General features: G+C 39.7%; 6 protein-coding genes and 2 pseudogenes across 9 annotated transcripts in view; 4 read left to right on the top strand and 4 right to left on the bottom strand.

Moving 5' to 3' along the window:
- SOWAHA (sosondowah ankyrin repeat domain family member A) overlaps positions 1-626 on the top strand; it is a 3610-nt gene extending 2984 nt beyond the window's left edge. The window contains exon 1 of the mRNA XM_016167128.2: positions 1-626. This exon is cut by the window's left edge and continues 2984 nt beyond it. The gene's annotated coding sequence lies outside the window, so the exon portion shown is untranslated.
- A 4517-nt stretch (positions 627-5143) lies between these two features.
- SHROOM1 (shroom family member 1) lies at positions 5144-12881 on the bottom strand. Of its 2 annotated transcripts, none has more exons than XM_036224815.1 (8): positions 12746-12881; positions 7812-8818; positions 7664-7719; positions 7229-7438; positions 6454-7026; positions 6251-6365; positions 5873-6145; positions 5144-5790 (listed from the first exon to the last, which is right to left on the bottom strand). In XM_036224815.1, exons 2-8 carry the CDS (start codon positions 8775-8777, stop codon positions 5458-5460), a joined length of 2526 nt encoding a protein of 841 aa, XP_036080708.1. In that variant the 5' UTR covers positions 8778-8818; positions 12746-12881; the 3' UTR covers positions 5144-5457. The 2 variants fall into 2 exon arrangements, with proteins under 2 accessions (XP_036080708.1, XP_015973965.2); XM_016118479.2 differs by lacking the exon at positions 12746-12881 and adding an exon at positions 12134-12264.
- A 15856-nt stretch (positions 12882-28737) lies between these two features.
- On the bottom strand, positions 28738-33069 carry GDF9 (growth differentiation factor 9). The gene is made up of 2 exons (XM_016118390.2): positions 31609-33069; positions 28738-30542 (listed from the first exon to the last, which is right to left on the bottom strand). The coding sequence occupies exons 1-2, from the start codon at positions 32003-32005 to the stop codon at positions 29575-29577; spliced, it is 1365 nt and encodes a 454-aa protein (XP_015973876.2). The 5' UTR covers positions 32006-33069; the 3' UTR covers positions 28738-29574.
- Positions 33070-34012: 943 nt separating this feature from the next.
- LOC107497034 (cytochrome b-c1 complex subunit 8) lies at positions 34013-35568 on the top strand. Its single transcript, XM_016118391.2, has 3 exons — positions 34013-34139; positions 34298-34465; positions 35097-35568. Exons 1-3 carry the CDS (start codon positions 34028-34030, stop codon positions 35189-35191), a joined length of 375 nt encoding a protein of 124 aa, XP_015973877.2. The 5' UTR covers positions 34013-34027; the 3' UTR covers positions 35192-35568.
- A 4410-nt stretch (positions 35569-39978) lies between these two features.
- On the top strand, positions 39979-43633 carry LEAP2 (liver enriched antimicrobial peptide 2). The gene is made up of 3 exons (XM_016118392.2): positions 39979-40161; positions 40358-40497; positions 40766-43633. Exons 1-3 carry the CDS (start codon positions 40105-40107, stop codon positions 40800-40802), a joined length of 234 nt encoding a protein of 77 aa, XP_015973878.1. The 5' UTR covers positions 39979-40104; the 3' UTR covers positions 40803-43633.
- On the bottom strand, positions 41699-105982 carry AFF4 (AF4/FMR2 family member 4). Of its 3 annotated transcripts, none has more exons than XM_016118388.2 (22): positions 105602-105965; positions 86744-86835; positions 86143-86269; positions 83155-83949; positions 81658-81702; positions 78017-78103; positions 67834-67870; positions 66334-66379; positions 64147-64201; positions 63657-63694; positions 63126-63288; positions 61568-62485; positions 58593-58681; positions 57757-57997; positions 54134-54228; positions 53456-53519; positions 53205-53341; positions 52307-52378; positions 51101-51194; positions 50474-50517; positions 48568-48791; positions 41699-47408 (listed from the first exon to the last, which is right to left on the bottom strand). In XM_016118388.2, the coding sequence occupies exons 3-22, from the start codon at positions 86263-86265 to the stop codon at positions 47281-47283; spliced, it is 3495 nt and encodes a 1164-aa protein (XP_015973874.1). In that variant the 5' UTR covers positions 86266-86269; positions 86744-86835; positions 105602-105965; the 3' UTR covers positions 41699-47280. The 3 variants fall into 3 exon arrangements, with proteins under 3 accessions (XP_015973874.1, XP_036079825.1, XP_015973872.1); XM_036223932.1 differs by having other exon boundaries at positions 63126-63261; XM_016118386.2 differs by lacking the exon at positions 86744-86835 and having other exon boundaries at positions 45452-47408; positions 105602-105982.
- LOC118605748 lies at positions 90257-90375 on the top strand (annotated as a pseudogene).
- Positions 105983-107460: 1478 nt separating the features above from the next.
- Positions 107461-108052, bottom strand: LOC107497015 (annotated as a pseudogene).
- Positions 108053-108987: the final 935 nt, after the last annotated feature.

Genomic DNA, 108987 nt, shown 5'->3' with positions numbered 1-108987 from the left:
CATCGTGCCATGTTTCTGAATCTGTGGTTTTCAAGTGTAGCTGAGCCTTTCAGAGCAGTAGGTGAATATTCAAAGTTGGGCCACAGTTCCAAAAAAAAAAAAAAAAAAAAAAAAAGGTCATAGCATTACACCACAAAAATAACTGATTAAATAGTAATTAATACAATTAAGAACCAACTATTTTATATGAAAGTTCTATACAAACAGAAAGTACATAATATCCATTTTTAAAAGCCATCTGAAAACAGCTTATTCCAATATAGCAAATACAGAATCTCTTTGCTTGGTGACCTTAGAGGGGTGACCTAACACCTCTGGATCTTTCCTCCTATCTGTAATTGAGATTTGTAGGTATTGCCAAGATTTCCCACGTTCAACACAGTGTAATTATAATGGCTCTGTTTTAAAGATGTGGAATCTATTCACTCAAACAACCTTTTTTTATATTATGTGGTGGTAATGCTCTGCTTTTGCAAATTGTTTGCATGTTGTGAGTTATATCAAACAGCACAGAGCAGTGGGGCTCCTCTCCCATATATATATCAGTGAAGACTCTGAGATTTTATTTAAGGCAGTCCTTAATGGAATGTTTTGATTTAATCAATGAAATAAAGTCTCCCATTTCATTCCTGTTTGTGTGAAGGTGTCCTTTCCTTAAACCTTCTACAGCTCTTACTACTATATTTTTCTTTTCTTCTCTTTTTTTCTACTTAATTTCTTATTTTCTCTTCATCCTTCTGTCACTTTCACACATTCTATTATTGAAAGAGTTTGGATTGCTCTGCAAAGTAAAAGGAGTTAACCACACATGGATATGGTAGCCAAAAACCATAGATAAATGTAAGCCCTGATCTGACCCTTTCCACCTTCCTTGCCTAGAACTCTAGCTAAGCTGCATAAATTATTTTTAAATGCAAATTAAATCTTCCGCCTCTGCAGGAAAATTGTGGGAGGCAATAATTATAGCATTCTAAGTAGCTGGAGGTCTAGAAGACAAAATTTTAGAGATTTTCCCTGGTAAAAGAGAGGCTTGACTAAGGGTAACAAATGTCACAAACACAGGTATGACCTACCTTGAGAAAAATCAAAACCTAAAGCAACAAGGTAGTAATAGCAATAACTAATGTTCATTGCACACTTAAATCAGAGGAGAGTTACTTGAACTGCCAGAAGAATCTGTGTTTCAGAAAGGTGTGTGTAAGCCTTCCAAGTGAGGTAAAACATTTGGCAAGAGTTTAGGGTCAATAAGCCTAAAATTCAGATGTTAGGAACCACTGCTTTTTCCTTACAGGCCAGCTTACAGAAACTATAAGGTAGGAAATTATGATTTGATGTGCATGTGAACAGTTTTCAAGAACCATAAATCACTGAGCAGGAGGTATGCTTGTGGAAGGCTTTTTCCAACAACTGACACACACACACAAATAATTGTTTATAAGTTAAGGCAGGATAGGTGGTTAAAATTGTTACAGGGAAGAGAATTGCTCCTTTTAATGGGAGAGAAGTTAATTGCTGAAGTAGATAGAAATGTGTGAGTCATATTAAGAACCAGCTTTTAAATAAAGTTTTGCGTAACCTTTAAAGGAGGTTGGAGGTTGTTCTTGAGCATATCTCACTTACCTAATGGAGACCAGGGTGTGAGTAATGCATATACGACCTGTGTTTATTAAGTACCAGACATGGTTCTAAACCATGCAGGTATTAACCACACCTTGTAAGATATGTACTGTTAGTATCTTGATTTTAAAGGGAGGAAACTGAACCCTAGAAAAGTGGTAAGTAACTTGCCTCACAGCTAGTAAGTATCAGAGTCTGGTGGCATCCTTTGCTCTTCCCACTACGATGTCCTGTTGCAGAAAAGCAAGGTGGTCTCAATCGGCCCATTTCTTTACTCATTTAGTGACCTTAGGCAAGTCACCTAATTCTCCAAGCTCCACCTCTCTTTTCCATGAGACATAGACTGGCAGTACCTATTCTCCATGCTGTGGGGAGCAGAGCATATGGAATGAGTAGGGAGAACTCTTTGTGAACTCCAGTATCAGCCTGAAATATTACCAGGGGTGCCCACTGGTCCCATCGGGGTATCTGGCTGCATTCCAAGACCAAATAGCTCTGATTTGTAGCTTTGCTTTACAAGATCGCCATTCTTTTACCATGTTAGTAATTGTATACACAACAGTTGACTCTGCTAGGAAAAATGTATCCTACAAAAGAAAAATTATTCTACATTCTGTATGTAATATTGCTTTAGTTCAAATAGAGAAAACAATGCCTTTCTCAATTTACATTCCTCTAGAATCCCTACTTCCATCTACTAGACCTAAACAATTGTCATTCACCTCTCAATACACAGTTATAAAGCTGTGTATTGAGAGGTGAATGACAATTGTTTAGGAAGCACATTCTCCCCCCCTTTTTGGCTTTTTTTCCTATAAGAAATTATTTGACCTTTTAAAATGTTTGCATAAATAAACTCTATCGCTCTCCAGATAGCTTTTTGCCTTGAACCTCTGTCCTGGTCTCACCATTCCAGAACTGCCACACCTCTGGACTTGAACCTTGAAGCAGAGGTGGCCCCACGTGTGACTACAGGGAAGAGGGAAGAAGGAAGAGAGAGAAGGGCAGGTACATGCAGACTTCTCCTCCAGAGGAAAAAAGGTCCTCTTAGTATGATGTTGTTGCTGATTCAAATTTCAAAGACAACAGGTAAACACCCAACGTGACCGTCTAAACTGTGGGCAGGCTGTGACAATAAACTTGCAGGGTCGTTGAGAGGACTGCTTTATAGCAATTGCCCCCTCCCCCCACCTTCACTTCTCTGCTGTCCACAACCACTGTTGACCTAAATTCCCTCTTAAGCTTCTGATTTACATGTGAATAAACAGCACAACCCTGTGAGGCTGTGCGGCTCCCGGAGGTTTCCGCCAGCCGCTCGCGGAAGTACACGGTGTGCGGAGCAGGCTGTCCAAGACAGATTGCGCGCGGGTTTGGGGCACGTGGAACGTTGCTTCCCTATTCCGTTTCTAATTTGCAGTCTGAAGGTAAAAGTACACTAATTACATCCATATTAGGAGAAGCAGCGGGGGCGGGATGAGGAGAGCGGGGGAGGCGGACGCGGAGCTGCCTGTTGCCCAGCAACAACCCCCGCTGCAGCCTGTCCTCCCACGGAGCCAAGGGCCACCGCGGCCCGCAACCCAGTTAGGGGAGGGACGATCAGGCTGGGACGCAGGCGCCTTCAGGAGGTGAGGACATAAACCCCAACAGAGACCCACGAATCCCTCTGTTCCACGCTGGGGGACTAAGTAAGGCTCTTTTTGGTACTGATACGTAAGATCAACACCCCCGGCTTCTAGCCTCCCCACTTCTCATTAACCACCAACAAAGGAAAGCGAGCCAGCCTTCCCAGGGCTGCCTGGACAGAGTAGCTTTCCGATAGAAGCAAAAAGGCCCAGGCCCAGGGTTAGCCTTCTGTCCCTGCAGGGACACTAAGTCCCTATAGCTAGCCCTGAGGGCCTTGTAGTTGGGGAGGCTGCGAGTGGTCGTGTAGGTAGCAGTTTTCATCATAAGGAGAACATTGCCCTCTGCTGGCAGTGTCTTGGAGGGTGGAATTCATGCGGCTTCTGAGCTCTCCGAAAGTCTTAGTCCTTGTTACCAACACCTAACACCCATGATGAGTTCATTCTTACCCCTGAAGGAATAACGGAGTGAAAGGGAAATAAACCGGGGCAGGAAGGAGACAGAGGCAAGATGAAAGGATGGGTGCAGGAGGTGCGCCCCTACTTTGGTGGCTCCCCGGGTCTGGGAGGGACAAGCACAGAAGCCCCATATATCTGCATAGAGAAACCCAGCACAGAACCAAAGTGCAGTTTAATGAGGACAATGCAGACGCCGCTCGCATGCCCATCTTGACCTGGGAGTGCTTTGTCGAAATACACAATTTGCACTGGCTTAATGTGTTTCTGAGAGAATACAATGGGGACTGTACAGGGCAAAAGGCAGACATAAGTAGATTCTATCCAGAACACAACTGGAAGCAGCTGCCCTGCTAGGCTGAGGACCTTGGAGCAGAGGTCCTGCCCAGTGTTCAAAGCATAATGTTAGAACCCGCAACTGCCTCAGCAGGAGCCCCATATGTTTTTTATAAAATGGCACAATGTGAGCATTGTTCTGTACTCAATAGCGCGACTGTTATAACTAATGCCTTTGCTATGAATATGACCATTTAAAATTCCCAACCAGTTGCACTTAGTGGCAATATGCATCAGAAAACAAGCCCAGAAGCAGAGATTTCTCACTTTGGGGTCAGTTGGCTGTAAATACACCGACACAATACCTTTTAATGTGCCCAGATTCCAAAAGTACACTAAAGTTTGCATGAACAATGTTCTTGTCCCTGACGTTTGCAGCTACAAATACTAAAGCAGATTTTCACACATACATTTGAGAACTTATCAGTTCTGGGTACACAGGGCCTCTGCACAAATAGAGGGGAGTGCGTGTCCTATGTTTCATACCACTCCAGTCCCTAACACCCCATTTCCAACCCCAGCTCTCCCCCAGATCAGTGTCTCTAGCACATAGGGAAGCTGCTTCTCCAGGTCCTCAGTTGCCACCTGGTCAGTCTCCAGGTCCCATGCCTCATCTTCAGCTCCCACCCCCAACTACCCTCCTCAAGTCTGGCTGACCCAATAAGGTCTCCAAAGGCGAGTAGGATAAACTATTTTGATAACATAATTGGAAGAGGAAGGAAGTTCTTTCTGGATCTTGGAATGAATGTCCGTCCCCAAATGTCTGAGTGTACTGAACCCATTTTCCATTTGGAGAATTTCTCTATCCCATGAGTCTTGAAGGGAGGGAGTACCCCACCACCTCAACTACTAAAATTGAGGGCTTTGGTAAAACTAGCAAAGGAGACCTGGATCAGCCAATCAGGCCTTGATGCAGTCACTAGAACAGTTAGGGATACTGGTAGCAGTGAAGTTGAGAGACAAGTCTTCCTTCCATCTCTCCTATTTTCAAGCCTGGTTTTCCAGTCTTCCTAGCACTTCCTCAAGCAAATCTCTCTTCTGCTGGTCAGGCAGGGTTGGTGTCTGTAGTCTGTAAACAAGATCCCTCCCCCAAACTATGTTCCAGATGACATACACACTTCTCACATTAATTTTTATTGAGGAAAAAAAAAAAAAGAAAGGCTGTTTTACATAAATTGAAGTGCTCCTCAGACTTGTCTCCCTTCTCTCATCACAAAAGGCGGGAACACTACAGCTTTAAAAATCCATAAATTAGTTACCAAATACCCATAAGACTTGGGTAAGGCCACATGACAATATTTGGAAGTATCTTGAAAAGGCCAGGCCTGGGTCATCCCCACTCCAAGGGAAAAGCACTGAATAAGCCAGCATCATCCCCAGTTGCCTGGGTGAGAGGCAGGAGCAATGCTCCCACCTGCACCGCCTGCAACTAAATGAGGGGAGGGGTGAAGGGCGGTTTATTGATAGTACAGGTCCCTGGGGACCAGGATGGTCTGGGAGATGGGGGGCGATGGCCAAGGTCGCTCCTGACAATGTCCAGTTGGTCCTGAAGGAGCCGGACCCGCTCATCTAGGCTGCGCTGCTGGGCCAGGACGGCGGCTTTGCCAGCCAGTAGGGCACAGTAGGCATGCAGCTCCCGGGCGGGCAGTGCCTGCATCAGCACCTCCCTCAGGGCCCGCTCTCGGCGCGCCACATGCTCCTTCAGCTCCCTGGCGTCCTCCTGCTGCCGCTGAAGAAGCCCAAGTCGCTGTAGCAGAGAGGCCTGGAGCCACAGGGAGAGGGCGTCGGTGAGTGGGACGAGCGCGCTTCGCTGCCTGGCTCTCCTGCAGCCTGAACCCCTTTACCTGCTCATCAGGGTCGCAGTTTGCGGCTGTCCGGGCCAGGGCGCGGCGCACGCGGACCAGGCGACTGCTCAGCAGCAGCAGGAGGCCAAGTACGCGCTCCAGGTCAGCCATGAACCGGCTGAACCGCTCTAGCTCGCGGGGTGCACAGGCTTGGCCTACTGCGACCTCCAGGGCAGCTCTGCGCTTGGCCCAGGCCTGGGCTGCTCGCTGCAGCTGCTCCTGCTCGGCCTGAAGATCCCACAGCATCTTCTGGAGGAGATGCGCTAGCTCCACCTGCAGGAAGGGCGTGGGCATTTAAGGCTAGGGCCAGGCCTGAGTTCTCAGTCCAGACTCTGTGCTCTTGTCCTACTCAGCCTCCATCAACCCCACCACACTCACTTTTTTAGCTTGGATGCTATTTGGCTGGTCAGGTACAGGGTGGGTGGTAAGGTTTTCAGGACTTACACCTTCTTGAGAAGTTGGCAGGAGCTGGGTGGAGCTAATTAGATTGGACCTGGGGACAAAGCCAGAGCTCTCTGGGTTGTTCTGCCCCAGACTGCAGGGACTTAGAATCCCCTGAGTCCCTGGTGCCCCTCACTCACCGTGGCTCAGAAGTACCAGCACCCTCCTCTCCAGCCTCCACACAGGCTGGCCTCATTGCAGCCCAGACCTCAGCTGAAGGAATCAGCCCATCCAGCAGGTCCAGTGGTGGCTCTGGGCTGGGATAGGAGGCGAGAGTGTCACTCAAAGAGGGGTCCAGTCTGGCGAGCTCCTGAACCAACTCCTCAAGGCGTGGACTGGGCCAAGTTGACCTGGAACCAGGCTGGCCAGTGCCCCAAGCCAGGCAAGTGTCATCAGGAGGCCCTGGGGTGTCATTGCCTGGAAGTCCCAGAGCATCAACTGAGAGAGGTTTGAGGGGGTTGCTCTCTGCAGCTGCAGGGGGGTCAGTCGTCAGCAGTCCAATGGAGTTAGTGGTTGGAATGTCACCATTTGCAGTACTAGGAAGGCTACAGCATGTGGGCCTGGAGACACCCACAAAACTGTTTACCCCTTGCCAGTAGTTATCTGCCCCTGCAGTCTCTGGATGCTCGTGGAGGGGGCGCTCTGGGGGAACTGTAGGCTGGTCAGGCATTTGGCCCAAGCCAGCTCCATGCTGTGGTTCAGAGGCATGGACACTAGAAGTAGAAGAGACACTGAATCAGAAAAAGCCCTGGCCAAAAACAGGTGGTGGTCTGCAAAGGCCACCTGCCCCCAGGCCATCACCAGAGCTCCCAGGTCCCAGGCTCCAGCTAGGAGAGAGTTCCCTGACTCTCCAGCATTTTGTAGCTATATGTGGGAAAGAGGTGTCACTCTGCTTGGAAGCAAGATGGAATTCACCTGGTTGGGAGTCCAAGAGGGAAAGAGGAGTCTGGAGGTGATCTCATTCTAACCAGCGGAGCTTCCTCTAAGAAAACTTCATCATCAGGAAGGGAGGGGAGCCGAGCAGACACAATGCAGGTCTCTGGAACCTTCTGCTCACAGTCAGTGGGACTGCTCTGGGGGCCCTTTGTAGGACACTCGACTGCAGCTTCCTTCCAAGTCAGGAACCTGGAGGCAGAGACCCTACAGTGACCACCACAGTAATCAGGAAGGAAGCTCTTGGTGCTGCACCAGAGAGACAGTAGGTGTTGGTGGGCAGAGAGAAGTAGGGGATGTGGTCTGCAAAAGACAAAGTCAGAAGGCTCAGGAAGAGGATAAGTGGGAGGCCCTAGACTTTTTTGGGGGCAAGAGCTATGAACAAGCTTCCTCCTAAGAGTGACCCATGTCTCTCACCTGGAATGTTTGGTCTCAAACGATGGTCTGGAGGGTTCTGCTCCTTGGGGAACAGCCTGGAAAGGCAAACAGTTGGATGAAATGTGGTTCAAGTTCTCAGTCTCCCAGATGGCCCCCACCCCAAGCCTGCAGCCCTTCTCTTCCATACCTGGACGTTGGGCATAGCCCCTCCGGAACCTCCGCAGGAACCCAAGGCTTCCCCTAAAGCGCTCTGACTCCTGCGAGCAGGCCTGTAGGTGCTGAGCTTCAAAGACCAGGGTTCTGGGTCCTGTGTGGCTCGGGGGACCCATCTGATCTGGTGACCTTCGAACTCTGCTTGTGCCGGATGCTGCAATTTCTGGGGTTCGGGCTTGACAAGGCCAGAGCTGGAGCAAGCCCCACCTGAGCATTCCCCCGCCGACCCACTGCCCCGACCCATGCGATCCAGCTTCCCTGGTTCTGAGAAGCACCACTTATGCTGCTGGTTGGCGAGGCGGTCCCGGCAGGTCGTCCCTGGTGCTGGAGCCCGGGAGCGCGCTGGCTCCCCTTCCCCGCCGGCGTGGCCAAGCGACGCGGAGCGCGGGTGCGCCGCGGGGGGCCGCCCGGGGACTGCGGGCCGCAGGCGAGCGGGCAGGCTTATGCGAAGCTCCTTGCGCTGGAAGGACGTCTCCCGAAGCACTCGCCGCTGCGCGCCCTGCAGCCGCTGGCGGTAGGCGGCCCGCGAGGAGGGAGGGCTGGGCGGTTCTGCGGCTGGTGCTGCGGCCTCCGCCTCTGCAGACAACGCGTGCAGAAGCGGGGTGGCCTGCCGGCTGAGCAGCCCTGGGGCCCCCTGGACTTGCGGGGTCCGCGTCCCACTGCGTGCGGCGGCCACCGGCGGGGGCTGCGGGGAGGCGCGAAGGGAGGTGGCGGCGGGCGGGGCAGGGGCCAGGCTGCCCCACACTACGCGCACGTAGTCCCAGTCCAGGTACGGAAGGAGGTCGGTTCCCGGCGACGGTGTGCGCGGCTCGGCACCGCCTGAGGCCGCGGAGAAGGAGCTATAGGCCGAGTCGGCGCGCGTGGACAGCCGCCGCAGGTCCAGACTGCGCGTGGACGAGGCTGGGGAGGCGCGGTCGCCCCCAGGACCCAGGGCCTCCATGGCTGCGCGGATGAGCACTGGGCCAGCTAGCTCCGTGGGGCCTGGAAGAACATCAATGGTGTGGTGGGTGAGGAGCTCAGGGTAAGGGTTAGGACCGCCTGCTGCCTAGCCAACATGGAGAGCCAGGTGCTTATATACATCTCCCAGGTCACACGGTCTCAAGAGCTGGCATTACCCCCAAGTCAAGGATGGCATGAGGAGTAGGACCAGCTCCAGGGAGCAACTCTGGAGGTTGAGGGCCTTAGCTCAGTGAAAGGAATTAGAGATTCTCTTGGCCCGTTCCCCGCTAGGGCTCTCCTGGCTGGCAGTCCTGGCCACTACCCTGGTACCCGCTGGAGCGCTGAGAATGTACCCATGCTCCTTCCCTCCCCAAACCTGTCCCACCCAAGCTGCTTCCTGGCGCTTTGTTAGCTTCTCCATGTGGTCTTTCCCTGTTAAACAATGGTCAAGAACGTTCTGAGATCACAGGGGAGCCAAGAAAAGGGGAGGGAGACCTAGGTCAGGTGGCAGGGGCAGCTTCATAGCTTTCCTCCCTCCCTCTGTGCCAGTTCTGTGCCAGGTGCTTTACATAAATATTTACCTTGCTCCTCCCAACTGCTATCTGCATTTGACAGATGAAAACACTGAGGTTCTGAGGGGGAAATGATTTGCCCACCGGCACAAAGCTGGTAAGAGACTGAGCCCTGCCTGGAATCTGGGCCTGCCTCCAAGCTTACTGCAGCCAAAATCAATTTCCTAGAAACAAACTCTGCTGAAAGCCTGTCCTCCCTGCCCTGCCCCCAAGCTGCCTGAAGCCTCCAACACAGCCCACTGTGGGGAAGAGTCGCCCCCACGTTCCCTCAATCTACTGGCAGATTACAGAATAACGCAGTCCCTGCTTTGGTGACTGCCTTTTGTCTAGGAATGACAGGCTCACGCCCTCTTTGTCCTGCCACTCTTGCTCCTAGCATAGGGCTCTGCTCAGAGGTCTTCTGACCCTTTGGTCCCTACGGTGTCCAGAGCTTCCCCTATCATAGCACTCATCACCCTACATTGTAATTGCTGGCTTGCCTGTGACTCCCTCTTCCCATTCCCACCCCTAGCTTCCTGAAGACAGGCCCTGCACTTACTCATCACTAGACCTTCAGTGCACAGCACATAGTCGATGTTAAAGAAATATTTGTTGACTGGCAAGGGAAGAAGCCGACTTGAGAGTAGATGGGGGAAAAGGAAAAGGGTTCCTTTACTTTTGCCTCCTTTTCTCTCCTCCCCATTAGTCTTTTCTTGGGAAGGGGACAGACTGTGAGGCAGTTGCCCCCATGAACACTAACCAGGCTATGCATGCATTATTAGGAACCAAACAAGCAGGCAAGCACAGCTCAGAGCAGGACTAGCTAGCAATCTATACCTCCCCAGCACCGGGAGGCAGAGGGGAAAGGTTGGGTGGGTGTGCCTGGGTCAGGGGTAATAGCAGCTTTGAGTCTTAGGAAACTGGCGTTTCCTATGAGCTATGGAGACTTTGGGGGGCTTGCTTTCCCTGAGCTGCTTGGTGGGGAGTACAGAGGAGCGTGGCCTGCAGCTAGGGTAGGAGCTAAAAATTGGGCTCATCTGAGCCTCCTAGACACTATTTGGAGCTCAGGGTCACTCTCAACCCCCTTTCCTGAAGCCTCAGCTGCTACAGGCTGCTATTCAGGGCAGGTAGGGAAGTTAGTGGTGGGACTCTATGGTGTTTTCCCAAAAGGGAAGGGCTACTCCCTTTTTCCCAGGAGGGGCTTCTAGCTGACCTGGGACTAGACCATCTTGACATCACCCACCTAGAGGCAACTCTATGTCCACTAAGGCCAGCCCTGCAGTGAGCCTCACACTCTGGCCTAAGGACATCTTTGCAGTGTTTCTACTCTTTGGACTTCATGAAGATAAGAAGCTACTCTGAGTAGTAGCCTTGCCCCTGGGAGGACAGCCACTTCCTCTAGGAGACACACCCTAGCTGCCCAGACATTAGCCCTCTCTCTCCTTATCCTTCTGGGCTCTGCTTGGGAGTACTGTTCACCTGGGCTTATGCCACCCATGTCTGTAAATACTGGCTTGCTGGCAGGTGTAGGCATGGGTGACTGTTTGAATACAAAGATGTTTCCTCAAAAAAGGCCTTGAAAATTTCATCTTATTTGTGAATTACTGTGTTGAGAGAAAACTCTTGAGTTCATCAAATAAAAACAGCTTGAATGGATAATAAAAATATGTGTACACATCTATTTTCTTATTGACCCAACCCTGTCTCAAGGATGCTTTTGCAGTAGTGGCCCCAGCAGGCTGATACCGATGCGGGATGCTCACACTTTTGTAGAACCTGCTATAACAGGAGGGTCCAGCTCCTTTCGTGTATTTTGGGGCCTCAGCACTAAAAGCAAGTTTCCACACTTGTCTGCCTGCAGGGAGCCTCTTACAGTCTAGCCAGCCCCTGTGGCTGGGGGTGGCCACACCCCAGAAGCCCTAGCATCAGTGTTAATATCTGCTGTGGGCTGGGCTGCAGAGCTGGTGCCTGTATTGTAAAGCAGTCCAGAGGATGCAGCTCAAAGAATTCTGCAGACCTTTTCCCAAGCCTTATCAGAGCAGGGGAGCAGCATGGAATCCATGCCAGCAAACCACCAGATTGAGATCCTGTGTGGGGTGGGGAGGCATTCACAATATACCTGTCACTAAACAGAAGAGGAAAAGGAAAGATGACTTCAGTGTGCAGAGTTGGGGGCCTGGGAGGTGGTGGTGCCAGGCTCAGGAAGAAGGAAGCTGAAATGGGGACAGGCCAAGGGGTCCAGTGCTCATTCACTCCCGAGCCTGTGCGCTTTGCAATCTAGAAAAGTCTGGCAGCTGGGAAGTTGGGATGTGGGTCTGGACCTCAGCAGAGAGGTGGGGCCGAGCCAGCAAGCCCACCAGGGTGTTTAGTTCGAGGTTGGTGCGGATAGATGAAGACGGCTTCAGGTGGGTAAACGCACACGAAGGCCACGGGAGCAGAAGCAGGTAAGGCGACCTCGTGACCAAACATGATCGAGAATTAAGCTGTACTTTTCTCAAAGGCCACCTCACATACAACCTCTCGTGGAGAAGTTGTCCAAGCCACCCTCCCTGGTGGTCTTCCCTCAGTATTACACTCACTGTGGGCGCTGCCGCACGGCAGTCTCTCTGCCACACTGAGTTTCTGGGTCCTGGAAGGTGTCTTGAATGCCAGCACCCCAGACCAGGTCTGGCCAGGCAGTCATTTGGGGGAAGTCCCACGGCTCTCCCAGTCCCTAGCGCCCCCCACCTCCGTTCCCCTGGAGACTCTCGCTCTGCAGGATGCTGGCGGCATTTAGGGGAGATCTCCGTGCGGTCGGACCACGTACCTGGGCTTCAGGCTCAGAGTCTAGGCGCTAGAGGGAGGGGAGAGGCTCAGGTCTAACAACCGCAGGGGGCAGCAGAGTCACGCAGTGCGGACCGAGAGTGGGGTCCTGGGTACGCCGCGACAGACCATGGCCGCTGGCCGGCGCATTTCTCGGTTTTTCCTGTTGGGTTCGCCGTCGGGGAGGGAGGGCCCAGAACGTGAGCCGGGGGACGGCGAGATCTCGGGCGGGAGGGACTCAGATTCTCCAGCGGCCTCGCGGCCAAAGGGCGGGACCGGGAGGAGAGTGTTGCGGGGTGAAAAACCCCTTTGGCTTTTGGCCCCCCGGGCGCTCCCCCCCCCCCCCCCCCGCAGCTCTGGCCGCTCCGCGAGTCTGCGTCGTCCCCAGCCGGCTGCGAAGAGCGCCGGCGCGCAGGGCCCCGGCTGGACCCGCGCAGACCCGCCTCCGCGCGGAGCCCGCACCTCTGGCCTCAGCCGCGCACCCGCTGCTCCGCGGCCCCGCAGCCACCGCCGCCCCGGTCCCCTCCTCCCCCGGGGCTCGCCCTGTCTCCTCCCGGGAAACGGCCGCGCGATCTCACCGCCTGGCCCCCGCCTGGCTCTCGGCCTCGCCGCATACCTGAGCTCCAGCCCGAGACGCACTCCTGGGCGCCTGCGGCCGTGCGGTGACATCAGAGCCCCGGGCTCCGGCTCCGGACCCCACCTCCAGGCTCGGGCTGCGACGGGGGAGGCGCCACGTCCGGCCACCGGGGGCGGGAGCGCGGAGCCGCGGAGCTGCCCCGGGAGCCTCCTGCCCCTTCTTAGTGTCCGCTCTCCAGCCTAGTCCCAGACCCACGGGGTGGACACTCGTTCCCCGCCGAGCACAGGCCTCTTGCTCTTGGCGGGAAAAGCGGGCACTTAGTGGGGGAAGGGCGAACACGGCGCTCGCCCGCCAGCCTTCAGCGTGGCTCCGCGGGGCGCGTTCTCAGCCCCCTGGGTGCCTGGGCCTGGGTCAGCCCCCTCAGTGGGGAGGCCGGACCCCAAGGCCTCCAGACTGCTGCCCCTTTTCTTTCAAACTTGGCCAAGAAAACAGACCCGCCTGGGGCTCATGGCTCTGTCCCTGTCCCTCAGAGTACGGTGCAGTTCTGATGGTAACAGGTCTTTTCACCAACTTTCCAGAACCCTCATTTCCAAAACCCTTCCAGCTCTTTGACTCCCACCGTGAACTCTTTTGTCTCATTTTTCCCCCCACCCCCGCCTTTCTTTCCATTTCTCCCACTACCCTGCATCCTCTATGCCCCGTGTTTACTCCCGCTGCCCTCAGTAGGTCCCCCTATGGCGTTGGATAGGTAGGGTTCACAGGCTGGAGTCCGGATCTCAGGGTCCTCCCCTTTGGGGATCTCCATCTTCAAAGAATGCTCTACATTTGTCTACCACTGTACTCCACCCCCCTGCGAAGTCCTCAGCCTCTCCGGCCACCACTTTCCACACCTCTGTCCTACGAGTACTGGCTCTGCCTAAAAACGCTCCATCCCTGGAAGGGGCTGGGGACCGTTTGCCGAGCCCCTTCAACTCTCAGGTCTCTCTGGTTTGGAGTGAGCTGCCCTCATTCGTCCACAGAATCAGCGTGGCTGGGGGCAGGAGCCATGTCCCCCGTAGTGGCACCTTAGCTGATAAAGTTTGTTAGTGGGAATAACTGGGCCCCAGAACTCAGACCAGGGGTCAAGGCTGCGGATTTCTGGAGGTACTGGGAGCCAGGAGAAGTCTGTCTTCTTGGGTCTTCTAGGTGCAGGCAGCAAGCACCTGAGCCTGGATTCTGCCTGGTGACCTTCTGGCTCCGCCTCTTCTTCAGACACCATCCTGAGCCAGTCATCAGCTTCAGCTGGAACTCTGGGCTCTAAGATAATGAATGGTTCAGAAGCTCTGGCTTGAAAGTCTGACCTTATAAGTCCTGATCCACATGGTTGGTCTCAGAGCAGTAACACAAAAGAAGGAACACAGCCCAGGAAACAAAAAGTCCATTCAAAATTGCTCGTTTTTAATTTACATTAAAAATTTTAGATTAAAAAAAACAACAACATATTTCTTGAAAACCATAAAGTGGACACAGTGTCCGCAGAAATGTTTATTAACCCATTCCACCTTCCTGCCTCCTTACTTCTGCAAATGCTGCAGAAACTCTCTGCCTAACTTTCAGAAAACAGAAATCCTGCCAACCCACTTCTCTCCTGGTCTCTCCTTCTTTTCTGAGAAAGACATAAGAGGCCCTGAGGTCTGGAATTTGGCCTGATACTATCAGCTAGACCTTGGTGTTGCTAAGAGCTGAACCTCTTATGATAGCCAAGGCTTCGGTGCTGTCCTGTTGCACTTAAGCAATTTCACAGGACGTTAACATTGGACAAGGCCCTCTGTAACAGAGCAAGACAAAAACAAGACCACTCTGAGATCAGAGCCGAGCACAGACAAACCATGAATATTGTCCACGTCTCAAAAATGATCAAACATTTTTCTGTCCTGGTTAACAGTGACCGCTGTTTCTTAACCAGCTTTTAGCTTCACTCGTTATTCCTCTTTCTACATAAGATTTATTAACATACCCAATCATAGAATTACTCTTGCTTCCTGACAGCATCTAATACCAGGAAAAGTCCTGCTTCTTTAATTCTCTCCGAAACCACTGACACAAGCCCAAATCCTATAATCCTTTTTAACGCCCTCTTACCCAGATGCCCCATGGTTCCCCCATGCTGTGTGTTCCTCTCATTGCAACAAGCAATAAACCCAGTTTGTTCAACTGCAGGTGTCTTCCTGGTGGCCTTTGCCTGGAGGGCATTATTACAAAAGGCCTCATTATTACAAAAGGCCAAAGAGAGGAAAAGAAAGAAACTTCTGCAAAGCTGGAGTCTCCTTTAGAGACCATGAAGAGGATGGAGGCAGGCATGTATTTATCATGTTTCTCTTCTACATAGGAAGACAGGTAGCTGCGTCCCTCAGTATCTCAGTACTTTTGCAGGCCTGGGAGAGTTCTTTTAAAGAGTCCTCTAGGTGATAGCTTAGCCAGGGTTAGAGCCACAGATCTTCCTGCTCCCGGCCAGGCCCTATCTCAAGGAGTAGATGGGTGGGAAGGCAGTGGGTCTCCATTCCATGTGGTTTGGCCCTTGTAATCTGAACCGATTACACCATACCAAAGCAACTACCCACCTCACAAGTCTCCGTGATTCCTGGCTTTGGTGCCCATTCTATTGGATTAAGGTGACATGATATGGCAATGATTTGAATGCTAAAGACCACAGGCCTAAGTGATCAACTTATCTTTTCTAACCCCATTATCTCTGAGCTTAGATTAAACAGCTGTCAAGTTCAAGTAGCTCATAATCAGTAGAGGCAAAATTTAACCTATGGTAGCTGGTTCCAAAGGCCATTTTCACATGACCAGTGAAAAGAATTGCAAGATGTGGATGTTATGCAAGCTTCCTAGGAGAGAGGATTTGTACTTCAGACTAAGCAGGACAAGAAATTCAATAGGCAAAATGAGAAGTGAGCAGCAGCAAGACCCCAGTCAGAACTTCCCTCCCTCTGTGTGTCCTCAACAGTCCAACACATGCCTGGGCTGTGTCATGTATGGTTTCTAGTGGGTTGTTGTAAAGGACTTGTAAAAACATTTCTTTCCATAGGTAACTTTTCAAGATACCTTAATTTTTTTCGTGCACCTTGATTTTTTTATTTGAAGTTATTTAAGTTATTTGAAGCTATTCAAGTTATTTAAGCTCATTCAATATCAGTACATAGGCCTGTATCATTCTTTTTAATAGGTGCAGGTTATCTATTGCATGGGCATAAATAAATTGGGTTATTTAACCCAATTTCATGGACACTTGAGTTAGTCCAGTCTTTTGCTATTACTACTGCTATAATGAATACCCTTGATAACATATCTTTACCTATATTTGTAAGTCTATTTGTAGAATAAACTCCTACAAAATGAATTGTAAGTGGATCCTTCAGAGTTAGCCACCCCAGCTGCCACCGTATGGATCAGCCCAACCTAGCCTTTCCTAAAGTCTGGCCCTCAAAATCATGAGGAAAATAATTGTAAACATGCAAGCCGCTAACTTTTAGGGTAGTTTGTTACACAGTAATAGATAACTATAACAGGGTATGTAAATTTTCAAGTTTCGGTTGATGTCAAATGTCTTACAAAGAGATTGTACCAATTTATATTTCCATCAATATATGAGCATGCTCATTTTATGTCCTAATATAATACATTATCAAATTTCGACCTCTGAAATCTGAAAGGTGAAAATAGTATCTCATTTTTAAATTTACATTTGTTTAAATAAATGAATTTGCACATCATTTGTGCATATAAAAGCCATTTGTATTAACTTCTGTGATCTGTCCATATCCTTTGCCCATTTTTCTATTGGATTATTAGTCTTTCTTATTGATTTGTAAGATGTCTTTATATATTAAGGCAATTAACATTTTTTTTCCCTATGTGTGGCAAGTATTTTTCCAAATGTATGTCTTTTGACTTTGTTTGCAGTAGCAGTGAATCTCTAATCCATGGTTGGAGCAGGTATATGTTTCTTTTAGACAGCAGCTACTTAGCTGTCTTAATAATTCAGAGATGGTCATATATTGATTAAAGTATGTTAGAGGCCAGAAATCTTTCAACAAAATCATGTTGTCTATTTTTGGAAATACAACAAAGCATGAATCATTGCTTATACACAAATGTCTACTTAAATTATAAATGTTCCCTTGGGGCAAGTTTGTTTGCTTTTTAATTATGCACTGAATTCACCGCACTCATCCAAAGATAGGACTTTATAGTAAGGCGGCCACAAAGAAGAAAAATGTAGGGAGCATGCTGCTCACTCTCTCCTGTGGGGGCTTCTGACAGGCAAGGCCTCTGGGTAGGGACTGATTGTCCTAGGGATTGAACCAAAGTTCCCTTTCAGATCAGCAGTTCCTGGAAAGGAATGCTGGGTTGTCACATTCCTATTGAGTGCACATATATCACCTTTTCCCTATAGACACAGGGTGACACGCCAGCCTCTGTTCAATTTGCTCATAATAACTCAGCTTTTCTCCTCTAGCCTGGCTCCAAACCGCAGGCATAGGATCGTTCCATCTCCCTGGTCTGCCCTCGTTCAGATGTTACCCACATATCCTCGGACAAGTAAGGATAAATGAGTTAGATGAATTTGGGTTCTCTCTCTCCTATTCCAGTGGACCTGGGACAGATAAGTTCTTGTGAGTTTTTCTACTTTGATATTCTGGTCTCCTGGGGCCCAACTGAAAACTGTTCCCTATGTTTCATTTTGGTTCTCAAGTATAGAAATTAACAGGCTCTGACGTGGACAACCAATGGCATTGCCCAGAGAGGGCAAAAGCTGGCTCAAGCGCAGGAATGGTCAGACTGCCCCCTCTGTGTTCAAGTCCTGACAAAGGGGTGAGACAGTCTCCAAAAAGCCTCGCTCCTAAAAGTGCCCTTCTGTTTGAGCTAACTCTTCCAGGTCTCTGCCTGCCAAGGAGCCACCTGGTCAGCATTTTCAATGGGAGAATAATTCAATTCTAGAGCTCTGGGCCCAGGGCTACACGTGGAAGCTGTGTATAGGACTTGGGGCAGGACTGGCTCACAGTGTGCCGTGTACATGTGGGATGAGTTTTGGCTGTCCACTCTAGAAACATAATGCATGTCCTTAGCATTCACTTAGAAACTCTTGGTGATTTTAACTGACATATCTAGTCAGGGACTCACGTGGAAGAAATCTCATTCTAAAACCTCTGAGTGCGTTATGTCTGGCATCCATTATGTCCATGTGTTTTTAGGGCTCTGCCAGGGGTACATGTGACCACACACACAGACACATGATCTAGTTGGCAGCTCTTTGTACTTTAAAGAAAGCATCAAGAGAAGTTAAACCAAAAATAGTAGAAAGTTACTTTTGACTTCTAGCAAATCACATAGCAAGATGAAGGCGGGATGTGTCTATTAATTGGGTGACACCAAAGGAATTCTGGGGCAAATAGCAACTAGCAACAATTGCCTGGAAGGGGCAGAGATGGATCCACACAGGCTCATTGGCCACCTTGTGATTTCTCACCATGGAACAGTGTATCCCAGGTAGAGGGAAACCAGCATAGGGAGAAAGAGAGTGTGAATCCCACACCTGGCACACCTAAGTGTACATGCCAGTGGTTGTGGAGCCCTGGAGGGAGCCCAGCCTTCCCGAACCTCCACCCACTTACTGGTAAAGCAGCTGTACCACTCCACATTCACCACATAAAGATGAAGTGATATTTCATCATGTATATTCAGTGCCAGAGTCACAGTAGCCCGTTCGTAAATGGTGTCAGTTATTATTATTCCTCACTTCGGCTTCTCCCATGGGGAATATACTCTTGACTAAATCCCACCCCTAATTTTCTCTCTAAGGATTGCCCCAAACAGCAGGGGTCTCCCATGGGTATTGCTCCTGCTGTTGGTAGCTCCTCTCCTGAACTAGGCTCACTATTCCCCCAAACAGGGCTGCGGTGGACATCTGAACACTTCCTTCTTGGGGGGACCTCCCATAATGTGTAGGTGTGGGGGAGTCAGAATCCTCCTCCCCCCTTTGAAAGCCAGCCCGGCCACAGTGCAGGCCTGAGACCTGGACTCGATGCTCCTGCCAGGGACTGGGACTCTCAGGTCAGTGACGTAGAGACACAGGGACAAGGAGAAACTATGAAGCAGGGGTCTGCAGTGACACTGGGGTCCTAGCCTGTCTCCTGCTCTGGCTGCCAGTCTCCTTTGGTTCCTGCCTATTTTCAGAGCCTGGTCCTCTAGCCTCCTAGTCATTCTGTGAATCACCAGGCCTCCTGGCAACACATTCCTTTTTTGAGTGAGTCAGGCACAGCTGGTTGCTATTGCTTGAAACTAAGAATTTTCCTATAGAGAGTCAAGACACCTATTCATATTGGGGTGCCAGTGCTAGACAGGAGAACATCTAGCCAGATTTGTGTGTTCAGAGCTACTTTTTCCTTGAAAGAAGCAACCACTAGCCCTTTGATGTGGCTGGCACCCTCTAACAAGTCTTGCACAGTCTCAAAACTGGCAACTTAGGAAACAGGATAAAGCAGTGCAGGAGAAACACAAGGCAGGCAAGTTCCTGGTTCAAAGTCATAAACATGTGCTATAAAAACAAAAACAAGATTTTCCTTGACCATCATAAAATCAAAGGCAAGAAAATTTGGAGATCAGTTGCTTTTTCCTATTCCTGAACTAAAGTGGGTTCTACCTGTTTTTTCACACGAGCGTGAGCCAAAAGACTAAGCCGATCTCAGACCGAGGCACGCCTGCTTTCCCACCCTATAGCTGCCCCCATAGAGGGCTTGGCATATGATAAGTTCCTTCCTTTTTCCCCTCTCCCACTAGCAAATGTCCCCGGTAAAGGCCTCATCACAATCCCTGAGCCAAGTGTCACCTCCTCAATGAAGCCTTCTTTGATCCCCCTAAGGCGAAGTTAATTATTCCCTGCTCCACGTAACACTTCACTGTAGCACATATAGTCACTGACTTGTCTGTCTGCCCCACTGGACAGACAGTGAGCTCTTGAAAGAAAGGACCAGCCCTAACAGTCCCAAGCTCAGAACTAACATCAGTATTTGTTGAATGAGCGCATGAAGGAGACCTGATTTCAGGGGAACAGCTATGTCATTCCTCTATTCTGAGTTCGCAGGTGGTAGCAACGTTCCGAGAATGGCCTCAGTCTCTCAGACCCAATGATTAGCACGTGTGCGCACTCATGTGAACTAGGACCTGCACACACACATGTGCAGACATGCACATGTTTCGGGGAGATGTGAGGGAGAGTCTATGCAAACAGCATTGTAGGCACCAAGTGGCCCTCCTATGGAAGTGATTGTACAAAAGGAATTGCTTAATTAACAAGCACTTATTGCGTGTCCATGTACCAACTGGCCCACAGCTTAAGGTTTGAGGCAGAAGACGTATATCCTAGGAGCCAAGAGCCAGAAGGAAAGTCAGCAGCATTCTTCCTTCCCGTTCTTGCTGGCGACCCCTCTCTACCCTGCCATCAGCCCCCCTTGGAGGGCCTGGTGGCTCTGCCCATGGTCAGACTTATCATCAGCCTTCACGGGGGGAAACAAGCTTTAAAGCAGCATTAGATCCTAGGCTGGTCTTTTCCTTGGGGCCTCTACAATTATTGTTTCACCTCCTCCTTTGGGTAGTTTTAACAAAAAGTCATGACTTACCATGGTAGAAATGGCTACTTTTTTTTCAGAGCAGATTGCTTTAGTCACTTACTTGGGCACAGCAAAGAGAGGTCTGGAGAGCTGCTGCCATGGACGAAAGCAGGGATTCCAAAGAGAGTTCATTTGGATTTCCAAACCTTCTGCATTGATTCTTAGGATTAGATTCATAATCTTTATTAGTGATAGCAGTAGGTCCTAGTTCGCAGATAGTCTGTGAACACGGGTTCTTTTTGAAATGATTAAGTACTCGAAAGGAACTAAAAATAAAGTCAATAAAGTCACACTGAAACCCTTTGGTCTTTCTAGAGCAGTGAATGCTTTTTCTAGATTAGATTCACCTAAATGTGCTCAATGGCTTACAACTCAACAATAAAAAAACAAATAATCTAATTTTTTAAATGGGCAAAAGATTTGAATAGACCTTTCTCCCAAGAAGATATACAAATGGCCAATAAGCACATGAAAAGACGTTTGACATCAAATGCAAATCAAAACCACAGTGAGGTACCACTTCATATCCACTAGAATAGCTATAATGAAAAAGACGGTAAGTGTTAGCAAGGGTGTAGAGAAATCAGAATTTTCACACACCACAGGTGGGAATGTAAAATGGTGCAGCTGCTTTGGAAATTGTTAGTTCATCAAACAAACAGTTTCCATATGACCTAGCAATTCATTCTTAGGTATATAACCAAGAGAATGGAAAACATACGTTCATGCAAAAACCTGCTTGTGAGTGTTTGTAGCAGCATTATTCATGATAGCTGAAAAGTAGAAACAACCCTAATGGCCATAAACAGATGAAGGGATAAACAAAATGTCACATTTCCATACTATGGAATATTATTCAGTCATAAAAAGAAGTGAAGTACTGATACATGCTACTACAACATGGATGAACCTTGAAAATGTTATGCTAAGTGGGAGAAACCAATGTATTATTCTATTTATATGAAGTGTCCAGAATAGGCAAATCCATAAAGGCAGAAAGCAGGTTATTGGTTGCCAGGGGCTGGAAGGAGGTGGGGATAGGGTGTGAGTAATTGGTATAAACTTTCCTTTTGATGGAACATGATGAAAATGTTCTAGAATTAGATAGTGGTGCACAACCTTGGGAGTTGTACTAAAAGTCACTAAAGACTAAAAATCACTAGACTGTACACTATAAAATGGTAAATTTTATGTGTGGATTTCTCTCTGCATACGTGTGGATATACACATATATACACACACAGTTAACAGTTGTCACTGATGTTGGCCTGTTCTGCTCAAAATCTTCATATACAAAGCAAGAGATGGCCTCCACAAGCTCTGACCACCCTGGTATTTTAAGTGTGTGTCTCTAAATGCAGAGAGAAAGTTCACATATTTTCACTAGTTTAACTATTAGTTCAAAGCACCATCTGCCACAGACCTAAAAACACCTGGCAAGCCACATGATCTCAAGTTTATCTGTGGGCCACATGTTCCGATAGTCATATGCACATAGGTCACACAACTTTTTAAAAATTACAGTTGAAGATAAATTTAATTATTTTAAAAATCAGAGTTTTTAAAAATCAGAGTATTTAGCAGTAATACAAAAGGGGTCCACTCAAAAGTATATAACCTAGTGCTACCTGTTACCTAATTTCAATCTGACTTGATGAAATCATAATGAGAATACTTAAATCATTCTCAGGACCTATCAAGTGAGGGCATATCCCAGTCCTGACACCACACATGTACCTGCGTGGGAGTTCTCAGTTTCATGTGTGTAGTTTTGTGAAAGGAAAAGAACTTTGAAAGAACTGGGTCCAGCATCTTCCCAGGGGGCAGAGTTCTATGTTCTATCAGTTCCTTTGTCTGGTAGGGCAGTCAGTGCCTGAGAACTGCACTCCAAAGGTAGCTACAGGAAATTACAGGGTGTTCTACATATATCTCCATCCGTGCCTCACTTCTCAGACTATGACTGTTTTCATCAGGGAGAGAGAGCTGTGATTCACCTTTTACTATCGGTGATTCCACCATGCTCAGGCAGTTCGACAGTGGGAAAAAAAAGAACATTCGAGTATCAATATTCAAAAGAGGAAGCTGCTGCATAGGAAGTGGGAAATATATCAGATTAGATAATAAATATATTATGTGATTAGGTAATAAATATATGAAGTAGCGTAAGCTCTTTCTTGGGAGGCAATATTAGAGTGGAGTTAAGAGTGACATCATTCGAGGAAGGGATGGTTGTGCTGTGCAGTAGAAATATAAGCCCCATATGTAGTTTTAAATTATCGACCAGCCACATTAAAGAAGTAAAAACAGGTAAAATAGATTTTAATATATATTAAGTCTATGTGCATATTTGGTATATTCGAATAGATCCACTATATCAGAATATTATCACTACAGAGTGTAATCAATATCACAAAATGAGCTATTTTACATTCTTATTTTCATATGAAGTCTTTGAGATCTGTGTATTTTACTTTCACAGCTCATCTCGATTTTGATGAACCACATTTCAAATGCTCAATAGCCACATGTAGCTAGTGACTGCTGTGTTAGACAGCACAGCTTGAGAGCATCTTAGTCATGGTCATTAAGTGAGAATCTATTTGCTAGACATTGTTCTAAGCTCTTTACATGTATTAACTCATTTAATATGTACTATTATTTAATAGGTATTATTATATATTATTACTATTATATAACCTTATTTAATAGGTACTATTATTATCTCCATTTTACAGATAAGGAGACTCGGTTCAGAAAGGTTAACTCATCTGCCCAAAGTAATAGCCAGGGTGGTTCCAGGTCTCATGCTTTTAATTACTCTACTCCCTTCCCTGGCGTGTGCCTGCCCTTTCGCTCCCTGGTATGATCTTAATGAGCAGTAATAAACCCAGTGCTGCTCTGTTGGTGGTACTTTTTTTTTTTTTTTTTATCTCATTTGCTTGTCATTTTGTTGGAGAAGGACCTGAGTAAGATGAAGCCATGACCCCTCCAGTTCCAGGAAGTGCTCACTGTGTGGCATCGGTCAGTAAGTCTCCAAGGTTCCTTAAACTCCACGACCCTGCTTTAGCCCTTTACAAATATTTTACAAACTGGTCATGGTCAAGGGCATGAACACAATGAAAAGCTGTGATCCTGGCCACTTTCTCCTCCGATCACGCAATGATTTGCCAAGTTCATAGCAGAAATTTTCCTGGCAAATGATGCAATGGAAGCTGGCACATTAACCTTTATTCTGACTTTAATAAACTGTTAAGCCTGTTTTTCTCTTTTCTAAAGGTACATTTGAACTCAGTTTTCTTACATTTAGGCAAAACTTCAGACAACTTATTGGCAAGTCGTTTGGCCCGGCTAAGTTATACTATCCAATGAGGTACTTTTTTATGTTAAATATGGTATGCAGTCCAAATACTGGATGTGCTCCTGCCTTAGAAATCCTTCCGTTTTTCTTACTCCAAACTGACTGGACAAGGATGAGATGGAAAAGGTAAAGGAAGCTATCAAATAGAGAGCATGTAGAAAGTTCTTTGCAGGTCACAAAGGGACTACAATTTGCTAGACACTTTTCTTATCCATTTTTCTCTAAGCAGAGGTTTAAACAATGACTTTATGTGGTGCTTATAAAAATATCCCTTTTTGACTCGGAGAACTGAACACATGGCTTTGCTCCCTCCCACCAACCTCAGAACACGTGAATATCAAATATACCCATGGGGCAAAGGACGGATGAGCAGAGCACAGCAGATGAGAGGGAACAAAGTTTTGGAAGCTGGATATTGGCTGGAAGAGTGAGCAGAGCTAATTAAAAGGAAAACCTAAACCTGCTGGGTATGGATGTCAATGGGAGGCTAGCAGGGTCACAACATGGAACCCCGGGGAAGCGCAAGAAATGAAGATGTCATGTGCCGTGGAAGGCAGCAGTGCCAACTATGACAGTCCGTGGGTGGGTATTGGCTGAGTCTGTAGATGGAACCACTGGACCCCAATGTACACTCCCCATCCCAAGCAGCTTAGATGACCGCTCCCCCTGCAACTCAGCAGGAAACTAGAGGTTGATTCTGTGGAAGAAGAGTTGAATCAAGAGACTGTAGGCAAGTGAACTCCAGGCATGGAGAAGGTTGAGGAGAAAGGTGCAGCATCGGTATTAAAATGGATGGGAGGAAAGCTCATAGCCCCTTGCGCCCCTGGGCTCTAAGACCACCAGAAGATTGGATAAGCTTCTGTAGTGGCACCTAGAGAATCTTACAGAAGCCTCAAACCACAGCCTTCTAATCATCACACCCCATCCTGTCCTGCACAGCTTCCAACAGTTTTCGAGGGCCTTACACTTACAGATGGACAACAAAAGACATTTGAGAAGAGCCTCTAACATGAAAGGCAAGGACCAAAACAAACAGAAACAAAGCAAAACTCACAAGAAATAATGCAAGAAGAAAAAAAAAAAACAGAACAAACAACAATATAATTAAGAAGCACCTCGCTTGGACGGAAATATGAAGCCAGGGACAGGGACACAGTTTATCCTTTCCTTTCACCATAAGAACGTAAGTTTCTTCTTTCTAGAAGGTTGCCATCCTACAACCTCAGAGAGAAAGGCCAAATAACAAAGAGCCACGAAAATAAATTCCAGGTTCTCTTCTCTACATCCCCACCTCCACTGCCGTAGTCCACGCCAGCATCGTCCCTCGCCTGGACTATGACAATAGCCCCTAAAAACCCAAAAGGTCTCCCTGCTTCAGACTAGTCTCTAATGAACAACTTACACAGAATACTTAGAGTGATATTAAAAAAAAAAAAAAAGACGCAATTATTTTAGATCCCCGATTAAACATTGTCAATGGGTTCTTACTGCTCTTGGCTTAAAAACTGAATTCCTGGGCACTGGCCAACGAGGTCTTGTACTGTCTGGTCTGTCTGCTCCTTCGACCTCATCTCCTCCCGCCTGTTCGCCAGTCCGCTCATTCCTGCTCCTTTCCCACTTTCCAGTCACACCCAGCTCCTTCTGTTCTTAGAACACAAGTGTGTTCTCACCTCAGCTTGTTTGGCCTAGAGGTTCCTGCATGTGACTGCTCATGTGGTTTCACCGCCTCTCCCCACTGTCATACGAGCCCCCTGGGAGCAAGCGCCATGTCTCTCTTATTTACCATGAGGACACCAGCCTCTAGAAGAGTAACTAATGTGTAGTATGTGCCCAATAAATAATGAAAAAATAAAATTTATAGGGCTCAGAGTTTTAAGGGTAGGGATAAAATGGTAGATGAAAAAATCGTGAACCATTAATTCCATCGGGGATATCAACACTTATTGACATTAGGATCGGCATTTTCCTTGTCCCAAAGGGTTTCATGAATATATTGTATCAATGTTAGTATCCTAGCTGTGATAGTATGCTATACTTTTGCAAGATGTTTTCATTGAGGGTACTGGATAAATGATACACGAGAGCTATAATTTCTTACAATTGCATATAAATCTATTATTTTAAAATGAAAAGTTTAATTAAAAATATTCTAATCTAAAAGCAAGATTATTTGGATTCACTCAGCCTGCTTTATGTAGTACCATCCCAAAATGTATTCCTCCACAGAAATGTTCGGTGTTGACAGTGCTCACTGATGGAACTTAGGATAATAAAAAGAAGTCTCTGTGACTGATAGGTGATATATCTTTCACAGAGCTGAGAATAGTAGACACTGTTCTAACCACACACAACACCTGGCCCATAGTCAGTGGTCAGTAAATATTTATTCAATGAGCTAATTACTTCTGAGAAAGCCAAAATGACATCCAGGCACAGGCTGTGAACTCAACCCTGTCTGTCATAACATTCCAATGTGGAAAGACACCACCACCAAAGACAGGTCTATAAATGACCCTAAACCATTTGCAAAGTATTTAAGATCCCAAAATGTACAGCTGAGCCTTATTCACACACATCTAATTACTCAGTTCTCCCGTACGAATTGCATTATATAGTAAGGTAGGACAAAGAAATACTGTCAGGCCATCTGTAAAATTCCGTTCTTCAAATGGATAGTGAAATTGTCCTGAGCTTACTGAAAAATCAAGCAAAGCGCTTTCCAAAAATTGACCAGTAAATCTGTGGTTTGGGAAGGACGGCTGCATCAGGAAGTAATTAACTACCAAAAGAGAGAACCTATGTGACTCCTCAATTCTGGTAAAGGATGAAGTGTCGATTCCCTGGTTGTGTTTATTTTTCTTTTATTTAGACAATAGTTAGTGGCTAAAACAGCATACTTTTGTATCAATGCATTCAGCCAACATATATACTTAAGGAATGTTTTGGGGACTGACAGTCTCTCAAAGAACATTTTAAATGTTTTAATTTCACTTCATTTGTCATTTTATAAGTTGCAATCCCTTCAAAATTACAAAGTAAAATTAATTAAAGTTTTGCTATACACCAAGTTTTTCCACTGGAACACTTTTCTTTTATGCCCTGTATAATTATGAATGCTTCCTCTTTTACCCCACGAAAAAGCATCTTTATTTTTCCTTCAGACCATCTGAACTGAGCTCTGAACCAAGTCCCGGTGGTTGCTGACCTTGAAGTCGATTAGTAAAACACAAAAGTATTCAACATAACACGGGAGTTGATTTAAACCGATAAAGAGCAGGAAACTCAGAACCAAATGTAAAACCAGCTTCTGACATGCCGCATTGTTCCCTGGCCTAGTAAAGCACTCATCACATTAAGGGACCTAGTATCTCATCTGGACTAAATACCAAAGCTGAATGCATCTATTTAAGGCAGATGTGGCCTCATCCTTGAATTTCCAGATTTAAATCACTGTTGTCCTTTCTCATTTATTTTCTAAAGTGGCAGGTTTTATAAGAGTAAGCCAAGAAAAACAGGTTCCATATGGAGGAGGCAAGTAGGAAGACTAGTATATCCTCCTCAATTGTGTGGAAGAGAATCTTTGAAGTTTACATTTAGCAGACATATCAGCCCTGAACATTAACACCGTCTTATGAAACTAAATTTACAGATAAAGCCTAAAAAAATAGAAAAAAAAAAAGCCAAGTTTATAGTTCTTCAACCTATTGTTACTTAGCCGCAGCATCAAAACACTGTGCAAAAGTGGTTTTTTTTTTTTTTGAGCAATTTACAAAAATGTTCTTAAGTCAATTTTAGAACTTACCTACGAGGATGAACTATTTTTCTGCTCCCCGTTTTGGCACTGACCCTGACACTTCCATCAGAACCACCCTTTCATTTTCTTCTTTCCGAAACCTTTCAATTGCCGACCACATTCCACATTCAGCCACAGAACTAGGCCATGAAAAAAATAATAACAAAAAAACAAATTCCCGTTTCAAAAAAAAAAAAAAAAGTCAGTTTAGGATAATTGAAGAACTATGAGGAATCCTTGATATATATTTGACATATATATTTTGATATATATATTTCATATGGTCTATTTGAAAACAGCCATATTTAAGGGATACTTACTTTCAAATAAGTTTAATTGTATAGTGCCACCATTACTTATGCCTTTTCCATTCCAGGCATTTTTTACTCCTAATTACAAAAGTTGATATAAAACCCTTGAAACACTATCTCTTAGATTTGCAGCCTCATTTACAAAAGAATAATGACTCCTTCAAGTTACACAAGACAGTAAAGTTGTTTGGAAACTAGGCCACCTAAAAGTTCTCCCTTTGTTTGAGTCCTATTTTTCTGAAAACGTATTTGAGAGGAAAAAATCATAAGCAAACAGCTTTTATGTCAGTACGTGCAGGTCTGTAATGTGTATGTACCAGGAAACAATCCAAAAATGAAATTAACAATTCCATTCATAGTAGCATCAAAAAGAATAAAATGCTTAGAAATAAATTTTAAAGTAAAAAAGTGCAAAACTTGGTACTCGAAAACTATAAAATGTTGAAAAATCTAAATAAAGGGAAAACCATCCCACACTCATGGTTTGGAAGACAGCATTGGTAAGGCAATACTCCTCAAACTGACCTACAGGTTCAACATGATCCCTACTAAAATCCCATCTGACTTCTTTCGAGAATAAATAGTAAGAAAAGATCATTTACAGGGATGGAGAATACTGCTTTCACCTAGGAGTTACTTTTGGTTTGTAGACTAGGGTTTTGGAAACTCTGAAGTAGAAACCACTGCATCAGCCCTAACTCTGTGCCCCCTGGGATCTCTCAAGGAACATTTACTGGATACCCACAGATAAGCCCTCATCTACAAAAGAGACCCATTTGGTAATATAACTAGTCACTGGCAGCTTGGTTTAGTGGGAATAGTCCTAAACCCACCTGAAAAAAATATGTGGGGGTGGAGTGATGGGAGCTGAGGGAAATTGGCAAAAATAAGCAAAAAAAAAAAAAAAAAAAAAAAAAAAAAAAAGAAAAAAGAAAAAAAAGAAAAAAAGAAAAAAAAAAGAAAAAGAAAAAATGCTCCTTCACTTCGTTTCATAGGGTCAGAGACTTTACATATATAAAGAAGAAAATACATTTTTTAAAATCTTGAATATTGCATTTTCCTGGAAAAAATCTTCAAGGCAATTTCTTTTAAATAGAAATGTTATATTGCTTGATGTAAATCAACCAATTGATACAAGCTATCTAATGAATAGAGTTAGTATATTGTTTATGAACCATACTAATACAATAGAAATGGGTTCTTTGTGTACTAATTCTATTGAATCTCACTTCACCAGGATTTAGGTAAAAAAGTTAGCTTCTCTTTTACTCTGAAAGAGATCAAACATTGAGCCAAGACTAGCTATTAGGCACACTTCCTCTGTACCCCCAAATGATCATATAAGAGCAATCTTTAATAAACATAGACAGAAAATTTATGCCACTGATAGAAATGTATTCTTCCATTAAATAAGACTAAAACACTGAATTGTCTATTTAGAGCTGCAATTCCATCCAAGATTAATGCTAATTAAGTTTTTTTAACATCAAAAAAGTCTGCTCAATGAAAAAAAATTGAAAGCTCTCCAAAATAATCACATTAATTTCCATAGAAATAAAAAAAAGCAGGTGTTGTCTCTTTACACTGATATATGCCACAGAATGTGCTAATCCACACAGGTTCCTCCTTAGACAAGACACTCCGCATTATATTTAGAGACTTGACACATGAGGCTTTCTCCTGAAAGCACAGATAGGCACGGGGCATTTACTGTGCCAACGAGGCTCAAGGTACAAGTTTAGAGGAACATATTAACGACAGGTGCACTTAGTGGCTATCATATCTTCGTATTCCTTATAAGCAATTGAGCCATCAGGCTCAATGGTCAACACACTCAAAGGGCTGTACTTAGCGGGCACACATGACGGTCTTGGCACTGCGGAGTCCAGCTTCTTCTCATAGATGATGTTCTGCACCATGGTGTGAACTGGAGAGCCATATCGGTGCCCAACAGCCCTGGGACAGTCCCCTTTACAGTATCGAGGGTTGTATCTATGCGGGGCCACGATCCAGTTGTCCCACTTCAGCTGACTAAAGCTAAGTCTAAAGTCATGGAGCTCACACTCATTTTGGGGAAAAAGAAACTGTTTGAAGTATTCACTCAGATTGAAAGAAGCTGGAACCAGAGGCTTCTTCAGTTCCCGGTTGACAGCTTTCTGACTTCTGCGGTGACGGGAGGACCTTACTCCCTCAGCAGCCTCTTCTCCCAGGGGATAGGCAGACAGACCTTTCTTCTGGTCGGGAGCCTGTGAAGGTCTCCCTTTGTAGTGTAGGGAATATCGGCTGTGATATGCCTGAGCACTTGTGTCGTTCAGATATAAAAGCAGAGAGGGGGGTACCAGAAGAGGCAGGTCTGACAGACCGTCCTGTGCTGAAGGATGCTGCAGCTGGTCTTTCATGCATGTAAAATTTACAGACATGTGAATATTTCTCTTGTCGGAGGCCACTAGAGGCTGAAGGAGAGTGGTCACATCAACCTCAACCCATCTGTATTTCCTTCTAAATTCAAACTGTGAGTTAAAGGTAAAGGAATGTGGAGCTCTAGGGGGCGTCTTGCTAGAAGACTCTGGCTTTTTCATCACCAGGTTGTAGATGCATTTAACAGCAGAGGGAAAAGAAACTGAGTTGTTGAAAGTGTATAGCAAGACTGACTTGACTAAGTGCTCCACAGCAGTAACACGATCCAGGTTAAACAGCAGGTCCACTGATACGATGGTTCCTGGGGAGAAAACAATCTACCAGTAGTGCTTGAATACAAATCAAACATAATAGGAAGTCAAATCAAGGAATTAGGACTTCTAGATGCGCTTTCTCCCTTCTCTTTTCTCACTTCCTCAAGTCTAAAAGTGGGAGGGAGATGGTTATACAGAAAATGCATGTAATTGGTAATATAGCTAATTCCCAGCAACCACAAGTGGATATTTTATCACTAGAAAGTCAGAAAAGCTTTGGTGATGAATTAGCTCCAAACAGAGGAGGCTAATTAGGAGTTTTCTCTTGGAGAGTCTCTAGAGGGAAAATACAATTAAAACATTTACTAAGCTTGTTAAGATAGACATTCTAAGCCCTAATAGTTGGAATCAATAAAGAAGGTCAATTGTTTAAGTTAATTTGGAACACTTGAGATTGATAACACATGGCGGCTCTAAAAACCACTACAATAAAATAGAACATTAAGGAAGGAGGAAGGGTTTTAAATAGCCACAACTGACCTGTTGGGTTAGAATCATGAGCTAGTGAATATAGTTTTTTAAAGCACTTCCCCTTTCACACACTCACCAAGGTGCTGAGTCAAAACAAACTGTTGACTAACACTTTGTTCTTGTGAGGAAGGACCTACTGTTCCAAATCAGGACTTAAGTTTTCCTTAAGCTACAAATAAGGGGAAAACAGCCTGTGTAACAAAGTACACCAATAGCTATGAGATATCTTAGGCACATTTTCAGGCCAGCACTGGTAGAATAAGGAGAATAAGCAACTGGAAGTAAAAATACCTGGTTTCCAGCCTTGATTTTGTGACCTTAGACAAGATGCTAACCTTCGCCAGTAGCACTTTCCTTGGCCTTTAGAGCATTGTCTCTCCCAGCTCTAAAATTCTATCATATTAGCCCACCTTAGCCCATGAGGGCATTCAAAGGAACGATGAGACCGAATACCAGATTGGTTGAATTTGGAGACTGAGTATCGTGCAATTCAAGGAGCAAGGCCCAGCTCCCTTCTGCGATTGAAATACAGCCAAATCTATCATCTTCCCTCCACCCATTAACCAATCTGCTCCTACACACCTGTCACCTGGTCCATAGGAGTCTGTTTGTGCTTGACATAGGGGGTGAAGAGCCGAACAGTGTTGCAGAGGTGACTTCTGTTGGTTTTAGGGATCCCCTCCTTAGTAGCATATGCTTTATAGAGCCTCTTCATGTAGTGCAAAGCTCTGGAGTCTGGCTGCAGCCTAGGGGACCCACCTTGCCCATTATATAGGACCTTGAAGAGAGGGGGAAAGAGGCCAGTTCTGTCTTTCCCATAAAGTGGCTGCAACAAGGACCAAGGTTCAGCGTCAGAGTCTAACTCAGCAAGAGCTGCAATCTGGGATTCTCCCCTAGCAGCCTGAAAACCAAGGCAAATAGGAAAACACAGCCAGGAAAAGCAGCAAAACCAAAAAAAGAGCTTGCTAGGAAGCGCCATGACTTGGAAGAACTAGCAAGGAACACGACCAAATCAGTCTTCTTCCTCAAAGCCGGGAAGAACTTCGGTTGACCTCTTAAATAAATAAATTTTAGGTGTGTGAGTGAGCCAGACCTTGAGGGTGCCTCGCTGAAGATAATTTTTATCAGCTGTATTTCAAGCAGCTGTTATCACCTTATTTATCCAATTTTCCCTCATTACATACAGATTTATTTGATTATTTGGCTTTTCTCTTCCCTTTCTCTGGCATTTAAAACCTTTGAAATTATTATACTAATGCCCTAGTTTTGTAGCTGAAAGGCTGATAAATTGAGGAATGATCTTAAACAAAACCACTTATTTGGGGAGAGATTAAGATTCTTAAAATATTCCTTAGGTGCTTGCTGAAACTTCTGAAGCACCTAGAAAAGCTGATTATTCATGATGATATGCAGGTCTGTTGTTATGCAATTTATGGTGTTGGGTTTACTCTTGCTCTCCCTTCATCCTCACCAATTCTCCCACTTTCAGGTGTTTAGAATTATTTACCGCATGTTGATTTGGAAGGTGAGAGAAAGTCACAACTGGCATTGAAATTCTGAAGAGCAGAGAACTGTTAGGTTGCCCAGTTCTCCTAGGTACCTTAGGATAGAATATGGACTTGGAATACTGCAATATGCTTAAAAAAGGATGTCATCTTTAACCCTGACTCATTTAAAATATATATCTTGATGTCTTTATTTTGTTTGGTTTGCAATTCACCTATACATGTTTTGGTTGAAAGGTTTAAGGATGTTTACAGGTCCTGGAAAATACATGAGAGTTTTATTTTTTAATTTTTTATTGATCACCCAAATGGTGGTATAATTTCCTAGGGTGTTTTGTTCTTAACTGTTTTAAGTATTTATGTTGTTACGTTGGAGCTGAGACCAGGCTAGAGATTATATTTTAGAAAAATAAGACAAAGGTGCACCAAGAACAGCTGAAATGAGGCAATATCCAGTGCCATGTAAAGAGACTGTGCTAGCAGAAAGGCAACCCACAGTCGCGGTACAAGATACAGAATCAGTGTGTGCGGTACTTAGGATAAAACTGAGATATGTTTGCAAACTAAGTCCCTAGCCTGCCAAGCCTCTCTGGCCTGTAGCTGGGAAGCAGGGTTATAAAACACGACTGTTGAACAAGATCGTAGTTCTAGATTACATATGGCCAGCAATTCCATGAACAAAACATTTACAGACACTATATCAAGTAGAAGAGTCAGTCAGCTGCTCAGGACAGAAGCAACTCTAAGCAGAAAGTACTTTCCGAAAATACTGTAACGTTCCTCGCCTCTCCCTCTGGGGAGTGGAGGGGAGAATGGTGGGCTTTCTGGCTTCTCCCGCGTCCCATCCGACTCCAGGACAAACCATATCCAGGACGTGGTGGGGCGAGCTGGCTGCCGTGGGGGATAGCCTCCTCCTCCCCCCTTATTGCAAAAGACCTTTATCAATTGCTTGACATTTATTTGGGGCCTCTTGTTACTGAATTTGAGAAAACGTCTTTATTTTATGCTGGGAAAGTACACCCTGCCAGTGTATTCTCACGCGGCGATGATCAGAAGCCCCAGATTTGAGTCCCTGATTTTGGTACTGGGGTCGCTGATGGTTTGAAAAGGACCCGATTTTAGATACGGCACCAGACCGAGGAAAACGTCGCGTTGGCTGCTGTGCGGCAGCACAGACAAGGGCCTCAGGAGCGTTCTCCGCAGTTGGAGGACTCACACGTGCCCAGCGCCCGGGCAGCGGGGCCCTCGAGGTCACCTGGCCCCTTTCTCATCACTTCTTTGTCCCCCTCTGTACCCGGCTGCTTCTTGCGGCTCCACAGATAAGAACGATGAGAGCCAGAGGTGGCGCCTCGGGCCCCCAAACCGACAAAAACCTCGTCCTCGGATAGGACCCACGGTCCCATAGCCCAGGCACTGACTACCCACAAGGTCACTCGGCCAGGGCACTTCCATCCAGAACAGGGGCCAAACGCGCCTTCCCCGCAGACAGCAGGAAAATGGTATTCGCCGGAAGTGACTTCACGGCATCCTGGAGCCGCTTCCGCTCCTACCGGAAGTGGCGGACGGAGGCCGGCGCATCCCGGAACGCCGGAGGGCAAGGTGACCCAGGTGCAGTATTAGGGCCCCGTGGCGCGGTCCTGATGGCCCCTGGAAGGGTGGGGGCGCCGCTTGGGCTGGGAGGATGAAGAGCGCCGGGGAGGGCCTGTCGGGGTGGGGGCGGCGCGTCCCGGACTGAACTAAGCACCTGTGCGCCCTCGGTCCTGCAGGCGCTGCCGCCACCATGGGCCGCGAGTTCGGGAAGCTGTCGCGGGTACGGCATGTGATCACCTACCATTTGTCGCCCTTCGAGCAGCGCGCCTTCCCGCACTACTTCAGCAAGGGCATCCCCAACGTGCTGCGCCGCATTCAGGCGTCCATCCTTCGCGCCGCGCCGCGTGAGTGCCCTGGCTGGGGCCCGGGTGTACCCCTGTCAACAGTGCTAACTGCGGGGCGCGTCAACGAGCGCTTGCCATACGCACACGTTTTCTCACTGAAAATTCCCTGAGGCCCCTGAGCTAGTTCTATCATCCTCCCCATCATACAGATGAGGAAACTGAATCACAGCATTTAAATGACTGGGCCAAGGTCACTTGTGTGACCCTAGCGTCTCCCTCTGAGGTCATCTTTACCCACTTCTTAGCAGTGAACTGTTGTGTTAAATATACAGCAGATAGTGATGGAAGTTGCACAAGACTGTGAATTTGCTAAACACCACAGAAGTGTACACTTTCAAATGGTTAAGTGGCGAACGTTGTTATGTTAATTATCTCAATAAAATACTTTAAAATGTGCAACCGAGAGGGAAAAACTAGGGAAGATTTGTTGACACAATTTCCTGGGTAGACCCTTTTCTTTCGGTCACCTTTAAAGGGTGTGTAATGTAACTTTTCTTGGTCATCTGGTTAAAAAGTGGTTTTTTGAAAACTGGAGACGGGAGGGCAAAATCAGTGGTAATTCAGGAAAGAGGCCAGAGACTCCTTTGTTTTACGTGTGCTCACTGCTTACTCTTACTTTTGATTTTTAAAGCGTTTGTAGCGTTTTATCTTGTCTACACGTGGGGGACCGAGGAGTTTGAAAAATCCAAGAGGAAGAATCCAGCTGCCTATGAAAATGACAAATGAGCAACTCATCCGGACAATGGTTCCCTGTGTTTGGAAGACCCTTCTCTGGGAGAGGAGTCTCTACATTGTAGTGTCATGAAGACACAATAAACTTCTTATGGACTGCTCTGTTGTGATTTTGCGTCTTTGTGAGCAGAGTCCTTGGTTTGATGCTAATATTCAAGTTCACGAACTCCCCTCCCCAGATGAGTCCTGAACAATTTGGACTGGTTTGGGAGTTTGGTGAAGGAGTGGGCCTCACCCCTTGTTCCCTCATCTACAAGGAAGTAGCTGCATCTACTCAACTGCAACCTGATGAGTTGGTGGTATGGACTATGGGGGTGTTGGTTTCCATCCCTCTGCTCCCATAAGAACAATAAAACTAACTATTGTCTTTACTATGTGTCAGGTACTCTTTTTAGCCCTTTACACATATAAGCTCTTTTAAACCTCGCAACTACTTTTGAAATATTACACTCACTTTGCAGATGAGGACACAGGTGCGTAGAGGGTAATTCACCCCAAATTTACAGCTAAGTGAATGGTGGAGTCTAGCATTAAAGTTTATGCTTGTAGAGCTACTCTGTCCTGCTTGTCCTCCTAAGTAGGCCTTCCGTGGCTGAAGGTGGAGGTCAGCTATAAAAGGAGGGGGTAAGGTGACCCCTTGGCCTCTAGAGCTGGGGGCAGCACACTGGCTGCATTTGTACTGGGTTGCTAACAGTGGTTTTGAACCATATATGCCCCATAAAACTGAAAATACTCTGGCCCTTTATGGAAAAAATTTACCTATTCTAGAGCCTCTGAATTATCTTTTTGATAGGAAAATTACCTTTTTCCTTTGACCAGGAGATGGCGGGGCTAGGTACTGCCAGTTTTATGCTTCTGTTTCCCTTCTCTTTCTAGAAACTTCGTCTCAGAACACATCCTGCTGATTGAGAGCAACAACTTTCACAGTGTAGCTATTTCTGGCCCAGGATATATCCTTATTCTAATGATTATTCTTGACTTTTATGAATCCAAATTAAAATACTTCAAAACAACAACAAAAAATCAGATTAATTGCATTGATTGATAATTGCATTGATTGTAAGGCAGGATAAGGGGGACTGGCTGAGTGACAGACTGGGCTTAGACCCTTTTAACTGTTGGTTCCTCCTTGTGTGATACAGGGAAGAAACCTGCATGTGATCTTTGAACTTGTTAGCCATGAAATAGATGTGTTAATACAAAGCCATAAGGTTGCAGTGACACTGAAATGAGTGCTATGTAAGAGTGGCAGGTACTGCAGGCTTATGGGACAGCTGAGTGATAAAAACTCGCCTCATTAAACATCTAATTTTCCTGCTTGGCTCTTGGTCCCAGTTTATTCTCAGGGCTTGCTGCCTGATTTGTACTATATTTGGGTCATGGACTTTGAGAATCTGATGAGAGCTGTGGAGCTGAAGAAGGTGCAAATGCACCCATCCTTCAGTTTGCATGGGTTCACGTGCCAGGGGAGGACCATGCCGTTCATTAATCTCTCACTTCCTAATTTGAACCCTACCTTTTGTAGAGGAGACAGCATCCATCTCCCACCTTCTTGGCTTCATTTTTCTCAGACTTTGACTCCTTTGGAGATACAAGCTCGAGAGCAAACCTAACCTTTCTTAGCACCGAGCATGTTGCTCTGAATCCCTTTTAAACCAGGAGCGCCTGCCCTACTGGGTAGTTCTTGCTGTAAATCCTCATGTTTAGGGTTTCTGCTTTCGGATAGCACTCTTAGAGGCTGCTTTAATTACTTTAAGTACTTAAGGCTGCTGGTGTACTTAGAGGCTGTCTCTCCAAAGAGCTTCCTTCTGTAAACCTGGGGGTACGGAGCACTGTGTTAGCAGGGTGTTGATGTGGGAGGGAGTATGTAGAGTATGGTGAGTTGTCATCGCTCCTGCACATGATAGGGGATCTGGGATCATTTTAGCGACTATTCTATCTAGAAATCCATAAAGAGAAGGAAAACGGGTAAAGTCTCCTGAAGGACTACTGTGAGCCTCAGTGCCTGTAACCCACCCACCTGGAGCCTCCGCCCTGGGTGTGGCTCCACCTGCTGCCAGGACACCACCATTTGTTCCTTCGCCCCTTCTCCCAGCAGCACTGCTGCCCCAACAAGGACCCTCATCTCTGGGCTGCAGCATGTGACGAAGGGAGCCCTCCAGTCTGCCAACACAGCCCTGGAGGTGCAGGCCTGCCCAGTGCCAGCCCAGAAGTCTGAGTCAGGTCCAACTAGCAAAATAAGTGAATATGCTTTGACCCTTTGTTGAAATTTTACCTGGAAGTTTTTCCATTTCAGTAAAGTCTTTCATTTTTTATGAGGCACCTACTGCTCAGGGACAGCAGTGTCCAGTTACTGCTTGGCCCTACCGATCTCTCCACCTGGAATGTTCCGAACATCTGCTGGTGTACTACACCCTTTCTCCCTTTTCATCCCAAGCACTTACCTCAGAAGCAGAAAATCTCTGAGTTGTGTTCAGAGTTACCAAGCTATAAGCTATCAAATGTGCTTCAGCCTTTTTCTTCTTGTAAACCAGCAAACATCAGCGCCTGAGTGGCCTCAGGGACCAAAGCCCAAACTGAGGTAGGGCTGGTCTGTGGTCAGTTACCCTACCTACTCTCTCTCTCCCACCTCCCAGCCAAGCATTCTTTTCATAATGGCTGAAACTGTTAAAGGCCGCTTATGCCCTTCCCTGAAGGAAGGAACATGTAGTTGTTTATTCAGCAAAATACTTGATTGCAGAGAGCCTGTGACTTTAAAAAATTTTTAATTTCAGGAATAGGCCTTTATAACCACTCAAGGGGTGTGGGATGGCTGTGGACAACTACTGTCACTTCAGCTTAATGCTGCATGGATGCCACTTAGCTTTTAAGTTTGATTTTTGCTCCATAATTTAAATAAAACAACTGTAGAGTTAGTTTAGACTTATGTTTAAATACTTTCCCCAACTGTGGTTCCTTCCACAGGCAGTCACTAATGGTATCTTGCTTTTGGGAGGAGAGGTGGCACATAAGATAGAGGCTTGAGTCACAAAGGCGTCTGCAGTGCTGTCACACCCATGATGATGAATGGTCCTTTTCGTTCTCGATGCACTGGGGCCTGGGACTCCAGACCTCCCCCTTGGATGTGGTCTTGGCTTTGTAAGTTAACACAAAAGTTTGATTTGATTGTGCTTGGTGTACAGGAAGGGAGAACTGGAGGATTAGGAGAAAGTATCCATCTCTGGAATGAGCAGTTTCCAAATCCCATTTGGCACATCATTCCCGGCTGATGGGGGGTGGGGGTGGGGGTGGCTGGCACTGAGTCCACAGACCCAACTGGCTCTAGGACATCACGTTGTTCTGTCTTTTGCTTATCTAATCGGATTTGTGTTCTTACCCAATGTTCACTAGGTCACCACATAGCCTCTTCCCCATCCCACATAAGTTCCAAGTGAAACCCCTGGGGCCATTTGGGATCCAAGCTGAGGGTAAAGAGGAGCAGCAGCTGACTACACTCAGAGTCGCAGGATTGGTTAGGCGGGTTTAGCAGAGGTCTGCTTCTCAATGTTCTTGAAGTGCTAGCAGGGACTGAGAGGACTGGAACCAGGACAGATGGATCTGTGGTCACCCAGTCCCACCACACCACCCTTCTTCCTTGGCAAAAGAATTGGTGACTATTTTGTTCCACTGGCAGCTGTGCTGCCATCTCACTCACTCTTCCTTGGGGGAAATGGCTGGCTCTCACCAAATATCCAACCCCTGAAAAGAAGGGCCTTGGGAAGAGACTATTAACAAAATTTTCACGGAAATGCCAGGCAGAGAAAAAATCTTTTGTCTTGATGGCTAATCCAGGTCACAGTAAGACCTGAAGTCCTATAAATCTCCTTACTCAGAATTCACACCTTTCCCAGTTAATTAAAAATGCTCGTCATTTATGGGGACCCACAACTACTCAGGATTTAGGGACATGCCCTTTCTTGGTGCAGAACTCCAAGTTCCCTTGGTTTCCAAGGTTCGGGGCCTTAAAGATGGCTCAGCCTTGGGTCTGCTTCCCTGAGGCTACTGGAAGGATATGCTCTTTAGGAGCCCCTGGTCAGTTCTTGGGAGGTAAGCACATAATTCAAGGCTTGCGATGTGATTGGTCACCACCATATAAGCTCTCTGATTTAGGAGACCCTGCTACCTCCTCCTTCACATTTTTAAAAATAACAAATCAACCTATACTCATTCATTCAGTTTGCCCGTGGTTCAAGTTAAGTCCCACGTCAGTCCTGATGGCCCTTTTGCCTGGGAGAGGGCACGTAGGCCAGAGATTGACTTCCAACAGCTAGGTCTCCATTCTTCTAGGGAGTTGACCCAGAGCAGATTGATTAGGGTGACAGTCCATCTATACAAATGGAGGATCTGGGGCACTGTAGGCCATGCTTGCTGAAGCATCCTCCCATAGCAGGGAGATAAGGGCCTATCCAAATGCCTGTTAACACAAGAGATCAGTGCTTCTTTCCCAGACAAGGCTGAAAGGGGTCAACGCTATTTCTGAAGACCTCATTATCAGAATTCTATTTTGATTAAAGTTATCTCACTGAGCTATTTTGGAATCCAAATGTGGCCAGATGCCTAGCCTCCCTCAGTGGCTTCACGTGGCTTTCAAAGGGGAAAGGGTAATGCTAACTTTTGCTAATGGGTGAAAGGGTCCAAGCCAGCAACATAGTCAAAGTCCAAATGAGAGATCAGTAAATACAACGTGCCTGCAAGGCAGGCCTCGAGCACATTCCTCTGGTAGACATTAACTTATTAAATCAACCCTGATTGCAAAAATAAACTTTGCCCCCATCTCATCTGGCAACCATAAAGGAGGTGGATTTCAGTCTATAAAAGGAAGTGGGAACTCCCCCTGGCTTTCAGGCTCCAACGTCCTCTGTGTCAAGATGCGGCACCTCAAACTCTTCGCACTACTCATGATCTACCTGTTGCTGTTGGGCCAGGTAAGGACATGTATGTGGAAGTGTGGGGGCAGTGGTGGTGCTGGGATTGTGGGCAGAACCTCAGAGCCTGGCTCAGTCCTGAGGAATGGACCCTCTGCTCTCAGCCTACGGCATCTTGGGAATGAACACTCTTCCAAGGTGCTCTGCAGGGTGTGAACTCTTTCAAACCTGAGGTGAACCCGTCTTTGCCCTACAGGTAGATGGCTCCCCAATACCGGAACTGGGTTCAACGAAGAGAAGGCTGCGGAGAATGACCCCATTTTGGAGAGGGGTTTCCCTCAGGCCCATTGGAGCCTCTTGCCGGGATGATTCCGAGTGTGTCACCAGGCTATGCAGGTACTCCACAAAGCCGAGCTGAGCTAGAGGCCTGGGAAGCTGGGAAGATTTAAGAATAAAATTGGGATAGGGACTGAGGCTTGAAGCTCCATGGAGAATCCCTCAGGAGTTAATAGCCAAGAACAGCTCCACACAGGTACTGTGGAGGAGTGGTGCCATTCCTTTTTTCAGTCTTCTGTTAAGAATGGATAGATCAACCAGAGGAAGCAGCAAGTTGTCTCTGGGCACTGCTACCCTTGGCTTTAAAACCACCTTTCTTCTCCTTTAGAAAGAGACGCTGCTCCCTAAGTGTGGCCCAAGAGTGATGTACATACCAGGGAAAAGACGACGGCACTCTCCTTCAATGCTCCGTTCTATGGAATATTGATTAACTGCATTTTGGCTGGAGACACCTAAGTGAAGCAATCTTGTTTTTAAAATTTAAAGACAGATGTATGCTTTAAATTGGTCTCCATTTTTTCTTAGAATGTTGTTATTTACATAAACATAACTAAACTTGTCAATTTAGAGTTTATTTTTCTATGTATACTATTAAATTTCTTAAATTAAAATTCTGGCAGTCTGTAATTCAAGCCTTTGAGGGGAAGGATTCATTTTGTGCATTATAGAAAAAAAACCAGCATTGCCTAATAATGATGTGTTATTTCTTAATTGTGGCAAGTTAACAGTGAGTAGTAACAAAAGTAGTGACAGTTGAGGTTTTTCTCAAGAAATAACGCAACAGGCTAAATAAAGGCGTAAGTTTAGTAATAGCTTTTGTGATCGGCCTTAGCAAGTTCATAAGCTATGTGATCCTAGCCCTTCCCAATTTCTTGTAAAGAACTCTTCAGTGGGTGTCAAAGGGCAGGCGATGTTGGCACTCGCCACCTGCTGATGTGCTCAAGTCTGTCTATGACTGAACAGAAGGCAGGACTGGAAGAAAAATCTAGTTTAATAAAAACAATAGAAGCCCAAGCTGCTATGAACAGCAAAAACAATCTGTCTGAGATTTCTGGGGAGCAAGGTGAATTCTGACCTACGCTAAGGGACTCATTGCTAGCAAGTACAGAATTTCTGTCGTCAGAAAATGAGACCCGGACTAGTGGGACCAGACTTTTAAAGAAGAATAGCACTGGACCCTAAGACATAAAACAGAAATTACAAGAAAAGGGCATAGTAAGAGTGGAAGAATTGTAAAGAGCACAGTGTTTATAAACTTTAATACAGAAAATCTATTTGATATTTATTAAACTTAGTTTCTCCAGCTATGGTTTGGCATTATACAAAGCATCTTAATGACACAGTAAAGTTAAAAAGATCTTTACAAATTGAAATGTGATACCCTTGTCTCCAAATATTTTAATTGCCATAAATTTGTTTAAAAATACACATTAAACGCATGTTTGACACTCTAAACTTTCTATAATCTCAATACCACAAAATACATATAATATACTATACAGATGTGAAAAAATCTAGTTAGTATATAATACTTTGCTCACCATTAACAGCTTTATGATGTGAAATGCACATACTGACTTAGAAATCCTAGCTTTTGAGCCCCAAAGTACCTCTGAAATTTTAATGTATTGCAACAAAAATCACAGTATATAATTGAAATTTTGGTTGAAAATGTCAGATGCCTAAATATTTTGGGAAAAAAATGTAAAACAAAGATTTGGATCGTGCACAAAACAAAGGCGTCCACTCAGACACTAACAGTACCTTTCTGCAGAATCAACAGACTTTTATCAGTGGCGTTAGCTCCCCTCCAAAACCCTCCCCAAATATCAAACCATTATTCACCAAATAATTTTAACTTCAAATAAGATTAAAAGATTTTAAATAAATATAATAAGCATTTCCATCCTCCATATACAAAATTTCTTAAAACCATTCAAAATGGAGGCTAGAGAGAAATTTTCATAACTGTGCTTCCCAACCTCCCATCTGATCCTCAAAGGTGGTGCCTCTTCAAGCACTGCCAGTTGGACCAGCTCTGTTGGTGAGCCCCACCCCACGCCCGCCCCAGTACTGTTGAATGTTCACGTCAATGACTTGCCAGGTGTGTGCATAAAGTTGTAAAATGGGGACACTTCTTGGACAGCAACAACAAACTCAACAGTATGGATAACCATGGCATTGACTTGAAAGGCAGCATTTCCAAATGGATCGTTTCCAGAAAGGAACATAGCAGGTAGCAAGTTCCAATGGTGAAAAGCTAAAAAGAAACCCCGTGTGGTAGCAGGAAGAGGTCAAAACAGCATTACTAGAATTTCTGGGTGGGAGTTATTTTTCCCATGCTCATTTAGAGAACTTTGTTTCTTTTTCGGAATGACAATTTATGTTTAGCTGGGCAGTGGCGGCAATGGTAGGTCAACGCTGACATTCCCCAAAGTCATCTTCGTTACATGATTTCTTAGGCTTCTATTTTAGGGTGCTTAAAGAGCTACAAGACTTGGTTCAGACTTAACTTTGATGCCTTATTCTGTGCCCAGATTCGACAAAAAGAAGAGACTTAGATATTCTTTCCATTCCCTCTTCTGGAGATAGTACGTTCTTTTAAATTAACCATAGAGTTCAATAAAGTAGAATCAGCATCGGCTTTACCAACTATTAATTTACTTCCTGTCACTTGCCAGCTTGGTTCTAGGGTATAAACTGAATTTCTCTTTAGTGAATATGTGAACCAAATGCTAACAAAGATGACCAATTTGGCCTCTTGTCACTACAGATTTCAAGTCATTCCATACTTTTCTATTTACCTTACTGAACAGCAAATGTGCAATATTATTTATTACCGGGAAAAAAGTCTGCCTCTCCAACTCTTGAAATACTTGATACTTGAGATTGAAATAAAATCTGTGTTCCACGTGTTCCGATAGGGAATATGAGTTATAGGAGTCTATATAGATTTGAAACGTTTTCCCAATTTTCTTAGCCTTTGTTTTTAAAAATATCATCACAATCTGCCTAAAACGGTCATTCCCAGCAGATGTTCCCAGGACCCAGAGGCAAACTCCTATAATTCAAAACGCATAATGAGGCCACTTTGCTCAGCTAGCAACTGGGAAATTAAAATCCCACCCTGTAAGAGCCCTATTATCCTACAAAAGGGCTCAAATATATTTTAAGAGTTAATTTACTACAAATAATAGTAATTAAGCTTTAAAGATCTAAAAGGAATACACATTGCACCCCTGAACATTAATATTCAAGGTGTCAACAAGAAAGTGTCTTAGATCAATTTAATAAATAATGTGGAAATAGTTGCACTAAGCTAAAATACTACACACACACATTTTGACAAACTAATTTCATGTTTTCATACATACATACATACATATATATAAAGTGTGTATGTGTACATAATTTTAAAATCCAAAGTTGCATACGCTCACACCTAGAAGAGTGCACAGGATGCCTCTCCTCTACAGCTAGGCATCACAGACTGGAGCGACCCCTGGCTGCCCCGAAACTCCAGGGTGCTGCCAGCCCCCAGAGCCAGGACTTTCATTTACAATAGGTGCCTTTGTAGGTGGCTTGCTTCACAATGCAAGCTCATTCAATAAAGGTAATTTCCCAAAGTTTCTGTCATCACAAAATGATGCTGTCTGATCTAGCTGATTAAACCTTTCTTTAATGAAAAGAAACAATTAAAAACAACAGCAGCAACAGTGATCTAATAAAGCCACAAGTGTGTCATTCAAAGTGCAGCCCAGGCGCCTATGGATCCATCAGTGCAAGAGCTCCCCAGAGCACAGGCATGTGTGGGCACGTGCACACATTACCCTAGATTGCTTTTACACTGGAGAGCTAAATTAGTGATGGTCAACCTTCTCCACTCTTCAGCAACTATAGCTGTAAATTTATCTGTAGTACTCATTCTTATAAAGTCAGTTCTCAGCTACTTGCCCGGAAAAAGGTGGCACTGAGGCAAGAAAAGGGCTGAATGCGCCCACCCCAGGCAGACTGGGCCTGGGCTGGACTGTGGAAGCTTGAATCACCTGCGGGCAAGTGCTCCCCACAGCCCAGCCCGGGCTGGGCAAGACTACCATGTAACAACTTCATCCACTGAAACCTCTTGTCTGGTTGCCTGTGAAGAGTCCAATGGTGTAGGCTGCTGCCTCCTGGCATACAACTGTGATTTTAAAGAGTAGTCAACAGAATAAGTTTTTAAATAGTTGCTATTTCTATAATTAACTATATATTAAGTACAAGTCTCAGACTGAGTTAAATTTTTAGCCACTTGTTAAATTCAGTTTTAAATGGTTAGAGAACACTGAAGACACCTAGTGAGGGAGGAGAAATGGTCACTTGTAAAGGAGTCCCAAGTATGTGCTGGAGTGGATGAAGACACAGACAGAGCTTCTGAGGAGATGGCCTCAGAGGAGACAAGTGGTGTTTTCACAGACTATTACACTGAAAATTATTTAGGATAGAATTTTGATCCATTGCCCATTACCACCTGGTGGGAACATCCCTCTACAGTGAAAAGCTTGAAAAATTCATTCTCCAAGAATTCACACAGTTTTACAGAGAGAATATCTTAGAGCAGCACCATAAAACATACAGGAAACTCTGCTTTAACAAAATATCAGCGTGACCCAGAGCACTCCTCCTAGCACACACTGGAACTTAGGTGTGCCTGGAAGCTGCTGTGGCGTAGAGTCTAAAAGCTCAGAGGATCAATTTTTCACTTCTAAGACATCACTATAAGCGAAGGAATCTGTCAGAGTAGTCAGAGAGGGCCAGGACATATGTCTACGGGGTCAACAGTGGCCAGTTCCTTACTGAAAAACCATCATGATCACTGAGAATTGTCCTCTTAAGGAAAACTGTTCCTAAAACACATGAAGATTAAATCAGAAAGATATGAGGCAATTTCTCCAAGAGAAAAAGGTTAAATTCAACATAATCTACAGATTTCAATCTCCAATGATATGCAAAAACAACCTCAAGTACAAAGCAATTAAGATGCTCTATAAGCAAGAAGCCAAAGGACAACAAAGTTTTCTAGCTTCAGAAGTAAGTGTGAGAGAGACTCAACACAGAGGATTCACTGCACCACTGGGCTTGGAGGTTTTCTAGTCCTTCTTTCCTAACTTCACGCCTTAGCAATCATCTATAAATAGCAGGACGGTCCTTTCTTCTAATTGGATGGATTCACTATTGGAATGGAGAGAAGAACAAACTATTTTTTGAAGCAGCATTACCCAATAGACTAGATTAAGTCATGTACCAAAGCGTAGCTTTTCTGAAAGAATCTTTATGTGACCCTAAAGTAAGATTTAAAAGGAAAGAGAATTTAACATTATTACTGCAAAAGACCAACCGTATGGGCGATCTGGTCCTAGTGTAAAACTTCACTTGTAAACAGTCCATAGAGTCTTCACTTAAAGGTAAGATTTAAGGCACACCAGACGTGATAGGGGCACTAAAAACAAAAGATAGAGGGAATATGTCTCACCTTTGACTCTTACGTGCACCTTAAAGGGAGGGAAAGGTGCTTTGATAGACAACTCTTACAGAGCTGGCTTCTTAAGCTCTACCCCTATGCCCCATCCCCCATTCCCAAGAGGGCTCACATTGAACCAAGTTAGGTATTTTTCTAATGTGAATTTTCTGATCCCATCAGAAATATACATCATTGATGAGTGCCTTCATAATACAAAGGGAGTAATTACAAAACAGGTTTAAAAGGAGAAACCCATCTCCACACCAGGCATTAGAACTCTAAGTCATATAGCAAAAGCACACACACCAAAGCTCCAGCCCATTCCTATATCACTGTATGTTCCTATCAGAGCATCATAATCTAGTGTGGAAAAAATTTTTTTAAATCAAAAGACTGAAGAAAGATTTTACCCTTCAAATATTATCCACGAAAGAGATACCAGGCAACAACCTTCAGGAGTTGGATCACCCTTTGTTCAACAGTTAACTTACTTCAAAATAATTAGCAACAAAAAGAACACATGGTTTAATAAAATCCATTAAGTCTAAGATTGTCCTTTTACGAAACCCTTCAGGATATGTTTCTCCTAGAAAATCTGCCTGCCCCCTTTTGTAATGCATTAAATGCAAGTTATAGTCACCTTGTGATTGTTATAGTGTTAACACACATTCACAGTTCTTGAAATAATGCATACCAAATCAGACATATTTCATTTTATATCCATGTAGAATGCTATCTTCTCATATTTAAGTGATTTTTCATACGTAGAATATCCTTACTACTAAGTATAAACTCTGCATTAATAAAATTGTAGCTAAGATCTGAAATATTATCAGGTAGTAGGTGTAGAAAGAACATGTCCATATTTTAGATGAACCAACTCTTACTCTTAGAAGAGCTACCACAAAAAGACAATAGGTAACAAAGCTCCCCAAAAAATAAATAAAAATGCCTACATTAAATTTACACTAAATATTTAACGGGATAAATTTATAGGCAGAAAAAATTAAGTTTTAAACTAGCCCCAATCTGGGAACTTAAAAAAATTAAAATAAATAGAATTTCAACTGTTTAGTTATGAATTTCAACTGGAATTTCAATTATGACAGATGACTGAAACCATCTTATTGATGTGCTGCAGATTTAAATAATTTTTCATATTGGGAATATTGAAGGGATCAACTGACATGATGACTTTGGGTCATAAAAACAGTTAACACATGAACCAGGGAGGAGAAAACCATTCCTCATTCTTAGTGTCGACTAGGTGGTGAGTTATGGCAGTTTCCTTTGTGATGTAACACAGTGTTGTGGAGAAAATCAGAGGCAACGAGAATGTGTTCAGTTCAAGATACCAACTTGGCATCCTGGCGAAGCCAGTGCAGTCCCTGCCGGGTGTAGCGAACTAGGTCTGTCATGATGCTTGCGTTAAAGATGAGAGGGCCCATTACTTTATCCAGTTCAGCAAAGAATTCTAGAAAACCAAAAAAGACTCGTTATTAAATAACTCTTTTTGAATCACTGCTTTAACATTTTTAGTTTAAACTGATGCATATTCTATTTCCTAATGGGATAATAAATGTAGGTAATGATGATCAATGGATGCTAAAAGCATAAGTTAAAGTTTAGTAGGGATCTTACATCAAACAATCAGACTGACACCACCTAAATGAATGAATGGTCAAGTCTTAATATCACTAAAAAAGTGATAACCACCACATGCTTCACACTATGATACAATAGTCAATATGGAGCATCACCTGTGAACTGTTTTGATCTAAATAATAAATTCAAATCTAATCAAGCCTCAAGATATAACTGTCAGTATGAAGGAAAGAAAGGGGACAGAATAACAAGCTAAATGATACCATAAAAAGTCATCAGTCAAATCCTGAATATGACACATTTTCATTCTATGGTCCAGTTTCTCCTCGACATTGATGCTATGTGCGCGCGCGCGCACCCACACACACACACACAAAAAGTGGAGGAGTGGGGAGATAATTAAGAGATTGATTGATGACTGAATCCTGTCTAACAAATCCAACTGTTAAAAAAAGGGGCATGTTTGGGATAATAGGGGAAATATGATGGTAAACTAGACCATAAGATGACATAAAGGAGTTACTGTAAATTTTGGTGCCTGTGATAAAGGGATGGTAGTCATGTTTTTGAAAATTCCAAATCATCTAAAGATGCACACCAAAGTTTTCAGGTGTAACATCATGGTATCTGGTATTTGCTTTAAAACAGTCCAGAGGAAAAGAATAGGCAAGGTAGGGAACCTCAACATACTATGCCTATAGCTACTGTTAATCATCCTAGAATAGAACATATATTTTACTTTATAGTATGAGCAGAATTTAATGTGCCAGAACAAAGGCATATTTGTCTTAGACCAAAAACTATTTTTAGTTTAGTTTGTTTCACCAGTACAGTGAAAAGTATCTCTTGACCACATGCACTACATTCAATATGATTGATTGTTAAGCAATAGAGATTAGCAAACTGATTATCATTAACTCTAGGCTAGATAGTAAACTAAAAATGTAGACCAGACACTTATTTAACTAGATCATAAAAGTTCCTTTTAAAAATTCCATCCCTCAAAGTTTCTCCAGAGACCTTCTTACCTTTTTGTTCTTTGGAAAGCTGCTCAGCTTGGTCCCAAATTTCTGTGGCATACAGGAAGTTGGATGTAACCTGAACATAGCTGGCTGCCATCTGGTGGATCCTGTGTGGAATGGTCACTGAAGAACCACTCGCTGAAGCACCACTACTGGCCCCAGAGGAATAATTTCCTGAGTTGCCTGGTGACAGCTTTGGAGAAACAGGGGAAGGCATCCCAACAGCTTTGCTACACACAGAAAACAGAAAGCTTATCCATGTGGATATGGTGAACATGACGAAAGCAATGTACTACACATGCACTCTCCCTACTTAAAGGTTTTAAAATTTAAAGATTCTTTTCAACTAGAAGAGTTCCCAGAGAAGTACAATTCTAAATAAGTACTTAGGCTTGCTAAAGATCATTGTGAATTATCATCTTATTTAGACTCTTTGTTTTGCCTTTTAATTTTTAAATTAGAGTTGACATTCAATATTATTTTACATTAGTTTCAGGTATACAGCATGACATTTATATAATTTACGAAGTGATCTCCCTAATTAGCCTAGTACCCGCCTGGCACTATACATAGTTATTACACTATTATTGACTGTATTCCCTGTGCTTTATATCCCCGTGCCTATTTTTTTTACTGCCAATTTATATTTCTTAATCCCTTTCCTTTTTCTCCCAGCCTCCCCAAACCCCTCCCCATCTTGCAATCACCAGTTCTCTGTATCTATGAATCTGTTTCCATTTTGTCTGTTCATTTATTTTGTTCTTTAGATTCCACATATAAGTGAAATCATATGGTTATTTGTCTTTCTCTGTCCTACTTATTTTACTTTGCATAATACCATCTTGGTCATCCGTGTTGCAAATGCTAAGATTTTTTTTTTTTATGGCTGAGTTAATATTCCATTGTATATATGTACAGACTCCTGGTTTTAATGAATGACAACAGTACAAAAGATGGAAAAGAACTGAGGAAGTCATACACCTGTTAGTAGTTGAACAAATAAGTTATATCAACTCACTCCCAGCTCAACACACTTTCTATCTATTTGGACATATGTTTAGGAACCTTTCAAATTGTTTTGTGGAAAGTTAGGTGGAATTAACAATTTAACATAAAAATTGTGGTAGAAGATGGGAACATCTTAGTTTAAATTCCATAATTTCCGGTACTTTCCTAGTTTAACCAAGGTATTCAGAGCTGAAAAAGGTACAACTTTTTCAATCAACTGTAATCATCTCAAGCTTCTGTTGATTAAATATTTCTTAGAAAACTGGCAGCGTTCATTCATTTCAGCAGTACTAAAAGTTGTGAAAATATCCATTAAAAAAGGGAAAATCAAATAAAAATTAGAGGAAAAAAACTACTTGTTAAGAATATTTTTATCTGCACTCTTAGCACTATAAATTTGGTTAAGAAAACATGTATGGGCAAAGACAAAGTGTCAATTAACATAAATATAATAACTGAACAGTAAACTTACCAACAAAAAAGGTTTCATGGTATTTTTTCTTCTTTTGGGGGAAGGGTGGGATGGAAGTAATGTGAGGAGAAAGGAGAAATGACAATAATGGCACTATTATTAAATTCTGGCCGTGTCAAGATTTGTGTAAACTCACTGTGATAGAAGCTCAAGTAGCTACAGAAATCAAATTATGAGAAGAGTTAAGGTGTTGTAAAAACTCAAATTTCTAGAGGTGAAACTCCCCTCCCTAATCCTGCTATGATGAAGTTCATTACTCTATTTCAGTTTATAAAAAAGGAAAAATGTGACTTAAAAACACTTTATTAGAGATGATTTTATTTAAAAAGTTGTCATTTCCCCATTTTTTAGAAATTGGACCCTACCCATTCTATTTTTACATAAAAAATAAACTTAACAGAAATAATATTTCATAGAATAAAATTGACCTACCTTCCCAAGCCAGGTGATGGTGCTTGAGAATTATTATAAGAATTCTGTGGAGAAAATAAAATGTATGTGATAAAAATTAAAATTTAAGAACTGGAATGTTCTGGAAGACTTGAGAGAGACACAAAGAATAACCCTCAGATCAAGAGTAGGAGAGAGGGCACTGAGGTGAGTCATACTACCAACAAAAGCTGTAGAAAAGAGAATGGATGTGACATGAGGAATAAGAGAGACACCCGCAGGGCCTTGTGGGTCCAGGTAAGCAGCCAGGACTTGACCCAGCAAGCAATGGTAAACACGTAGTGTTCCCAGTCATAATCAGGGCAAGGTTTTAGGAGGATTTATGTGCTGCTGTCATGAAAAAAAAAAAAAAAAAAAAAAAGAGAAAGATGGTAGTGAAAACAAAAGACCACTTTAAAAGTATAAATTAGGTTTCATGATAAAAATAGCCTACATTTACTAAAAAGTTATTAAGAGCTACTGAATCCATGGCTACATAGGTTCTACAGTCAAATAGTAGCTTCCCCCTTGCCATGGCAGGTAAAGCATGAAGGCACTTTTGGGGTGAGGACAGGAGACTTCACAAATTTTGTTTCTTGGAAAATGGACCCTCCTCCTTGGTATACTTACCTTCAGGTGCTCGGTCAGTGTCTTTGAGTACTTCAGAGCATTTTCCTTCTTCAATTTAAACAGCCTCAGGTACAGCAAAGACTGGCATCGCAGGCTAGTCAATGGAAAGGGCAGTTCATTTACAGGATAGCACACTCTGGCCTTATTTGCACAGACAACCTTTGCATTGTGCAAGAGGACAAGACTGGCTCATGTGAACATACCAAGGCATAAAGTCAACAATATGAACCCTTAGGCTAAACCAAAAGCTGTGTTCTTATTATGGTATACATCCTAGGGAAGGGAAGGAAAGGGAAGGAAGGGGAAGAGACCTAGAACTACTAGCCACCTATTTGTTGACATTCAAAAATTAAAACCTCACCCATAGGACCCGACACTGTTAACACACATTTAAAAAAAAAAAAAATTGCGGAGGGCAGAATCACTAGATCGAATTATAAAAATATCTAAAATAAAACAACAAAAATTAAGAAACTGAATTATGAATATTACCACTGATTAAACAGGTATGAACCTTAACACCGCTTACAAAGACCAGGCGCAACCACCACTGCCTATCTCGCCAATCACTTTCACTCCTCACTGGTCTTTTAGTTCCTCCACAGTTTCCGATTTCTTTCCTCTATTCAGCCTTTGTACATGTTTCCTCTACCTAAACACTAGGTCTCTTGCACTCTACTCTCACTGTTATATATACTTTTCTTTCAGAGGACTTAAACTATATACTTGTGTGATTATTTGATTCATTTGTCTCCTCTCCCTAGACACCAGACTCTGTAACAAATAGCACCATGTCAGTTTTATCCACAGCTTCGCGCCCCGGTAAATACCTGTAACAATGAACTGATACCTCTCCCTGGCATACAAGCAACAGTCTTTATTCTGAGTAAGCTAAATGTCTGCTCCCCCCAAAAAAGTGTTTATATGAATGGAGAGAGAGGATACCAAAGGAAGAGCCTGGAAAACTAAAAATGGAGAATTCTAGTATCAGTCCCCTCTACCCAGGCCTTTGTCTAGAGGGCAATGGATCAGAGACTGACAACTATTAAAATCTTTCAGTAGGAATTTTGAGTTATTTTCTACTTTACCAATTAAAAATTGATTTATGGAATGTTGATTCAAGGATAACTTCTAGAAGGGCAAAGACAGCACAATTTATTACAAACTCCCTGTCATCTGGCAGAGGCTGGAACATACAACACTTACCAAAGTACTGTGAGTCTTTTATCTGCAGCTGTAGCATCTGGTGCTAAGTAATTCTTTAGCTTCATAGTGTATCTGCAAGTTAAAATAACAAACAGATGACACAAAATATTTCACCTTGATCTTATGACTTCCTTAGTTCTTAAAACATTAGAATCAAACCTATATAAAGGCAAAATACCCACTGAAACATCTAGCTGTCCTTATACAAGGACAATAACAGATGAAGCATCCTCTTTAGCTTTATTGTATATAGTCGTGCTGGTTAATAACAGGTGTTGTTAGGCGAGTTCGTTGTCGTGCAAACATCGTAGGGTGCACTCACACAAACCTAGATAGCATGGCCCACCAGACACCTAAGCTAGATGATATAGCTTATTGCTCGTAAGCTGCAAACCTGTACTACAAGTTACTGTACAAAACATGAGATTAAATCAGGCACAAGAGAAAATGATGCAATCAAGAGGCAAACACAAGATGTATGAGGCTGCTGCCAGCACGACAGAGCATATTGTTTTAAAACAGACTTTTTTTTATAAGTAGAAAGAGCACACTCTAAAGAACAGTGAAAAGCATAGTAAATATGTAAACCAGTAACAGCTGTTTTATCGTGATCAAATATTATGTACTGTACATAAATGTATATACTATACTTATATATGATGGGCAGCACAGGTTTGTTTACACCAGCATCACCACAAACACCACAATGCACTATGACATTACCATGGACCAGACCACATTAGCTTCATTATAATCTTATGGGCACACTGTTGTATATGTGGTCTGTCACTGACTGAAATGTCATTATAGCGTGCATAACTGTATAGTTTTATCAGCCTCTTCCTGAATAGACCACAGAAACAATATTGCCAATGATATGGCAAGTTTTCCCACTTACTTGATGAGCTCCACCGTCTCTGAATACATAAGGAATGGGGATTTGGATTCCTGAGCATTTTTCTCTAACGCATTCCCACATTCAATGAAAGATACCACGGCATCAAGATAGTACACAGCTTTCTCAAATCTGTCAGACTGAAGAAAGGAAAAAAAGGGTAATGAGAGCTACATGTACCATGGGAACAAACAACAAATGAAGATTTAATTAATTTTATTAAATACATAAATGTGAAGAGAATGTTTACATACCAATGCATCTGCATTATGCTTTAGCTTTTTTGCTTCTTGTAAATAATGGTCTGCTGAATAATTTCTGCAATGTAAATTGTTATTGTAAACAAAGTGGTAAATATTTTCAGAAGTAATATTATTTCATTTTAGACTACAGCATCCTTCAGTTTTCATGCCCTCAAGTAAAGAAAATGAGCTATTACTAAACATTTGATTCAGTTTTTTCTGATGTTTATATTGGGTTAAGAACATAAATCATTTTGGTCAACTCATGGCAAATTCTCTACTTAGAAAAATAGAAATCCAGCTCCCTAGTATTAAATACTAACTTAAGTAAGTTGTTTGAAAGATTTACAATAAATAAAATATAAGTAGGAGAAAGAATATTTTACCAAAATGAAGGAAAAAGCCAACACAACTCTTACAAATTTAATAAAGCCCCTATTTTAAAGTGACACGAGCAGCATTAAGGTTCTCCTGCAAGGCACTTCATTCATATACCCCAAGAGAGTCGTGGAGTTAAGTTAAAGAAGCAATACTTGGGACCAGTGGGTGCCTTTCAAATTAAATTCTGAATATTCTGTAGGTCCCAGCACGAATTTGAAACCTTCTAGTCACAGACAGAAATTAAGATGAGTTTCTTATATGTTGCCTGGAATGATTTCTTGAATGCATTAAAAAAAAATCTTATCTCACCTGTCATCAAAGGCAAGCTTTGTTCTCCGAGGCTTAGAAGAATCAGGAGTTGGTGTAGATGGAGGACAGTTAGAGGAGCTATTTGAAGCCTTTTCCTGACCAAAAAAACACATAACTATGGTGAAAATGGTGAAGAAATTAGGATTAAACTAAAAATATTTCCTGAGCCACTGGTAAAAAAAAAAGAAAATTCCACTGCCTTTAGTAATTTGCTGTAAAATTTTTAAATTTCAGAATGTAAACAACCATTTAACAGAGTAAAGCCATTTTATATAACCAAAAATATTCGTTCTACATTAAGGGGTCTACTATGTGCCAGGTACTAACCTAGGCACTTGTTAAAAATATAAGACACCAAACTTAATATATATAAAAATACCAGTACTACTTAAAACAAAATTTATTAGTAATTTCTGGTCAGTGAAAACAGTAATAATATCATCTAACATTTACTTTGTGCTTACTTACCAAGCACTACATTAACTAAGTGCTTAGCACAGTCATTAATCCTTCAACAACCCTATGAAATATATGCTGCTATTAGGAGAGAATAAAAAGTAGTCTCAAAGAAGTTAAGTAATCTGCCTAAGTTTGAATAACTTTTAGGTATCACTGCTGGAATTTACGTTTTAAGTCCAGATCTGTCATATTTCAAAAGCCTAGCCATTTTCTTCAACTTCATTCTGCCTCCTACCAACATAGCCCTTTATGCCAGGGCTATCTATAATCCTCCTATCTTCCAACTGTTTCCCCATTCAGCCCTTTTACTAAAATGAATATAAATTTTTCCATAACAAAACATCTTAAGTAGAATTTATCCTACAAGTGCAGGAATGTTTCAATTCAATATCAGAAAACTCGGTAACATATCATTTAACTACTTATGCTTAAAATTGATTTAAAAGAAATAATGTAACCATTTTTTTTCTTTTCTCATGTAAGAGCTTTTCAGTTCCACCCATTACAGCTTACTTCAGGGAATGAAAATAAGTCTTGAGATATGACAAAATACTGTAAGCTCTTTATGGTAAAGTTTGCATGTTTATGAAATAGCTTCCTGAATATGATGTTGCAATGTAATATTACTAGAACAACTTTTAGATATATAGTGCCTAAGTTCAGATTTGCTGAAGATTGAAGTTTCTGAAAGATAAAAAAATGTTCCAGCTATTTCGATACACTTTTCTTATATAAAAATTATGTATGTGATATATAAAATCACTATGTGTGGTGATGGATGGTAATTAGACTTATTATACTGATTTTACAAAATACATATTATGTAGAATCATTATGTTGTACACCTGGAACTAATATAATCTATCAAATATATCTCAAATTAAAAAAAGGCAGAACTACAAAAATAAATAAATCCTGTATATTTGTGGAAATAATGGGAGAGTGAAACACATTTCTCTCAATGAACAGGCCAAAATCACAAAATATCAGTCAGCATAGAGAAGGTCTAAAAACATGATTAACCTAATTGTATTATACAGATCTCTGTCCCTAATGTATATAGAATATACATCTTTTCAAGCAAATATAGATTATAAAAATCTACCACATACTGTACTCTTATAAAGCAAATCTCAAAAAATTTTGAAAAGATTGCTAATGTGCAGACCACTCTCTAGCCCCAATGTAATTAAAGTAGAAGCCTTAACCAAAAGATAACTGGAAAATCTCCCTACATTTGGAAATTGAGTAACACTTTTAAATGACTAGTCAAAGATGAAATCACAGTGGAAATTAGAAAACATTTAAAATGGCATTATAAAAATATTATATGCCAAATCTTATATAATGCAACTAAAGCAGTATTTAGAAGAAAATTATATATAGACTAAGTGCTTATATTAAAGAAAAAAATCAAAATAAATTTAAAAATTAATGAAATATACATCTTTAAAAGCTAGTAAACAGAACAGCAAAACAAAAAAAAATAAAGGAAATTATAAAGATTAAGAGTATAAATGAAATAGAAAACAAAAATAAACTAGAGAATCAACAAAAACAAAGGTTTTTTCAAAAGACAAAATTGATAGGCTTCTGATGAGACTGATCAAGAAAAAATGATGGCACACAGAGATAATATTAATAAAAGAGGAACATACATAGAGATGTCACAGATATTAAAAGCATAAGACTCTACAAATTTATGCCATTTTCAAAAATTTGACAATATGAGCAAATAACTAGAAAAGCAAAAATAAAGGTAATTTGTTTTCCATATTAGCTAATTTTTCTTCAGTTGATGTGAGAAACAGCATATTTTCCAACTACAGATTTTTCTTTAATAAACCTATATAATTGTTTAAATTGAAAACTGCCAAGACTAACAGTTAACAATTTTAACAACTGTTAAGTGCCAAAAGATCTTGAAATCAAAGTGGTCAGGGCTTCTATTTTATATTTTGTCAATAATAACAGAGTATTGAATAACTACTTTTGATCCAACAAATATTTCCTAATTAGCCAGTAAGTTAAATGCTGGATGAAAAAGAGAAAGCAAGTTAAGATACAAATTCCTGCTTTCAAGAAGTGGACAAACCAATAAGGAAGAAACAGAGGCAGTTGAGTCTTACCTATGAGATAACAGAAGCAAAATGAGCAGGGTGAGCTCATTCAAATGAGTACTTCTTTAAATAACAGTAATAAAAAAGGTACTAGATTTCAAGAAATAAGCATATAGGCCTCAAAATCCTACAGTTAAAGAATGGGAAATGGAGAAAGAGCCAGGAGGCAGGTAGCAGAAAACTGGGACAGTGAAAGAAGCCCTTAGGGACACCAGGTCTAACTCTAAACTACTACAGAAGGGTGCCCAGTTGGAGAAAAAACCTTCTGCATCTGAATTTGAGATGCTGTTTACAATTAAAACAACATCAATTTGAAAGATTTAATTACCACATTTAATAAGCACAACTAACTGCTTTTAACGGTCTAATTTTTGCTTACTTAAGTTACAAATAATAATCCAGTGAATTATATTGTTTAAAATCTAGGTATTTTCTTAATTTTGTCAGGGAGTTTGCTCCTGATTAAAACAGGTTAGAAAGCAATGCAAATAACCTAGTAAACAAGTTGAAGGTGAGAGTACAGCCCTGAAAAAGCTTCTTTGATCCAATTCTCCATCCACAAACATTAAAACAGTATAAGAATATTCCTGTACATTATGATCATGCTATAGGAATAATTCTAGTGTTAGCTCAGCTAAAGAATTGTCTTCATGAATCAAAGCCAAATGGCTGCTTTGTCACTTTACATAATATAACTTGCATGCAAAATCCAATTCTAAAAAATCTGAAGCCAGTTTCAAACCATAGACAAGCAGCTAGGGTTATTTATAACTAGATCATTATCAACTGTTTTTCCATAACCAACTTTTCTGATTATGGGTTTCTATCTTAACTACTATATACATGGCCAGCTGACTTGCTGCTGCTTTCAGTCTCAGATCACTGCATAAGTTTATTATCAAGATCATGACATTTTACAAGTAAAATACACAGGCCTATAAATTTAATGAGATGTTTATAAAACTTTCAAAGCACAGTGTCACCTTGGATAAGTCACATGGCAACGAGATCGATTTTCAAAAGACTCAGGCCCAAATGTCTTACCTTGACCTCCTTAGAGCTACTGGAAGTCTTCCCTTCAGTTTTCTTCTGCTTGGAAGTGGAGGAACTGTTTTTACTGCTGCCACTATTCTCCTTGTTGCTGTTACTACTTGACTTTAAGGAAGAAGACTGACTAATAGTCCTCTTCCGAGAGCCATGCTCCGTTTTTGGGTCTTTTGCCGGAGCAGGCCCAGCAGGAGAAGGCAGTAGATCCTTTTCCTTTGCCGCACTCTGCTTAGATGACCTGCCAAACCAAGCAAATGCCCTCATTTCACCACATAGTCATATAGGGGTGACAGGTTTTTCCCATTTCTCTTTTCCTGCTTTCAAGACAAATTTGTTTTTTCCCCCTGATTACTAGGACACATGATTTCTGCAAAACAAAACTATAAATTTCATGAGGGCAGGAGTCTCGTTTCTCTCCCCCCGCCCCCCACGATGGTTGTATATCCAGTGCCTAAACCTTGGCTTGCCACACAAGTATGGATGAATAAATGAACAAGGTGAACGGTAAATGAAGATATTAATGCTCATAAATTAGCTATTAGTGTCTTGCAAGTTACAGATAAGTTTGTCATCTAGCCAGGCAGTACTAAACCTTACTTTAATCCTTATCCTATCTCACCCCTACTCCACTAAAAAAGCAGAGGAAGAAGTGCCTGAATCGTCAATGCTTTCCATCCCTAGTAACTACAGCAAAAGCTCCCACTATTTGGTATATAAATGTGTATACATTTATCTGACATATACCTGCTAAAAGGAGCATTCTAAGCACATTAGAAAGTACCCGATAAGAAATAACACGTGTTAACAAGCCTGTAATACGTTTGGGGACGTACTCTCTGTTGCTGGGTGGCTTGTGGCCTGCTGAATTCTTGTCCTCCATTTTGGGTTTCTTGCTCTCATTGGTTCGGTTATCATCTTCATTCTGGATGAAAAACAGAAAAAGAACCTGCTAGGTTTGAACTTTATTCATCTAACTTCAGTTTCCAGCACGTCACCCCCAAACAGTTTATCCCTGATAAACTTCAGAAAGATACATGTGAAGTAAAAGAATCCTTTAAAAATGTTCAGTAAATTAAGTTTTAAGGCTCAGAAGAGGTCTCTTATTTTAGATTAACAGAGCCCAAATACTGAAACAAATTGCCTAGTCTTTAAATGACATCTTTTCAGACTAATGATTTTGAAGAAAAGAATTTTAATTAAAATATAAATTCACATACCATAAAATTGACTCTTTAAAAGAACATAATTCAATGTTTAGTATATTCACAGAGCTGTACAACCGCTACCACAACCAATTGTACAACATTTTTATCATCTCAAGACACCCTTGTACTCATTAGCAGTCACCCTACTCCAGATGCTAGTAATCAGTAATCCACACATTTCGTCTTTATGGATTTGCCTATCCTAGACCTTTCATATATGTGGAAGCATAGAATATAAATGACCTTTTGTGCCTGGCTCCCTTCATTTAGCAAAACATTTTTAAGGTTCATCCATGCTGTAGCATCCATCAGTACTTCATTCCTTTTTATGGCTAAATATATTCCGCTGTATGGTTATACCATGTTTTATTTATTCACTCATCACTTGACGGCCGTTTGGGTTATCTCCACTTTTTAGCCAATATGAACAATACTGCTAAGAACATCTGAATACAAGTTTTTGCGTAGACCTGTTTTTATTTCTTAGAGGTATATACCTAGGAGTGAAATGGCAGGGACATAATAAGGTAACACTATGTTTAAATTTTTGAGGAACAGCCAAATCGGGTTCCAAAGCTGCTATATCATTTTATATTCTCACCAGCACTGTACGAAAATTCCAATTCCTCCACATCTCATCAACACTTGTTACTATCCACCTTTTTGGTTATACCCAAGCCTAATAATTTTTTAAAAACTTTTTTTTTGCTGCGACACAAGCTATGGGCCCATCTATAATTGCCAATGCTACTTTCCTGGGTGAATCTAAGTTTTACTCTTTGATATCTGCTTCAAATATCAGGACACAAAATAATGTATGTTTTGCCAAAACAAAAGAATCTGTTCCCCTATACAAAATAATTAAAGATGAACACATGAAACATGAGAAAATTAATCTACATCCTTCATTACTCTTGGCTGGGTCTCCTCTCCATACCATTTGCTTGATCTTTAGGAATTCCCTGACATTTAATTTTACTGAAGCCATGAATCTCAAAAGTCACCACCAAGTTTCCTGGTGTTACACATTTTAAAGAATCGAAATTTGACTCACAAGTATTGTTGTAAATACTTGAGAGGATTATGTACCAAAGAGATATAAGGGAGGAGAGGAGGTACGGGGGCACTTCTTTTAGAGGAAGGGAATTTTTTAAAGACAATTATATGTATTGTAAGAAGGACTTTCTACATTATAAACATTTTAAAATCTTACAAACAACATGTTATACTTGTTAAGCACATAAGGACCCATTTTTTTATTCTATAAGAAACATCTTAGTTTTCTAAAGGGTAAAGCATGTCACCACATACATGTTCTCTTTCATGCAATTCTATGAATTAAGGCCCATAACCACATCTGGCAATCTGAAGCTGTGGGCTACAGGGGCTAGCAGCCCTCAATAGCTTACTAGTCAAATAAAGCATCCCTATACTACAATAATGAAAACTCATTATCTATAGCATTGAAAGTAGTAAGCTCCAGTTTTCTAGAAATTCACATTTTAAAATATCTTCAACTTTTGAAGATATTAAAAGAAAAAAAGAGACAAGTATTATTCTATTTTGCCAAATATACATCATTATCTGCATATAATACTGTGGTTTTATGGGGGGGGGGGAACCCTGGCTCACTTCATTTTAGGAAAATGTTAGTCTTTCTACCTTCCTGTGTGAAATTCTCCAGGTCAACGGAGATTGGGGTTTTGTTCTGAGACTACCTGGTATAGCCAGCCGTTCTGGTGCCTCTCTGGCCACCTGCTCATGCTTCCAGTCTTTACAATCATACTCTCATATATGTATCAGGAAATTACACCACTCTTCAAAACAGATGATTAAAAATGTACTTTTCTCTAAAAATTCCTCACTAGAGCTGAATAGATCAAGCTGTTACACTCTATTTAAATATGTTATTCCGCTCTTTTCATTATGTCTGTTATCCTACGATCATAGACATCTGTGTTTTCACTGTACGTGGACCTAAAAAAAGCTGACCTTAAATATATACACCACGCTTTGTCTCCAAATCCAAATTATCTTGGAGATATTTAGAGATTAGAGCTGGCAGTGTGCCAGCAGATGTTTTTTAGTTCTGAGCTTGCAGATATGCATGTTCAAAACAGAAAAAAGCTGGGGCATAAATATGTGCACTGGATTAGTGAAATTCTTAAGAATGTGTCAAAACTGTTAAGTCAATTTTTTAGCTAGAATTAGTAATTTTAAAAGCGTGATTTGGTCTGGGTGTAACAGAGAAATATTAGGGACTGTGATAACCTAGAGAGTACGGATCCCAACCAAAGATATTTCAAACCAAAGGTGAAGCACGCAGTGCAAGACAATGTGCAACCTCTGCCTGACACCCACCTCTGCACTGGCCAGTGTGTACTCGGGGTGGAAGCCCCGGCTCCTTTCTGACCTGGCTACTAGAAACTACCTGCTGGACTGAAAGGCAGGTGGAGGTACCGGGGACCTCAGGAGACTCTTCTGTCTGCAGCTTCAAGTGGGCCTTGGGCTCACCCTCTATTTTCCCTCATAGCTACAACTCAACTAGTTAGTTATTTTTTGGCTGAGATTTCCATTGCATTTTAACAAAACCCTTTACAAACCTTATGTTTCCTCTTGCCTTTGTTGGAAACTTTTTCTGAGGCTTGTTTCTGAGCCTCTCTTGTGTGCTTTTCTGGCACATTTTTCTTTTCCCCCTTAGGTGGCTCTGTTTCTTTGTAAGGCTTTCCTGGTATTCTAGTCAAGAGATTCAGGTCAATCTTCACAATAAGTGGATACCTGTCATCAGGCTCACTAAGGGGTGAAAGAAGTTCCTTCTCTTCCATAGGAGAGAACATTCGTTGACGAAAAAAGCTATCTTCTTCCTCCACTGAGGAGGGCTTAACGGGAGTCCTATTACTCTCAGGGTACTTAGGAGTCTGTGAGGAAGGAGGAAGGCTCTCGCTTTCATCCGAATCTGAGGATGAGGTATCTGTTTCTATGATTTCCCTCGATTTCTGGGAAGATTTACTGGTTGACTTGTATTTCTTTTTCTCTGCTGAAGGTCGAGGGGAAGATTTAGACTCCTTTTTTATGTTGGGTTTCCTTGAACCTTTGGTGGCTGCCTTGTGTCTGCTGGAGGGCATGTTGGTAGCCATGTCTACAGGGGTTTCACTTTCTATCTTCAAGCCTCCGCGGGGCTCTTCAGCAGCTGCCTTCTCAGCCTTTTTGGGTTGTTTTTTGCCTACGGTTCTCCTCTGTGTTGTGCTGTCACTCTGCGCAGGAGATTTCTGCCTCCCACGCCCACTTTCAGATCCCTTTTGGACAGTTTTGGAGTCTCGTCCAGGAGTAGCAGAACTTGTTTCTTTAGGTCCACTTGGATCAGTGTAGCTATTCCCAGCGCCCTGATCTCGGCCTTCCTTTTTATAGCCTTGAGATGATGGGATGTTACTATCCACAGAAGAAGCTGGTGACACTTTATGTGGGTTCACTTTGTTCAACCAGTTATCAAGTTGCCATTTGTTCGTTGGTGGTGGTTCAGGCTGAAAGAGAAAAATAAGTATACTTTTTTCAGTACTGAAGCTTACTCCCTCCTTTACAGGAAGAGGGATAACACAATGCCCAATACCACAAATACATTTGTTTTTCATAGTTCTGACTGGACCAAAGCAAAGGCTGAATACTGCCTATTAGGTCTAATTACTTGAAGGAGAAGGTAAGCTTAATGTTACAGATAATATTTAAACATTAAATATTACTGTCAGGACTCTATCTTCAAGGCAAAATTTTAAGAGGCCACATTTAATTCCAGAAACAATGTAGGTACCAACACAGATTTTAAATCACATTTTATCAACCTATAAGTAAAGTTATACCACATAGGACACTTTTTAATCCACAATAACTACATAATATGAATTACCATGTTAAGCACAAATATAAAGCCCAAACAAAATAAATCCAATATTTTCATGACTTGAAATAAGACCTCAAGTAGTTCCTAATCTAGACCTTGTGTTTATTCAAATTACAAGGAAACTGAAATATCTAGGTTTCCTCTAAGATAGATAATTCAATTTTTTTTGTCAGAATATGTAACCTTTTATATTTGAATCAGGTCTCCACTGGCCATCCCAGAGGCCCTGAGAGGGCCTATGGAATATGCCTCCGCCTCCCTCTCACCTCAGGAGATGCACTCTGGGACGGCTCATTTGCCTCGCTGTCACTGGAACTACTTTCACTCTCTGAATCAGATCCAGAACTGCTTTCAGACCCACTGTGGCTGCTGGAGTCATCACGGGAGTTATCTGCCCCTTCACTGTTGTGATGTGAAGGTTCAGAGTTACTAAAAGAGATAAAACACACACACCACCAAAAGTTGCTTATCTTACGATGATAACAGGAAACCATCCAATTATGACAACCAACTTCGTTTAAAATGTTTACTCTATGTTAAGCTGTTATAGTTCTATGAATCCAGAAATTCACTATAAATACTTCCTTTAAAAGTTCCTCATCTGCTCAATATTTATATTTTTAAAAGTAAGATTCACCCATTTTAAGTGTACAAAATTCAATGATTTTTAGTTAATTTACAGGGCTATACAACCACCATCACGATCAATAATATTTATAAGGCCAATTATTATATCACTACAATGTTATCAGGCTGATCCCACCCCTCCAGATAAAATAAGAAAAAAGGATGCCTACCTTCCTGGTGTACTCCTTGGCATTGTCTTATCACAATCCTAAAATTAAAACATGAGAAGAAATCCATGAATGAATAAATAGCACTCCACCTGCTTAATGTGAGTATCTGAACTCTTAATAGAAAAACTGTTTTCTCTAACGTGTGTGTCAGTGTTTACTTAACACTTACCACACACTGTTTTAACCTAAAGAATAACTAAATGCCAGGATAAGATGGGGAGTTTTGTTAATAATTCTTCTTGTCAACAATTTCATGCTTCAGGAATATGTTCTGATCCATAATAAGTATTAAGGAAAAGACAATTTTTTAAAAGAAAGAAGAAAATGGAGGTTTAAAGACAGAGCAGAGAACTACAACATTCCAGGGTTGGAAAGCAGAAACTTATTTTAAATAATCGGATAATAAGTATATTATTTATCCATAATTCTTATTAAAAAAAACAATGAAAACAAATATGTATGAGACTGGCAAATGTAGTAGCAGACACACCTGTTCCCCATCACTGTCTTCACTGCTGCTTAGCTTTAAGTCATCTTTTAACATACTAGAGGGAAAAGGCAGAAAGGAGTATTATTTTTGGAACAGTTTATCATGGCATACCAGAGTATTAAATATCTACTAAGAATTCTAAAAATAATCACTGTGGTAGCCGAAGTGTCAATTTGAAAAACAAATTTTCAAAAAAAAAGCAGTAAGTCTTACTCTGTCTGGCTTGGTTCGCATACAGAATAAAAACTGAGAAATAAGGAATTTAAAAGTTGAGAGATTTCACCATTTCCATAAGGATAATATTTATTTTTCTTTTCTAATTAAACAAAAGCCACCTTTTAGAAACTCTCATACTCACTTCTGTAAATCTCTACTTTTCCCCTAATTGCAGACACACATACTCATTCATTATTCAAACAAATTATCATACTCATACCCAACAGTCCACTAGAGAGATATTAACTCCTAAAAAGAAGATGAAATAAAAGGATCAGCAATTCTCTTTCACTGTCCCCAAGGTTCCATGAAGAGATTTATACAACTAGGTAATTGTGAACACCAGAACACAAAGTCAAAGTTCTACAAAAGATGAGTGCCCTCCATGGAAGTAACAGTTCTAAGACACTTGGCTATACAACAGAAATGACCATGTATAAATTAAAAATAAATTTCAGGTTCTGAATCTTCCTTGATCAAAATTGAAATCAATTTAAAAAACAAAATACTATAAGCTAATAAAGACAAATTTTCCTTAAGACCATAAAATTAGAATTAAAATTAAAATCTTGGTAACAAACCAAAACACACTCCTTGTATCTTTTTATAGGAGAGGAAAAACTAATACAAAGTACTACAACTAGAAATTTCATTTCTCATTACCAGCCGCTCCATTACCTTTCTTCTGAAAATTTCAGGACCGTCTCCAGTCAATGGGATGGAAATCTTCCTTGACTCACTCCAATTACTACTTATACTTCCCCCTCAAAGCTTAATACGAATTTCTAAATCTGACCCCAAATTAAGCATATCCTATACAAGATCACCTAGAAACAAAGTACCAGATGATTACAGTATTATAAAAAATGTTTTAAGGTGGCCCAATTAAATGGGACAGAAAAGAAGAGTTTTGTTTTGGACAAGGCCTTAGTGCATCTTTATGACTGATCTCCTGTAAGCAAATGTACTTATTACTCTGAATTCTCTCAGCTCTTGTTTAATAATGGCAACTCAGCAAAACTGTTTACACACGGGAACATATCAAATCTTTTACACACGGGAATATGTCAAATATTTTACCAGATTGCTCAAGGTCCTGCCTGCTTTTGTTCCTTCAGCAAAAAGTGATATGCACATATCCATAGGCTCGAATCAGTTCTTTGCATATGAATAAATGATAAATAGGAATATAATCTGAAGGGGACTTCTAGCATTCATATATTTTCATTCTCAATCAGGTTGCCCTACTGTCATCTAATGAGGTTGAGGTTATTAGTATAGACTGTAGTTATGGCTTAGAGCCAACACTGTGGTCACAGATTTTTTAGAACTTTGGTTTATTTACTAAGATGACTTGTGGTCTCGGGAATTGAGGAGTTCATTCTTTAATCTGGAATTTATTATCATCTAATATACTACCCTATTACATTTTGATGTATACTCCATGTTCTACCTATGAAATAAAAGTAGAAAAACTTAAAGACAGCACAAACTATGTTGCTTTAATATTCTATATTTAGTAGTTAAATGGAAAGCTTAGTAAGAAGAATGATGTCTTTTTTCACGTCATCTTTATTAAAAACTATCAACATGCACGCGTGCATGCACACACACACACCCCTCTGAGAGATGGAAAAATTATCATCTCAGAGCAGAAGTAGGCAAACTATGGCCCACGAGCCAAATTCAGACTACCACTTATTCCGTACAGAGTTTTATTGGAACACACCAGACTATGGCCACAGATATCCAGGGTCTAAGGCCACTTTTAGGCTACAATGGCAGAGGTAAGTAGTTGGAACAGAGACCATCTGGTCTCTAAAACCTAAAATATTTCACTATCTGGCCCTTTACAGGAAATTTTACCTACCATGCCTTAAAAGATTAAGTACATATTTCTAAGTGTTATTCTAAATATCCAGACTTTCAGCAAAAAAGACAAACATTAAGCTTATTAAGAAATAAACTTACGATTTAGACTGATGCCCATTTGAAGTTTTAGAAGGATTGTATCTTTCTAGAACAAAAAGTGCAGAAATCAGCAACTGAAATAGGGTTATTTGGATTGTAAAACATCTACTGATATACCCTCAAGGAAATGTAAGTCAAAATAATGAGATATAATTCTTCATCCATCAAATTGGTAACACATTAAAGTTTGATAATGTAAGATATTGGTGGAAGTAGGCATGTTCATATGCTGTTGGTACAACTATAAATTCCCGCAATCTTTTTAGAGGGTCATCTGGTAATATTATCTTATCAATACTGTTAAATGCACATATCCACCTACTCAGCAATGATAACGAAAGGATTTACCTTACAGGTATATCTGGAGGAATATATAAACATAAACACACACATTTATTATAGTATGGTTTGTAATAGCAAAATCTGGAAACAAATGTCCATCAAGAGGAGACTAATTAACTAAATTATGGTACTTTCATACACTATAACACTATTTTAATGTTAAAAAGAATGAGCTAGAGCTTAACCCTAATACAGACACAGCTCTAAAATAAATTAAGTGAAAAACACAAGTAATAAAGGGTAAGTGAAGCTTATGATACTATTTGTCAATAGTTAGCTTTGGGGAGAGAGAACAGGAGAAGGGGTCAGAAGTAAAAATGACATTCTCGAAAGATTTTGAGAGAGAAAATATAAACACTCTGTCATGTAGCTAGCTATTTTCTGTATGTTCACAATGTTGGGTCCCTTTTTCCTTTAACTACAGCTTTAAGGTATAAGTAAGAAATGGATACAGTTTGTTATTAAAAAGAATATTCTCATTTTATCTTTAGGATCACTAAAGAAAACAAGCTAAGGATCAAAGAATTCCACATTTTTATCTCCCAAAACAGTTTATTAACAGTGTAAATCTATCTATTTAAGAAGTTACTGCTCTTGGCAAAAAGAACATTTGTTGTTACAGCACTATATGGTGAGGCCTGGATATTTGCTACAATCCCTGCCCTTACCACTATTTTTCCCTCCAGTTCTTCTGAGAGGCCAAGAGAGGAGAGGTAGAAGGGGGTTTTGTAGCAGACTTCGTTTCCAGGCCAAAAGACCCAGGAAGAATAAATAAATATAGAAATAGGAAGAGAACAGCTACTGTAAGCTACAATGACCCCTTCTTACCTGGAGTTTTACTATCATAGAACCAAATATCTTCATGAAGGAGATGGAAAGACAGACTAAGCTATTGGGTTTATGAGGTATCCATCAAATTGAAATTCATGAACTCTGAACTATTATTAGTTCAAATACTTAATAAAAATTGTTAATTATGATCTCCAATGATCTATAATTCTTCACTTTAAGCAGATCAAGCTCAACTCATTACTAATCATCATAAAAACTGGGATAAGACACGCAAATAATTATTACAATAATATATGACTTGACCATGAAAAACGAATGCTCAATGAACACCTTAATTACAAAACCAAGAGGAAAAGAAATACTCACTTTGTTCTCCAGGGCCAAAGTTGGACTGCTGAGACTCCTAAAGATAAAGAGATAAAATTATATAGTAATATTGAATGAAAAGGTTCATTAAATTCTTTAATTCTAGCTAATTCAATGAAAGATTATGTTAAATTCCTAAGAATGAATAATAGAAAAAACACTAGTAGAATTCAAATACCCTAGTAGTCTATCTTTATCATTCATTTCTTTTCAGCACCATTCCGGGTACTCATATTCTAATTTAGAGCCCTGGAAAAGCGAATGATTTAAATTTAAGATTGGTCTTAAAATGCTTTTAAAAGTTTTTTTTTCAGGTAATACTAAAAACTGTATACTAGGGTGAAAAATAGCTGTACAACTTTAATAGTCTCAAAATATACTACTTTTATGGACTAAAAAACTCTACATGGTATTCCCATGCCATTTTACTACCTTCATCTTCCTACTTCCAATATCTCACAATTAGCAACTTGAAGAGAGTGTCATACTAGCACAGTGCCTGGTACTCAGGAAGCACTGAGGCAGGAAACCCAGGGAATATACCCTCCTGCTGCAGGACACGAATTCAGAAATTCTTCCTTTCTTCAGATCTCCCCCTGTTTTAGCCCAAGCAAGGGGAGATAAGCCAAAACTGGTCTTTTCCAGCTTAGACAACATCTTTGGCTAAGGCATGACCTTTGGCTAATTGTAATATCATTATATCATCTGCATTGCAAATACTGCAGCTTCCAACATGTACCTGATGTCATGACAGTTCCGGAAATATATAAAGAAGAAAAAGTGGGAAACCAAATTCCCCTCTACTGGGAGGAGACATAAGGCTAGTCAGTACCATGGTTCAGGGCTTAGTCTCAAAGAATAACAAAAGCCTGTAATCGAAACATCCTTGCTTGACTCTCCCTCTCTCAAGAGCACCAGTAAAAAGGAAGCCAAATGTACTGTTGACAGGGGGACATCACTCATAAAATTTTTAATCATTTAGCAGGAAATGATACGGGACATCTCTTGCAGAGTTCTCAATCTTGTAGTAAACCTAATTAAGTTTTCTTCCCTCTTTACTTTAGGAAAAAGGCCCTTTCCCTCAAACCTCGATAACTGCCCTGAAACTGGTGACTCAGATCCTCTGGCTATTGATAAGGGTCATCGACCCACTATTAGCAGAAATGGTGTTAGGCCAGACAGGGCCCTTAGAGTCTGAAAGGGGAGAAGACTTTAGGCCAAAGATCTTTTTTTTCTCTGTTAAGAAATATATTGACCAAGCCTGTTTCCCTTTACTCACTTAATAGGCAAATCAACAATAGAAATCAATAGATATATGATTTAAATAACAAGTTTGTATCTTCTTTTCCTTGTCTAGGGACTGAGGCAGCACTTCAGCAGGAAACCTAAGACCCGCCTTGACTAAGACAGAAAGAAAAGAGCTCCATGAAACCCCAACAGGCAGGGATGATGACCCTCCTCAGCAGGAAGTGGATACGGAAGAGACCTCCCGTCCCTCAACATCCATACTAATAAAGAGGGTTCGCGGCTCTTAGAAAACAGTTAGTTTTAGGTAGGAAAGTTAGTTAGGCGGTTTTCAGATCTGCCTGCAAAGACACTGAGGTCATCCTATCCTAGAAGGGGTCCATCCTAATTTGCCCACAATTAAGCAAGCCAGAAAGCATTTTTAGGCTAAAAGTAATTTCTACAAAGAAACAAGCAAGCAGAGAATTAGGTACCAGTTTAAGCCAGTCATTTGCACCTGTACAACAAAGACCACAACGACCTTTAACTCACCTGAGCCTCATTATACTATCATCATAATATGATGCATAAGTCCAGCAGTTCATTAATATCATTTTAACAGACTGAATTCTGAGAATGAACATGCGCAGAAAGCAAATGATGAATCGCTGAGTCCTGTCAATCTTAGTTGTCAATCAAGGAAGTCCACCCCTCTGAGAAAAGTAACCATCCACAGCAAATGAGGAAAAAAACCCCAAAAGCTTTGTTACTAGGCCTTTTGAGCCACACTTGTCTTGTTCAGGCTCGCTTCCATGTCTGAAAGTGTACTTTCCCTTCTAATAAAACTTCTTTTCTGCTGTATTTCAGCATCTTGCTCAATTCTTTGTTCGAGATATCAAGAACCTGGACAACGGACCAGGAGAGGATCCACACTCTCCGGTAACACTGTTGGTGAAAGAAACATGAGTTTCCAAACTCAACTTTCATGATGAGAATAGTTGTTTCACATATGCGAATTGTCCGTTTTTCTAGGTTAAGTCTATGGTACATTATGTAGTACTAAAATTATACAAATATCCTTAAATAAATGCCTACTTAAAAATAAGTGCCATCTTCCTTCAATGACAGAATTTTCTGTGAAAGAGACATCCAAACAGTATGAAAGCTAAAATACAGTTTTGCTGTTGGAAAAACAACAACAACAACAACATTGTAAATATACATATATGGTCAACGAGACAATCCAATGGGGAAAGAATACTCTTCAACAAACAGTACTGAGACAACTAAATAGCCATAAGAAAAAGAATGACGTTGGATGCTTACTTCAGACAATATAAAAATAAATTAACTCAAAAATGAATCAAAGACCTAAATTAAGAGCTAAATTACAAAACTATTAAAAGAAAACATAGTGCCAAATCTTAACAACCTTGGATTTGGCAAGAATTCTTACATATGACATCAAAAGCACAAGACATAAAAGAAACAGACAAATTAAGACCATCAAAATTAAGTATTGTGCTTCAAATGACACTACCAAGAAAGTGAAAAGACAACTCACAGAATGGGAAGAAAATATTTGCATATCACGTATTCGGTAAGAGACTGATATCTACACTATATAAAGGACTCTTAAAAATAAAAAAACAAATAACCCAATAAAAAATGGGCAAAAGCTCTGAATATACATTTCTCCAGGGAAGATAAACAAATGGCCAATGAACACATGAAAAGATCATTAAGGAAATGCAAACCAAAACCAGAATAAGACTATAGATGGCAAACAACTCTCTAATAAGTTTCACAGTAAAGAGGAGGAGTGGCTGAAGAATAACATGGGATAGAAGGATTTTTGTTGTGTTGTTTTTTAAATAGGACAGATTGAGGATGTTTAAGCAAATGATATGGATTCACTAAACTGGCTCTCCAAATACATTAGTAAACCCAGCTTCTCACCCACCCACCACTAGCCACCTGCCGACTGTTCTTTCTGCTAATGGGTGCGAAGTCCTCTCTGTTGTGTTCCCCATCTTCCCATGTGCTTCTGGCACTCATATGCTTCTCTTTCTAACCCTAGTTGGTGTCACCTTCTCTAAAATGCCATTTCAAAATACTCTTAAGTAGCAAAATTTTGTCCCTTCTCTGTCTTCTCATTTGACCTAGTCCATGTGGTTGTGCACAAGAATAAATACCTATTAAAGCATTATATAAGGCTTTAAACTATATTTCACAAGAACTTACATACACTGAAAATTCAGAGAATGAGGAGCTATAAAAAAGCAAAACCTGACCTGTAAAAGCAATGAAACAATAATCTTAAGTAGCTGAGGTGTTTCAGAAATACCAAAAATCTAAACAGAGTTACCTGAGTATATATATCCAAATTCGGTCAAGAAACATTTATCGAAAAGCTATTATTACGGACCAGAAACTATTCTAGGCATTGACACATACTATGCTAATTGCTTCTTCCCCCCTTCCTTTTAATTCCCCTCTCCCTGCTGCCACTCCCTGCCACTCCCCGCCACACCCCGCCCCTCCCCCGCCATGGATGTTGCCTAGTTTCTCCTTTTCCCCTTAAGAACTGGATCACTGAAGGAGGGCTTCTCCTCTCACACACTTGGGGCACACCTGGGGGGCGGGGGGACTAGTGCACCTGGGCTATGGTCCATGGCTCCACCTGGGGCGCAAACCCAGGACCTTCTGCATGTAAAGCAGACATGCTAACCACTACACTATGGAGCCATGTCCAAATTGTTTCTTTAAATATCAATCTTAGGGCAGGGGCAACATCTAAATGGTTCAGTGCTACACCTGTGGCACCCAGAACATTGCCAGGGGTTGTCCCAAACACACAGTGGGTTTAGGCAAGGACAACCAAAAGTTTTAGTATGCTCCAAACTCCCACTAAAAATCTACCAATCTAGCACCAACTATACCCATTCACTCTGCTTTCCCTCCTGCAACAAAGAAGGACCTAACTGTGCCCTAATTCTAAGGATATCTTCTGCTTGGGCACTGAATCTCAAATGTTACTGTGGAGACTTCCCAAAATTACCCTCTCTCTCTTCCCCACGTATCATGTTTTCCCTTTTTTACCGAATCATTATAATCAGCATATAAATGATAAAATATTCTCAATCTTTTAAATATACTCCCCTGACAACATCGCCATAACTTTCTTAGCACCAGATTTCTCTGCCCCTCTTTCATAGGCCATGCCTCAAAAGAAAATCTTTTATAGGTTCAACTGTCTCCAATATCCTCTGAGCCTACTGCAATTATTCTTTTGTCCTCCACTTTCTAACAAAGTGTTTTGTCATTCATAAAGAATACATTGTCAAATTTAATACCTGGAACACTGTAAAAACTAAATTTAAATAAACAAATATACAAACATCAAATTTATAAAGATGAAAACCATAATTCTGAGATCAAAAATATGTTCACTGGGAATAAGAACAGATTAGAAATTGCAGAACGAATGATTACTGAACCTGAAGCTATAGCAATAGAAACTACCCAAATAAAATGATAAAAGACTGAAAAAAATGAACAGGACATACTGAGTTGTGAAACAACTTAAAGTGGCTGAATATACATGGTACATGTAACTGAAATCCCTGAAGAGAAAAAGAGAGAAGGGAGTACAGGAAAATATTCTGAGGAAATAGGAGCAAAAGTTTTCCAAGTGTGATTAAAAAAACTATAAATCCAAAATTCCAAGAAGCTAAAAAATGCCCAAGCACAAGAAAGATGAAAAGAACTACACCAAGGCATATCATAATTGAACAGTTTAAAATCAGTCACAAAGACAAAAAAAAATCTTAAAAGCAACCAGAAGAAAAAAAAGGACCTATTACATAAAAAGAATGACAATAAATTGCATATCAGAAACAATGTAACCCAAAAGACAATACAAGCAATATCTTCAATATAAAAACTCTACATCCAGTAAAAATATCTTAAAAAAAAAAAAAAAAAGGTGAAATACATACAAAAGCTAAAAGCATTCATCACCAGCAAGTAAACACTAAAAGAAATGTTAAAGTCCTTCAGGTAGAAGGAAAATGATACCAGATAGGAATGTGGATGATTACACAGGAATAAAGAACAAAGATCTAAATTTAAGATTAAAAACTATAAAATTCTTAGAGGAAAACTGGTTGTAAATTTTTGTTATCTTGGATTTTGCAATGGTTTCTTAGATATGACACCGGGAATATAAATTAAAAAATCGATAAATTAGACTTCATCAAAATTTTAAAATTTTGTGCTTTAAAGAACATCATCAAAAAAGTAAAAAAAGACAACCCACAGAATGGGAGAATATTTTTGCAAATCATATAATGAATAAGGGACTGTACTCTAAAATATATAAAGAACTCCTATAACTTAAGAAAGACAAATAACCCAATTTAAAATAATCAGCAAAATATCTGAATAGATATATCTCCAAATAAGAAGTACAAACGCCAGTAAGTCCATGAAGAGATTCTTAGCATTGCTAACCATCAGGGAAATGAATATCAAAATCACAATGATATTCCAATTCACAACTACTAAAATAACTAAAATCAAAAAGAAAGATAATGATAAATTGGCTAGGATGTGGAGAAATCTGAACTCTCATACACTACAAGTGGTATATAAAATGGAATAGCCATGTTGAAAAATCATCGAGCAGTTCCTCAAATATTAAACACAGAATTACCACATGACCCAACAATTCCACTTCTGGATATATAACCAAGAAAACTAAAGATACAACTAACTACACAAACATTTTTATGCTGATGTTTACAGTAAAATTTAAACCCTACAATAGCAAAGATTACATTAAAAAGAAATTGTTTAAACACTCCAAAATTAAATGCTAGAGATTAGCAGACTAAATAAAAATGCAAGACCCAATTATATGCTGGCTGTAAGAAACTCATTTTAAATATAAAGGTGCAGATAAATGGGAAAAAAAAAGAACAGAAAATGTTAAACTATGCTAATAATGAAATGAAAGCTGGAGTGGCTTATGAATATCAGAGAAAGTAGACTTCAGAACAAGGATTAATACCAGATATAAAAAGGGACATCTTATATTGAAAAAAAGAGATCAATTCATCAGAAAGACATACCAATCTTCAATGCATATGTACCCAATGTCAAAGCTACAAAATACACAAATCAAAGACAAAACTGAAAAAGGAAAGAGATCCACAAATAGAGATGCAGATGTCAACACTCTCAGTAATTGAACAAGTAGACAAAAAGTCAGTAAAAATACAGATGACTTAAAAAATATACACATAAAGATAACTACTCTCAATCAATTTGATCTCATATATATAGAACATATTGTTTCCAAAGCACATGAAACAGTCACCAAGAGAGATCATATATTAGGCCATAATATATTAACATTTAAAAGGACTGAAATTATACAGCATATATTCTCTGGCGGGAGTAAAAATTAGAAATTAATAACAGAATGATATCTGGAAAATGCTTAAATATTTTAAAATAAAACCATATATACTTTTGAATAACCCATGGATCAAAAAAGACACAAAATATTTTGCACTAAATAATAAAAACACAATATATCATAATCTGTGAGACACACCTAAAGCAGAGCTTAGAGGAAAATTGGTAGTTTTATTTATTTTTTTAATTTTTTTAAGTGAGGTAACCCTTAGTTGACTTCACAGATTGCAAGGACTTTGTCAACTTACAATCTCTTATTTTTTTTATTTTTTATATTTTACACCTACAGCATCTGGTCTTCCTAGGTAGTCTCCCATCCAAGTACTAACCAGGCCTGACCCTGTTTAGCTTCTGAGAACAGACGGGATCGGGCTTGTTCAGGGTGACATACATGGCTGTCAATAAAAAATTGGTTGTTTTAAGTAGTTAAAATAAAAATGTTTACAATCTATGATCCAAGTTTCCACCTTAAGAAATTAGAAGAAAAGGAAATGAAACCCAAAATACACAGAAAGAAAATATTCACAATAAAAGCAAAAATCAAAGAAATAGAAAACTAGGGGGAAAAAACCTAAAAGATGGTTCTTGGAAACAATCAAAGAAACTAAAAAACCTCTAGCTAGAATGATTAAGGAAAACAAAGAGAAACAAAATACAAATCACCAGTATCAGGCAAAAAAAGGACGTCAATACATATCCTACAGACATTGAAAGAATAAGTATATAGTATAAATAACTCTATGCCAATGAATTTGACTACAAAGATGAAATAAATTACCAAAACTGACATAAGAAAGAGAAAATCTGAATACCTCTGTATCTAATACAAGAAATTGAATTATTTATTTAAAACCTTCCAATGAAGAACACTACAGGCTCAGACAGCTTCACTGTTGAATTATATTAAACATTCAAGGAAGAATTAATACTAATATTCCAAAAGCTATTTCAGAAAGTAATGATAAGAGAATATTTCTTGCTCCTTTTAAGAAGCTAGTACTATCCTGATACTAAAACAAAAGACATTGTAAGAATACTACAACCACCACCCCCTGACCCTGCCACAATCACCATCCCGCCCCTCCCCCTGTAAAAAAAAAAGTGCAAAAGATTTGAACTCACATTTCAAAAAGAATGGCTAATAAGTTCATGAAAAGAGATTCAATATCATTCATTAGTCATCAGGGAAATACAAATAAAAATAAAAGAAACTCTACATGCCCAATAAAATCGCTAAAACTAAACTCACTGACAATACTAAATGTAGGCAAGGATGGAGAACAAATGAAACTATCGGGCTGTTGGGGAAGGGAGTGGGGAGAAGGAGTGTGATATAATTACTTTGGAGAATAGTTTTCGGTTTAGTATTAATTTAATATGCACTCAACATATGACCCGGCAATTGTTTTTTTTTGCCATATAGCCCAGTACTACCCACGAGAAAAGAAAACATAAGTCTACACAAAGACTTGTAAGTGAATGTTTATATTTTATTCTTAATAGCCCAAATCTGGCAACAACTCAAATGTTCATCAATATGTGAATGGAAGATTTTGGTATTTTTATATAATAGAAATAAAAAAGGACTCAAAAATAAAAAGGAACAAATTACTAATACATGCGAGAACAAAGAAGAATTCAAAACTATATGCTGAGCAAAAGAAGAATCATATATACAAAAGAAGTAAACACTGAATGAATTCCATTTATATGAAATTCGAAAAAAAGCAAAACTTATCTATCGTGACATAAAACAAATCAGTAATTGTGCGGGGCCAGTGGTGGGGGTGAGGTGACTGCAAAAGAACATGAGTGAACTTTGGGGGTGATGGAAATGTTCTAATTCTTGATTAGCGTTGTGGTTACAAAGATGCATACACCTATCAAACCAAACTGTACATTAAATATATGTGCATTTTTTATGTGTAAATAAAGCTGATTTAAAAAGTAAAAGACTGTGGTATGGTGCATATATGGCCAGAAAGTTGTATCTCTACCTAACACCATTCATAGAAATAAACTGGGCTAACTATAAATATAAAAACAAAACTGAAATCATATTAAAAGAAAAATCAGAGGGCATGTTTATGATCCTAGAGAAGGAATAACCTTCTTTAATAAAACATTACAAAGCAAAAGCTATAATAGAGAAAGATGTATTTTTTCATCAAAATTAAAATCTTCTAGACCATAAAACTTAAAAGGACTGAAGGAGATATATTTGTAGCATATAGTAGAATAAATTATTAGAATCCAGAATTCAAACAAAACAACATAAAATAAAGAAATCCTCTTAAAACTCATAGGTGATGGAACCCGAAGGGTAAAGGATATGGGCAAATTCATCCATATGAAATCAAATGGATGATAAATGTGTAAAGATGATGAACTTTACTAGGGATCTAGGAAACGAAATACCATCTCTTACTCAAAAGATTGGTGCTTAACAAATGGTGGTATGCACGTGAGGGAGAATAAATAGGGAACACAAGTGGGAGTACTGACTAGTACAACCACAACAGGGGAATCTGAGAGTACGTATTAAACATATGCTCTTTATACTTAGCAATTCTACTTGTTGCTTTTTACCCAAAAGAAATTTGTATTCACACAAGAAGGCATGAAAAGATATCCACTAAAGCAATGCTTATAGAAATGAAAACTTGGTGACAACTTAAATACCAAAGAGAAATGGCTAAATAAACTAAGATATATTTATACTATGGATGCAATTAAAAGAAATATCTCTACATGTAATATATAATCTATATATAATATATACTTATAACAACATGGAAAAGTCTCTAAGACCTATTGTTGATTAAAAGTACAGAACAATGTATCTGTAAAGAAATTAAATGAGAAAATGCTTATAAGTAATGATTATATACATATATATATATATGTACGTAAATGCATATGAAAGTCTTACAAAGAAAAGTATGTATGAAAGTATCTCTGATGCGATGGAGGAGGCAGAATTGGGGAAGACTATTAGTAGAGGTTCTGGTCAAACTCCACAAAGATAAGGTATTCTTGTATAATTTATGTAAGTATAAATTAATGTAAAAAGAAGTATGCTGATTTTTGATAAGCTGGGAACCTTTGTCTGAGGAACCTTTTTCCATATGACACAAACAAGGTGGCTATGTACTATTTCTCAGACAACAGCTTGAGAAGCCGTTAACACCTGTGGCTGGAGAATACCCTCATAGTTTACGACAAACTCAGAAGTCTCTTCCCCATACTGCCTTGAAAGCTTTTCAAGTACCACTCAATCTAAGTCACTCTCAATTACACTATCTTGTTTTATTTTCTTCAGAGCACTTACCACTATCCGAACTTATTTATTTATTCATTTTATTGTCTGTCTCCCACTAGAATGGGAATGGCAAGACAATTTTGAATTCATATAATTTTAGTCAAGCCATTTAGAGTTTTCTTATAGTAGCAAAAATACATTTTATTCACTTACCTTAGTTGGAAAAGGAAATTTGGAAGGTTCTGTTTTGCATGGTGTATGAATAGCCGTTAGAGGGGGAGGCCATGAATGCGTCATCTCCTGAAATGTAATTATTACAGTTTGTTTTCAACCAAATCAAGGATAAAAATTACACAGCTAAAAACCAGATTTGTATTATAAATCCTGGTTTCATGACCCCTACTCCAAAAGTATACATATTTAATTGATTAATATTAAGCACAATTGTGTGCAAGGCACTATGGAGTAGGTAATAAAAAAATAATATACTCTCCCTGGCTTCAAGGAGCTTAGAGTTAAGATAATGAAACCTCTAAATAGTTATAGAAATCGGCCTGTAATCAAATACAGGGCACACATTAAAATGCCACTGAGGAAGAGCTTGCTGTGGCAGTGGGAGGAGGGTGATATCAGTTAGAAAAGCAGCTAACATTTATTGTGTACCTGTAATGGGCCAAGTGTCTTACATGTCTATTACTCATACAGTGCTCACAATGACATTATGAGGTAGATACCATTATTATCCTAACTCTATGTAAGATGAGACTGAAACACAGAGGTTAAGTTACTTATTCAAGGTTACAAACTTCGTAATGGACACAAACTTTATCCTAGGAGGTTGGGTTACAGAGCTCATTCACAGATAGAAAATATGGCCAAGTAGAGAAAATCAGAAGAGATATCAAAAGCACATGAGCAGCAAGACAGACAAGCAAAGCCATAAGTCTGATTTCACTGAATACCTTCTATCTAATCCTATGTCCAGTATGTCTGAATAAGATCACAATTTACATGTTAAAGGAGCAGGGGAGAGAGAGGTATCAGACTGAGAATGAGAAGAGTGTTTTATTTTTGGTATTTAGTTCAAAGTAAACCATCAGGCATACTAAGAAAATATAATAAAGGGGGTATAATTTTTAGGAACTTAAAGCTTATACCCTCACAGTTATCCAAAGAGTCCAAAGATACATGTTAAAGGGGCTCACACTTAAAATGGAAACAAACTAAATGTCTAACAACACAGGTATAAAATTACTAGACATCCATTCAATGGAACACCAGGCAAGGAGTAAAATAAGAAATTCAGTGATATGAAATGATCTCCACAGTATATTATTAAGTGACAGACACAAATCAAAGTCTATGTCCTAGTAAATGTTTATATATGAAAAAATCTCTGGAAGGTAGTTAACAGTGATTATCTTTGGGCAACAGAAAGACAGAAGGGGTAAGACACAAGAGCACTTGATAGTCTTTACTACTTGAACCTCTGAAACAGCCACCTTTACTGTAATTGCTCTTTATTCTCTTATAATGCTTTATTTAATAGCATTTCGCTAATAATATTATATATGTTCTAGAAAGTCAGCTCAAAGGGTGCCACACGATCATTATCACCACTGTGTCCCCAGTGCTTGACACACAGTAGGTGTTCAATTAGTAAGACTTGAAATTAAAAATAATTTTACAGTAAACATATTTATTATTTCATTTTTACATCTGTGATGGGGTTCCTAGGAACAGTATAACTACAAGTATCAAAAAAACATGAAGGGAACGTGGACCTGAAGTTCCCTGCACACTGCACATAGAGAAGGGGAAAGAAAACAGAATATCATGTACCCCAGGTTTTCAGTGTTGACATTTTACATCTCGAATACCAAAATACTCTCTATAGATGATCTATTTAACTCTCCATCATCAAATGACTAAGCACCTCGCCTATTACGCTAAGGCCTTTTTGCCACGTTATATTTGTATATAATGTAGAATGATCAATAACATCAAAGAAATCATTAAGAAAATCTAAAATTTCCTCCAGGTATTAGAATACCATGCATTTTTGATGATTCAGGGAAAATATAATATACTCCTTTAGACTTTTTGTATGCATGGCAATTGAAAAATGAATGCTATACGAGAATTAAAGGTAAAAGTTTATCACTGTACTCTCTGGTAGTCTAACACAGGGGGAAGAAGGATTTCATTAGGATTATAAGAAAAAACAGGATCTATATGTAACTAAAGAGGAAAGAGAAAAACATTCCATAAAAGGTTTCTTTAAAAAGTAAAAGAAAATGTACGGCTTAGGGAAACCAGTTTGGTGAAAGTGGCCAATCAGTAGCAGGAGAGGTTAGGACTGGCCTATGGAAGGTCTGGACACTATTCTTTCTGTGGGCCTTAGAGAGGCACTGAAAATTTCTAAGAAGAATATTAATTTATGAAGATAAGGGACTGAAGCAAAAAATCTGATAGTAATGGAGAAGAAAGCGGGGCAGGGAGATTCTGGAGGCAGAAAGGCAGAGTGAGGACTGTACACTGCAATTACTGAAGCTCAAGGTAGCAGAAATGGAAATAAAGGAATGGATATTTTCAAGAAATTTTTGAAGTTTACCTGTAGTTTTGTGATTAAATAGGACATGAGAGAGAAATAAGAGATCATTGGAATTCTACACTTATAAGCATGGGAGAATGATGGTACTACCAATGGAAAGACGTCTAATAAATACAGCATTAGACATGCTGAGAGTCTGAAGCATGGAGACCCAGCTTAAAAGCAATTAAGAGACATAAACCAAAACCTAACGGAGGCCAAGGCAGAAGAGAAAGACTGATAAAGCCAAAAGAGGGGAAAAAGGCAAGTGAAAGGACAGAGGGAGAGAGGCTAGAAAAAGCACCCACATTTAAGAGGTAAGAGAAGACATAAGGGTTCGAAAAGGCAGAGAATGAGAGACAAGAAGAGTGGATGGGAAATAAAAAAAGCTTAAAAACAGTCAAGGAAGGAAGGATGTTTCCAGAGGAAAAAAAATAAAAATTCTTTAAAACAGCAGAAAGAGTAGAGAACTCAAATGAAGCCTCCAACGAAGGGATGGTAATGACCTTTGAGAACAGGTTCAGCAGACTGGTAGAAGTAAAAGAGATTACAGTAGGCTAAAGGAAGGAGAGAATAAAATGAAAGCAGCCAAGGCAAGAAGTCTTTCAAAAGCATCCATAATGAAATCCAAGCGCAGACACAAAAATTCAGGAACTTTTGCAAAAAGCACAAGTAATATGTGACTAATGGTTTTTCTTTATTGAATCAAGAGCTGGAAATGTCACTCATTAATTCACTGGACTTTCTCTTTTTTTCCCAACAGAGGAATGTACTTTTTGGTCGTGTTGATTTTAGACATATTCCTATGAACACTCAAAACAGGTAGTACTCAGAGGAAGTCTTTCACTGTAGGATTTGACCAGTAGATACAGATAAATTACAAAGCAAGTTATTTTCAAGGTACCAGTTTGACTGACTACTGCGTTTTTTAGCACTTCAAATTACTAACTGAAAAACCTGAGAATGTACAGTTATATTTGGTTTCTTCCTCTTTTCAAGGCAAACTGTTAAGACTAAAATTTGTTTTACTTAAAACAAAATTAAAAAAAAACCGTTCTTTGAGGACAAGTAGTAAACAAACCAAGTGATTCAGGACCCAAGTAAGAATATAAGCAGAATAGAGTCAATTATTTTTGATAGACATAATCAATCTGCTGCTTCAGATCCTTTGTAAAATAGAGGGGAAAGAGGTTAAGAGCGTAGCAGAGCATCATAAATAAGAGTGATTAATCCTATTTTTAAAAAAGCACACACAACTTACTTTAAGGATTTCATCCACACAGCTCACATCACCAGAAGCAGATGCCTTAAAGGAAAACAAAACAAAACAAAACAAAAAAAACACACATTAGATTTGAAGTAATTTATTACTAGATTTTTAACATTTCTTGGTACTTCAATTTATGATTCTATTACTCCAAATCAGAACACTAGACTCTTTGAACTAATTTCCTTAAATACAAATTTTTTAAAAACTAAAGAATTTTAATCACCAACTGTACATGACTTAAAGACCTTTGCATTTTTCAAAAACTTTAAAAATCTTATCTTTCTTATACTTAGAAATGATTTTTAAGCGTAATTTTTCAGGTGAGCATCTTGTCGAAAATTTAAAAATTTATACACAAAATATATCATGATACTGAAATACGGCATTTCACATAAACTAATAGAATAAAACCAATATTATTGAAAGATTACTTGTCTGGAACATGACAGACATTTCACATAGCCTTTCTTAAATCATGGGAGTTGTTTATTCTAAGGCACAAACAGGAAATAGAGAGCTGGAGCTTGAACTCAAGTCTAATTTTAAGGATGTTGTCTGAAGAACAAATTACCACTTTACTATTCTCTTGAGAGGAGTAATTAGGTGACAAAAGCCATGAACAAGGAGTTTTTCATTTCTCAAGGCCACAAAAAGATTTTTAAATGTTCTCAAAATATCTTTTTACCTATACCTGACACCTGCCTCTCAGTTTTAAGTTATGAGCTATGATTTTCAGCTACTAACATTACTTAAAATTTTTTTTTCATTTCAAAAACTACATTAAAAGAAAAATTCACCCCGTCTGTGCCTTTACTCGGTCTCTCACTGTTCCTCTCACTCTGCCTCTGAGAGGAGACCACACTCTGTGGACTGTTACCCCTTTTCTAATAAACTTTCCTTTTGACTCGTAAAAAAAATATTTCACCTATTTCACAATGAATGCTCACTTTTTTGGTTATTCCGTATATATATGAGGTTATAAACTGTAAATTTCAAACCACTAGTATGAATCTGGAGCAGCCACCTCAAACCTTAAGTGTAATCAGAGAAAGGGATCATAGCATCCAAACCATACATTACCATCTCTGTGAACCTGAAAAATTTCCAACATCTACCATAATGAATGATGGCCCACATTTCATTCATTAGTATCACTATAAGAAGTTACAATTATTTTTAAACAAAAGAACACAGGATGTATTATTCCATATAATCAATAGGAGGAAATCTAAGGTTTTCAACACTTATGCTTTTATTCTCTGACTCATCATTTTAATATTTGAACACAGTGAATGACATATTCTCTGCTGCCCAAGAGGAGAAGCTAATAACTCTATGGATCCACTTGGGAGTCAATCACCAGTCTTTTTTGTTATTTTTTTATATTCCTTACTATTAAGATAAAGAGACAGTTCAAGTTCAATTATAATTTCATGGTAAACTGCTCCACATAGTTATGATGAGAAAAGCTCTAAGTGTGAGACTTACATCCAATGGTTGGGAGGGTATTTTCAGCTTGGTGAGATGTGCTTTGCTGCTGGGCTTCAGTTCAGCCATGCTGTTGCCATGGGACTGGCTACTGTAGTGCTCAGAGGACAGCTTCGGTTCCATGGATTCCTGTCCATCCATGGGCCGCACATAGGCAGTGGGTTTCTGTAACATTGAACTAGACTTTGACATCAATGAAGGTGGGAAAGACTGATTTGAGTGCTGCCCACTTGAAAAGGGTACACGGGAGGGAGAATCCCAGTTTGCATCAGGGTCCCGAGGAGACTTGGAACGCTGATGTTCCTTGCTATGGTGATCATTCCCATGAGACCTGGAATGACTGGAGCTTAATGAAGACATAGCCTGGGGTTTTCCAGGGCTGGAAGAGCGTGATTTAGAGTGTTCTGATCCATGCTGGCCTTTTTTTCGGCTACTGCTTCCACTACTGCTATATGAGTCACGGTCATGCCTCTGGCTACTACTATTAGTGCCACCACTGCCACCTGCACTGGTCCGCTGGCTACTGTGTCCACTCTGTAAGCCTGAGGACCGTTTCTGAGACTGAGAAGTACTGGGTGCAGGTCCTACTGGAGTCCATTTGCTACTCTGATGAGAGCTCCCATGTCTCTGTTCAAAGAAATTTGGGTTAGATTTTTCATCTGCTGTTGGTGGTACTGTAGGCTTGGGAATTGCGACAAGCTTTGGTATAGATCTGTCTCCTATGAAATCCTTCATTTCATCGTAGTTTCCAAGTGTACTCTGAATGCGACTTGATAGCTTATCTTCTTTGCTAGTCTACAAAAAAATGTAAAATAAAATTTCACAGTTAGCATAACTAGAAATAAAAGATGCTCCTAAACTGACTTTCCAAACTTCAAATGGAAAGGCATTTTCCAAAGGGAGGCCTCAGGCCTCACCTTATATCTTCAGGTTAACATCACAAAGCAAACTCCAAATGTATCATTTTTATAATGAAAAAAATGTAATTAAAGTGAAACTCATTCATGCTAAAATACAAATATTCTATAGGACACAGAAATATACACAATAGTGCTCAGGAAGACCTTGTATGAAAAGTAAAGATTTACTGCCAAAAAAAAAGAAATAAAAAAAAAAAAAGATTCCAAGAGGGGAAAAAAATCCAACAAATATACTGGAACAGTACAGAAAATCTTCTGAAGAGCAGAAAAAGTAATCTGCCTTTACATAATTAAGTTTCAATTCAGCAGATTAGCTAACACTCATGCACTGGTAGTCTAAAAAAACATTGTATTCCTTATAATTCAATGTCATACTTAGAAGCAGAAACAAAAATTTAGTGAAACAAGTTATACACAACTTTTTAAAAAAGTTTAATTCCTATAACTTTGACTCATCAAGGTAATAAAAGTCTCAACAACAAATTAAACATGGAAAATCCATTGATAAAAGTTTAAATCCTGGCTATTAATTCTGACCAATAAATGCTCCAACATTTGAAGTCAACAGTATTTAAGCTTCAAGAATTACTCTTGGCTAATAAGAATGTCCAAGATGTCTATAAGCTTTAGGACTCTTTCATATTCATACACATGGAAGACAGTTTACTAATTACATTAAAAAGGAAATCAAGACTGAACTATCGCTATTTATTTTGAGGTTGGCATAAATCAATAATGACTTTAAATCATTTGAAAATCAGTCTGATCCATATTAAACAAGTGAGATAAATATATAGCAATTTATAGACTATCAAGATTACCAACCAAATCCAATTCATTACAATGTAATTACAAGATAAATGGTAGTATAATTCAAAGGTTGTGGACCAAACTCCTATTTTTTCCAATATGCCTTTAAATCCCTAATCCCAAATCTCAGATTTTATGTTACACCCATATAATTGATGTCAGTATAACTGTGTTTAATTGGAAAATCTCTTAAAAGCTCTGAATTAAAAAAAAAAAAAAGCTCTGAATAATTAGTTTTTATAGATCTCATAGGTGGTTTCTACGAATACCAAATGTAACAGTAAACCTAGGATATGATGTTACATTTATATTTCATAAGAAAAGTCTAACATACTCTCAATCTCATATGCTACGAAGATCATTGCTGCTACAACATGTAGTGTTATAGCTATTATACACAGTATAAGACTTTTAAATGTAAAAATAGTTCAAATGAAATCCAAAGCCAAATCAAATATTAGAGAGACATTAGTGGCCACTACAGCTACATTAGTGATCAGAAGTGGTACCATTCGGTGTTTTATGTAATCCCAAATTAAGCACACGAGTAGCTATAAAAATACCAATTGGTTCAATTTACTGAACGCTTCTGATTAAACATTAAATACATTAGAAAATCAGAGATTTAGTATGTGATAACAGAAAAAGAACCGGACTGATACTGAAGGTACATTTATTCAAACATACTAATAAGCCACTGAAACTTAGTAAACCAAATAAGCAAATGGCAAAGAAACAGGGAGACCAAAGAATCTATGACATATATTCAACTTTGATGTTATACCTAAAGAACCTACAAAACAGCAGATGATGCAGACTCACAAAATTTAAATTTAATCCAAGGCTCAGAAAGGTGAAATGCTTGCCCAGAGGTAGTGGTAGAGCCAGGAATACAGACATAATTATTTAAACTAATCCAGACCACATTTTCAAAAGTACAGGATAGCAGCTAGGGATGGGGTAGGGGGAATAAATAAGGATGACTTTAGGGCACAAGTAATGCTCTATTTCTTGATCTAGGTACTGATTATACAAGGTTGTTCGTGTTGCAAAAATGCTTTCAGCTATAACACAATTTATATACTTTTCTATATGCATGTTATACTCCAATAAAAAGTACCCCAGCAAAGTAGAAGGAAAAAAATGTTAAATGGTATACATAATACCTTTTTTCTAATATAAAAATTCAAGTTTAAACATTTGAAAAGCAAAAATGTCATGGGATTGGGAAAAAAGCATTCAAAGAAGGACAACTTACAACTTTGTATGGCTCAGCAAAAAGAGGAGAGCTAGGTGGGAAGGGGTCTTCGCCCTGCTGAATTTCCTGATTCCGCCTTTCCCGTTCTTTCATACGCAGCACATTCCGGTCTTCAAGGTTCATGTTGCTATGGAGAGAAATGCAATCTTTACATTACAAAAAGAAAATGAAAAATTAAACGTTCTGTACTGACTTTGTCAGTTTAATGCTTCAATCGGAGATTCCCTTTTGACTTCCAAGTAGTAACAGGCATTAGTGCTGAAGTTGGGTTTTGGCAATGGTTTTGCCAACTAATACCATTAGTGTCTTCCACAACTATCCAGACAGGACACGCCAGCCCAGAATATCAGGATCCACCCCACTGAAACACTTAATCTTATCAACTTTTAAAGTATTCTGCTAGCTAAAAAGTCAGCTAAAACTTATACTTTCAGAGAGAAGGTAGTACTTAAACACAAATCCTTAGTATTTCCTATAAGCCTTTGGTTGGCTTCCTCTTCAGATATCTAACTATTCTTTGCCCTTAGAGGCATAAAACCCACTCCCACCTACCACACCCTCCCCTCCCAGGGTCCAGTGCTTTTCTGTACTTTGCATCTACCTTATCTTGATTTCTTTTTGTCCCAAACACAGCTTCCTTGGTGTCCATCCTTATGGCAGTTTGACCTCAGCTTTGCTGTTGCTCTAGATTCCCTAAAAAACGACATTTCTGCTCTAAATACATTAATATTTCAATTAACACCCAAAATGGCAAAACTGAGTCTTTCAGCAATAGAATCTAAAATTAACTTGGGTTAGTAACAGTAGTTGAAATTGTGTTGAAAAAAGAAAGTCTTTTGGAGTGGAGAGAAAAATGAGGGTGTCATTTCTATAATCATGACAGTACGTTGTAGTTTCACCAAGAACTAAAGAAAATAAGTTTAATTACAGCAGCAGAGATTTTCGTTAAATAGGTAACAATGAAAAAGATTTTCAAACCCTGGGAAAAGGAATTCCCAGGGTTTCTGCAACACACTTCCCTGGAGGTAGATTGAAACACTTGTCCTAGTTCTGATTTAAAAAAATAAAAAGTATTTTTGAAGGCCAAAAAGAAAAATCAGTTATACTTGTGCAGCATTTCTAAACTTATGACTCATAAATCAAATCTAATGAGAAAAAGTCAATCAGGATTGGGGGAAACTATAATTGTAAAATTAGAATGGAGAGCAAAATCAATATACTCTTGAAGACTTTTATTAAGTGGTTAGAACAGCGCAAGTAAACATTCAAAGATAAAACTTCCTGATTTGCACAATTAGTATCTTGTAAATAAAGCAATTTAATATTTTTAAAAATGTTCTGTGTTCCAAATTTCAAGTTGTTTCTTATTGTACAATTTTCTAATAAATTTAGATAATAATATAAGCTATTCTGAGGTACGGAAATAGTGTGTGTTTTCTTTGGTCTCCCTAGCACCACACAGAACCAAAAAAAAAAAGTATTTAAATCTTTCTTTAATAAATACCATAGAACATCTACACTTCAGTATTCAGAGAACAAAACCAAAGAACATATATTATTCTCTAGCTCACTTGAAGCAACTAATAATTAATTATATATACTAACAATCAAGTTTCAAATAGACCTCTTGAGCTAAGGTGCTCTAACATACGAAGTTATTTCTATCTGATAGAGTCTAAGGGACATGTTAACTAACAATTTCTTTATAATTCTTGAATTCATGTCCTGAAAGATCGGAAAACAATAATGCATTCTTTAAACTATGATTTAATGTATGCATTCAATGGCACTAAAATAATCATACAAAAAACACTCTGCACTTATTGTAAAAATAGATGATTCCCACCTTAAAATTCCTTCCATAGTACAATTACAAAAAAAAAAAAAAAAAAAAACACACACTATGCTTTCTTAAACAAAGAAAGCCATCCAACTGAAAATTTCCTCTTTCAACAAGGCTGAGAAGCAGCTCAGAACTAAATTAACTGACTGCTTATAAAAACTAATATCTCAGTTGTGGCTCTTATTCTCTAATTTTTTCTGATCTGACTCATTTTCACATCTAATATATGGGCTCCATTTTTTTCTTCTGTATCTCTGAACATCAATTTCTGCCTAAGATAAAAGTTTCCCCAAAAGCAATAATTCAAGTAATCTTGAAATTTAAATACGAGTCAATCTGAAGTATATCTTTGTTGTCTAGGCAAAATTATTTTAGAGTATATTCTTTAGAACACATACAACTATTGTACTGAAATAGGATTCGGTTAAAATTAGCAAATTGCTACATCACAAGAAAATCTGTGAGACTACTAGATAAAATAACGTTTAAAAGAAAAATATCAAGTACAAAGGGCGGTTATATATATAGTCTCTATCTAAAATTTTTAATTACTTAAGGTAAATTGCTTTAAGTACCCGTCAAGTACTTAAGGTGATATATTAATTACAAACAATTATAAACAACAGTCTATGGACAAAAAGAAATGCAAAGAAATCTGCAACTTAGAGTTGTTGTTGGTAGTGATAATGGTATAGCAATTTCATTGCTACCAGAATGAGCAAGTGAGTAGATATATTGAGACTTTTGGGGAATCGGGAATCTTACTATGAGAAAAGAGAGATACAAAGAATGAAATAAGGAGAAAAAAAACCTTTGGGGATTTGAAATGAGAAGTAATACTATGAATTCATGCTTATATAAATAAATATAAATATGTAGTCTCTAGCTCTGTCCACTAAAGCTTCTAGAAGCTGTGATAACCCTGTAGAAAGAAGCACCCTCAGCACCCAAATTTTTATTTCCAGTATCACTTCCTACTGTTAATGGAACAAGACTTCTTGAAGAAATGGTTAATTCCAAGACTGCAGAAGGGAAAATACAAAGTAAGCCTAAAACATCTTGTTGTAACAGCAAGAAAATGTTCAAGAACATACGGAGACACATTAAAAGGGCGTGGGAACCAGCCTAAAGGAGCTCTCAGATTTAGAAACATGAGCATCAAAATGAACAAAGAATGAAATCTAACCAATTGAATAATAAAAAAAAATCCCTTAGCCCAGAGAGATAATAGCAAAGAATAAAAAGAGAAATAAAACAGGAAGCAAATGCCCTTCTTTAAAGAATGCCAGCTAATAAATGTAGAAGAAATAAAAGAATTAGAAAATGGCCTTTTCCAAATCACTAAAGTAATAACTTAATAATTGAGGCACAAGTCATCAATGGATGTCAAAACCATTGGGTGAAAAATTTGGAGGAAATGGGATATTCAGTACCACCCAACAGGCTATTAATTACAAAAGAAAAAAATCTTTAAAGTAGAGAAGTACAGTAAACACTACCCTTAATCAAGTGATCACATTTAATGTCATCAACAATGGGACAAATTGATATCATGTGCCTTCTAACGTGATGCACTGAAGACATATCACCACCTAAGTAGTCTTCCTGTTAAAAATATTTAATCATAATAAAATTATAAGTAAACAGAAAAATGTAAACTGAGAAACATTCTGAAAAATTGACCTGGACTCTTCAAAAATGTTACTATCATGAGACCACCCCTTCCCCCAATAAAAAGAGGCTGGGGATTACTTCTACATTCTTCTACAATAAAAGAGACACAACTAAATGCAATGTACGATCCTTCATTTCCCAGATCTGGGTAGGAAAAAAATGGCTGTGAAGGAAATTATTGGGAAACTTGAGGAAATTTCAATATTGAAAGTATTTCAGATAATCATATCAAGTTTCTCAACTGTGGTAACTGTATTTGGTTTTGTGGGAGAATGTCCTTGATTCTTAGGACATACACGGGTGAAATGTTATGTCTGCAACTCTCAAATGGTTCAGCACCCATCAGAATATATATTTAGTATGTACAGATATGTGTGTGTGTGTGTGTGTAAAGGGAGGGACTGAGGGAGAAAGAGTGACAGACAAGAGGAAGAGGAAGAACAGCAGCAGTAGCAATTACAGTAAAAATGTTAACAACCAGTATATCTAGATGAGGGGTATTTGGGTGTATATTATATTTGTTACAGATTTAAATTTTTAAAAAATACAAGATGGGAGGAAAAGAGTGATACAGTTTAGGTATTAGAGCACCATAGGGTCTACGATCATGCCACCCTGAACAAGCCAGATCCTGTCTGATCTTGGAAGCTAAGCAGGGACAGGCCTGCTTAGTACTTGGATGGGAGACCACCTATGAAGACCAGGTGCTGTAGCGTAAAAAATAAAAAATAAGGGATTGTAAACTGACAAGGTCCTTGCCATCTGTGAAGTCATCCAAGGGTTCCCTTACCTAAAAAAATTAAAAATGAATGAATGAATGAATGAATGAATAAAAAAACAGAGCGCCATGGGTGCTTTCCAGCATTTTTCAACCTTGGAATTTACTATCAAACTGTCTCTTCTCTAGGACTTAAGGTATTTCTCCCATTCTTAAGGTGTGCCCTTTACACCTTCAAATTCACACTGATTATCTAATACTCCTCAACTCCTCCTATGTCACTATTTATTACACTTGAGGAAGTGTAATGCCATTCTCGAATAGGAGAGGACACCAACAAGCCAAGCTTCAGTTTCCCTAAAGTAAATGGATGTCCCAAATTTATTTAATAATTATTTCTTAAGTGTACTTAATACAAAACATTAATCAAAATAGCATGACAGTGCACAGAAATGAATATATCGGTCAGAAAGCAGAAGCCAGAAATTAACCCAGGGATACATGGGATTTTAATAGTTAACAAATCCATTTCAATAAGGTAAGTTTTATTTAATAATAACAATTAAAAGCTAAGTACTTCTCTACTGAATTTAATAGTTAGATTTCACAGCTTTTTCATGTGTTACTTAGACATTTGTTTCTCCTTTTGTTCATTTTTCTATTAAAGTGACAGTTTTTGATTATGTCATAACTATGCTTTGTCACATATCTTAAATGAGGACAATACAGTTAAGGTTAAATCTTATATTAAACTTGCATCTTAACTCTACTGACCACCTCACTTCTTCAAGTCTTCTACCTCCTCCAGGCCCACTCCCAAACTCTACTAGTAGGCCATGCCTAAACTCTCCCCTATCCCTTCATAGTAAGATACAAAACTCATTGCATTGCTAAAATTTGTCAATATTCTCTCCAAACCCCTTGATTTATTTGTCTGCTTTCTTTCCTTTCACCTTGATTTGCATCTGCTCTGCCTCTTTGGAATTTTATTTCTGTGGGATAACTATAATTAACCTAAAAAAATAGTTTTAAATTTTCATTCTACAGACATTGTACTATCTATATCTTTATTTTTCAGCTATCTAGTATCCAAAGAGACCAAAGGTGGATTTTACTATGGACAATATGGGGTTAGGGTACTAAAGGAAGGTGAGGGCTGGCTTTGATAGACATCCTCTGCCACCCACTGCAATTATTTTAAGTCTCATCCACCTACAAGTAGTAACTACATCCAAGCGAAGCTGCATTTTATAAAGGAATTGGACAAATTAGAAAGAGGTCACTTCTCAGCCATTTATATTTCTCTGAATATCCTTAGGACTTCTTAGGGGGTGGGGAAGGAAGGAAATGAGAACAAGGTTAAGAATAGTAATCTCAGACGGACATCAGAAATAATTTAGAGCATGTGGTACATGTGTGATAACTGTCTACTGGACGAATATGTGAGGAGAAAAAAGAGAGGTCCTCACTCATTTGCCCATAACCAATATTAAAGAGACTACAGTATTAATTCTCAAGATGACCCAATACACAGTTCCTCAAGTCATAGATGATGCAGGTGGTTTAGTTATAAACAAGAACTATTTGATAACCAGGTGTAGAGTGGTAACCTAGCTAACAAAAATTCTTAAACATAAAATGTCTAGTAACCAAAAACCAATGGAGGCAACTACCTTTTAATTAATTTCTTAAAAACCGTAACAAAGTAATGTAAGCTCCAAACTTCGATTGAACTATAAACAGTTGAGGCACTGTAATTTAGTAAATGGGACAATTAAGGATACCTGATTTTTAGTTTTGGTCATATAATATACTAGACATATAATTTAAGTAAATAACTTCTCTGAACCTCGGTTTTACCTCTTATAAACTGTCCATAATCTAATGATAAAGATGACAGAAGTAAAAATATTTGACATTATACAAGAATAAAGGGTAAAACAAAGAATGAGGGGTGACTGCAGATGGGCACAAATCTTTTTGGGGTGATGGAAATGTTCTATGATTGCACTGTGGTGATAGCTGCATACTCTAGAAACAGATTAAAAATCACTGATTCATAAACTTAAAAACAAGTGAATTTTATGGAATGTAAATGATACCTGAAGGAATATTATTAGCTTGAAAAGGATCCTTGATTACTATCATTTGTCAACTCTTCCTCTTTCTTAAGACATGACCTTATTAATGGGATTCAGACTAGTACATTCCCTTAAATAATTCAGGCTCCCAACCTTCTGCTTGAACCACCTGTTTCCCTATCGAGAATAAACTGAGGTCTCATATCATTTAAATAACCTAGTGTTATTCAAAAGATAAAGGATGTGAATGGAACAATTACCATAGTCTCTCAGAATGATACATTAAACTTAAACACTATAATAAACTAAATAGACCTAACAAATAAGTATAGAACACTCCACTCATTGACAGCAGAATACACCATTCTTCTCAAGCACACATGGAACATTCTCCAGGATAGATTATATATTAGGCCATAAAACAAGTCAAATAAATTTAAAAGTATGGAAATAATACAAAGTATATTCTTGGATCACAATGGGATGAAATTAGAAATCAAGAACAGAAGTTGAGAAATTCACATTTACGTGGAAATTAAACAATAAACTCCTAAATAACCAACTGCTCAAATAAGAATCTTAAGGGAAATGAGGAACTTCTTTGAGATAATGAAAATAAAACCCTGTACCTAACCTTATCAGATGCAGCTAAAGTAGTGTTTAAAGGGCAATTTATAACTATGGCCACTGTTAATAAATGAGAAAGATCTGAAATAATAAAGATTAAAGGAGAAAAAAAAAAAGAGAATAGGAAAATAGAGGAAATGAACAAAACCAAAAATTGTTTCTCTGAAAGATCAAGAAAATTGACAAATCTTTAGTTGCAATAATCAAGGGAAAAAGAGAATGCAAATAACTAAAATCAGAAATGAAGATGGGTACAATATTACCAACCTCACGGAATGAAAATGGTTATAATGGAATACATTGAAAAAGTGTATACCAACAAATTCAGTAACCTAGGTGAAATGGACAAAATTTTTAAAAAACATAAAATTATATAATTTTGCAATTTAAAATTTTTTAATTTTAAAAATAGTTAAAGAGTAATATGTGACCTTTAACTTGCTTCTTTCAAGTGACATTCAAACCTGTTAACATTTTTTTAAATTAGTGTCTTAGAACAACTACAATTGAAAAATGTAGACCTTCAACTGTCAGATTATTAAATGATTTATACTCCAAGAGTCAAAATGAAATTGAGCCAAGATTTCAATTATTTTAGAATCCAGTTTACTATAACTGCTATTAAACTGTAACATTACCACAATATTAACCAAAAGCCTTAGTGCACAGAAACCCCTCTTGGCCTCATTTGGCAGGATTTCTTCTCTCTACCCATGAGAGAATCTAAAGAAGTCACTTCCTACGAGGCAGGGAAACAAAAGGTGTATACCTGGAGATCCAAGTCAACAACGACAAAACATCAGGTCCCAACGCAGTATTTTGCACAGAAGGACCTTTGCCCCAAAGTTAGTCATGACATTTCTATAGTATACTTGCAGGCTGGAAGCAAAGATAATTCCATTATCATTTTTGCTTTTTTCATATCTTTATATTATCTCAATTACTCATAATCATATTTCATAAATCACTCCCAACTAGGCCCTCAAAGTTTCCCAAAAACTTTACTATGTTTCTCTGATGAATGCTCTTTCCTATTCCTATTTCATGGAGTCTGACCCTCCCTCATAACTTCCATTCCACTAACGACCCTGTCTTACTGAATGAAGATTAAAAATCAGAGAAATCTTCTCATCAACCAATCATCAACTTTCAAACTAGCAGCATCTGCATCTACTCTCTTTTTTCCCATGGTTAAAAAATATCTCCTTCTATCAAAGAACAATTATGTCCAGTTTGCTATCTTTTCCTAGACCTTTATCAGTTACTGACTTCTCTAGAGTAACTTCAATTTCTACCTCTCTAATGAATCCTTTCCATCAGCATTCAAGTATATTCTTAAAAAAAAAAAAAAAAAAGTCTTCCTTGATCCCTTATCTCTCTCCAGCTACCACTCTATCTCCTCTCTATTCTTGTTCATGGCCAAGCTTCTCGAAAGGACTCTTGGTGATTGTCTACTTCTGCAACAATTCATTTCATAAAAAGTTGCCAAAAAAGGTATAAGGAACAATACAGTGAACAACACTTGAGTTACCCACAAATCGCCTTAGAAAACACCACAATGCCAATGTAGTGGAAGGCTCCCGTGTACCCTTCCCAGATCACATCTCCTGAGCTTCCTTCCCCTACAAGAGGTAGCCACTATTCTGATTTGGGTGTTAACCATTCTCACAAATTTCTTATATACTTTTACTATATAAGCATATATCCCTAAATAAGACATTGAATTGTTTCGCATATTTTTCAACTTTAAAAACAGTATACTCTAAAGACTCTGAGCCTTCATAAAATGAAAAAAAAATTTTTTTTAATAGTTTATGCCTACAGCACCTGATCTTCCTAGGTGGTCTCCCATCCAAGTACTAACCAGGCCCAACCCTGCTTCTATCATCAGATTCATTTTCTATCTCACTATCATCCCATCCCGGTTCCCACAAGGGGCATTTTTGGGGCTTCTTCAACTTGTGGTGCTGTTTCCTGCTTCAGAAAATTCATGTAGACAATTCCCTTTTCCTTCATAGTACTTGATCACAGTTAAGTATATGCTTGTTTTGATGTTCATTAATATTTTCTCTACCACTAGAAAATAATTCAGGAATGTGTTTGTTTTGTTCAGCACTTCATACCTATAACATAACCAAGTGGACAATCACTTGAATGAGTAAACTAATGAACTTTAAAGCCTGGTCAGAAAGGAACAGTTACCTCGCTTACTAGGAAATGATACCCAGAGATCATTATGTTCTTTACCCAATATCACAAATCCCTAATATTTCAAAATTAAAATAACTAGTACTTCACATTACCTTAAAATCAGACATCATTCTGCAACAAGATTTAACTTAGCACTCTTAACATCTGCATTTACTTATTTCAAGTAAACCAGAATTGAAACATATTTCTTTACTCATGTCAAGCTATACAACTCTTATCTTTTAACTATAACTCTATTCGCTCCTCTATGAAGCTCTTTCTGATAAAATAAAACTTTATTTCCTCATCTTAGAGGCCAAATAGAATCACGAGTGATGCTTATTATGTAATTAAGCAAATATTCAATTGTTTGATAACTAATTTGAAACGGTATTTGCCAGACTTGTTACCAATAAACTGATTTGTTCTTTTAAAAAATACTAGACAATTTAAAACCTCAATTGAAGAGAAAAAATGTTTATTTACACACACAAGTATGCTCACACTTAAGGGTGAATCTAAGAATATGTGAATATTCATATTACATGTAACCAACGCTTTCCCTTTAGATGTTTCTCTCAGTAATAGTAAGCCCTCCTCCCCCTTTCCCTACCTGTTGTCCTGCAGTTACATACCATGTAGCTGTTTCAGAACCAAAACCAAATCAAATTCTACTTCTTTCATTAACATGTGAGGTATGTGAAACCAAATTTTACCAGCTTAAACTTATCTCAAAAATTATTGCTATCAAATCCTAAATGCATTCGGACAAATATATCAAACTGAGAAGTCTATTTTTCATCTTCAAAGATTAATAAATGGGTAGAGAATGATTTTAAGTCAAAATTTACAGTTCCTTTTACAAAGAATAAAACAATGTTTTGACTCAGTTTCTTATTTTAAAAGCATACAAATATCTAAAACCCATAAAGGCATCTTACTGGAAACTTCTATAACAACTATTTTCATAACTTTATAAAAACAGGTATGACAGTTTTCTGCTTAAAAGTCAACAGGATTTAAAGCTGTCTACAGTTCAATTCTTACCTACTTTTATAAAGTCTTCAGGATTTCTCTGAGCCTTTAAATAACCTACTATATTCAGATCCAGGTTTTTACTCAAACTAGCCCATCCACTTAATAATCCCTTCCTTATTGCCATTTCTAAATATATGAATTTCAAAGTTTACCACATATCCCACTTCCTCCAAAAAGGCCACCAAGATTCCTCTGCTACTAAAATCACTCACTTCCCAAAGCATTTCTTTATTTCCTTTGGGGCTTAACACTTGTCTTACATTAAAATTATTTACTATTCTATCTGCCTCCCTACTTACCTCTGAAAAGTAAAAACCATATCATTTAACTTCCCCCGCTCCCATCCAGTACTTAACACAATGGCTGTCATATAATGGATATTCAAATCATTTGATTTTTATAAAGGTCACAACTGTAGTTTATTGCCTCAACAGCCAGCCAGTGGGAATACTCAATATAAGCCGGGTTTCAGAATATGATGTCACTCATCTTTACCCACATAAAGTCTACCATTTCCTCCATAACACTTTTGGTTGTATTTGATAACAGTAAGAGAACAGGTTTTCTTTTTTTCTGTATTAAATATACTATCAATACAATAAAAGCATTAATATTGATACTAAATAAATTGTTTTTAAAGCAAACTTTCTAAAAGACTTTATCTGAAAGAAAAACAGCATATGTACAAGAAAAAACACATGTTCAGAAACGATCGATTGCTATTTTTACTTAAACCCAATACTCTCGAATGTTAACCAAATATAAGTGCTAGACTGTAAAATCTCAGAATTATACTTGGCAAACAGAAGGTGTAAAAACTAAATGTTTCAGTCTATAACATCCAGAAAGAAATGATCTGCTCAAGAGAGCAATACAAAATTGCTTTCATTTGTAGTACACCCAAGGAAGCCAAGTGAAAATAATACAAATCCAAATGGCAAAATAAAAGCAATTTTATTCCTTAAAAAATGCACATAGCAAATTAAACAAAAATTAAAAAGCATTACACAGCAAAGTCTCCTTAGAACTTACACTTAAATTATTTCTCATTAATTTCATCTTCATTTGCATATGTGGAAGACAGGTGGTAATAAAGTACCTAGATTTCTTGAAATATAATTTGTCCCTCAGAATATCATAGAAAGGTTAGAAGGAAAATGCTAACATACCGGGTAAAGAAAGTACTCAAGGCTTCTGAACATAAATCAGCCCCATTCTAATTACCCTGAATTCTGTTGATGAGGTTCTAATAAAATATAATGAAGAATATTGCTTTAAGAATGTTAAGGCAACTTAAGGCTAATGCTCTTTAATCGCTGGAATACAAAGTCATGAGTTGTTTATTATGGCACAAAGAATATTTACTTTGAAAGATCAATTTGTGAGTGGTTAAGAGTAAACCTACTTTCAAATGTTTTCTAATTCAGACCTGTAACCTTTAAACAGGATTCAGAAGGAATTTTGAAGGCTTTACAACTCTGATTTTAAAATCTGTCTCTTCAGTACAGGCCTATACTACATATAACATACAATGTTAATAATGTAGTTCATTCAACAACTACTCAACCAGTGCATATACTGTGCCAGACACTGCACTATGGCTGAGAATATAAAAACAAAAGTACTCTTCATCTCCAAGATTTGGTTGCAGCTAACCTGACTAGAGAGAAATGGCAGGAGGGAAGGGGAAGGGATAGTTGAAAAGGGAGGGAGGATGATTCTAGCAAAGAGGACAACATGCGCAAGAGCCCAGAAGAGAAAGCACAGCACACCCAGGAAATAGAGGTAGATCAAGTTAGTAGGAAAATGGGGGCGGGGGGTGGGGCCGGGGTGAAGGTTGCTAAATAAAAGGTAAGACTAGAGAGATACATGGGATCAGACTAGACCTGCAGGTTTGTTTCTCAAATCTGAAAGATATAAGGATAGTTTTTCAAATAAAATGATATCACTCAGCTCTTAAGTGATGACTTTCTTATATTAATAAAACAGTATAAATATAAAATTAGACATGAACTCATATTTATAGCTTATATAACTGTAAAACCAAAACTTTAAAAATGAAATATAAAAATTTAAATAACAATGTAACACCTGAAACTAATATAATATTGTATGTCAACTATAACTGAAAAATTGTTAAGAAAATAACATGAATGTAACAGATTATGTTGTTTTGCAGAAACTACCCCAATGATGTATTCAATCCTGTAATACATAGTCCCAGGTTTGGTTCTACATTTTTTAACTTCAATAATATGAATGCAGAAAATGCTTATATGTTAAACTAAGTGGATTTAATAACTGTGTTTATTTGCTAGTTTAGGGAAATAAAACCTTATACTACCAGACCAGCTAGCAGTCCTTAAATTTCAACTTTAAAAAGGTCTCACTTGTTAACTGGCAATCTTGTTCATTTGTGGTTTAGTACCTTATTGAAATCCATATTAAATGCATATTTAACATAACTACTGCTGAAGTTGGGAACATGACACTCGTTCTGGAAACTGTTTCATGTTGATTAATTACAAAGATGGGATCCACTAGACCCATCTCACTGTGAAAATGTGATACCACCTCATATGCCAGGTTTTTTTGGGGGGTTTGGCTTACCTATACTAGCACGTACTATGACACGGTCCAGTTTTTCTCACCATCTTTCCCTGTCTGAGCCACTGCAATATCATCATTCATACGGTACATTATAATTTGGCACAAGCACAATAATAAACAAAATCTAAACACAGCAACAAACTCCCCAGGGAGTAGTATCTGGCTATAAAACTGTCCTTCAGAAGTTACACAAAACTCATTAATATCCTAGTTAGAAGGACACTACTGAAAATGGAACACTCTAGGGGTTTTAAGAAGAGAAGGAACAAAATCTGATTTGCAGTTTAGTGGGAAAGATCATTCCGGTACAGGGTGGAGTAGATTTGACTGGCAATAAGGAAACAAGTGAGAAGACTGCTACAATAATCCAAGAGAGATATGAAAACATGGATTAAGGAATATAGATAATGTAGGAATATAGATAATGTAGAGAAAGAGTTTGGGTTCAAAGATGTTAAGGACGTAGAATCTAGGGGCCAGTCAGATGTGAAAAGTAAAACAGAGGAATCAAGGACAACTTGCAGGTTTCTGGGAAGAGCAATGAGAGCAGTATATTCTCCAAGGCAAGAAAATGAGCAGGATTGGGATGAGGAGATTGAGAAGTGGTAGAATAAAGTGTACATAATGAACACTTATAGAGATCAGTTTTTAGTGTCACCTCACCTCCAGATTTTCTGGAAATTGTCTCCCCCATTTACATAGTGGTTCCAAGAGCAACTATGTTACAAGGTAACCAACAGTGTGATCTTCAGTGTATACTTGACCTTTGAAGTCTGAATCTCTGACTACAGCTGGGCCAATGCCTAGACTCCACCCATTTAGACGCACAAGTATACTACAATCAAACAAAAACAAATGCTCACCCCTAAAGCAATCCTCAGACCCAAGTACCCAAGAAGGCCCATCTGATGTGCTAAAACAGGAACCAAACTTTTTTTAAACCCCATAATAAATATTTTAGGCTTTGCAGGACACACACTCACAACTACTCAACTCTATCTTTATAGCAGCAAAAGCCACTACACATAATAAACAAATGATTGTGTTGCCTGTGTTCCAATAAAACTATGGACTCTGAAATCTGAGTTTCCTATAACTTTCACAAGTACTAAATATTCTTTTGACTTTTTCCCCTACCATTTAAAAACGTAAAACCATTCTTAGCTCATAGGCCATATAAAAGCAGGCAGTACTGGACCTGTAACCATAGCTTGCTGACCCAGGCACCAAGGTGACATAGAAGTACCCTCCCCTAAAACTCCTTTCAAATGTCCTCTTGGTGTTAATCTTAACCTAATACAATAGACAAGGAAATTCCTCCTAGCGGACACAACTGAAAATCTTCATTTGGCTGACCAAAGAACTCACTTCATTTGCAAGAAAGTGAATCAAGAAATGGACACTCATGCAATTTGCTGGTTCTATCGTGTCCAGCAAGATATGGTGTAAGTTTTGGAAGAATGATACTTTCCTCTCCCCTGTTCTCATAAGAGTTTTAGTTATTTCCCCCCACCATCAATGTACCAGTTATGTTAGCGATAATTTAATAGTTAGCCCATACTTTTCATGTGGGCTAAACATGTCTAGGCCTGATTAATAAAGAATATCACCTTTAGAATCTGTACTCAGAGAACAATGACCTTTGGATGTGGTATCTAGACATGAATCTGGATTGTCTCCATAGAAAAGATGAGGGTATTTGCTGGTATGTTTTATTTATTTATTTTTATTTTTTATTTTTGGTATATGTTTAAAAAAATATTTTGTATATATATGGGGGAAAGTAGGACTGTGTGTACTAAATAGCAATGGGATGAATGAGGTAGACCAATTATGTTTTAGAGTGCCCTTTGCTCCACTTCTCTGAGGGATGTTGCAAATAGAGCATGTTTATTATATGTAGCCCCCTAGCCAAAGTTGTGGTATAGAGGTGAACACATACCTATTGAGTCTCTTTCTCAGGATTTGGGATTGAGATTCAGGTCGGTCTCTCTCTAATGGCAGAAGATGTAAGATTTCAAACTCAAAAGATATCAGTAAGTATTAAAGTTGATCTGCAGGGAGAGATCTAAATACACAGAGCATCTCATGAGAGATCGATAGATATTCCTGACATGTGGAGCCCTGGATTCAGCTATTCCTAAGTTTTGTAGTCCTATGGTTTGATTGCCTTTCTTAGAATTCATGTGGTACCCAGTATGTTCCTAATAAATTCCTTTTTGCTTAAGTTAGGTATTATTACTCTCCTAATGAAAACAAAAAGCCTACTGGACAATCTAAAGGGGGGTATTTAGTTGGATGAGAGTTCTGGTGCCCACAAAATGCTTTAGAGATGGTAGCTAAAGCAATACAAATGGACGAGATCAACATAAGAGAAGGCCAAGGCTAAAATCCAGAACTATTAATATCAAGGGATTAGTAAAATTAAGAGTCTGCAAAAGCAGCATCAAGTAGGAAGAAAGGCAAGAAAGAAGGGACAGCCATCAAAGTCAAAAAGAGAACAATATCAAGGAGAAAAAGGTTAACAATATCAAGCACAGAAAGAGGTAATAGTAAGCAATGACCATACAATTTGGCAATACAGAAGTCAAAGGTGGCCTTGGTAAGAGCAATTTCACTGGCATGGTAGAAGGAGAAGTCAGGCTGAAGGTTTAAGAGGCACAGGAGATGTACAACACTACCTATGAAGTATTCTTGCCATTAAAAAACTTTCAAGCCCTAACCAGATCAAGCTTCTAGATATCACTACCAATTTACAAGAAAAACAGGACAGAGAAACAATTTACATGAAACTACTGGATGCAATCAGCACAATCCAAACTGTGAGAACTCTCACAGGGCAAAGACCTGGTTTCTTTAACAAACCAATTGTATAGGAATAAGAATAGACAGCAATCTATACAGAAAAGGAAAAAAAGAGAGTGGAGACACACACCCAATGTAATATATCAACATTATTTGGATTCTAATTCAAACAAACAGTTAAAATAAAGCAAAAACTATGATCAAGGAAATGTAAACACTGACTGGCTATGTAATGATATTAATAAATTAGTACTATCATTTTTTAGTGAAATTTCGGGTTGGACAGTTGTTTTAATTATTATTTCTTAGAGTTACATGATGAAACAGTGTAACACAATCTTTATTTTAATAGTTTATCTTCCCTGATACACTAAGTTCCCTGTTACCCAGTAGCTACAGTCCCAGAGTTATCTGCTGCCTAACAAATAATTGAGAGATACAAAGTGATAAAGGGATTCAAAGAAGGTAGGTCACAATTAGAGGAGGGTGAAGAATCAAGCAAAACTTTAGGAAGGCAATGGTACTTGCACTGGGTCTTAAAAGATGGTGGAATTTGACAAGGTAGGGAACAAAAGAGGAAAAGTGATATTCATGATGGAAAAAAAGAAAGCAATTGAAAAGAGGTGAGAAGACCTAAGTGGAGTACTAGCCTGTCCTCACCTCTCCATAAAACTGTCCCTACCCTAATGGTGACAAGAAAAGGAAAACTGAAGTGAAAAGTCATAACCACTAGGCAGCTCCAAATTGGCAAATCACGGGAGACACATTCAGGCCCCAAGTAGCCCCAGGGAGCCAGTCCCAGGATAGATCATGACAATATATGAGTAGCCCAACCATGTTAGCTAGCTTTCCAGGGGCATCTATTCATGTTGATTCCTAATTTTTTTTTTTTTAAACCGCACACTTTGGGAAAAGAATGTGTGAAGTTCTTTTACCTATTCTAGAAAATGGTGATCAAAATAATTAGTTTAAAACAGTACCCACTAGTAAGCTTTGCCTACCTGCCTAAAAGCCACCAATCACAGCAGTTCAATTAGGCACTCCAAGAGAGATAGTTACATGAAATTGCCTTTCTTCAGGTTACAGGTTTTTAAGTAAGTACAGCTGATGAAGCAGATTGATTTTTAAAAAGATTTTTTCCTTCAAAAAAAGAATAAGTAGTCCCAATATTAAAATGTTTTCAAAATATTTTGGAAGTGAATTCAGTGGTTTCAACATTTTCTATGTGCCAGTATATTAAAATTCTCAGGATATGAGGCCAGTGAAAATGAACATCAAGACAAATAGGAATGCAGATGATCAGCCAAAACTCAGTAACTGGAATGTTTATTATTGGCCTCTTCCAAGTACTGAGTATCACTTCAATAACCAAGAAGAGTGAGTGCAGTCAGTTACTACAAGTTCTTAAACCAAAGGAAAAAATAGCAAGGTCAGTTTAGCTTTAAGCAGTCTTTAGTCACTGACTACACCTTATTTCACAATATCTGAGACTGGCATACACCCTCCCAGAAATCAAATATAATCCAACTTATCGGAAGAAATAAAAGAGGAAATAGGTGAAACATAATGAGGATTGGGGGTTCAAAAGCTGGGAAACCTTTATATTACATAAGAAATTTTACATAGTAACGTATCCGTAGAATAGAGCTAAAATAAAAAACTACAATCTAAATCATCAATTTTTATAATACACACTGCACTTCTGGGTCATTGTCCAGGTGTGCATTCAATACTTAAAAATGCCTCTTTGCTTTTATGAAAAATACTACAAAAAGAAAATCTTGTATTTTGGACTCCATTCTAAACCAGTAGATGGCCACAAAAGAAGAAATACCTGTTTTCCTTGTTCCTCATAAAACCATGACATTTACCTTAACTCTTCAAAAAAGGCAAGACTATCTTTTAGAAGGCTTCATCTTCTGTCATCTTCTATAGCTGACAGTCACTTTTTCCTCTTTCAACATTTGCTCATACAGCCTTCTTTAGACTACTCTTGTGAAATCTTAGGTTGGATATCACACTCAAATTCAATCTAATAATTGTATAAAATACTGAAGAGGACACAGAGAGGTATAAATACAGTTCTTGCTCCAAAGATACTACAAGAGACCTAAAAGAAAAGTACAGTATAAAGAATAAGTATCAACTGTTACAAATGGGGTACAACTACTCAAGACCATAGTGAAGAGGATGTATGTCATTTGACATGTATAAAATAAATCTGAATGAAAATATTTTTATCTCTAAGAATTCTGAATCACACAGCTTCGCCAAAGCACTATAATCACTTTTACACCCCCAAATTGTAAGCCACTTTCCAATTAACATAACTAAGTTTTTTTTTTTAACCAAACAGTAAAGGTTGGATCATTCACTGACATCCTATCTTGTCCCCACTTGATGCAAAATTTTATTTGAAGTAAAATTTGCCTACTGTTCCTGTAGAACTAACTAAAACCAGTCATCGGCCTGCAAGTCACTACAAACTGAATATTAAACAAAAATAAAAATGAATTTGATTGCTTCCAGGTAAGTTAACTCTAAAAGATAAATCCTTGAGAAAATTTTTTAATGTTTGGGAACTGAAAAACGCAGTGATGAATAAGAAAAATAAACCTGAGACATTTAAAGCTAGCTTTGTTAAAAACCAAGTGGCCACTTGCCAACATCTCCTTATATACATTTGACCAAAGATGATTCCAGGCAGATTCACAGGCCACAGGGCTCTTTATCAAATGCAAAATTAAGAAAGTTCTCATAAATATTTCAATTTGATAAGTAAAGGACACATATAAAAGAAGCACTTTACAAAGCTTTGCAAGACCAATATGGAAACAAAGCTTTGAGCTTCTGAACCTTAAAAAACAACATACATTTTAAACACCACATTTACAAACATCCCATTCACACGGGCACCTACGACTTAGATTCCGTGGAGAAAAATGCCGATTACCGGAAAAGGGACTGGCCTGAGTTTAAAATCATATGGCCAGAAGGAAAGAAATCGCACAGTTCTGAACTGCAACTGACTACGAGAAGCCTAAATCGAACTCTGCATCTTAGTCTGAATTGCACACACAAGCATTTCAGATTTATCCTTTCAATTTGCTATAAATGATGTCGTTCGTGTAGGAAACGGCAAGAACAGTCTTCAAACTCCTATACCCCATGATCCATCCTCAAAGAGTGGAAGGAACAGCAAAGTGGAAGGAACAAAGCACTGACGTCAATTACGAGATTAACCCTGGGCTCAGGCAGCTGGAGGAAAGGCCTAAACATCAATATCCAAATACCAGCTACCGAGATAATCAGAGAAAAGGCCGACTTAGAAGTTACAGGGGGGATGCAAGTATTACGCCCCCACATTCCCATTTTTAGTTAACCACCTTCACTGGCTGAAGGCGGAATTTTTTCCCTTTTTTTTTTTTTTTTTTTGCAAGGGAGGGGTGACCGTGCGCAGGATCGCGAGAAGGAAAGCGAGAACTAGTTGGGTAATGATGGCCAGAATCTAGGCCTATTTTCTCTTTAACTAGAAATAACTTGAAACTGGATATTAAAAAGTAGCAAGACAGTCGACAGAATTTCTGAGAGAAGGAACAGATTAAGAGACGAAAGGAGGAAGGAAAAACGGTGGAAAAATGGATTTCTGGGAATTTTTGTTAGGATTAGATTAGCTTATTTATTTATTTATTTATTGGGGCGGGTGGAGGATGGAACGCGAATACGAGGGGCGAAGGCGGACTGCGCAGCCCGGGCCGGGAAGGTCTCCCCCAGTACCCACGCGGGCCCCTCCCCCGCCCTCCGCTCCCGCCCCCACCGCCGCGGCTCGGCCCGGCCCGGCCCGGCCCTCAGTCGGACTGTCGGCCTTCTCACCTCCAGTCCTGGCTCCGCTAGGCCCGAACCATTTCCCAGCTACGGCAGCGGCGACGCCGGGCCTGGACCTTCACGGGACGCGCATTCGAGCCCGCCCGGTGGGAGCGGCGACAGGCAGCCAAGGACGAGGGACTCTGGGCGGCTGGGAGGGATCCAGAGATCTCGAAAAGCGTAGGCGGCGGCGCACCTCACACGGAACAGGCATAGGTCTCGCCCCGCTCCATGACGGTCAGGTTCGGCCCGGGACGGCCGACTGAGGCGACGGGGGCGGACTGACGAGGACCTGGCACCCGGATCTCCGCCCCGTCCACTGGCGGCGACAGCGGCTCGACTCCCGCAGCCAGAACTGTGACTGACGCAGCGGCCGCGCCACCCATGTGACCAAGGCCGGGCGGGGGAGAGGCGTCACGTGACGACGCCGCGCCCCTCCCCGCCAGAAAAGCGGGGGCTGCGGGGATTGCAGTGCAGGCGGGCGACGCTGGGGGTGTTGACGAGTGCAGCAGTTGGGCGGACGACCCCCGGCGGGCCGAGCGGCGACCCGTGAGGCCTAGGCCAGAGACCTCGGGCCCGCGGGCCCCGTGGCCGCGTCTACAGGGCGGGCCTGGCAGGACGGGGCTTGCACACCGCAGCGCGCACCCTCCTGCGCGTAGCCGCTAGCGAAGTTCAAGAGGGCGGCGCCGGGCCCAACTGGATCTGCTCGTTCCGGGGCCCAGGCGAAGGGCCCAGGCCGCCCGCTCCTCCGAAGCCCCCGCGGTCTGCTTCCCCGACTGACGCTGAAGCCCCGGGACCCCTGTCCCCCAACTGGGTCAAGCCGGGAAGGCAGTCTGCTAGGATTTTCTGCAGGAGGCTGTTCAGAACTTAGCTCCAGCTTCTCCCAGAAAGCCAAGCCAGCCCTTTTTTCCTTCGTCATCTAACCATTTTCTGCCACTAATTCTGTACTTCAGAATATCATTTTGAACAGTTCCGTTCACCTAACATCCTGCTAGTAAGGGCAAGCTGTAATTCAATTAAGAGTAAAATAATAGTGACAGTCCAGAAGAGATTTTTCAAAGGGTCTCATAGAACCCGGTACAGTAATTGTCCAGAGATACTACCTCTGGCTCATCATTTGAAAAACACTTTGTAATCTTCTGCCTCTTTTCTTTCCTATAAAGGAACTTTTTGAAGTTTTTTTTTTTTATTTTCTACTAACAATGAAGCAAACATTTTAAAGATTGCTTTTGATATAATCCGAGTTTTGAGGAACTTTATAATAAACTATTATAAGAAATGTATATATGAAAATTGTCAACCTTAAAAGCTAGTACCGGCATTAATAGAAGTACATATTTTTCTTTAAAAATAATGTTCCCCAAACATGAGTTTGTTTTATTGCATGATGTTTGCATAAAAAATATAGTGTTAAAAACTTTGAGACATCATGTAATCATCAATAAGTTAATTATTAATTGTACAATTAAGATAGGTGGATATACCTAAAATTTAAAAACTAGTTCCAAAAGAGTACATAAAAATTTAACATGATGGACTTTCAATTATGGTTTATATTTGTAGTTTCATGTTGTTAAAAGGTACTTTAGATGTACTGCTGGAAAGTTGGTTTTTATAATTGGCACTAGGGGATTATAAACTATAAAAACTAATTATCTTCATGGAATTAGAAAGCTAACACTGTGATGGTCAAACTTACTTGAATCAGTTCTCAATTCTCATTTAGCGTAAGCCGATACAATATTAATAATCTAAAAAAACATGTATTCTAACCAACAAAAGGCTTTTGAATTCAAGTTATGTATGTTCAGCAATCGAATCTTTGAATAGGCTTGAATGGCAAGACCTGGACCTGATGCAGGTTGGTGTTAATCAATATACTGTGCCATCCAGCAAAAGCCTTCTCCGTAACCTTGCCTCGTGAGCACACTGCACAGGAAAACTTATAAGGGCAGGGCACTCAGTTCTTTCAGAGATACACTGCCCTTTCCCGTTGTCTGACCACTTAAACCAAACACCTATCCTAACCTCTCTTATGGCTTCAGGTCTGTTGATCTTATTCCCAACAATCAGTACAGGCACGTTAGCAATGGTTTCATTCGTCATTAGTGTATCAGATTCTTTTGATTCTAACAGCCTTTCATGGTCTGCTCAATCCACCAGAAACACAATTCCGTTGATAGCAGGATGGTAGTTTTTCCACACTCCTCGAGTTCAAACATGTCCGCCCAGATTAAAAGTTGTAAAGGTCACACTAGCAATGGTTAGTTCTGAGATAAGATGTAATGTTGGGATATGTTGTCCAACTCTGTCATCTTTTAGCGTGTGTAGCAACATTCTTTTCCCCGCATTATCCAAGCCAAGAAATACCAATTACCAGTTTTTTGTATAGGATCCTAAAGACTGTAGCACTCTGCTGAAACCACTGAAAATCCAGTCAAATATGAAGGCCACATCCAAATTTTATAAGGTCTGTGATTGGAGAGAATGTGATTCCTTGCTTAGTGTCAGCCCTACACTCTCCGAGACAACTTCAAAGTGTATGATGGCTGCTGTGGACTCAGCTCGCATCTTCCCTTTTAAAATTCTTAACCATCTATAATTTCTTTGAAGCTTCACTCTTTTTATCTACATCTACATTGATTTTATCTATATATCGGTATTTAACAAAATGTGTTAATGCAAACTCAAAATTAACTATGACAAAATAGAGTGAAAAATAATTGCTGCTCCCATCCTCAAGCTTCAACTACTTCAGTCCTGGAGGCAATCATTTCCTGAGATGTGTTATAAAGATACATTAAAATAAGTTATACTTTTTACACAAAAGATAATGCACTGTATACACTGTTAGTTTCCTTCCTTTTATCACTTAACATATGTTGGCTATCCTTACACCTCACCACATAGAGAACTACTTCTTTCTTCCAAAGGACAATATAATACTACATTGTATGCAGATATCATAATTTATTTCACCAGTCCCTATGGGTGGACATTTAGGTCGTTACCAAGTCATTACTATTGCAAACTAAGCTGTAACTAATAACCCCATACAAATGGGTAATTGTACCAATGAATGCTTAGACTGGAATCTTTAGAATAAAAGCTATTTTGGTGGTTATTGCCAAGTTATCTTTTATAGAAGTTGTGCCAGTTTCCTTTGCTTCCTTTCGAATTTTGCCTAAGAAGATTTATAAGGCAGTATTGGGAGGGAGTAAGGATAAAGAGTGGCAACAAGAAATTATTTATCATTTTAAATAATAAAGAAGTATTAAAATGCAAATTGAAGACATTTAATAAGCTTTACAAGAAAGTTCCTCTACTTATTTTGGAATAGATGTTATTTAGCTAACCAAATGATAATGTGCTTTTTGTTCCATAAAGGATCATGA

Source organism: Rousettus aegyptiacus, unplaced genomic scaffold, assembly GCF_014176215.1.
Source record: "Rousettus aegyptiacus isolate mRouAeg1 unplaced genomic scaffold, mRouAeg1.p scaffold_m13_p_7, whole genome shotgun sequence".
NCBI lineage: Eukaryota > Metazoa > Chordata > Mammalia > Chiroptera > Pteropodidae > Rousettus > Rousettus aegyptiacus.
This window is presented reverse-complemented; position numbering and strand designations above follow the sequence as displayed.

Excerpts from the sequence above, each read along its gene's own strand:
- SHROOM1 (XM_036224815.1), bottom strand. The coding sequence starts at position 8,777 with ATGGAGGCCCTGGGTCCTGGGGGCGACCGCGCCTCCCCAGCCTCGTCC. Across the intron at positions 7,720-7,811 it reads GGGCTATGCCCAACGTCCAG|GCTGTTCCCCAAGGAGCAGA; the intron begins GTATGGAAGAGA and ends TTGCCTTTCCAG. Across the intron at positions 7,439-7,663 it reads TTTGAGACCAAACATTCCAG|GTTCCTGACTTGGAAGGAAG; the intron begins GTGAGAGACATG and ends CTCTGCCTCCAG.
- GDF9 (XM_016118390.2), bottom strand. The coding sequence starts at position 32,005 with ATGGCGCTTCCTAGCAAGCTCTTTTTTTGGTTTTGCTGCTTTTCCTGG. Across the intron at positions 30,543-31,608 it reads TCCTATGGACCAGGTGACAG|GAACCATCGTATCAGTGGAC; the intron begins GTGTGTAGGAGC and ends TTTTCTCCCCAG.
- LOC107497034 (XM_016118391.2), top strand. The coding sequence starts at position 34,028 with ATGGTATTCGCCGGAAGTGACTTCACGGCATCCTGGAGCCGCTTCCGC. Across the intron at positions 34,140-34,297 it reads CGGAGGGCAAGGTGACCCAG|GCGCTGCCGCCACCATGGGC; the intron begins GTGCAGTATTAG and ends TCGGTCCTGCAG. Across the intron at positions 34,466-35,096 it reads CATCCTTCGCGCCGCGCCGC|CGTTTGTAGCGTTTTATCTT; the intron begins GTGAGTGCCCTG and ends TGATTTTTAAAG.
- LEAP2 (XM_016118392.2), top strand. The coding sequence starts at position 40,105 with ATGCGGCACCTCAAACTCTTCGCACTACTCATGATCTACCTGTTGCTG. Across the intron at positions 40,162-40,357 it reads ACCTGTTGCTGTTGGGCCAG|GTAGATGGCTCCCCAATACC; the intron begins GTAAGGACATGT and ends TTTGCCCTACAG. Across the intron at positions 40,498-40,765 it reads TGTGTCACCAGGCTATGCAG|AAAGAGACGCTGCTCCCTAA; the intron begins GTACTCCACAAA and ends CTTCTCCTTTAG.
- AFF4 (XM_016118386.2), bottom strand. The coding sequence starts at position 86,265 with ATGAACCTTGAAGACCGGAATGTGCTGCGTATGAAAGAACGGGAAAGG. Across the intron at positions 83,950-86,142 it reads TTGCTGAGCCATACAAAGTT|ACTAGCAAAGAAGATAAGCT; the intron begins GTAAGTTGTCCT and ends ATTTTTTTGTAG. Across the intron at positions 78,104-81,657 it reads GTGTGGATGAAATCCTTAAA|GAGATGACGCATTCATGGCC; the intron begins GTAAGTTGTGTG and ends ATTACATTTCAG.